Source organism: Cupressus sempervirens, chromosome 8, assembly GCF_028749045.1.
Source record: "Cupressus sempervirens isolate cs-2001-9-10 chromosome 8, ASM2874904v1, whole genome shotgun sequence".
NCBI lineage: Eukaryota > Viridiplantae > Streptophyta > Pinopsida > Cupressales > Cupressaceae > Cupressus > Cupressus sempervirens.
Window position 1 is genome coordinate 32,090,980 of NC_143125.1, and position 144,179 is coordinate 32,235,158.

Consider the following 144,179-nt stretch of genomic DNA (forward strand, 5'->3'; position numbering starts at 1 on the left):
TTTCTTATCCTTTGGCTAAGTAGTAGGTTGTATCTATGCCTTTCTCTTCTTGGGCTTTGGTTTAGTTTGGGCTTCCTCAGCTTGTTCTTCCTCGACACCTTCTTTTTCTTCAACATCTTCTCCCATGCCTTGTGTCAAGGCAAGTAGCTCTTGGCCCTATTCTTCTTCTTCTTCATCTTCATCATCTTCTTCTTCCTCAGCAATTCTCTCTCCAAATTTGGCCTTGAGTTTCTTAACCAAATTGTCTTTCTTGTTCAGTGTTGATGTTGTTTTCAACTCCATTTCTACTTTTGATTTCACAACATCATAAGTACCAAAAGGTTTTGCTACTATGTCAATTTCCTCTGCTAGCAATGTTGTGATTTCTAATGATGTTTAATCAATGTTTATTTCATATCCTAGTGGCCTTAGCCATCTAACTCTTGGCACTGTTGCTTGAATATAGGTGTAATCAATATCAACTAGAAAGAAAATATCATTGATGTGTTGCTCTACTAGGGAAACTAGAATTCTCAATCTTTGCTTCATGAACTTCTTAAAGTCCTCAAAATAGCTAGTCATTATGGTTTCAAATTTGGCTCCCATCCGTTCTATGTACTCATTAATTTGTACAGCTATAGACCTATTGGTCTTCCATCCTGTCTTTCCAAATGAGGGAAATTCATTCTGAACATAGAAGAATGTACATATTAAAATTGAACCAAACTTACATTGAGCTCCTTTTGATCTCCTTATAGCTCCTAGGTTCTCCATAATTTTCTGCAATTAAAGCTCTGCCAAATCATATGTATGGTCTTTCTTCACAATTTTGTACCCAACATCAACTGTAATGCATGGGACACTATTCAGTTGGCTTGACTAATAGAATTTGTGAGATATGACCCTCACTGTAAATTCTAGAAGTGGATCCTTGATGGTGTCAATAGTCATTCCCCTTTTGTTCCACTTTGCCCCTGTATTCTTCTCAATGGATTCTTTTGGGTCGCTCCTTAGGGTCTTTGGCCAATCTAGGGTTGGATATCATGTAACCCTATGCACGATTCTCTTTGACAATTTAATAGGCCCTCCTTCCAACCATAAGCATCCATCATGAATCTTGCTCAAAACTATTATAATCCACTCCGTTTTGAAGACCGTAGGGAAATCTTGGGCACACATTAGTTTGTTTTTCTCAACAATGTTGAATTCCTCTTTCAACACTCCATTTTCACATAGTTTGTCATATGCTTGATCAATCTCCATGTCACCAATCCCTCCAACCTTACAATAGTAACATTTCCTAACATCTTGTACCATCACAACCTTTGGTGGAATAACAGATAAAGCTCCTACTAGATTGTTCTTATATGCAACTTCAAGAATTGGCCTAAAATCTAGTTGCTTGACCTCATTGCTAACTAGCTGAACCTCAAATGGTTCCTTATCCTTAGGGTTTTTAGAGCTAGAGGCAATTTTTGTAATATAGGGTTTTAGCAACTTTGAAATTACATAACTCAGCACTTGAGAAATACCTTGAGTCGATGAAATCACACTCGAGTGCCTCTGGAATCTGCTTAAATGCTTTGTTCTTCACTTGAAATTTGCTTCTTTCCTCTGCTTGCCCTTGCTCTTTGTTTGTAATGATGAGAAATGAGTGAGAAATCTACCTTATACCCTTCCAATATGTTGCATTTAATGCTTGGTGCTTATATAGTTGTAAACTCAACTCCTACACAATATCTGTTTCACTTGGCTTCCATTAGTTTTCCCATCACTCGACAGCTATTAGAATTACCTTTACTTGGCTTTAACAGGAATTTCCTTCACTCGACAGCAACTAACATTAATTTTGCTTAGTAGCAACTACTCACTTGACTCCAACTAGTCTTGGCTGACAACTCAACACTCATTATCATTCACTTGGCATTAGAAGGCAACTTTCCTTACTTGGCAACAATGTGAAAACTTAAAGATTTAACTTTGGATTTTTCTCATAAACTTGCATCTTTATTCATGCTAGTTTACCCTTTTCAGTACTAACATACCTTAGAACTGATGTAAGATGAAGCACTTTGAATATGAGTCCCACATACCTCTTTTTGCTTAATTTGATGAGGTGTGACCACTTGATCTTTCAGGTGAAGTGATCCCTCCATTTGATGTGTTGTATCCATCTTTCTTCTTCCATGTCTTATTCATCTCTCCTCTAATGTGCTCAATATCTACCTTTCCTTTTCCTTTGTTCAATTTTGAATTAGGTGCCTTTGCCCTTGTTGGGTAGTGCTTACTGATATGTCTAGTCTTCAAACAACTAAAGCATGTAGTTTGACTGAAACATCTATTGTAGCTTCCATTGAAATGTGTTCTTATGAAATTCTTAGGGATGTGTCCATATTCTTGACAATAATGACAGTTGTGCCTTGTGTTGTAGTCCCAATTGTAGGTGTTTTCATGATTTCTTCCCTTATTTGTTGACCATGTGGTCTTGGATCTGCATTCAAAGGCTTTGTGTCCAAACTTTTGATAGTTGTAGCAGTGTCCTTCAAATCTTGGTGCATGAATGGTTCTTGTTCTGCATTCATGTGCCTAATGACCTTGTTTGTTGCACTTGTAACAATGTGTCATGTTCTTTGGCTTAGCATTCTTGCTCCTATAAACATTAGAGGTGTGTCCTTTCTTACCACAAAAATGACAAGTGGGTTTTGAGTTCTTACCTTTGTCATTCCTTTCTTTAGCAGTCCTGGATGTCTCTCCTTCTTCAGTGCTTGTGTAGCCCAATCCTGATGTGTCTTTACTGGATCTAAGGGATTTTAGTAGTTGCTAAAAGTACTTGACGACTTCATTTGGCTTGTTGAAACTTTTAGAAAACTCTTTCTCTCTTTTTAGGTCATTCTAAAATTTCTCATTCTATAACTTCAATGTAGTTATCTCAATGTCCTTGACATTCAACTCATGATGGGCATTCATCATTTGGCCTAGGGTGTCCAACTGCATGTTTGAGATCCTAGACAACTCTGTTGATTTTTCTTCCAATATATTTGACAAGATTATTTTGTCTTCTTCAATCATGGCCTTGTCTTCTATAGCTTTCTTATTTTGCTCAGCCACCTTACATAGTAGTATAACTTGTGATTCTTGCTCCAACTTGAGATTTCTGATCTCCTTAGCTTATGCTCTATTCTTGTCCATGAGATCTACAATTGTTGCATCAAATTCATAGGAGTTTTTGTCTACAAATAATTTTGTGGTGTCAATCTCTTTGTAATGAGTGTCATTTTCAACTATGGCAATCTCTTTTGTTCTCTTTAGCGAACTTCTCAAGGAATCCTTGGCTTCATCCAGTTGTTGTAGTAAGAGATGTATCTCAATCTCCTGATTCTCAATGGTTTTTCCCAACTTGTAAACCTCCATCTCAAGATATTTTCTCCAAGTTGTAAGGCTTCTCCTGATGAGAACTTAGCTCTGATACCAATTGTTGGGACTAAAAATGGGAAATGTATACTTTTGAGAGGGGGGGGTAAATCAGAAGTACTAAACTCTAACCAATAAAACTTTTTTTTAACTATAAAACATTGCATACATAAACATATAGAAATAATATGTAAAGAAAATGCATCCACATAAACACTTGACACCATATATGATTACCCAGAAACCCTCCAATGAGAAGTTAAAACTGGGGTGGCAATGACACACAATTCTTCACTACTACAGCAATAAAGTTCACCTATTAAGGTCACATATTTTGACCATTCTCATGATCTGCCTTGTGAAAGGCTTGCCTTGTTAAAGGCTTACAAAGGATTGTTAGATCCTACCCTATTAAAAGATTTTAACACCCTGTTAGAAGTGTGCTTGGCTAAAGGACTTTAGAACACTCACTTGGAATGTCACCCTATTAAAGGATTTCTCTATGACTGTTAAATCAACCTTGATACAAGGATTTCATCCTATTGATACAATTGTTAGAAATTACAGTAGAATATTTTATCTAATACACTTATAATCTTGTATTGTTGATTTCAGATCCCAATTCAATTCATCTTGATCCTCTTTAATCTAATATGAAATTGTTGTAACCTTGATCCTTTGCTTTGCTTAACTGATTATACAATTCTTTCCTTCTTCTAAGTCACCTTGAATGTATGCTGATCAATTCACCCCTTTCACTACTATCATTACCTTCTCACATGCATTCTCTAATGCTCTCTCATACACACTGAAATTATGGAGTTTCATCTCCATTTAAAAAGACTTTGGTGGTTAGGTATGAATCTATGATTGAGATTCATCCAACTTTCCTGCTCAATTCCCTCCATTTTTCTAATTGGTTGCATGTTGATCACATAGGGAATTCAAATAGATTCGATCTTATCTCTAAGCTTCAAGATCTATCCATGAGTTGGCATACAAATGGTTTACATAATTGTTTGTGCCTTCACAAACTCTTATGTCAATTCTGTGTTGCTTGACACTTGTTAAATATTGATGCTCGACACCTAAACTTGCTTGGCATCTATTTATTCACTCGGCACTTTAAATTTTCTCAACACTATCCATTTGCTTGGCACTTGAGTGATTCGACACTTACTATATTTCTGACTCGACACCTGTTGCAACTCGACACTTGTATATATTATACTTGGCATATATTGCTAGCTCGGCATGAACTTCACAAATAGCTTAAGTGTGTCGACACTCAATTGTCAAAACCATTCTGAGATCAACAAGGTATTTTTTTAGAGTTAATTCTTCAACTTATGAAAAGTTTCTCCTAGTAACACAAGTAGACTCTGAGTCTATTTTAAGTCCTCAAAATTGGAAAGACCCTTCAATCTTGGCATGGTCATTGGCCCATGGAATGGATTCTATTTTTACTTAAGTTGTAAGGAGAACACGAGTCTACATTATCACTTTTTACCCACTTTCTTTAGCATCATCACTATGATCACAAAAGAGAGAATGTTGGAATGCTATGTGATTTTGGAAATAAATCCCACACAAAATTTTACTCTTTCATCCAGTCCACTGGCTCTTTGATTAAAGAACCTCATTAAATGCGTGTGTATGTACTAGGCTACCACTCTTTCAACAACCTTACCACCTCATTTCAAAAATATTAGTGAATCTAATTTAATTAAAGACATCTTTATTTAAGTCCCTAAAATATCAAATCACCACTTCATAACCCAATTTGATAAAATGTCATCTATTTAGGGGAAAAAGGGAGACACTTTAATAGGGTTGTAGATCTCCCATTTTTTTGGGCCACTAAGCCATTCAAATATGTACGTGAGGGAAGGTAGAAATTTCCAAATATGATTCCAATTATAATCCAAATTAGATTAGTTAGAACCCAAAGGAAGAAGGGTGCCAACACAAAATTCAAATTATTAAGGGGAATATAATACAAGAAATATCATCTTTAGCCCTTATAAGATAATGTGTATGTAAAATTGAACTAATTAATTTAAATAATGCAATTCTAGATGCTATGTGTATACAATCAATCCAATTAAGATATAGATCTATGATATGGATATGAGAGGAAATAAAATATAAAAGACTCACCTTGAAATATATAGAGGAAGATGTATTTTAATTGTGAAAGTCATGGATCCGAACCTATTTCTAAATATCTGACTGCTCCTTAATGAATTGACAAAAGTAACAAAACCCAAAAATCATTCGACAAGAAGGCAGAAAGGACTAGGTCAACCTAGAGTAAGGACATCTTTCTACAGAGTTGATGTAGTTTGACAAAACTATAACAAGATCAAACTAACTTCTCCAAAAATATTTCAAAGAGTAATTTTTGGATATGTATGCAAAATCATGCTATCCTGCTCCTACATGTAGAAAATGAAGGATTTTTTGTTGTCGGGTTGGATGAGGGATTGACTTGGTCAAGCCTTGGGTTAAGGAATTAATTGTAAATGAGAAATGTAAATGTAAATGATTAAAAAATAAGATAAATTTTAGGGTTCACCTTGCTTAAAACCCTTGTTAATAAGAATTTTATTTGTAATGTGTTGTAGAACTTGAATTAGGAATATAGGGTATCTCCACAATTTGCAACATATCTACCATAATCCCATCATTGTGTCATGGATGTTAGTGTGCATCAATGTAGAAGATAATGAATGCTTCAATGTAGATATCTTCCCTTGATGGCCAACAATAGGCTATATATTGAAGAGGAAATGCCCACAAAGGATCCTTCAATGCTAGATAAAAATCTCCTTTCTTGAATGTTTGAACTCCTTGAATAGCTTGCTTGTCTTCAAAAGGATATGAATGCTTTAGTTTGGGAGTGCATGAGAATGAGAACATGAGATATGAAAATGAAGCCTCCAAGCCTCCTTATATATGAGTATATGGGTAGGAAAAAAATACAAGCCAATTGAAGAGCACGATAAAACTAATTAAACCCCCAAATCATTTCGGGCCCTAAGCCCAACAATCATTTGGGACTAGGTCAACCTAGAACAGGTCGACCTAAGTCAACCTCGTCCTAGATATCAAGTTAGAGGTGCCACAGAAAGAACATGTTGTTACCAAAAGAAATAAGGGAAAAAATGGAAGAAGATAGGAAAAAGAGGACATCAAGCATTGGTCCATCCATGGTCCAAGAAAAACATTATGGAAAGGGTGCTAAAAGGTCTTAAAAGGCAAGTGCATTTATATTAAGATGGTACATCAACTTCCTCATCACCTTATTGTCTAATGTGTGTAATATTAACATCTTCAAGAGACACAATACCTCCAATAATTAAGTCTATGAAATTTTGAAGGTGTCATGCTTGCATGCTCCCTCTATATTTTCATTCACAATAATTTGTGAATCACTTTCAACAAGAAGGTGTTTTAACACCTAGCTCCTTTATTACTCTATCTGCTAGGAATGCAACTTTAACTTTTGCTACATTATTGGTCCTATTAACCAACCTCTTCCTGCCACATGCATTTACATTACCATTCCAATCTCTGATTATTATTGCTACACTTTGGGGACCTAGATTTCCTTTGGAGGCACCATAAAATTGATTTTCCACCAATGCTCCTTTGGTATTTTCCATTTGACCCTTTCCTCCAGAAAAGATGGCTTCACCTATCCTTGCCCATTCACGAGCATCATAAGCAATGTAATCATCAATAGTAATATATGATAATCACCATAATTTTAAATTATTCCCAACATATGTATATCGAATAGCCATTATGGACAAGAATGTTAATTTAATAAACATACCAATGAATGAGTTGATGATAAGTTCTATGATGTATGTAGTTCTTGTTCGATGACATGTTTAATATCACATATTTTGTCTTCATTATCCATTCATATTATGTCATTCTTTCATTAATTAAATGACACCAAGTATTTGATTAATTACCAATTTGTCTCCTCTAATTTGACTATAATTTGTCAAATTATTCTCGATCACTAGTCCGCTTAAATAATTTTGTCATTTATTTTAACATTTATCGCTCTTTGTCATCCAATCCAAGTAAATAATTTCAACAATTATTTAGTCCATGTCACCCTCTTGTCCTAACATGTCCTCCTAAGGATAATAAATATGTTATTTGTTTATCCCTTAGTCCTTCGGTTACAATTAAATGAATTTTATTGAATTGACTAATTCTTAAATTGGGAAAGAATTAATAAATAGAAATTTATTAATTTCACTCCACTTTCTTTTCCATTTTCTAATTTCAGTGGCCATATTTTCTTAAATTTGTCTCATTTTACCTTGTCCTTTTGGCTCTCACTTGACTTTTCCTTTCCTTTGTTAATTTGGAGGAAATCATTATATGCAAATGTTTAATTTACCTATTTCATTTTCTAATTCCATTTGCTTTATTTTGTTTTTAATTTGTCTCTTCCTTTACCTTGTCCATTTGGTTCCCACTTGAATTTTCCTTTCCTTCAACCTTGTCCATTCATTAACTTTTTTACTATGCATGTTTGAATATGACCTTGAAAATCTATAAAGTGATGTCAAACAACCATGATCTTTCTAGTATCCTCATTGTCACTATGTTGAATTGTCCTTAGTTTTTGTCATATTAGCACATTTATCTTTTTGAGAGTTCTCAACATTCAATTAGAGGAGAAAGAACAATAATAGAGTGGAGTGAAAGGCTTGCATAGTATTTATTTGTATTTTGTGTTAGGTTACACATTTCAAATACATAGCTTCATTAATGAGATTAGGATTTCTTATTTGCATGATAGAATAAACTTTTGTGGTTGACTTAACATGCTTCTTTCCAATGCTAAGTTTTCTAGTTAACATTTACACCTCAAGCCCTTCTTTCAAATTGGGATTCAAACAATAAAAAACTTCATACAATTTTTATGATAAGTAATAGTATTATCAACAATGATATATGACAGACAAGAGATAAAGCTAAAGAATGGTAGAAATATAGTTTTGGATCCAACCTTGAGACATCATAGACTAACTGTAACCAACATGGTATTGCAACAATGAAAAAATATCGATCATGAGTGTGGAGATGGTGTTGCGATATGATAGTAGGCAATGGCAGACAAGGAGGTTTGCAGAGAAATTCTAGTATTCTAAGAAGTTAGGCAGGGTGGATCGATCTCAACAAACTGAAGGCAAACAACTCAAATCCTGGGATGAAATTTTCTTTAAAAGGATAATCGTGTAGCTAGCAAAACCCTTTATCTTAAACCCTAGATTTCATATCAACAATAATGCAAAAGCCAAGCAGTAGCAGCAGGTGCCCTTCGACATTTGTGATAAAGAGACACCATTCAATGGTCCTCTGTGGGAATTGGTTAATGAGAAAAGGGTGGATGGTGATATCCCCATTCAATAAGGCAATGGATGTCCTTCTACTACAGATATAGAACCAAGGTTACTGAAAGAATGAGATGCTGATGTCATTATCAACTAGCAATTATATGGGCATTCTTCCCAGATAGGAAAGGGCTCATGGGAGAAGGGTGAGAGTTCGTTACAAGGAATGCAAAGGCAAATGATTTCCACAAACTCTGGGAGACCTCCCTCCAAACCCAAATTTTTGAAGGCTAATAGAAATGCTGGTAAACCAAAGAGGATTTGGAGGAAGAAGCAATCAAAGAATATTGTTCATGCAAACATAGGGTTTAAAGATTAGACAGTAATGGAAATCACTATTCCAGAAAGGCTGATTTCTTCGGATGTTGAATTTTTTACAAAGATAGTGCTTAGGGTGCAGATTCAAATCCATAATTTAACTAAAACAGACATACAAACATGCGTGTTCAGTAACTGGCCAGGTATGAAAGAGGTGTTATTCCATGATCAAGTTTTAAACTATTTTACTATTCTCTTTACTTCAGCTGAGACTAGAGATTGGGTGCATAAATTCAAAGGGTGGTTTTGTAAAGGTTTTGGTATATCTACCTATCCATTTTCCCCAAATTTTTCCCCTAAATTGAGTGATGTTATCTTTTTTCCCCACTAGATAGAATTGCCATATTTGCCCCTTGAATACAGAGACACAGAAATTATTGAATTGATAGCAAACAAGGTGGGTATCTTTATTAGGCATGATCTTATCCCTTTTGAACAAGTCTTTCACCCAGTTAGGGTTTGTCTAACCAATTCCACAATATATAATGTGCCACTCCAAATGGGGGGATTGGAAGCAAATTGTTCATATTCAAGAACCGAAGGTTATTGATCAACATTCTTTGATTTTGGGCCATTTTAATGTTGATTGCCAAGGTGTTGTTTTAGAACAGATTTTGGTATGTGAGGATCATTCATCAATGCTTAAGAAGTGTAAGTTTAGGCAGGTTGTTGATGTAAATAGTATAGATACCCATCAAATTACTTGTGATAATGATCTTACTCTACCTATTTCTCATTCAGACTTGGATGTATCAAATGAACCTTCACAAGATCAGATTCCTACATCAAATTTGGAAATTAAGGGTACTATTCATTCAGGTCATTCTTCCCTCTCTTTTTCAAGTCACTACTCTTGTGTAAATCCTACAATGGAGGTTTGTAAAGATAATTAGTCCTGGCCTAAAACTACAAATTTCCAATTCTTTAGTGAATTGTCATAAGATTATGGATAAAAGGGATCTCATCAAATGTCATTTTGCGAAATAGTTTCCAATATATTTTCTAGGAGTAAGGTTTAAAAATCAATTTGTTTTGACGGCGCATGCTCAAAAATTCCATAACATTTCATATCATCAAATAATTTGTAGGCAGCTGAATTTCTAGGATTTTATTTTGTCTGATTGGAATAAACAAAGTTGGTCTATAGTAGATTTAGTCACACATCATGTTATGTTTAATTAGTCCACTCTAGAGATGTTTGTCCCAATATGTAAACAAACCATGCAAGGGCTCAGGTTGGGCAATAATGTGGAATCTAGGTTACATCAATTAGCTAATGAGATTTCAACATTTGTAATATTAGAACAATTTTAATTAATTGTAGATGAAGTTATGCAAGAAGATATGTCCCAGATATCAGTAGAAAATTTTGAGGAAGGTCAAAGAAAAATAGGAGATTTCCAACTGAACAAATGTTAAATGGCAACATTGGCTGTGGGTCTACTTTTGATTTCTCACAAACCCTTTCAATTATGAAGTCACCTAGAGATCCCATTATGGTATCCTCTACACCAAAGACTCAGGGAAGAAAGAGTAAAAGTACAAAAGCTAAAGAAGAAATTGTAACAGGCATTCAATCCACTTTGGAAGAGAAATTTAAATTAGTAAAAAGAGTCATCAGAAGGACTAAATGTCCTCTGGTGGTAGGATGACAATCATAACATGGAACATCAAGGGCATTAACGCCCCTGACAAAAGAAGCAGGATTAAAAAATTTCTTGACGAGTCGAGAGGTGACATTATATTACTTCAGGAAACAAAGTTATCAAATGAAAAGTATGAGGAGTCAATTGCTAAATGGAAACAATGGAAATCCGTCCATTGTCCTAGTGTTGGGGCATCAGGAGGTTTAACCACTCTGTGGAACCCGAAAGTTATTACTGGAAGCTTAAGAGATCAAGATTTGGGTTGGCAATGTCAAGTTTCAAAATTTTGAAAATTTGATGGTTATCTTTAACATTTATGGTCCCTCAAGTATTTCTAATAAGGCTAAACTGTGGAATGTCATTTCAGAAAAAATCAGATCTTTACCATAACAAAATTGTATCATAGGTGGTGATTTCAATGCAATCCAAAATAACAAGGAGAAACATGGAGGAATTTTTCCATCTCTAAAAATTATGGAGGAATTTGATAACTTTATCACTACCAATGAATTGTTTGAAATTGAAATGTCCAATGGATGCTTCACTTGGCATAATAGAAGAGATGGTTTCCTGCAAATTGCTGAGAAACTTAATAGATTTTTAGTTTCACAAGCATGGAAAGTAACATCTATCCTGTTCTCGGTAGAAATTCTCTCTTTTTCGGGATCGGATCACTTTCCTATTTCATTATCCTTAGATAATAAAGTGGACTAGTCAACATCAAGTTATAAATCTTCATTTAAATTTGAAAGAATGTGGTTCAGACATCCAATGTTTCTTCCTTTAATTAGACAATGGTGGGTCAGTGCTCCACAACAAATAGGTAATAGTATGTTTTGGTTCTATAAGAAACTCCAATACCTTAAAGACAAAATCAGAGTCTAGAACAAATAGGTTTTTAAAAATATTTTTGAGGAGAAAAACAAGGTGCAGAAGGAACTTCAAGAAATTAATGAAGAAATCATCAATTGTGGCCTGAATCCAAATTCATATTCTCGCTAGAAAGAGAAGCAATTTCAATGGGTGGAGTTGTGTCATAGGGAGGAAGAATATTGGCAGCAAAAATCTAGAGAATTATGGTTAAGTGATGGTAACCGTAACACAAAATTCTTTCATGCTTCAGCAAGTCAAAAAAAGGCAAGTAAATCCATTTTTTCAATCACGGAATAGCTTACAGGTAAGAAATTATTAGATGAGGCAAGTATCAAAAGGGAACGGGTTAGATTCTTTAAAGAACTTCTTGATCCATCAGTGAAAATGGATGTAAATAATCATCAACTTGACTCTTTCTTAGAGGCAGTTCCAATAATTATATTAGATCAAGATAATGATGCTCTAATGAAACCCTTCACTTTGGAGGAAATTCAGAGAATAGTTCAATCTCTGCCTCTAGATAAAGCACCTGGTCCTGATGGTTTTACATCTCTCTTCTTTCAGAAATGTTGGGATGTTCTGGGTTGGGATTTACTTATGACTCTAGAATCCTCTCGACGCAAGGGTTATATGTGTGGGAATTTTAATTCTACTAATATTGCCCTCATTCCTAAGTCTGGTGATCCCCAGACTTTCACGAATTTCAAACTAATTTCATTGTGCAACACTATATATAAAATTTTCACAAAGGCAGTTTACTCTAGACTTCAAGTTTTGTTGCCCAATATCATTTCTCCAGAATAGGGTGGTTTTGTGCCAGGTAAAGAGATGTCGAAAGAGACAATTGTCGCTCATGAAACTCTTCATCATATTAAAGAAAACCAAATCCCTTCCTTTGTTATTAAAATTGATATGATGAAGGCATATGATAGAGTAAATTGGTCCTTTCTTATCAAAGTATTGGAGAAATTTGGATTCAACAAAGCTTGGTGCAAATGGATCAAAGCTTGTATTTCGAGGGCTACTTTTTCAGTTCTTATTAATGGGTCTCTGGAGGGATACTTCAAATCTTCTCAAGGAATTAGACAAGGTGATCCTCTTTCACCTACCTTATTTATTCTGATGGCAAAAGCTTTTAGTAGGGCCATAATTCAATCTCAATAGCTGGAGCTTTGGAAAGGCATCTAGTTTGGAGGAAATGTTCTAGTAGTCACTCACTATCTCTCTCTCTTTCCAGATGACACTAAACTATTTGGATTTGCAAACATTAATGAAGCCAAGCATATTAACTATTTACTGGATCAATATTCATTGTTCTTAGGTCAGAAGATTAGTAGGGTTAAATCTAAAAATTTCTTCTTCAACACAGCTCCACCTATTGTACAAAGGATTAAAAAGATTCTCAATTTTGAGGAGGAAAAATTACCATCTGCATATTTGGGTGTTCCCTTTTTCATGGGTAGTAATAAAGCTTCTTATTGGAAAAATATAGTAGATAGAATTAAAGCTAGAACAATGGCTTGGAAGGTAAGATGACTCTCTCTATCCAACAAAATTCTTTTAGTTAAGTTTGTCTTATCAACCATCCCAAATTATTACTTCTCTATATTATCAAAACCCAGGTTTATTATTAAGTAGATTGAAGGCACCATTCAAGGTCTTTTATGGACTAAAATTATATCAGGTAATAGCGAAATCCCTCCCATCTCATTAAAGGAAATGTCTTTAGAGAAGTATCAAGGTGGGGTTAATCTTCCTAATTTGGCTTTAAGAAATATTGCTTTTGGAGGAAAATTAGTTTGGTCTTTGTATGAGAAAGCAGAGGCTAAATGGTGTAGGATCTTTCAGAGAAAATATTTAGATTCTTCTGACCCCTCCATAATTTTCACTAAGGATCACTTGCCTAAAGGGTCAACTATTTGGAACTTCTTGGTGGAATCTTGAGATTTAGTTGCTAGATATTTGACTTGGAAAATTAACAATGGTTTTAAGGCACTTTTTTGGCAGGATTCATGGAATGGCCTTGCTCTGCTTTGTAATTCTCCATCCTTTGATAACTAGATTACAATTTTTTGTGCTGAATGGGGCCCCTATGTAGCTGATGATTTTTAGTTTGTTGATCCAATGTCAGGTAGAGTCACTTGGAAAAACCCAGACAAGTTATGAATTCCTAATTAGATCAAAAAAGAATTTGTTAGTATTTGTGAATCAAGAACTATTTTAGTGTCTATTATCCTAGATACATTGATCTGGGCCCCACACTAAGAGGGTAGATACTTAGTAAAATTGGGCTACTTAGTTGCCAAGAACCTAGAAATTGGGTACAAGTCATTTCGGGCATTCAAATTTTTTTGGAACTTAGTAGTCTTACCAAAGGTAGGAAATTTTGCTTGGCTAGCTTTCAAAAAGAGAATTTTGATAGGAGAAAAGCTATCAAAATTGAATATTGTTTGTAATATGAGATGTGTTTTATGCATGGAGGTAGAGGAGAATGTTGATCACCTCTTTGTTCGGTGTAAATTGGCATATCAATGTTGGATCTTCGTTCATCAAAAAATAAATTTTAGTATGCCCCTTCCAAACACCTTATGGGATATGTTCCAAGATTGGCCAACTCTGATTAATCACTCTTATTACTCATGTACTTGGAAGTGTATCCCAACAATAGTTATTTGGGAAATTTGGTGGGAAAGGAATAAAAGGATTTTTAGAAATCAATCTTCGACATTAGAATCTGTCTTGTCAGCTTTAGAAGTTGTAGTGGGGGAAGTTGTGGTAGCCTATATCAAAAGAACTTCTAAATATCTTATTGTCATAGGTTGGGATATTGCTTTGGCTAATAGATGGGCTTCGTTACCCTCTCCATCTTACCAACTCATTACATCTAGTGGTCCTTGTGAGAAATTTAACAGAAAGATGGTTAAATGGATTCATCCTGCTAGGGGAGTTTGTAAGTTAAATTTTGATGGTTGCTCGAGAGGTAATCTTGGTGAATCAGGAGCTGGAGTGTGTACAAGAGATCATAATGGGCGGGTGTTGGGTATGTTGGCTCAAAAATTGTTAGTTGGTACAAATAAAAAAGCTAAAGCCATGACACTCTTACTTGGTTTAGAATTGGCATTTCAACTAAACATAGTTAATATTCACATTAAGGGGGATTCTTTAGTGGTTATTAATTCATGTGTAAAGAAAAAAATCAGAGAACTGGAAGTTTGATTATATTTTGGAAAAAGCTTGGGAAATTATTGATAAATTTAAAGTGGTGTCCTTCTCTCATACTCTCAGGGAGGGAGACCAAGTTGCTGATACTTTATCCAATATTGGTTGCAATTTGATTACCACTGAGGCAAATATTACAGAGTTTATACCTACCAACTTTCCCACGTTATTTTCCTTAATCTAGCAAGAGCAAACCTTTTAATACCAACTTGATTCATTTTTCATTTTATGATGGTTGCACATAAAGAATGATGATGAATTAATATGGATTCCTAATCAGGAGGGGAGATATGGTAAAACTAGAACTTGGGTATTTGGCCATCTCTTTTCAACAAGCATATTTGAGATATTCAAGGGTGTACAAATTCTGTTGGAACTCAATGGTTTGCCAAAAGCTAGCTCTTAGTAAGAGAATTTTGTCAGGGGAGAGGTTGTAGAAGTTGAAAATTGACCACAACTCTTAATGTGCGATGTGCTTTAGTGTCTGTCAAGTGACTCTGATGTGCTTTAGTGACTACTGAGTGACTTGGTTTAGAGTTGTTGGAGATGCTCGGGTGTAGCTTTTGCCGAGTGACCTAATCTACTGATTACCAAGTGTCTCGGTACAGAGCTGGCTGAATGACCCAAGGTAGAGTTGATCGACTTCGGTCAAGCTCATTCATTATCAAGTGACTTGGTACAGAGCTGGTTGAATGACTCGTTGAAGAGTAGACCAAGTTAGATCGAATTCTTTGATTACTGAGTGACTCGATACAGACCTGATGTAAAGTTGCCCGAGTGTGAATGGGAATAGTGTTTTCCGAGTTAATTCTGTCTAGTATTTACTGAGTGAGTCAGTTAACGCTGGTTGAATTGCTCAGGTCTAGTTATAACTAGATATGGAATATTAATTGGTTGTTCATGCCAGTGTTTAATATGGTTAGTATAGATTTGATGTGTTATGTCAACTTGTAATTTTAAGTTCGGCACAAGTTAATTGAAGATTTGATAGTGGATTTGGAGATTTATGAATTGCAAGTTGATAGAAATGTACATTACATGGTTAAATATGGGAGTTTGAGATCATTTCATGGCATTCAAAAGGTGGCTTTTAGTATGTGTGTTCATTAATTGCTTGCGTGATGAAGCTTGTTAAATATGCAATTTTGTCTTTAGTTTCCCTAGTGTTTTTTTGAATTTGGGATCATGATTATTTAAGAAAGTGAGCACAAATATTTTAGAGTGTTCATCTTGGGGAGAGAACATGAACTCCCATGGTTTGGTAGTGTGCCAGTAAATGAGTTAAAGGAAGTTTTGCACATAAATTATGATGTTTGCATGCATAGAGAAATTTTGGGTTCAACACCTTTCTGTTCAATGCGGTCGCAAGTCTTTTTCCCATCTCATATCTTATCTTTTCCTTTACTTATGTTACTAACCTCCTCCAAGATTTGAGTCTAGTGGAGGGTGTTGCAAATAAGCTTGGTTTTCGTAATCTGCTTGGAATGAAAGGTCTTAGGAGTGCTCTTAATGAGTATGTCTTAGCAGTGGGTGTGTTACCTTATGCAGGGGTGAGTGGTTTTTTGCAAGATAAGGGTAATTCAAACTTCTTAGATTTTGTGGCGTCTTTTTCCAAAGCTTTGGGTGGTGGCAATTTAGGACAAGTGGAACATTTAATCTGGTGCTATAGAGGTTATTTATCCCAACGAGCTTGTGAAGAGTTAAAAGGCAAGGCTAGAGCAGTTGATGAACTTATAATGCATGATCACGAGGTATTGGTACAAATTGAAATGGTGGGGTCTTCAGCTAGGCAACCTATCGGTATTATGCAGATTAATAACCCATTGGGCAGGTTGGACCTCTCGGCAAATCTGGAACCTTCTTAGATGGAGTGGGAACCATATTGAGGAGTATTGACTGACTACACACTTGTACAGTTGGTTTTTTGGTGAGAATAGTAATGGATAAAACATGCTTTCTACTAGTTCATGGTTTTATGGTCTCATGCTAGTTTACTTGGGGTCCTCTCTCCTCCCTTGAGAGAATACTCAAAAGACACTACCCATTCTTGTAGATTTCGCTGGATTCTCTTCACTTTTTATTTGGATATGTAATACATTTTTTGCATACCAACTCGAGGCTAAGGCTGTTGGGGTGTAAAGTTGTCAATTTCACAAATTCGTTCTTAGTATGAATTCAGTGCTTTTTGTAAATGTGTAAATTTATATTATTCACAAATGTAACTTTCAATGAAGGAACCAATATTGTAGAAATGTATAGTTATACTCCAGGCAAGTCTTGTAATCAGGGTAAAGATTGAAGGGTTTCTTGTTGAGTTCTTCCCTTCACGAGCCCTTGAACCAACTTTATTAATATAATTATATTTTCGGTGCCTTGCCACCTTTCGCCAAAAAAAATAAAAATGATATATGACAACTAACATAGTCTTAGACATTATTGACAACATATGTTTATTTAATAGTAGGTATGGACAAAAATATTAACATGATAAACATTAATTATGTATAAATAAATTATAATGTTTTTGATAAGATAAAGGAGTTCAAACAAGTGTTGTTACTCTAATAAAGTCTAAAAAAAATAAGTTCTTAATAAAATAAAAGGAAATAATTATGAATTATAAAGGCATCATAAAAATGCGAATAACTAGAACCATAAACGACAACAATAAGAACTATAAATAACACCAACAAACATAAAACCCAAGGGTCCCCAACCAATCCCTTAAGACCAAAACAATTGTTCTAGCTTTCAAGAGCTTATGATCCTCTTTATTTGACAAACATGTAGCTTCCCAATTTGACATCCTTCAAGTTTTTCTATTTGTCTCTCTTTTTGTAAAATCTTAAAGCTATTAATATGAAATTCAAATTCTTTTACTAAATTAAAAATAATATTGACAAATATATATATATATATATATATATATATATATATATATATATAGAAAAAATCATCTATTATACAACTACCACTAATCTATATGACTAATATAAAACACTACAATGAATATTAAATTAAATAACTAATAATATAGGTAAATATTCAATATTACTATAAATCTAAATACAATTATCAACAAATTATAATTTAAAAACTAATAATAATCTAATTTTAGTCTAAAAAATAATTAGAATATAGCTAAAATAATTATCGTATAAATCATTTGTTTGAATTTTCTTATTTTATTCTATTGACTAAGATTAAAAATAATTAAAATATCGGTAAAAGAATATAAACACTAGTAGTAGCTTTATAAATTTATTCATTTAATTGTACTTATGTATAATAATAACTTAATTTATTATTTTAACAAGTATTAGGTGTTAGTAAAATTTAATAAATATAAGAGTGATTATTAGTAATGTCCTTAAAATATATACAATATATGTAACAAAGGATAAATATTATAATTAGATAAATATTTAAGCCTAATTTAATATGATAAAGAAATATTAATTTAATGACTAATTATCTTTTAATTGATTTGACGCCGTAATTTTACATAGTTAAAGCATTATGAGATTGCTAATTGAATTCATTGCCATTGATACAATGCTTGTAAAATACAAAATTACACTACTCTTGATTTTTTTAAAATGTTAGTGGAAAGATTTGGTATATTCATCATGATATTTATGGTCATATTTTATTTAACTACTTCTAACAATCTTTCAAAAGTTTGGCGAAGGCAAAAAATAGAAGAAAGAATGCGACAATTTTTATGATTTGTTTTCTTCTAATTAAAAAGTTATTTCAACAACGTATTAATTGAAAAATTTCATTAAGATTACAAATTGATTGAACCTATCATATTAAAATAAATCAATTATATAATAAATCAAATAAAAGAAAAATACTAAATAAATATGATTGATTTGTGAGTGCACAACAATAACTACTATATACAAAACTCAGAAACAAAAACATGTATGTATTTTTCCTTAACCTTCCCATCTCATAAATTGTACATCGTAAAATTATTTCTAGCATTATAAAAGCCTCAATCTGTTGCAAACAAGCGATACTGTGATCGCATTTGAGTTGCACCATTAGTGTAATACTTGCGGTTTCTTATTTATTTTTGAAAATTTTGAAAAATCTAAAATGATTTCAATCCTTAATCATATCTAGCAATCGCACTTTACAGCATAATTGCGTTTTTCTCTTTACAGCCTTCTGCATTTGTGTCTTTCTCCGACAAAGAATTTGAAGCCTGGGGAGTACCTTAATAGGGCAAAGAATACGAGAAAACAATATCATTGTTATTATTGTTTACATAGCAGATCTTTTTTTCACCCTCGGTCTATTCCCGCAAGATATGGACGAGGAACAATTTCGAAAAATTCTGAATCAGTTCCCTGTGGTTCGATCCCGCGACTACCGGGTAATCATGTGAATCTTTTCAAACCCCATGCTATAACCTAATTAGATTTATAGAAAATTGAGATGAGATTTAAAAATAAAATAAAATGAAATTGAGTAAGAATATTGCAAATGCGCTCTTTGTTTGTTGCAATTTACTTCATATTTCGTTTATTTAAGATTATTTTCATGTCAGAACTCCTGAATTCTGCACCCTTCTTTACTTTCTGTGGAAATGCCAAGACCTTTTTGCTTTCATGTCAGCACCGAGGAATATCTCTTTCTTCAAATTCACCACAACTTGTACCTGATTTGTTCAGCACTAAATATTTGTACATATATATCTGTGACACGGGAATTAAACACGGTCTTCATTGTGACAGCTAGAATGATTTATCACAGGAACTTATTTCATTTGACATGTCAAGCTCCATAATTCAGTAGCAGTGTGTGTTGTTTATTAAGAATTTCGTAAATGCTCAGTTTTTAATTCAATTTCTTCATGTTTCTTTTCTTCGAGATTTTGTTTTTCGAATTCTACAAACCTACACATGTCAGGGTTCTATTTGGAAAAGGTTTTGAACATTCTCAACGACTAAACCAGTAGGTCAGTCTTATGGACTTTGTTCCTTTTTCTTTCATAAAGACATACTTTATCGGGTTGGTTTCAAACTCAGGTTGGGGCTCGAGGGTTTGCACAATACTTTTAGGGTGTTGGATTCATTTTGGGTTTGTCAATTCAAGAGCATACATATATACACACATATATAGGCGCATGCACATACATATACACACATATACATATATGTATACATACCTATGTAACATGGGCACTTGGGGATATGAGGAAGGGTTTCCAAAACGGAAAAAAAGGGATTTAATTTGGGGTGGATACATATAATGCAATAGTATAATAACTAATAAATTATAATGCCAAATGCTTGAGCATAGCAAAATTGCAACATACCAAATATAAAATACAATATACTTGAATATTGAACACTAAACATTAAAATTTTCATTTTGAGCATTGAAAATTGAATTATTAATTGCTATTAAAATTTTAAATTTAAAAAATTCAAATTATCAGCAAATAGAAGATTCTGATTTATATTATATAAAAAATATCATAAAGATGATTACAATGAGTAGCATAATATCAAAGAAACTACAAAATCATGTCAAAATGTAGTGAAGGGAGGCCTCTTATTGTCCCCAAAGGCAAACTCCTTATCAATTGAAATACTGGACTTCTCACAGTCAATATCTGCCAAAGGAATGCCAACCAGCCCTAAATCTGCAACTGCTGCAATCTCATCCTCATCAATTTTTGATGGATCCTCTTATTCTACATCCCATTGTGCTGCTAGGCTCTCCTTGGTGTTTTGTGGTCCATGATACGCAAGACACTGTGTACAACCATTAGGTTCTCCCCTCTCTTAGAGGAAAGTCTGTTCCTCTTAATAGAGTGGATGAAGCTATGACTACATTAATTCCTCTTTGCTGCTAAAGAACTGGAAACTTGAGACAACAGACAATAGCTAGTGTGATAATCTTTGACCTCTATAATCCATGACATCTCCACTACAAAATCAGATTCTCTTGTGCCATAGTTCTGATATCCATCTTTGTTGCATCCAAATAACATGTAAGAGTGGCAAATTTCGTCTACTCAGTGCGAATCTTGGTAGCAAATTCATTATCATACATCTTACGATGCACTTAAAGAGCCCTGCCTTCACCCAATAATCTTGAAGTGTTGTAACTCTACCAAGCCTAGCCATGTACTTCCTAGGATTCAATGCATAAGAAACCATGTGCAAAGGAGGGTTCATCTTGTTCCATCTAAGCTGAATAATTGGTTGAATGTACTCGTTGTAGAATGCTAAAGTGGGTACTCCTCTTGCACAGTTGTTCTCATCTGGCCAAGCATAGAATCAATGCACTCATATGCCTGTCCAAGGTTAGGTGCATCTCCATCCCCATATATGATGACTTGGAAACTGGAGTGATGGTAGAGACTATGTATTTTGCATTGCTCCATAATTCATCACTCTTCACCATCTCCTTCACCCTCCTCCCCTCCTCTGCCCTGACCCCATCCTATCGGTTCCATTCTTGCATCATAACCATGAGTTGTAGTGGGCTTTTGCAAGTCAAGGATTCTCCCACAAAGAATGAAATAGGGTACATATCTAGTCTCAACTGGTTTCAAGAACTCCTTCGCGAAGCTCTTGAAGAGTGCATGTGAAGTGTGGTGGTTGCAGATATACATTGCACATCTCTTGCATTGTTGCCTACTTCTCTAATCCAATCAATCTTCCCCATGTCCTTGAGTGCATTGTTCATGGCATGCACACAATAGGGAGTCCACCAAATATGTCTATAGGTTGCCTCAATCAGTTTTCCTGTAGCTGTGCACACGTGTTGCATTTGTCACTACTTGGACCACATTTTGTGGCCCATCCTCCTCAATAGCTTCAACGACTACCTGAAGTTGAAAATCAACATCTTTGTGATGCTCTAAATAATCAACTCTTAAAAAGTATGGACCCTTTGTTCATGCAACCATGATGTTGATGAGTGGATGTTGACTACTATCTGTCCACCCATCCAAAACTATGCTGCATCTAGAGTCTATCCAACATGCCTTCATCTGCTCCATCAAAATATTGATCTTGGTAAACTAGTCATCCGAGAACATGGTCCTCAACTTGTGCTCACTTGGGGGAACAAATGATGCAAACCTTTTGCCACCATCGACATCATCTTCCTATTATAAGGAGATCGAGCTAAATGTAATGATATGCCATAGCAGAGAGCTTGTCAATGGAATCCTCTATTTGATTCTTCAACTGCACATCGAACAAATCAGCTATGGGATTACATGAACTTCTTGCTCAGCATTTCCCCTTGCCTTTGCCTTCCCCTGCTGAATGAGTGGATGAAGGTCCTGAGGTTGACCCTGACAACAGTCTTGCTTACTGATGCATGACATGAGTAGAAGTATGTGGCTGCCCCTGTAACTACTGAATTGCCTAAATATGGTGCCTAGCAGACAAAGTAGTAGGCACAGCAACTGCGCTATCCTTAAGAACACCACAAAGCTTATTCATCTCAACTTTGTACTTGACATTTTTAGCATCTATCAGAAATACTTGCACTCACACCATGTCTTGTCCAAAGAGCAAGTGTGCATTAACTCTAGGGATGCTCCCAAACCATCCTTCACCACAAACTTTGCATTGCCATTTTCTTGTGCCACCACTTGTTAGCATTGGGCTGTTACTCTTGTTGCAAATTGTTTGAGAGGAGACTTGTGATCATAAGGAACCCTGCAAAGTGTATCAAAAGCTGAGAGGGGCAATCTATAGAAGGTGGTCCACTAGTGATAAGACTTTCCTCATGCTTAAGTTCATAATCTAAAAGATCCGCATCCTTAGACTGAACTAACATTTCATCTCCATTGATATTATGACTATGAGAGCTCTTTTTGACACTGCATTTCACAAAATGAGTTTTTTTCAGCCTAATTAATAATTTAAAAAATAGAAAAAGATTATTAAGAAACTAGTTCTAGCCTAGGCCCTAATTTAGAAATGACAAGAAACAATAAAAAGAAAAAAAAAATGAAAACAATTTCAACAAGAATTTAGAAATTAGAAACAATATTCAACATTTTAAAAGAACTTGAAACTTACTTTTAGAAATTGAAATCAGGAAATAAAACAAAAAAAAGTTCTAAACACCCTACCTTGTGCTTGATGGATCTCTTCATGGAAGGTGTAGAATCTTCCTCCTCTTCTTCTTCTTGTTGCCCCGCTTTCACTTGCAATCACTTCTTGCACTCCTCCAATCACTTGTGGCACTCTTTTCAGTCTTCTCTATCAGCTAGAGCAAATAAGTTGAAATCCGAGAAAAATAGTGAAGTTTGGAGGGGCTTATGTAGGTTTAGAGTGGCCAAAATGAGACCCACCTCCTCTTAGGATTCAAGTAGAACCCTAATATAAAAGTTAAAACTTTAAAAAATAATTGTCTAACTTTTTTTCATGGTGGCACCATCTGATGACGGGGGACATGCAAACATCCCTGGGACAGTCAAGGGATGCCGGGAAATCCCTTGGATGTCTCAGGGACATTTGAATGCCCCCTCATCTTGATGGTAAGATGATGGCAAGAAGGCGACAGTGGGGGACTTGGGGAATGCCAAGTCTTTGTCCCGTGGACGTCCCTAATCCCGGTTCGTGGCGGTTTGGTGGAAGGATCCTAGTTTACACTGATATAGAAATGTATATACATATATATGTATGTATGTACACATATATATGAATAAGTGTGTGTGAAATATAAAAATATATTAATATAATGAACAGTTAGGTATACATAATTAATATTAATAATCTTATAAATATAATTTATGATATATCTGTTACTGTATTAATCAATACTAATAATTTATAATAATTTATAATGTATTTGATGAAATTATTGGTATTAATAATTATATGTATAAATTATTTGTTGTGGAACGAACTTTGACCTGAGAATATCAGATAGAGCACAACAGAGAGCTGCATCCTTAGCCATTGCCCATAGGTGCAGGCATAATGATCTAGAGGAGTTTGAAGCAAAAATTGCAACCATTGTTTCTTTCACTAAGGAAACAAATCTGGCTGTATATATTTTAGAGGAGTGTACATATTTTGCCCTACTTTAATGTGATTGAACATTGTGATGGGACAACCATGGAAGACATTCGGAAGATATTATTTGAAGAACTAAAACATGTCGATAGTGGAAGATCTGTTGAGAAGGATACATGACAAAGCTCTATAATAGAAGAAGAAAAACACGTAAAATTTGTCATGTGTTGTCCTAGGTTTGTCCCCAATGAACCCAAAGGTGAAATCATGAATCCTGCCCTCAATCCCGGAGTAATGGATTCAGACCTCAAACCTGGGCAGGAATTGGATTTGGGTGCTCTAGGGGGATGGACATGTAACCTTGTATAAAGATGAAAATCAAATATTTTAAATTTATCCAATTGATAATGGTCTGGACAAATGTGCTTTCGGGAAAATTTGCATTGCAAACTGTTATTCGGACATTTTGGGTAAAAAAATAATGATGTGGGAATAGTCTTACAGATAAGAGCTTCTAATATGGGTAATGTATATGTTGATGATCCTATATCATCAAGTGTGATAGATCATAAAGATTTGTTTAGCATGTCATCCCATATATTTGGAATGCGCAATATCAATAGGGAACTATGAAGAAAAAGGACTTACAACTCAGTAAGCAAGAGAAGTCTGAAAGTTCTGGGAGTTACTTCTTGCTTTTGTTGGGAAAATCTTCCACTCTAAGTCAAGACACTATTGGTCAAGGGAGAGTGGGAGAAATATTTCTACAAGTTAATGGATGGCGTAATAACAGAAGCAATATATTGTGACATCGTTAAAATGATGTTGGATGATGCCTGCCGGAGCCTGCTAACCATATCCCTTTTTCCTGTTTGTCCACTGTTATCATAAAATACCACTGTGTACCAGACCATGGCCAATGCACCTTTAAACTGTTTTGCAGCTCACTAATGACTGACAGTAATACCATATTGAAAAATTTGAAGTTTGAGACTTTCAGAATCTAAATCATTGCCGTTAATTTTTACTGTTATATAACTTTCAACATTACTATGAACGAATCATGATATATTTATTTCTTTTATACTACTGTTACTGCTTTCACTCCTATCACAATTGCTTTTATTGCTGTTGTGATATATTTAACATTTTTTTAATGTGATGATTTTTTTTCTTTATGTTATGAATGTTTTTCTTCAAACATTATAAAAAGTTGCCTTGCTGTCAGGGGCATCTGGCTGTCCCTGGGGCATATTCTACTTCTGCAACACATTTTGGAAATGTTTTGAAGATTTTAAGATTTTTTGGGAATGGCTAGAGGATGTCCCTTGTGTTTGCCATATCAAAAATGCCATTGGGGACGGGGATGGGACTTTTTGGAAGAGGGAGACTTATGAAGGGTTGCAACTCTTGCCAAAAGGCAGACATGATGAAGAAGCATGATCTTTTTCTCACATGGGAAGAGAAGAAGGAGAAGAATGATCAAATGTAATGGGGGAAAGAATATAGCATATCTAGAGCAGATTCAGACCAGAAGTATAAGGAGGGGTCTGAAATAAGAATTGAGAAGGAAAGAAGAAAATAAGATATTTAGATCTAGAAGAAAAGATATGCAGATCTTAAATGGGATATGTGCAGATTCGAAAAGTTGTAAGACAGATTTGAGAAATGAGAGATAGGGAGTGAAAGGGGCAACAGTTGTTGTCAAACAGATGTATTTAGTTATAACCTAAGGGTGTGATCCTTTCTTAAGGGCATTAGCAAATGCAAGAGTGGGACTTCCTACACTCAAAGGAGATTTAAAAGAGATGAACTTCTTTGAAGAAGGGCACAAAATCAACAAGGGGAATCAATTGGGAGAATAATTTATTATTCTCAAAGGCAACAATGAAAAGTGGTCACTCAAATCTTATGAAAGGTGGTGCCCTTTCACTTATAAATTATAAAGGGAGATCATTCCAAGAAAACATCAATACATCATCACTCATCAATGCATCATGATAATCAAACAATCGATCAATTATCAAAGATCAATATAATAAAGTGAATAAACAATCAATCAATTAGCAAAGATCAACTCAACAAAGTGAATAAACAATCAATCAAATAATCATCAATCAATTCTCATCTTGGGATAGAAATCACTCATTAAATGTTTTTGAAATCAATCAGTTCATCATTCTAACATCAACCATTGGAGTGTCAATCTATTATACCCCATTCATTCATTCAATCAATGGAAGAGAAGGGAAAAATACATTAAGCAGAACATGTTATAATGCAGACTGGCAATCTTGGGTATGAGTATCATGTGAGATATATATTACATAATAAGTTCTAAACGATTGTTCTTTATTTGAATTATATATGCATTTCAGAGGAATAATATTAGTATGTGACTGTTCTACGTAGATATACGTCCAGACTTATACATGCATCTGCATACCTGTGATCTAATATGCACTTCATTGCTGACTCATGAATGTTGTAATATAGAATTTATATTTTCTGTCTACTGCAATCAGCTATGGCAGGGGAAATAAGGCAGTCACAGGAGGGAAAATGGTGATTAGGTCACTTTCTAAGCATGCCATCCCATGCTATGTGACTAAAGAGCCCCATGGGGCCAAATGGGACAAGGGGACTGCCTTTGGGCTTAGGAAGGATGGAATTTCTGGGTACCTTGTTGTGAATGATCCTCATGATCTCTATCATGGTGAAGCAATGCATATTGATGTTCAACTAGTGGAGGTGTGGTAGAAGTGACAAGTACGAGTACAATGGTGATAGGAGACCACACTAGGTACACCACCTCATTTGTATGGCAAGGGCCACATTAGGCCAGGAGGGAGATTGTATATCTGCACTGGGGCCTAGAGTTGGGGTCTAACGGGCACCCTTTCAAATTACCCTACCTTGTTACATCTATGGTTGAGACATTTTTAAATCGGATTTCAAGTAATCAATTAATCTGATATATATTTAATTCTAACTCAACAACACCTAATAATGAATTATGATTATAATGTTTCCTAACTTGCTTGCAAGATCTCAATCAAAACAAGAAGTTACCCCTAAACCTTACTTCTTTTTATATAGAAAGTATAATCTAGGGCAAAATTCGTGCTCTCCTAATTTGGGGACATTGCAGACACTTACCAACACTTCCTTGGGTTTACTAGCTTCTTGTGATTCTGATTCTGATTTGTTTCTTTTCTATCAAAGTTGGTTCTTTTGGGTCATGTTTCTTGATTTTGTCCTTAGCCATTTTCTTTATGTATTCATTTAGACCTTTTTTGTTGGGCAAATGGTTGTCGAGTGCCTCCAAGCACTCATCAAAGGGAACACTAGCTTTGAAATCATTTGGCAACCTTTGATACTGGTCAAAGATATTAGGGGCCTCAAATTTGTACCTTCGTCTTGTTTTTTTCATGAATAACTCTTGAATATAATCTATGCCCTCTTATTTTTGTAGGAACCTTGGTTGAAAATATTCTATTGGGCCTCGATTGAACCTTTTATCTCTATCTACCTTTTAGACCTTTAGATCTTTGTGACTAGATTGTATCCACAATGTTAGCTTTATCCTACAGTTTGGAAGGATCATAGCTCTGATCATTAGAAATGTCCCCTTTTTAATTCATTTAATTTCAAGCTCTAGCACAGTAACCAATATGCAGGGTGATGATATTTTTGAAGACCCGTATGATGTTGAGGCTTGATAAATGATGGCTTGGCTGACTGTTGGCATTTGAAATTACAAATTTTAATTACATTGAGAGGTGTAACTATAGTGGTAGCAAGGGATGGAATGCCATAGTGTGATTGTATAATTAAATTTATTAAAGAGCTAACATATGCTTTTAAATAACTCTTAAGTATATTAAAAAAAAAACTCTTACAAAATATAAAGAAAAAAGTTCCTAAAATGTTCCAAAGGAAAATAAAATAATTTAAAACAACTCTTTGGTATATAGAATAAAATAAATGCTAGTCATGTAAATAAAATCAGCATATTTATCTATTAAAAAAAATCTATCTAAAATATGTGGAGACATCCTTCTCGAGGTTCCTATTTTTCAATCAATTTTGAATTTGTAATTTTTAAGTGGAATAGGCAGCTCAAGCATTATATAGATATTTTGTAAGTTTGTTATGCTTATTTTGATAAGTTTTGATGCTTGATTGAGTAATTGATCTTTTAGTATTTCTAATTTTATGTTGGTTTTGTTTATTAAATGATGCAATGTGATAATCCAAACCTAATTACTCCTTTGCATACTATGTGTTTTTTATTTTTATATGCTATTGTATGGAAAAACTCAATCCCCAAATTTTATGTTCTGACCCCAACCCATGCTCCAAATTTAAAGCCAAACTAGTACTAAGCCTCGTAGCTGGGTGAAAACCAATAGCCACCCACAACACTAACACAGTTTATTTTCTAGCTAAACGCTTACATCTTTGTTGCATTTTTAGTTTAGTAATGACCTGAAGTCATTGTGATCCTTAATTTCACACACATCTAGACAGGAATGACATAATCATGTCTGATATCATTGCTGAAATTATCTGTTTTGTGTCAAGCAGCACAATTAACATTTCTTTTCTATTTTCAGGCAGAAGATGAAGCAGGATCAAATAATGTGTCAGTATCCTCAGAAAGGGATAAGGTTATTCTTCAGAACTCTTTCCTAATGTTTTTCACTTCTTTAGTAGCTGCTGCTTTCCTGAAAAACCAATTTAATGAAAACATATGTCAATCATTATAACTGCATTTTTCAATTGCAGCAAGTAATGGACTGGCATGATGCCTGGGAAAAATTGGATGCAGAAGAAACTGCTGTTGAAAGATCTGAAAAAGAAGGTATATTTTGCTTTTTCAATTGAACTTAAGCTTCATGCAAGTAAAAGTTGGAAAAAGTTCTAATTAGGTGCAAGAAACAATTGTAGAGTAAAGCAAGTTTTGTAAAATGTTCTCTATGGAAGAAAAAATATCCATGAAGCTTCCTATATATGGTGGGAAGGAAAATAGAGATATGCCTAGAAAAAATATCCATGAAGCTTCCTATATATGGTGGGAAGGAAAATAGAGATATGCCTAGACATTTAAAGATATGGGATTTTCCTGGTCCAAATTTTTTAAAGAAATTTCGGGATTAACGTGTGTCAATGTTTTCAATAATAAGGTCTCATGTCATGTTCCCGGTCCTTCAATTCGGTGCTATACTAGAAATCTAGTGATTAGCTATGAAATCTGTTGGACATCCTTACATTTTCATCCTTCTGAAATCATTACAGTCAGCAGCTTGCCCCCAGTTACCAGGCCCTTTGCATGTTGTATCTAAAGAGCATTGATCATGGATTCCATAAGATGAGCCTGCTGTAACATTCAATTTTTTCTAGTCTATTCTTCTTTGCTCTTCTCAAATGATAAAGAAATACTAATAGAATCTGGGATATACTAATATAACCAAAGTATCATTTTGATATAAGGGTATTTGAGATTTAAGGAACCTCTTTCATAGTTAATCACTCTTTAGCATGGTATAATGAATTAAAGACAAATTTTAATACAGATAACTTCATGTGAATTTTCAGCCAAACTACTTGAGTGAAAGGGGCATCATTATAAAATGCATTCTATGGAATTGAAAGTATTTCTTGATGGAAATGTTGATTCTGCACTTCACTGATAGTCATTGAAATATTAGTTGATGATGATTTTTTCATTAATGTTAGGTAGTTAAAATGTTTTAACAGTGTACCAGTGCTAATGTTGTCTAATGCACAAGGAATATTATTGGAAGCCAAGTACAGTCTAATATTGTGTGCTTAACTGTTGTTGCAGTCTGATGAGTATTAAGATAATATCTTATACTTTCTATAATAGTCAACTACTTGTCTATAGTCCGTCTTTCAGTCTAGATAGGAATGTTTCTTATCCTGTCTCTTTTGTCTTCAGTCCAGATAGGAATGTTTCCTATCCTGTCTCTAGTTTTGTTTCTAATTCTGTCTTCAGTCTACGTTGTTTCTTTTAGAAACAACGTCCTTGTAATTCTTTATAAGGAACACATTTGTTCCTCTGTTAATCAATGAATCATCCGGAAATCCGTTAATCTGCCAACTCTTCTTGAATCTTGTAACATGGTATCAGAGCTATTACTTAAATTTTTTTGAAAAAATTTATAATTTCTTCGTGAAATTATTTGTTTAAATTTTTTCAAAATTATTTCTGTTGAATTTCTCTAAAACCCGCTTAGGGTTTTCGGCCTAGAGAAATTCCTGAACTCGGGTCTGCTTGTGTTTGTTCAGCACACTCTAGCCCCATTCGTCCATGCACATCGATCGTTGAAGAAAAATCTGCCATTTTTTCAAGCTTTTTTTCAGCTAGGGCCGTTTTTTTTCGAAACCCTAATTTTTGGAGTCGAAAAAATATTTTGTTTGCAGATTCTTGGTGGGTTTTTCAAGAGCTCAACTGGGTTGTCGTCCATTTTTTCTGGGTGCCTCGATTTTCGAGCCAGCGGATCCAAAAAACGACAGTAGAATCCTTCTGGGTTTTTCGAGCTCTCTTCTGGGTCATTCTCTAATTCTTCTGGGTCTTTCGTATTTTTGCTTCGAAAAACGCGCCTTCACAGATTTTCACAGATTTTCATTGAAAAACGTGCCATGGCATCTCTGACAAATATTCTGCTCGAACATAATTCCAAATTCAATGGTCGCAATTATGGAACCTGGAAGCAGCGCATCATCACAATCTTCGAATATCGAGACACCGATCAACTTGTTCTGGGTGTTAAGCAGCGTCCGACTTCTTCGCTCCCTGATCAAGGCGAAGCTGCATTTTTCGCCTTCTGAATCTGTTTCTGTTTTTATGGGTTTGTTGATTTTCTCCTCAAAAATCATTTCAAGTGGTCTGTAATACGCAAGGTTGTGTGAGATTCTGGGTTTGTTGATTTTCTCCTCAAAAATCATTTCATGTTGTCTGTAATACGCAAGGTTGTGTGAGATTCTGGGTTTGTTGATTTTCTCCTCAAAAATCATTTCAAGTTGTCTGTAATACGCAAGGTTGTGTGAGATTCTGGGTTTGTTGATTTTCTCCTCAAAAATCATTTCAAGTTGTCTATAATACGCAAGGTTGCGTGAGATTCTGGGTTTTACCGTTTTTTCCACAAAAACGAAGTTTTGTAAATGCAACTTATTTTGAGTCATAACACTCTTCTGGCAAAGCTTCTTGGTTTCAGCATTCTGTAGATCCAGGGAGGGTCTCAATTATCACAGAATGTTCCGACATTCGTACGTTGACCATTAAGGGAGGGTATTAAGATAATATCTTATACTTTCTATAATAGTCAACTACTTGTCTATAGTCCGTCTTTCAGTCTAGATAGGAATGTTTATTATCCTGTCTCTTTTGTCTTCAGTCCAGATAGGAATGTTTCCTATCCTGTCTCTAGTTTTGTTTCTAATTCTGTCTTCAGTCTACGTTGTTTCTAAAAGAAACAACGTCCTTGTAATTCTTTATAAGGAACACATTTGTTCCTCTGTTAATCAATGAATCATCCGGAAATCCGTTAATCTGCCAACTCTTCTTGAATCTTGTAACAATGAGGTGTATGTGTGTTCTAGAGCTTTACATATTTGATCATGATCCCATCTCCACTTGTAAGATTTACAACGGGGAATTTGTGCCATCACAAATATGAGTGAACACAAATACAATATCATAATCCAATAATGCTATGATCAAGGTTCATTTGCAAAAACCCAGGCTCATTTGATTTCCCTCACCATGTTGCAAAAAGTATGGTCCTGGTTCAGGTTCAGATCCAGGATGGCCTAGGGTTTTCCCAGGGTTTGGTTGGGCAGAAAAAACATAAAATAATGCTGAATGGTTCATCTACTATGATTTTTTATTTTTGTGCTTGAACTGCAAACTTCCTTTTGTTTGTGGTTTAGCAGTGTTTGCTTTGGTGAACAGTGCAGTTTCCCAGCACTATGTTTAACATGCTACAGCAATTTCAGCCTGGTGCAGGTTACTCCCCTCCTCGTTGTCCCAGATTGACTTTGCAGATGATTGAAATAAGCAGATGTGTGGGCCTTGTCATCTCAGCTTGACTTGCAAAGGTTTAAAATAATGAGATGTGCGAAGGCATATATGCATACATGTCTTTTGACATTTTAGGGTGGATAAAATTATTTATCGTGTTATGGTTGTTATAGTTTTGTCTTTTGCATATCTATATGATTATTTATAGATTTTGACAAAATTATCTATTTATTTATCTATCTATACAGTGATATAGATTACGATTATAGATATAGATAGATATAGATATAGATGCAGCTATATAAACCTGTACCCTAACCTGTGAAAAGAAAACCTCTATAGTGGGAACCTCTACTTCAAATATGTACCTGGATTGAGAGCAAATTTTAAATCATTTAGTGATAAATTTTTTTGTACATTTGATGGTAATAATATATATATCATAAGTTGTAACAATAGCTTGTATTCTGCTTTCTTTCTGAAATTTCTTATTCTTGACAAATTTGATTTCCTGTCTGTGCTATGGATGAATAAGGTTTAATATTCCTTCATAACTATTCATGGTATAACGAATTTTCATGTTTCTGTTTTTCAATATTTGCTAATTTGACTGTCAATTAAGTAGGCTGAGAAATTTGCTAAAATGCATTGAACCCCTCTCGGAATCACAAATCCCACCTTTTGTCTTGCCTTCCACGAGGGACTCCAACTCCTTGCACCAGTCATCCCTAATGTATTATTCATCAGCTATAGAGCCTCTGCCTTTCTAGTTCCAGGCACTATGACAAGAACAGGTTGGTGATGCCTACATTTGTTCAGTTTCTGACATTACTCTCCTTGCAAGAAATCTTTGGCTAGGAAAATCGACAATTTATTCAGGGATTCATCATCACCCAAATTAAATACATTCTTCAACTTGTCCTTTAAAACTCTTCCCAAAATGCTACCATTGGCTTCACTAGTGAAGAGAAAAGTTTGCTTGCATCTTCTTCTCCGCCAAAAAATACGCTGCTTTCTAAATTCAGGCCTGTTGAGATGAAAAATGTGGCATTAATGCCTTTGAAGTGAAGATAAGGATGGTAATAAATGAAGTCCTTTTGTTGCCCAAATTGTCACATGCGCACAACCTCACAGCTGGGGCGGAGAATTAATGCCTCATCATTCTACTGCTCCAGGCCTTGTCTCCGTACTTTCCTGATGGATCTCCCACCCCCCGACACTGGCCACTGTTGTTGTTAATGAATGGCACCCTTTCTTCCTCCAATAAATCTACCACCAAATTAGAATAATTATCTATGTCCATGTTTCCCTCCCTTTTCACACATGAGATTTTGAAATTTATGAACATGGCCAAAAGGTTTCTAACCATGCTCACAATTTTGTCAAGTTTTCAATTCTTGGCTCAGGCTTTGATGATAGCTTTTGTGATTTGTGAGTCCCCTGCGAGGTGCAATCGGAAGATTGACATTTTATTGCTAACTTCACAACCGGAAGAGCTGCGTTGGCTTCTACTTCATCATTGGTACTTGAAAGAAGTTTTTGCATACTCATACCAAGATGTCCCCTCTCCAATCTTGTGGTATCCATTCTTTTTGGACTCTCCCTCAGTGAAGATGGATTAACCCATTTCAGTCCATTACCAGGGTGGTATATATGAAATCTTAAATTGAAATGGTTTAAACTTTAGAACTTTGCTTCTTGTTTCCCTAGTATTCACCCCACCCAAATTTCAAAATTATTAATCAAAATGGGCAAATGAACATCCAACTTCGAGCTTTAAAATAGGCAGGGGCTTTACCCAATTTTTAGTCTCACGATTCCAATTACTTCGGCTTGTTGTCAGCTCCGTGCTACACTTTGAATTTTCCAAATTGGAGTTGGGAGTCAAAAGTTATGTTATTCCAAAGTTTATGAAATTATTTGGAAATTTAAAATTCAAAAAGGCAAAAATTAAGCCCATAAGTTTTGGAAAAGTTAAGGTTAGAAAGTTAATGGTCGGCCTTTCGCTTCTATGGTCACATTACCTCTTTCTCCCCAAACCTATATGCACTCTCTCTCCCCAAACCACAACGTTTTGGAAAAGTTAAGGTTAGAAATTTGTTGAGATTTGGTTAAGGTTAGGAAGTTGGAGCTGGGAAATTGAAGTTAATGGTCAAATGTTTCTAATTACATTCCCTCTCTCTCCCCATGGCTGCTCGTAAATGGTGACAGCTTGTGTGTGCATTATTTCAAATTTAGTTTCTCTAGCAGCTGAGGTACTGGTGATTGAAAACTTTTATCAATTTGTGATGGGGTGAGGAAGTTGTCAATATTATTAATGCCGATGTCAACACTGTGAATGAGATTTATATATGCAAGCCACAGACGATTTAACAAATGCCTCAAACATATATCTCATGGAACACTGTCATTGCAAGGATACTGTCAAATGCCATTAAATAGCCGTGAGATTATCCATGGATATACTCGCAGAATGTAGATATCTAATCATCGCATGCCTATGCTTTGTTTGGTGAAACGATTAAACAAAGAACTTCACTCAAAATATGGGCATGAGTCCATTATGAATCAATGTCATGAGGAGAATTTGATAGTGAACATGATATATAATCTAGATGACATATGAAGCACACAAAATTTGGGGCTGCAGGTACTGCAGTTGAACGTTGGATATAGGCCCACATGCACACACCTACTGAATAAAAGCCTTTGCAAGGTCTGCAAATCATTTGACAGAATGTCTCCATACTTATCTATGCTTCAAAGCCATTAGGATAGAGCCCGAGGCATGCTACACATGAAGTATTTGACAGAATGCCTGAGATGAATCCCGTTTCTTTAGATGGAGAGGAATGGTATTGAGAAAATTTTAGAAATCTCATGTGAACACAAATTGGTTGATGTAAAGCCCAATTCCGTGATCTCAATCACATCTATCTTGCTTGTACCAAATGTGAATCATCATGGGAATCACCAACGTATTGTTTGCCTTGCAAGGACCAAGGGACATTAATGTTGCAGTTGCAGGTATGATGCACTCAAAATGTGGAGGTATATGCAGAGGCATCACTAGACATTATTTGACCGAATGCATTATAGAGATACCATCTAATTGAGTGCACACCATTGTTTGACATAGTGCAAAAGGGATCAGATTGAGGTGTGATTGGCTTGTGTTGACAGATGATTGACTTGTCCTCCACGTCTCCTCTACTCACATATGGTGAAGCGTTTCATTTATCATAGGCACTCATGTTGGCAGGTTTATGAAATGTGGAATACGATAAGCGATGGCACATAGAAGGCTAAGCAACGAGTAAAGTATAGAATTAATGGCAATGGCATACTAAGCATGACAACTGTTTGACATAATACCTCGTGAAAGGTTGTCTTGATAATCTTTCCCAGCACCACCCTTGCACCCATGCCTAAGTAGCATATACAGAGGATGTGCATTGTGCAACATGCTCAAAAAGATGTAATCTCTTTCAGGATATGCATGGAGTTTGTAACTACGATGGAGACATGTTGAATGTTTTATAAATTGCCTCAATGAGACAATTGTGCCATGGAACACCTCATACATGCATCGATTGCAAATGGAGGTTGTCAGCATTCAAATTTGATGGGTGATATTAAGCTGCACATGCTTGATCACTCAAAACTCCAATAGTTTTCTTAATCTGGCTCCCGATTATACTAGACACAGTGGAAGATTCCTAAGAAAATACAAATGACAGGTATAAATCCAAGCTCTACCATATTTCTTAGTATTGGTACTCGTGGGAAGAAATCAGAGCTTCAAAAGAGTTATAAATATCCGTCAAATGCAACCTCATGATGCTCCATGACCTCAGAAATTTACAGATGCAAGAACAAAGGAGTAAAGATGTTCACAACGTAAAATATTTCACAAACATGCTTGAGCAACAACAAAGTATTTATGCTGATATAGATAAGGGTATAGTCTCAAAGGAAGAAAAAGGATGCCAAGCTCATCTTGGTGGCACGGCTACCTCATGACACTTTTAACTGTTCAGGCAGTGAAGTGATGACAAACAAAGAGAAAGCAGATGAAGACAGAAGGCTACCTTCAAGACCAACCACATGCTTATCTTTAAAATTGCATATTTTGAGTTCTCATTTGGTAAAAGTGGCATGCGTCACTTGTTGTAATTCATAAATTAAGATTTTCACTTAAAATGGTATAGTTGGTTGTAATATGCATTCCAAATTTTCAAACTCTAACCTTTTAGGTAGTTATGAAGCCAAAGGGGTAGCGTTTGGGTAGTTACCTTCTAAAGCCTATAAATGCATAGTTTTGTCAATGTAATGGGGGGAGTCACTTTTTAGCAAAGTTTAGACTCTGGAGAAATTCTCAGAGGAACTTTGAATAAATTTCAGTTTCATATGATGTGTGATGGTTTTTGAGTTTGTATATTCTCAAAAGTTAATGAAGAGTACATTTGTTCGTATGTTCAAATTGTTCTTCTAAATTTTGATCACTTGTTTATCGTAGGTTAAATTAGTGATTTCATATATGCATTCATGTGGATCGTTTGAGTTGGTGCAAAGAAACACATTTGTTTCATGCTATCTTGATTTGGATGTATTCATACAGCTTATCACTTCGTATGTTGGGATTTTTTATATTGCTTTCACCATTATCACATTTGTATTCTCAAAACCCTTTGTATATCGTTGTCTTCTATGGATCTTAGTCATGAGTCGTCTGTCTGCTATTGGAGTTCATATTCCTATTTACTTTTAGTTCTCTCATTTCGTGCTTTCAGGTTAAAAGTACACAAAAATCCCAAATATCCACATCATACGAGGGAGCTGCCCCTTTCAAACGCAGAGGAAGATTGCAGGTTGATAGTGATCATTTGTAGTCTCTTCAACTATTGGCCCAATTGTCACTGTTCACAGGTCAAACAGGGTCAAGTTCAAAGATAATTTCACAGTGACAAATCTGTTTACCAACACTTGTCAACACCAACAAAGTGGTGGTGGTCGTATTTGCACTTTGCTTGTTGAATAGAAACCACTCTTGTTTAGTGATTAGGTTCCAACACAGTCATTGAGTCAGCTGAATCAGGTCTATATTTGTGATTCTGTATTCAGGTCTATCTTGTCGAAATCATAATTTAGGGATATAGTTCCATTTTCAGAGGCCAGAAATACATTAAAACTGGGGGGACATTTTGAAGTCTCCTGTTACTTCTCACAACCAAGAAACAGAAGATCTGCAAAGCCTGGAAGCCTTGGCTGACTGCTTTTACCCATTTTGGTTTATCTTTGGCCATTATAGGTTCAGGAATGTTTGCTAGAGAGATACAATCTTCGTTTTTCTTGTTGTTTCTGTTTTATTTCCTTTTTTGCGAATTTTGGGCAATCTTGAGCATAGCATTTGAAATAAGGTTGTGGCCTATTTGTTTCTCATATTAACTTAAGAATTTAACAATTCATAGCCCTTAATATGACAAGGAAAAGAGCTTCTGGAAAGATTGTATTGATGAGAAAACAACATTTCCAGGCGCTTTCTTGATTCATCATGATGATCAGTCAAATGTGGTTTTTATTATCATGTGCTGCAATGATGAGATGTATTGTATTTAGTGTTTGTATGTTTTCAACATCATTTTATTAAAAATATAGCATATAGTTGTAATACAAGCAGTAGTTAAAAAACTCAGAGTTTGCAAAAGCTCCCAACATTAAAAAACACATAAATTTATAAAATATTCTTAAAAACCATGCATGAAGTTGGATAAAAATCCATGCATGAAATTGAATTTACAATTTTCATAAGTAGCCTTTTATTCATTTACAAATTAAAAAAAATGAGTTCAATTCACATCGCATTGTCATGAAAATAAATTACCTAACCTGTTAATATTTTATGATTTTTATCCTTGAAAAGCATGTTGCTCAAAACAAGTTTTATTTTTTTCCTTTTTAACACCAGAGCTGCAGTTTGGGATTTGGAGAGGCAATGCTCTGCAGAGCATTTAGTGGGTTTGGGAGGCACCGAACCTTCATGGTGAATTCTTTGAATGCTTGAAAAATTGTTGAAAACAGTTGATGATTCAGAATAGTGAAAATGGCATTTTTTTGGATGGACTGTTTCATTTTAACGGAAGCCAATTTTTTTAAATCTTGAACTCACAAATTACTGGTGAGTTTTAACAAAAAAATAAGCAATAACTTCCCTAGCGAATAATTCATGCATCCTGTCTGACCTGCAAGACCTATAAGTTATTGGGGATTATTTGAAGTATTCTCCAAGCTACGCTTCTTTTGAATTGCAAATGTTCTTTAATTTTGGATCGAAAAGACTAAAACATATGTAGGATGATTGCCATTTAATTGATAGTTTAGTGCTGGTGAAACATAAAAGCTTCTCCAATTTGTAAGGAAAATCTTGAATAACATGTTGATGTTAATGTGTAAAATCCACACAATCTCTTTGTTTGGATTCTTACTATTTTTTAGTGATTGTTTTAGTTGGAGGATTATAATTTTGATTGTTGGAATTCTAATGCTCAAGGCTGATACCTTGGTTCATGCTTTTGTGCAGATATATTCTGGATGCATCTCAGGTCATCAGTTGAGCAGAAGGTATGCTTTTATATCATCTTTGTAAGGCTCATCCAAGTCTTGAAGTAAGACAGACAATGTGTTAACAAAGAATTACTATCACCCAAAATCATACAGGTTTGGTATGTATTGTCTTATGGTACATGATTCTAAAAGACATCCAGAATAAGGCTTGGAAAATGTTGTTTGAAATGAAAAGTTGCCAGTGTCTTGAATATGTAATAAGTATTTTCACTGAATATGATTTCCCATTTCCAGTCTCCAACTTACTGTTTTGCAGGCCATGAAGGATTGACACCTGTGATTGTTTTACATGAATTATAAATATCTGCCTAGACAAAGCTCTGTAAAGATGCAGTTTCCAAGTTAAAGTGTTCAACAATTTGAATACCTGGTGATTTTTTGTGTATCTACAGAACAGCCGCATATTTTGTCATCAGTTAGCGCTTGTCAACCATTCTTATGCAGGGACGTGTGCTACCCCTCAACCCTTGCCCCCTCCTGAAATAAAGGTTCTGTTTTGAGGATGGGAACCAAATGTGGCCATGCCACTCCCTCACTGCCACTTGCAGGGGGAGTGGGTACCTTGAGACATCCATGCCAAAGACAGTGTTGATTATGTTGTCATTTACGTTGAAGGCTAATGATCAAGGTTGTATAAATCTCAGAGAATTGGTTTGACGTGCCTGAGCTGCCCAGCTGTCCACCTCAGCTGCGTACTTGTCCACTTGTGTAATAACTCTCCTCAAATCTGCCCTCAAAAAATGCTGATGAAAGCTCAAGGAATTTCATCAAACAATTCACATGCAAGGGACGTATGACTGATATAGTATTTCAGCTAGCTTTAAATGACTCTTCTTAAATTTGCATCAACGAGAATCTTGTGCTCGAAGATTCCAAATGGACTAAACAATGACCTAACATGAGTGTGCTACTAATTTTGACAATATTTAGTGCATATATATGATCTAAGCATGAGAAATGAACACCTACAGCGAACTGACATTTTTACAAACAGTCAGTGTGCAAACTAACTAGCTGATAAATAATGATACCGAATTGCTTAAATGACACCAGCAACTATTATCTTCTTAATTTGCAATGAAATTTCTAACACAATGCTCATGAAATATGGCCAAGACTTTTGGCATTTACATGGATTACAAAATGATAATGCTGGTATAATGCACACTTACAACTGAAACTTATAACACCCTAAAAAACAATACTAATAAAGGAACCTGTTTGTAGATGGCTGTAATAATTTTCTTCAATGCTGCCCCTTCTACTTTGCATTTCCGATTTGCTTTTTCGCACTACTTTTTCAGACTGCTTTTTCAGTTCCGCTTTTTCGGACTGCTTTTTCGTATCTGCTTTTTCGGACTGCTACAATGTTGAATCTCAAGACCATATCTTTCAATGGCGTCAAGATTTCCAGCTTGAAGGGATTTCGTCCTTCAAACTATTGAGACATAATCTTCAAAAAATTTCCCAATTTTTTTTGATATTTCCAAGCATACTAAAGAGAAGCTCTTCCCTTTCTTTTATAGTGTTCTCACAAGAGCTCAATCCTTCGTTTTCTCAATGTGGGATAAAACATCACTCCCTTTATGTAACTTATGTCTCCAATGTGTTATAAAATAAAGGGGACTCTTTTAATTTAAATATTTCTCACAAACTATAGTCTATGCATTAATAAAGTTAAATATTTAAATTTAACTTTATAAAATAGCTTTATCAATACATAAAAAATCTTATTAATGATAAACAAGTCTTCTTGCCGATTTTAAACAATTACCATCGACATACCGCTGCCACTGGATGTCTGACCATATCCAGGATGACTTATTATAAATAGTAAGTATGCCCAAAGTTGCCTCAAAACCCCTCAGAAAGACCTGCAACTGAAACTATCTAGGCCAAATGGCCTCTAAGCTCCTTTAATGTCCTGGTTAGCCTACGGGACCGTGGGGAAATAGGCTAACGACAACATCATGCTATGAATGCTAAAAAGGGGACATTACAGTCCGCCCTTCCCAAAATTGCTTGTCCCCAAGCAATGGTCGAACAACAACCCAATCAATCCACCTGGATCCCAAATGTAGTCATGAACTATACTGCTGTCAGTCAACATAAGCTCCTGCAACAACTTCTGAAAATTAACCAAGAGGAATCCATAATCAAATTGGCGAATACAACTCACCCAAACTCCAAAGTCAGGAACCCATGAGAAACAAGCTCTCGAAATATCAAAACCCAAGTAGAGTAGATAACCCAAACTGCCAACATAGTAAATACCATCAACACATCCCACTAGCCTATGTGGAATGTACAGTACAATTCTGCAACAACGATGAATACTCCCGCATGAAACTGCACCAAATACAGAGAATCCACACACTGCACACCTACTGCAATTATCACAACTCTGCAGATCACCGGTCACTGTCTCATAACCATAACACCCATGCACTACTGATGGTGAATAGTCATTACACGGTAGATAGCAAAAACGAGAGCCCAGACCAAACTTGTCTGCCATCAACTCCTCAATACATGGATCAAAAGCAAACCGATGAACATATCCTACAGTATAATGCCGGTAAAAAGAACCAATCCTAGTCAAAGACTCATCCTGCAGACATGATACAACCAACTGTGACTGATCATCAGCTAAGTCAGAGGATGATATAGCCAAGAGTGCAGAATCAACAACAACATCACCAGTCTCTGTGCCCGCCAAGTCAAACATATCACAATGCTCAGTTGCAGTGCCCAACTCAGTTGAACCTACCTCCAGTGGAAACGAAACAAATATGCCAATACTAGTGTCGTGGACAGATATATCCTCATCTCCACTACCTCTATCAGCCTCGATCATGGACATCCTCGGATCACCAGACACCACGGTCTGTGATTGTACAAAATCTGGTAAAGATTGAAGTCGTTCTAACTCCATGGTCACCTTAGCTAAATGAAATTGTGACTCCTCGAAAGCCAACTGTGTGCTCTCAAGAAACTCAGAAGTCACCTCGAGCTGCTGAGTAAGCTCGCTCACCTCATCTTCCTTGACCAATAATGCATCATATGCTGTACTGCCCCACTCCATAAGATAATCTCTGTCGGCTGCCAACTGCATATAATTATGTTTCAGAATCCGGATAGCCTCCCATAAAGAGTGGATCTCTGTCAAGGAAAGATAACTGCCTCCTTGCTCATCACTAGTAGGAGAACCCCATCCATAAACTGCTAACAACTGACGAGCAACATCGAAATGCTCGCAAGCGATAGAAATGTCTCGCTCGCCAACTCTCAGCTGACTAGACACATGATTGTGCTGACTAGTCGAACTCATATACTCTATCCCTGGTACACTGTCCAAAGGAGTAACCTCAGAATAGCTATCATCTGTAATACTCAGATCCTGGGACTCTTCTGTAAACTCTGTCATATCTGAGAGATCATCAACCCATTCCAACAAGAATGGTCGACTGGATATATGAACAATGCCCAACATAGGTGTGTAAAAACTAATTCCAGCATCAAACAAGCTGCTGGCATGGATGAGAACTACACCTGGCAAACTACTAATCAAGTCCATGATGGTGCAACAGATACTACTACCAAGGAATGATAGATATCTCTGGTCAAAACGATCCCAAGTACTAAGATAAGGATCCCAACATCTAATCCATGAACGAAAACCAGCTGGCAATTCAAGTAAACTTCTCACCTGAGTAATGTGAACAATACCAACTGACTTCACGCACCTGTCTACAATCTTTGAATCTGGAGTGTGAATGCTAGACATACTCATATCATCATCAACATGTGACCCGACTGTAAAAGAAAACTGAGTCCCTGGTATATGCGCTAACTCCCGAACTGAACTCACCTCAAGACAAAGCTCGTCCACGTGTCTCTCAGAATCTTGGAGAGCCAATTGAGTACACACCAAGGAATTCCAAGTATCCTCCAGCTCATGAAAAAACCGGTCAACCTCTTTCTCCTCCTTCTTCACTGCATCTAAATAGATCCTTGCAAGATTAAGGATATGATAGCGATCTGAAAGTAGGTGTATGTAACTTAACTTCATTGCCTCCATGCCTTCCTTGATCTGTTGTAAGTCGTCACAAGAAGAACCTGTTGTGACTCCTTTTTATCTCTCCTGCAGTTGAATCATCCAAATGTGATTCTCAATCAATCCATGTATCCTCTCATGATGAGATAACACCGTGACAATATTCTTGTCCCTTGTCTTCAGTTGGCTTGCCAAACCAAGTAAAGAGCTACTAGCCTCTATCTCATGTGAAGAAGCATCCAACTGTGCTTGATATTCATTTTCTGCAAAGTCCTGAATGCTCACTTTTTGATCAACTGTACTATCCTCAAAAATGACAATATCCTCAACTGCTATAACTTCGTCCAGCCCAACTGTACTGGAATCACTATCTGTCTCAATCGCACAATCCGGTGTCCCTGTGATATCACCTTCTGGCTCAACCTGCACAACGTCTGTAACCCCTTCTACCTGTGAAGATGATACAGATAAACCATTACCTGAAGATGTGCTAATGTCTCCCTATATCGAATCAACATGTCTATTAAACTCCTCATACAAGTTTTTGCCTGTCATAGGGAAGGTACGATCCTTAGGCCTGTCAAAATGTTCAATCAGCCTCTCCTTAAACTCCACATATGAGGTAATGTGTGCATGACCCATAGTAACCATACCATGATGCCACCACTCGTGTGCTAACCCATCTAGGTGAATTGTTGCATACTTAATAGCTTCTTCCTCAGGCACAGGGTTCATTTGAAAGTATATGTCAAGCCTTTGAACCCAAGCTCTTGCTGTAGACTTCCCCGAGCCATCATAATATGATAACTGAAGTTTCCCTACTTTCTTCCGTAGCTCATAGCTCTGGTTCCTGTCATGTCCACGTGGCATATGCTTCATCCGCACATCTATATATTCCCTAAAGGTAATTGCAGCAGTAAAATCTGGACCTTCGGCTTTCCAATCTCTCCTCAGCTGGTCCTGTATATCAGTGATCTGGGGCTCTGGTACGGGCTGCTCTGGAGCTCTAGGAGGAAATGTGGGAATCATGGGCCTCGAACTCACTGTCCTAGCTTGCTGGGGTGCATGACCGAAATTGTTCCCAACTTGTTCACCTCCATTATGTATCCCATCCTGATTATTCCCATTCTGATTGTTACCATTCTGATTATTACCATTCTGATTATTTCCTCCACCTACGTTAGCATTCAACCCCATTTGACGAGCCAACATCTGCATCATAAGCTCCAATCTCTGACTCTGTTCCTGTGCTCTCTGCTGTGCTGATCGCTATCCCTGTGCTAAGGTGTCTAATAACTGTAAGAATCTTTCCTTTCCCTGATCTGGACTGGCATTCATTTTGTCAAACATTTTTTCTCTCTATCTGGCTAATCCAAATTCCCAATAAGACTTCCACAGGATGGCAGGAAACCGCTCTGATTTTAGTGTTTTGACATTTCGTCAAACACTTTTCCCTTCTATCCGGCTTTTCCAAATTCCCTATAAGACCTCCACAGGATGGCAGGACTTATAGCTCTGATAACACTGTAATAACCCCAACAAGTTATAATTTCTTCAAACGCCAAAAATCTTTATACTTCGGTTGTTTGACATTTCGTCAAACACTTTGCAAGCAAGCTCTGATACCACTGTAATGGCCCTCCTCAAATCTACTCTCAAAAAATGTTGATGAAAGCTCAAGGAATTTCATCAAACAATTCACATGCAAGGGACGTATGACTGATATAGTATTTCAGCTAGCTTTAAATGACTCTTCTTAAATTTGCATCAATGAGAATCTTGTGCTAGAAGACTCCAAATGGACTTAACAATGACCTAACATGAGTGTGCTACTAATTTTGACAATATTCAGTGCATATATATGATCTAAGCATGAGAAATGAACACCTACAGCGAACTGACATTTTTACAAACAGTTGGTGTGCAAACTAACTAGCTGATAAATAATGATACTGAATTGCTTAAATGACACCAGCAACTATTATCTTCTTAATTTGCAATGAAATTTCTAGCACAATGCTCATGAAATATGGCCAAGACTTTTGGCATTTACATGGATTACAAAATGATAATGCTGGTATAATGCACACTTACAACTGAAACTTATAACACCCTAAAAAACAATACTAATAAAGGAACTTGTTTGTAGATGGCTATAATAATTTTCTTCAATGCTGCCCCTTCTGCTTTGCATTTCCGATTTGCTTTTTTGAACTACTTTTTCGGACTGCTTTTTCAGCCTGCTTTTTCGGTTCCGCTTTTTCGAACTGCTTTTTCATATCTGCTTTTTCGGATTGCTACAATGTTGAATCTCAAGACCATATCTTTCAATGGCGTCAAGATTTTCAGCTTGAAGGGATTTCGTCTTTCAAACTATTGAGACATAATCTTCAAAAAATTTTTCAATTTTTTTTGATATTTCCAAGCATACTAAAGAGAAGCTCTTCCCTTTCTTTTATAGTGTTCTCACAAGAGCTCAATCCTTCGTTTTCTCAACGTGGGATAAAACATCACTCCTTTTATGTAACTTATGTCTCCAATGTGTTATAAAATAAATGAGACACTTTTAATTTAAATATTTTCCACAAACTATAGTCTATGCATTAATAAAGTTAAATATTTAAATTTAACTTTATAAAATAGCTTTATCAATGCATAACAAATCTTATCAATGATAAACAAGTCTTCTTGCCGATTTTAAACAATTACCATCGACATACCGCTGCCACTGGATGTCCGACCATATCCAAGATGACTTACTATAAATAGTAAGTATGCCCAAAGTTGCCTCTAAACCCCTCAGAAAGACCTGCAACTGAAACTATCTAGGCCAAATGGCCTCTAAGTCCCTTTAATGTCTTGGTTAGCCTACGGGACCGTGGGGAAATAGGCTAACGACAACATCATGCTATGAATGCTAAAAAGGGAACATTACAACTTGTTTCCCAAGTCAGTTTACTTCATTGTCAAAAGGTCAACTCATAATCTAGGCAGGATAAGGATATTATTCTTATTCAATAAGATAAGAAGTATGCAAACAAAAATCCTATAGATTAAAGTCTCAGGCCATATATTTATTTGTAATGAAAATATATGGGCTGCGATTGTAAGGAGCGTGCTTGCTAATTTATTTATGAGTTCAAGGCATGGATGAGTTCAGAATTGTAAACGGCTTCATAAATGGATGGTACATTCATTACTATTCTTAGCTGGGTAGTAAAATCGCTATAGAAAGAATGTGTGAGGAGTGGTGGCAATAATTCCTGGCTGGAGATTATATAATGTTTTCCACATAAGGACTGGGCAGTGGAAATTAGTTACTAAAAACCGTAGTTTTGGACATATAGCATCACATGTCTCCTTCAAGGGTATTATGGGTGCTTTGTGAGGCAGCGTTCAGCTTCAGATCCTTATTTTACTATACACATGTTATTTTGATCAAATATGGATGCATGGGAGATTTTGGTATGTGTGTTGACTATTTTTCTGATTTTTGAATTGACATATATAGAGTATGAAGAAACGTGGTCCGCTGAAGAAAGACGAGCATGAGAGATTTGAAATATATATTCAAACCGAGTATTAATTGCTGAGGTGTGATTAGAATCAATAAATATTGCAGCTGGATATGAATTTTTATTAGTTTTCTGAACAGATCAAGAGATATAGGGTTGTTTTGAAATAAGAGAGTGATGCGTCTAATTATCAACAGGGAGGAGTTGCTTTGTTTGCAGGTAATGCTGCGTTTACTATTCATCAGGGCTGTGGAAATGTTTGGACCAGTGTAACATGGGCATTGAGACATGTCAGGACGCCGGATGTTTGGATGTAGAAAAGGGGCTTCAATTTGGAGGTGGGGGATGGGTTGCTATAATATACTATGCATATAGTACTTCAATTGTTAGTTATGAAATGATGTATAATAGTATAAGAACTAATAATACCGAATATTTCAACATAGCAAAATTGCAACATAGTGACACACGCAATGCATAATTGAGAATACAGTACACTATATTTAACAATATTGAATATTGAATTACCGATTACTATTAAAAATCAAATTATCTGGATGTCCCTGGGGCGCTCGAGGGGCACTTGGGCACCCTGGTACATCCGAAGGAAGTTTGAACGTCCCCATGTCTTAGCTGCTTCTTGGTGGTGCAAAGGTGATGTGATGGGGGTGGTGGGGGGACGTCTCCTACATGGGTTCACAGGGGTTTGCAGAGGGTGGGGGGGAGGCGTCCGTGTGTTACACTGGTTTGGACAGTAAAAATATGAGGACAGTGTGTAGAAATGGTCTGCAGTGCTTTCCATTTTCGCTGGGAATAAGAACATTTTATGGTTTGCCATTGATGGAGGAGAGTGCATGATGCATCGTGTGTTTCAGCTAAGAGTGCAATTCTCTTAAAAACAGAGCAGAACATTTTGATCATAGTTGAACATAGCATTGGAAAATATGAATGGGCATAATTTTTTGATACAGCTACAAGTTTGTATACCATACTATATAATACACAGATCACATATGCCTGCTATTTATTGATAATCTGTTATCGAGGGAAGTTTCTAAACTGTGAAGAAATTTAGTTCTTTTCTATTTGATCTGTGCTCTCTAATGATTTGTGTGAGATATCTCCAAGGTGTGAGGTTTTAATATATTGTGTCTGGTATATTATTCTGGGACAAAGTGATCTACTACAGAGACAAAGCTTTTTATGAAGATGAACAACCCTTTGAGAAAATAAAGTCAAGGAGTTGAGTGAGAAGATATGAAAGGGGTGTTGTGCTTGGTGATTGAGGTGCAGTGTGTGTTCTGAAATTTGTTATTGAGCGTTGTCTTGAGTTGGTGCTCTCAAACTGGGCTTGGTGCCTCAGCCGACTGGAGTTGGTGCTCACATTTTGTAATCTGGGTTGGTGGCCTTTGTTAATGAAAGCTATTGTTATTACGCAAAGTAATTGGTAAAATATTTGATGTAATAACAAATGATCGAGGAGATCATTATAAAGAATTACAAATGTACAAAATAGAATGTATCTAATAAGAAACTTAAGAAGATCATAAAGACAATCTTATCAACAACTAATTAAATATAATACATAATTGACCATTAAAGAAATAATATAATAATATTCTTATACACTCCCTTAATTGAGATGACCCTCTACTATAAGGGCCTCTAAAAGATCAATACTGAACTGTGGAAATTCGTCAAATACTTGGCATGCAACCGTTAAATGAGCAAGAATGTAATGTTTCAAACAATTCACCAAATGAGAAGGCTGTAACAAATGCAATGGATAATAGTAGCACCAACAATATTCAGGGAAATTTAATTTAAGGACAGATCTGTTACAAATTCTAATGGAAATAACAAATCCTTCCCATATTCAATCCAATTGAAGATAAATGAATAACAGAGTCTGTACATATACAACTAAAGCAACATCAAGAACCTGGAATTGCCACCTCCATTGTTTGTTGTATGCATGAAATTGTCTGAATGGTGACTGATTCAGGTCTTTTCCTTAATCTGCCCTCCACAATCTGGAAATAATGCTGATGCCGCAGAATTAATCATAAACTGCCATACGGGCCTGTGCAAGGTTGCACTATGTATTGAGGCGAAACTGACCTGGACTGAGTTACTACCAATTCTGCAATTAGTGCCGATGAGTCTGGATTGAATCTGCTCCGCCTACCAATATTTGCTAGACTTATGCGATTTATAATATAATTCGCACCCTTTCAAACAGCGTCCAAACTGAGTCCGCCTGGTGGCAATATGGATAATGCGCTAAGTCGCATGCAATATGGATCAGCTACGAAGGTATTAGAATATGCTTCCAGCCCTCCTTCAATGATAATTTCGGATTTTTGCAGTCCATGAATAGTCCATACGAATTTCTCTGTGGTGGAAAATAAATATTCTGAGCCGCTTCCCAACCTCCAATTACTCTTAATACTTTCGACCTGCCTTCAGAAATGATGCGCCCCAAATCTTCAAGGTTAATCGATGCTTACAGGTGCTTGAGCAAGAAATGTTTAAAGGTGCCTCTGTTGCTTTAGATCAGTATGAGGGATTTCCTCAAGCTCTGGTTCTCCTTCTTCAAAACAATCCTTCACTGCTAACAGTCTCCAATGTCGTGATCCTCCAAATTGGCCTTAGGCCCAGATTTCTGCCCTGATGAAGTGACTGTAGTATCACATCCAGTTTGCAATAATTCGGGTGATATTTCACACCCTCAAAATTGCTATCAATGGGAGTTTTCGTTCCCAAAGATAATTTGAGAATTTGCAAACCATATGACTACAAATTGCTCCAACAAGAATAGAAGTTGAATCCACAAAATCGCCTGTCCTAATGGGTGCCTCCCGTCCTCTATTTATTCACTTTTTTAAGAAGTCACTAGGAGCTTCTAGAAACATCTTTTATAAAATCTTATTATAATGCACTTTATTATTAAATAACTTTATAAAATTAAATAAATAACTTTATAAAATTAAAAGTGCAATCTCAATTCAAAATTAGAACATGTAGGCCCCACTTACTGGATGCAGGCTCAATTATAACTCTCCGAGAGCAATATGCAATCATCTGGCAACAGGATGACTCTCTCTCCAAAATCGTTTGCCTACGAGAGTCAATGATAGGCAACTCTACTGTAGGAATCATGTCACTAGAAAGGGGACATGACATTAATGGTTAATCTATCCACAACACCAAGCTGTCCCTTAATAGAACAAACTTATTTGGACCAAGAGGCTTTGTGATAATGTCTGCAATCTGATCCACTGTTGGAACATAGTACAAGTGAATAGTCCCGTCTTCAACCAACTATTGAATGTAATGACAATGAATATCCGCATGTTTAATTCTCATGGAAGACTGGGTTCTTGGCAAGTTTGAGCATTCCCTGATTATCAGAGAGCAAGGGAGTCATGCCTACTTGAGACAAATGCATATCTGCAAGCATGTGATGAAGCCAAACTGCCTCACAAGCGGCCTTAACAGCTTTGCGATACTTTGCTTCCGTGGAGGAGATTGAGTTTGCATGTCGCTTCTTGCTAGTCCAAGTGATGACAGTAGATTCCAAACTGAACACATATCCAAAAGTTGATGTCTTCATCAACTGAACCTGCCCAATCTGAATCTATGAACCCACCGAGTATGGAATCATGGTTCCTAGTGTAAAGAAGGCCATTATTAGAGGTGCCCTTCACATAATGCAACACATGCTTCATTGCGACCCAATGATAAGCCTTGGTGGTTGTCATGAACTATGAAATGTAGCACACTGCAAAACTAAGATCAAGTCTATTAACAGTGAGGGAGATGAGATTGCTTACAAGTTGCCTATAGCCTGTAAGTGGTTTCATCAACAGGAGGAGAATTAGACTTGGTTGACAACTTCAATCCTTTCTCCATAGGTGTCAAAGCAAGTTTATAATCTTGCATACAAAACCTATCAAGCAAGTTCCTTGCATACTTAGATTGAGAAATAAAGATGCTACCATTAGTTTGCTTAACCTCAACACCTAAACAATAATGAAGAAGCCCCAAATCTGTCATATCAAAATCCTTGCATAGATCTTGCTTGATTTTGCAATCAAATGTGTTAAACTGCGAGTAATGATCAAGTCATACACATAGACAACAAGATAGAGAATATCATCACCAGAGTGTTTCATAGACAAACTACTGTGAGAAGGGCAACACTGAAAACTACGGGCCACCAATTACCAATCAATTTTGATGTAAAATGCTCGGGGGGCTTGTTTGAGTCCATGGACTACTTTCTGGATTCTACATTCTTGGTATTCTTTGCTGCTATCCTTGAAACTAGGAGGTTGTGTCATGTGGACTTCTTCCTGCAACTCACCACTGAGAAAGGCACTCTTAACATCCTTTTGATGGACTTTCCCTTTAAACTGAGTTTTAATGACAGGAAGAAGACGAATTGTACTCATCTTGGCAGTAGAAGCTAAAGACTCCTCATAATTAGTGCCGTCCTGCTATGTGAATCCTTGAGCAACTAATCTAGCCTTGTATTTATCTAATGTACCATCTGCATGATCTTGACCGTATAGACCCATTTGCAGCTAATGGGTTTCTTCCATGGAGGAAAAGATCAGAGAGAATCTAGGTGTGATTCTTTCGAAGACTTTAGTGTTCCTCATCCATAGCTTGTTCTCATTCTTGGAATCCCTTTGGCCTCTTTAAATGTTTGAGGCTCATAAATGCTATGAAGGTTGGCCATGAGAGCATAGTTTAACTGTATTAGACTGCTTGCCCTTATTTCTACAAGATCTAGCCCCAATGAGCTCATCAAGATGAAGACCACTGATAGTCTTAGCCCACCATTTAGGCTGGAGAATAGATGTGCTAACATTAGGAGGCAAAATAGATGGAGCTGGAAGAACTGGAGGTGGAATTTTAGCATCATCTGGAGGAAAATTAGGTAGTGCATCATCAAATTTAGATTTTGCAACCTCCCTTCCATTAGGTGGACCTAACGAAAGACAAACACCCAAATCAGAAGTCTTCAAAGGCTGATCCTCAAAATTTTGCTTAGACAATGAAGAGAGAAATGCTCCCCATTCTTCATCAAAGACAACATCACAATTGAAGATAAGATGAGCAGTGTCTGCATCAATTAGTTGGCAAGCCTTATGCTTGTCATTGTAACTTGTAAACATGAGCTTCTAACTCTTAGAATCTAACTTGGAGCATTGAGGATTTGGATTCCAAACGTATGCTAAAGAGCCAAAAAACATTCAGATGGCTGATCCTAGTTTGCAACTAGTACAGGCTTCCTTAGGAGACTTTCCCTTAATAACATGTGTTGGAGCCCTATTAAGGAGATAGACCACAGTAAACACTTGTTCTGCCCAATATTTCTTAGGAACATTTATGTGTTCCATCATAGACTTGGCCATTTTTGTAATGCTGCGATTCCGACACTCTACAACGCTGTTTTGTTGAGGGGTGTATGGTGTGGTTAATTGACGTTTTATGCCATGTGTATCACATAAAGTGGAGAAAGTAGTAGAGGAAAACTCCCCCCCATTATTAGACCAAGAGATATGATAGAACAACTAGACTCTTTTTCTACTAAGGACTGGAATTTCTGAAATACATTAAACACCTTTGATTTTTGTTTAAGAAAGTACACCCACATGTTTACTAAAATCATCAACAAGAAGTAAGAAATACCTGCACCCAACAACAAAAGGAGTATTCATTGGACTACATACATCAACATGGACCAACTGTAGTACCTTAGAGGCTCACCATGAGGCACCATCCTTGAACGGCCTTCTGTGCTACTTTCTAGCTTGACAAGCTCCATAAATTTGCTGATTCCGAGTTTGAATTTCAAGTAGGTCAAGTACCAAATCATCCCAAACAAGTTGAGAAAGATAATGAATGTTCAGCTGACCATATCGTTGATGGCAAAGATTGTTGATAGAAGCTGATTTTGGTACGAAAGCATGCTCAAGAGAATCACCAATATCCACAAGTCTATATAGACCTTGATCCTTAATACCAACAACAACTATAGCATGTGTCACACTATCAACAATTGAGCTCTTGTATCAACTGAATATCACATCAAGCTGAAGAGAATGCCACGTGGTTTGAATGATTGAGAGTAGGTTAAGTTCCATGCAAGGAACGTAGTATACATTGAGGAAAATGAGATTCCTCCCACCAGACTATATCTATACGTTTCCCTTGTCGACAATAGTATACTCTTCATCTTCTCCAAAAATAACTGAATTAATATTGGGAGAAAAATTTGTTAACCAATCATGCTTGTGAGTGAAATGCTGAGGAGCACCACAATCTATATACCAAACACAAGATTACAAATGGTCTGTAGTTATTTTAGCGACAATGGCGTAAAAGGCATAATCTTTTTTCTTTGTGTGCCATGAAGATCTCTGATTGAATTCCAACATTAAGTTGGTCAATGGTGCCATCTTGCATGTTTCCCAATGCGCAAAAAATGAGAAATAAAGTAGAAGCAATAGCACGGGTTTAGAAACACGAATCCCAATGCAAAAACAAAGGCAAATGCAAGATCAAACTTTAGAAAAATGAAGTACGACTGGTATTGATTTTGAGAATTTTTTTAACTAACCTAGATAAATCCAAAAACCCAAAAATCCTTGCAAAAAGCCAAAAAGAATTTGAGGGCAACATTTAAATCCACTAGCACAAAAATTGAGGTATGCAAAAAATTCTAACGACGACCCAACTAAGATCTCGAAAAACCCACCAAGAATGTACAACTAGGTTTTCAAAATGACAAAGAATATGAGAATTTTGAAAGACCCTAACTGTTTTTGAAAAAAACCAAAAAACATTACAAATATTTGAAACAATGGTGGATTACTACAAAATGAATTGTGAATAACCAAATGCCCTAGTTGCAGAAGTAGTTGAAGATTGGAATAATCCTTAGGCGGCTATGAAAAGTCATTGTTTAAAAAATTCAACTAAACAAAGTGAGCATAGGCATTGCATTTTAAAAATGGCATTGCTAAAAAATGAGATTTGCAGAGAAAGATCAAGAAAAAATGTAGGCCATTGGGAAATGTGATGTGTTGCATGAGAAAGGTCATGTTTGAGAAATGCAAGCCCAGACACGACTTAAAAAACACATGAAAGAAGCTACAAAATGTAGGGGAAATGGTCTTTGTGGGTTGTGGACACGATGAGTATAGAGATGATTGCAAAAGAATATGTTTGCACAAGAAAATGACCACAGATTGGTCAAGAATACCCAGGCAAAATGTGTTTGGAGTTGCCTAAGATAGAAAACGGCTTAGAATTTGCAGATTCAAGCAATAAATGCTTGAGAGTGAGAATCTAAGGGTGGTAGAACTGTAGAAGGTACTACAAGATGTCCGAATGCCTTCTTGAGGTGAGATACATGAAAAACATTTTGCAACTTGTTGTCTGCAGGTAACTCAAGCTCTTAAGCCACCTTACCTCGCTTGATAAACTTGAAAGGACCATAGTAGTGTGGCTTGAGCTTCTCTGCTCCACTCTTCCCAAGTCTGGACCGATGATAGCATCGTATCATTAGATATACCATGTCTCCCATTTCAAATGAATGCTTAGTGCCTTATTATCTACGTACTGCTTTTGCTAAATTTGTGCCTTAGCAATATTCTCTTAAGAGCCTTTACGGTGTCTTGGATCTCCTGCAGTAAATCACTTGTGCTAAGCACTCTACACTCACTGAGTAGTGGATCAAGAAATCTGGGTCCCTCATACCCATTTGAAGCCATTAACATTGTCGTCCGAATGGACATGTAGTGAGTGATATTATAATAATACTTACAAAGGTAAGTCCACTTCACCCAAGCCTTTTTTTGCCTTGCAATATAGTTCCTGAGGTATCCCTCCGCCCATTTGGTCACTATCTCTGTTTGCCCATTTGTCAGCTGGTGGTAGCTAGTGCTTGGAGTAATCTCGGTCCCACAAAATTTGAATAACTCATGCCAAAGATGGCTCATGAACCGACCATCTCTACCACTAATAGTTGTCTAAGGCAACCCATAAAGCCTGAATACCACTTGATAGAATAAATTTGCTACATGTGTAGCTGTGTATGTAGTGGCAATTGGGAAAGTGGGCAGATCAACAACTACATATATGCAATCTCTCCCTTAGGATTTTGGCAAGCCCATGATGAAATCCATGGATAAACATTCCCACTTCCTATTAGGAATTGGAAGTGGCTGAAGTAGTCCCATTGGGTATTTGTGCTCTTGTTCATTCTATTGACATATAGGGCATTCTTTGACATACCTAAGTACATCTAGCTTGAACCCTTTCCAAGTAAAGGGTTCATGAACCTGCCTATATGTTTTGAAATAATCCGGATCTCTTGTTGTTGCCTTATCATGAAAGGACCTCATTACCCTATTCATCTCATCTTAGGGTCAAATAAACTCTACAATCTAGCTCAGATGTGGGCGACATGAAAAACATCAACAGCTACATTTTGCATCCCTTTGACATAAGTGATGTCAAAGTCATATACCTGCAGTTTACTAACCCACTTTTGCTAATGATTGTTCAAGTCTCATTGTCCTAGGAAATGTCTTAAACTATTGTGATCAGTTATAATACAAAATTTGTTGCCCACAAGATATTGTTTGAATTTGGCCAAGGCATGCATAATGGCCAACATCTCCTTATCATAAATACTAGAAACTCTCTTTGGTCTCTTAAGTTTTTTGCTCTCATAAGCAATTGGGTGCTTGTCTTGCATCAACACAACACCAACTATTGTTGGGAAACTTGGGTAGTTAAATAGTTGGTATATGTTACATCCCAATTTTTGACCTAATTTAAAATATAGCCATTGAGGTTTACATGAAGTCAGTTGGCAGTTTAATTTGCTATAATCTTGCGAAATAGTAAGTTGGTTAGTCGTTATAATTTCAAGTGAAGATAACAAGTTAGTTGATCATTTATCACGAATTCATGGAATTGAGAAGATGGTTAACTGTTATGATTATTTATGATTAAATAATTTATTATGATAATATAATTTAATTACAGAGAATTTCCTTGTAGGAAGCACGTCGAAGGGGTGGAAGCATTGTCAGAAAAGAATTAGGCAGGAGCATCACCATCACTGGGCAAATGGATTGAGGACCTAATGACTTGAAAATATGATACATCTGTGGGACCTGCATGAGCTATTTAATTAAATAATTTGAGAAACATAAAATAATCTAATTTAAAATATAAAACATACCTCAAAAGATTTTTAAATAATCTTCATCATATTATTATAATAAATACTTACGTACATATAAAAATAAAAATGAAATGGCACCAATAAATTATAATAGCATAATTTAATGATGTCACCCCATTTATATATATTTGTATGAACGTATACAAATATATATTATTATAATATTTGAATTATAATCTTCCAACTCTATTTTTTCCATTTTAATATTCTTGATTTTAATCGATTAACATTTGACATGTTAAATTGAATTAATAATTGGAATTCGAATGGACTTCTTGGAACTGATAGTAGCTAAGGAGTCACGACTAGCTTTTAAAAGGAGCCGTGAACCAAACCATTCGATGTCTCTCCTTTTCATTATCTGCTGCATTCCCCTTTGCAAGCCGATTTTGAATCATTCTCAGCCAAAACGTTCTTCCTAATCGCTCCATCAAACCACCTTGTTCTCCCTTACTCTGTCGGTGATTGAATATTGCATCAAGTTCAACCAGCAGGTGAGCAATTAGCCAACAGATGTTCCGGCCCAGGGATGGGACAAGTCACATCCAAGCCCATTCATAGGTCACGTTTATATGAAATTGCATGTCATAATTTTCTTCTCTTTTTAAGTATAAGCTCGATTGTAGTTGGCTACTCATTTCTAGGGTTGAATGAAATACAATATGAGCAATCGTAATTCATAGTTCTTCCTTCATGGAGTATAATGATTGATTGTAGTCAGTACATAACATTAGGATTGAGAATAAAACAAAATATGTTTCATGCTCATAACTTCTTTTTTCTGAATTAGAATATTTGACCATAGCCGGCCATGCATTGTTACACTGAGATTAATTTATAATATCCTTGCTGTTGGACCCCTGCATCATATAGAATTCATTGAAGATCTTCCCTTGTGATTAAACATCGTATATGAATTCGAATCGTAGCTGTAGAAACTTAAATGATTGTATGAATCAACATCAATAACCATGCTATCATAAATTCTGAAGCAAAGATCAGAATACTCATAGATTCTCTAACACCTAGTAATTCACCGACAAAGATGCCATAAAATGGTGAAGAGGTGTAACTGCTCATAATCTTATAGAAACCGAGGAATTCACCGGCAAAGAAGCCATGAAATGGTGAAGAGGTGGAATGAATTTGCAAGGACGCAGAAGAGAACTCAAATATGATTAAGTTAATTATTTAAGCAATAAATTCTGCAATCCTTAAGAATATCTTTTTCAAATCATAAATTGTGATAAGCTAGAACATATATGTTATTCATGAATTTGTTGGAAATCAATAGATAGAGTTGATTGCTTCGAGATCCGAATACTTAGGATTCACCGGTTGTATAGCCATGGAAAGGGTGAAGAGGCGAGATGGAGTTTGCAATGACTTAGAAAATAAAAGTCAGATATGATACATTAAATCCAGAATAATATCATTTAATAGCTTATGCATGATCTTGTTATTGTAACTCCTGTTGTCAAGTCTAGTGGTGTGGTAGATACCAGTTGGCTCAGTAGATGACAAATGTTCCAAGTCCAATTCCGGGTAGGGAGGGCCTTTCTCATTGGAGATTGTGTGGGGAATAAGATAAGATTCGAGGTTGGGTGGTTAAACCCTAACAATGTTTCACCTTTCCCCAAGTTGTCGGACGTACAACAGACAAAGATAAGTTATACATTCAATTGTTTGTCGGTAACAGGAATTTTACTTTTATGATGTATATGCAAGAAGGTAAGATTAATTGAGTTATATCATTGTTACAGTTATTTTACACTTAGATGCGAGAGATAGATTTATGGATTGCTTTTCATTTATATGAAAATTAAACATGAGCATATCTTCTATCTTATGATAATGCCACAGTTAAGCAATCGGAAGGAAAGAAACGATACAGTGGTATCTGAAGCCTTAACTGATTCAGTGGTGTTTGATGCCCTAAATGATCCAGCGGTAATTGAAGCTCTAAGTGATACAATGGTATCTAAAGCTCTAAATGATCCAATCGTAATCGATGCCCTAATTAATAAAGTGGTTTGTGAAGCCCTAATTTTATATAGTGGTATTTAATAGTAATTCGTCATTTGATTTTGATATAGTGGTATTGAATGGTCGTCGTTATATGATTTTGTTAGTGGCATTTGTGAACTAACCTAGGTGGTTGCAGAAGCATCCCTACAATGATTTCTTGGTTCAAATTTCACGGTATGTGGATTTTAATTTCTATGGTAAATTCATTGATGGTGTTTTAAGTTCTTAGTTAAGTAATTTTGTCTAACTGATTTTAACGGTAAGTCTTTCACATGAACATGACTGATATAACTGTCTTCATATGAAATTGGAGTAATAGCATTATTTCTATGAGTATGTTAGTTGTTAATTAAGACCTGGGAAAAGTGGTTTTTATTGTATAATTGAGGGAGTTACACGGCTGTGCCAGTACGCCTCGCATCCCCTCAGGCATTATATGTATGAACTGTCTTCATAGAGAAGGATACGAGTATGGATATGCAAAGATACTACTGCATATGGTGACCAATGCATAAATAAAATGCTATTAAGTTCTCTCTCTATATTTTGTGTTGAATACCTTGCTTTTATGTTTGTATGCAATAAGTTATTGTTACCTCACGAGGGTAAACATTTGGATCCGTAGTAGAAGAGGTAGGCTGCACCATGGAATGTCCCAATTGAGCACGTAGCTCATAAACCTGTGCATTCCTCACCTCCAACTTGTGCTAAGCAACCGTTTGAAGTTCCAAGGTGGACTTCACCATCACTGTAGCCCCCCTAAGCTTTTTTTCCTTCTCATTAACCTCCTTCCTGACTTGGACTAGGCTAGTCTCTAAAGTTTTCCTCGCAGTACCAACTACTGCCAATTGCTTCTCAAACAAAGCTGTCTCTCTGGCTAGTCTTCCCTCAATAGCTACGTGTGCTTCCTTCTTGGCCTCCATCTCCTCGGTACACTGAGCTAAGTCTCATCCACTGCCTCCAACCTGGTGGTTAACTCCTCCTGAGCTCTCCGTGTATCCACCAATGTAGCCTCATGTCCAACTTAGACATACTCTGTCTCAACGTGTAGTACCCCTCACGAAAAGCCTGCTCTATCTGGTGGATAAGAGCATGTACCTCACCCTCTACCGTTGGTGTGGGGACAACCCATGTATGCAACATCTCCAAGGTCTCCTCAACAGGCCACAACCCTTCTCAACAGGCCACAACCGTTGCTCAAAATGTTTTGCAAAAGCTGCGGGACAACCCTATCTTACAAAGGTAAGAAGACGCTGTAAGTCCGCAATCACACCCCTTGTGGCCCGAGCCTCTGCGACAACCACCATTCGACGAACACTGGTAACCAAGTCTGCCAAAGATGCCTCTAGCTCATCTTCCTCCAACTGCATCCTTGCCTCAACCAAGTGCACAACCTTACCCACTGCCAGGGTCTCATCTGCCTCATGCAGTATTGGCACGGTGACCAACTCTTCTATCTTGTCCTTCGCCATGGGCAAATGCTCAATGTGCTTCCCACCTAGTAGGTTTATCATCTCTACTACATGATCTCTTGAGGTTCCTCTCGTTGTGGAGAAAAAACTGCTATGTTGATTGGTTACGAAAGTGACATCTTGAATCATTGCTTAAGCCAAGAGCTCATGGTCGCCTTCGAGGGGCCTGCTAGAGGTGGTAGATCATCTAAAAGCTCAGTATCAATAGTGACTACGACATTGGACCCTACTATCCCTTGATGAACTTGGCCCTCTAGAATATCCTGGCTGCCTTGTTGCTCTCCACCCATAACATTCTCCTTTTCCAATCCTGCAATCCCAGACTATGCTACCACCTCTGCATCGGGCACCTCAGAAGGTCCCACAACCACCTCTTGTGTAGGTGGGGCCTTGCCCTCAGTGGCCTTAGGTACTCCCGAGGGTGTTACAACCTCTGCTTCAAATGTCAGAATGGACGGGGAGAACTCTATACTCGCCATCCTTGTGGTAGTAAAGTGTCCTAAGGGCGATTGAAAAGGCGACGCAAACTAATGGGGAAGCCTCTGCTTGAGTGGACTCCGTCACAGACTCATCATCTGCTGTATCACTATCATCTGCCGACAAGTCACTACCAGAAGGCCCTATGGGGACTTCCTTGCCACTATCAATGTCTTGGAGGTTAGATTCTTCAATTACTTGCCTACGCCTCTTTTGTCCCATTGTCGTCCCTCCAGTTTCCAAATACCGCCAGTAGAAGACTGGAGGTTCTTCGGTTGCCAGTTTGCCTCAGGGCACCAGTTCCAACTTATCAACAAGAATCTGCCATAGTGTAGCCTCTAGAAATAGGCCAATGGCGTGTAAAATGTGCAGTTCTGTAGGGTCATAAATTCATACATCCTATTTGCTAGCACAGACACCCAGTTGTATACAACTTTGTTCATGAGGCCATTCATATGAACTATCTCGGTAAAGCAATATTTGAGGGTTGACTTGCTTTGGTGAGTATACTTTTTATTACATCAAGTATGCATTTGCATGGGCCATTTGCAACAAATTCCTTTCAGATGCCACTACCCTTGGTTGCCTTCACTATGGACTCTTAACTCCATTTGGGTGAGGTGACGAGAAATACACTTGATCCAAAACTCCTTTTGTTCCCAGGTCATTTTCAGTGTCTTTATCTCGACTTTGGGCCCATCCTTCCTTGGTATGCCAAAGACCCGTGTGAAGTTGGCAGCCATAAATGAAATAGTTACCACATGCTTTGGATACTCGAATGTGCTCTTCCTTGGTAAAATCCCCTGCCGGTTCAAACACAATTTTTCGAAGGAATAATAGCACTAAACTGAAATGTGTATTCGACTTCACAGTCACCAAGTTCCTTCCACTATTAAATAGTTTGACATTTTATCAAACACTTGGCAAGCTTTACTGCTTATATGAATTCCTTGAGTTTACGGGCACTATGCTGATGAATGATAGTGGGTTATTCAATACTATGCCAACTAACAATAACTAGACAATTCTGACCAATGAAATTTAGCAAATTCCCTCCTTTCCCTTTCATTCACTCAAAGAAATATGAATACGAAGTTTGAATAATAGATAGTTCAATCAACTCAAACTTTTGCACTTATTCAATTCCAAATATTGAAATATTGAAATGACAAACTTCAGTAATAATTGATATTTGAATCAGTGGAGCAATTGCAATGTCGTTTATTTCAAATCAATGCTGCTACCATGTTTACCGTACTGGGGTAAATGAATCAATGCATACAGACAATAGATAAGAACAACAAAACTCCTTGTGTTATTCGCATATGCCAAAGACATTACATTATGCTTATGATGATTACAATGTTCCTAGAGGGTGTATAAATACTTTCTGAAGAACCTTCTCAAAGGGGTCCTTCAGCTACATACAACATGTTGGCTACATAACAAGAACCTTCCTGAAGGGGCATTTACTGACGACATACACCCTGTCGGCTACACAATGTTTATTGACGACATACCGTACATTGAAATTAGGCAAAGTGTTATTCTATGCAATTATAATATTATGCTGCTAAGAACTGTTAAACAAATAAGGGATCTGTATATAACTTCCAGCACAATGATGGCAATTTTTCCCAATGTTTTTCACAGCTCCAGAATAGATGTCAGCTTGTTTGTGAGTCTCCTATGCTGGTTGCAAGAATATCCAGCTGAGCCACAAACACTAAGCTCAATAGCAGAGCCAAATCCCAAACGCAGGCACCCAGAAGTTAGCCGCTGGCCTCCTAACATGATTGCAGGTTATGCAGGAGCAATCAGTTTCCAACAAATGTAACTGCAGGCCTCTTTTGATCCTCATTACGCAGGCTCTGTTTGGAGTAAAATGCAGACCAAGGAATAATTGCAAGGTCTGTAGTATGATTGCAGGCCCTGTATATTGCCACACTGGCCTCTAAGAAAGACCACACACCCCTTCCAAATCTGTCACATCCTTGCAAAAGATGAATCACTGCCAATTTGGGGTAACGGAAGCCAGTAATGGTCATAATTAACTGCCAGAATTGAATGCAGGTGTCCAATTTGCATGTGAATTCCCCTTGAACCAGTCAATCAACACAACTCCAATTTCCTCCAACTCTGGTTTTCTCCTTAGGCGCAGTAGAAAACAGTAGGAGAAATGGCAAAGTATTCTGTCCCAGCAACAAATTGCAAATGCAATCTTAGATTAATTCTCAAACTTCAATTCTCAGAATTTCACACGCTAAAACTTCCAGCCAAACTTCTTCCAAGCAGCAGTAATAACGTAATGGAAGATGCTATACCTTAAGAGATTGTTCCACAATACCTCAGCTGTAGGATTGATGCACAATTCGAAACTTCAAACCCTCTTACCTCAGCAAGGGCGCAGAAATCCACAAACTCAGAAATGTCACAAAGACAAAAAAAAAAGAAAATAATATTCATTCAGATGCTTTCTCAATAAATGGGCTTATATTTATAATCTTCCAATGGCCACTAGTTTCCCAAATGCATTTTTACTTAAGAAGCTTCACCAACACAACATCGTTTTATAACATTGTTATAATAGAGTGCTATTATAATAATGAAACTTTAATAATTAAATAAAAAAAATGAGCTTAGACAATAAATAGCTCAAACCACTGCAAGCGATGACCAATTGCTAGTGCCATCATTTGAACTGCCAATTATAGCACTCGATCAAATTAACTTACTAAAAATAGTAAGTCCACCACTACGACCCCTAAATCACTCTGTCAGCTCACAAGGGTTGCTATAATGAACTGACTCAATCATCTGCAAAAGCTCACCAAAAATGAGGACATTACATCCTTGTACGTCTGTCAAATGTATTAATCATTACTTGCAGAGTAGTCTCGAAATTTAGGATAGAAAATAGAGGCATTTGAATTGCTCAATGAACTCCAACATCTTGTAAGAATTTTTTTGCCTCATCCTTCTCAAGTTTTTTTTGCCATCATTTCCAACATTCCAATTCGTTAAGTCCTTCAAATGTGACAGTCTGATGTGTAACCTGCTCTTTTTGGGAAGCCTTTTGAACCTTATGTTGTATTTTCTTTTTTCTACTTGTGGTTGTCTCCATTTGTCCTGCAATCTGAATTCCTAAAGGTAAAACTCTTGTGTAGGTGGGGCCTTGTCCTCAACGGCCTTAGGTACTGCGAGGCAGACCTTAGAGACTAGCTTGGTCCAAGTTAGGAAGGAAGTTGATGTGAAGGAAAAGAGCTTCAGGAGGCTACAATGATGGTGAAGTCCGCCTTGGAACTTCAAATGGTTGTTGAGCACAAGATGAAGGCGATGACTGCTTAGGTTTATGAGCTACGTGCTTAATTGAGACCTTCCATTGTACAACCTGCGTCTTCTACTGCGGATCACACGATATTCTCTTCAGGGACGCTTCCTATGCCCCCTTCTTCTTCTTAGTCATAAATTTTGTAGTTCTCATCATTCCCATTTTGTTGTTTGTCATCCTAGATATTTTGTATGTTTTCATTCGGAGACAACTTTCTTTTTTGCGGGGAATGATGTTGTTAGGAAACTTGGGTTGCTAAAAGTTGGTATAATCGAGGGAGTTACATGGGTGCAATGGTTCGCCTCACATCCCCTCAGGCATCATGTGTATGAAGTCTCTTCATAGAATAGGATACGAAAATGGATATGCGGAGATACTACACTAAATGGTGATCAATGAATAAATAAAATGCTATTGAGTTCTCTCTATATTCTGTGTTGTATAACTTTCTTTTTTGTCTATATGAAATAAGTTCCTGTTACCCACAAGGGTAAACGCCAACATCCTTGCCAAAAGCATTACACTAAAGCTCAAACAACTTTGTGAAATCAGGAGTAGCAAGTATAGGGCATGTAGTCATCAACTCTTTGAACCTCATAAGTGTGCTTCTGGAGTCCATAAGAATGTACGGTTTTTCATCAAGTCCATCAAAGGTGCAACATGACATGAATAGCCACTAACAAATCGGTGATAGAAGCCTCATAGACCGAGGAATCCATGTAGCTGAGTAAGATTTGTAGGATTGGACCAATCAACAATACGACTGATCTTTAGAGCATTAATTTGCACTCTTGCACTAATAATATGGCTTAAGTATAACAATGTTGTCATCCCCAAATCACACTTGGATTCCTTGGCATACAGGGAGTCCCTATCCAAAATTCCCAAAACTGTATGCAAGTGTGCTAGATGCTCCTCCCATTTCCTATTGTAAAATAGGATATCATTAAAAAAACCAACACAAATTTCCTCAATTGAGGTTGGAAAACTGTGTTCATGGTGGACTGCAAAGTAGTTGATGCATTGGTTAGCTCAAATGGCATAAACAAAAACTCACGATGTCCACAATGACATCCAAATAATGTCTTCTCGTCATCCTGCTCTTCGACACAGATCTGGTAATAGCCCGATCTCAAATTAGTCTTTGAGAAGTAACAAGCACAGTGAAACTCATCTATCAAAATTTGTGGAATGGGGTACCTAGTTTTGATGGTCCCCTTATTTAGGACCTTGTAATTAATGCATATCCTCAAAGTACCATCTCTTTTCTTTACGAGGACAATTGCAGAAGCAAATGGTGACTTACTCATGTTTGGATCGCTGCAAATGTAATGACACTACCTGTAATTTTAGTGTTTTCCAAATGTAACAATGTCTCTTGCATTTATATTGAGGATGAGGCAAGGAGAGAAATGTCCCTTCATGGGACATGTTTATTCCTTATTATGTACAAATGATTATGTAACTATATATATATATATATAAAATATCTTTGAATCATTATTATATTAATTTCTCCTAATAGTATTTTAGATATATACCTCTATATATTATATCTCACATAATATATACATATATCTTCAATAGTTCAGTCTCATACGATTATCCGATAGAAGCTACAAAACATCAACACTCCCTTTTAGCTAGGGAAAATAAATATAGAATATGATTGCCTTAGCGTAAATCAAGAATGACATGTTTAAGAATACTCTTGATCAAAATATATTCACCACTAGATGTCATCCTCATGATATCAAGAGTAATGGCCTCAAAATATTAAGTCACATGATATTCACCAAGTACTCTGAGCTATGCCCTCCTGAATGTGAAGTCGCATGGTATTCACCAAATACTCTGAGTAATGGCCTCCTGACTATTAAGTCGCATGATATTCACCAAGTACTCTGAGTAATGGTCTTCTGAACATCAAGTCACATGATATTCACCTAGTACTTTGAGTAATGACTTCTTGAACATCAATTCGCATGATATTCACCAAATACTCAAAATGTCCATAAGGTATGTGCACACATATCCTCAATAATACTTACCATAGGAACATTGTATTCATGGTCTGTTTAAGGAAATTAATCCACTATGCAAGATATAATCTATCATGATCTGCTTAGACATCATAAAAGATTAAGTTATTTTAAGATCGTCACCTTTCACTAACTTTAACAAATACAAGTGATAATCATTTGGAATTCGTCACTTCCTCATGATGTGGACAGGGGGCAGATCCATACAAACATGACATCAAAAGTTTACACAAATTCGCCACAGATACTCTCACGTGGTGTTGTCATGACATCCACCATGAATTGTATCAGAGAATAAGCATTTTCATCTCAAACTTCTCTCACATAGAGGAGAATGTATTATGAGGGATTGCACTTGGAACTTTTTCATGAAGAAACACTAACCTTTTGATATCCTTGTCAAGGTTACATCTAACGAAATGTCAAACTCCCTTTGAATCTGATATCAACTTTTCTGACCTCCTCGTACAAGGTTGCCTTTGATGAAGTGTCAGACTCCCTTTGAATCTAATATCAATCTTTTCTTGCAAGAACATCCTGAGAAAGAATGGAAAAGATCAAGGCAAATAGCTTTATAGTACGTATAGAAATGCAAATAAGAGGTTGACTACAAAAAAAAGAAGAAGTTAGTTCTCAAGATACAATTATCAAAAATACTTCTCACTCCTTATCTTGAATTCCACTTAATAATTTCTTCAAAATGAAATGTATCAAAACTCAGAGTTGTGTTTTTAACCAATGTCTTATCTTCATATTTATCTAATATTTTCTTTCGTAAAAATACTTTGAATAAAATAATCATCTCTTCACATAATGCTTCTATACATTTGTGAAATAAATTCACATGTTCTTTCGTTGATGAACTTCTTGATTTACTCGTGCTTAAATATATTCCCATCTAGTGAATAAACTTTAATTACTCATCAATAATTTATTGATGTTTTGGAATATAAAAAATATTCCACTTCAAATGTCTTCTTATCCTCTCTTATAATTACCTTCGGGTCATCGGGGAATGTTATTTAGTGAGTACCCAATAGTCATGAGATACACTGATGAAAATTAACACCATTTGTGGAATTTATATATCGTCGTGACTTTGACCAATAGGATCTTATTGGTATAGATCATAAAGTCAGTATAACATTTGCAATGTCACGCTGATTCTTGATGATTCGTGTCGACATACGTCTTCCAAATGTCTTTTATCAGTGTAGCATTCCATTGTTGAGGTAGCCTTTAACTTTTTATACCAAGGGCTGATGGAATAGTTTTAGGGGTTCCTTGGTAGAATTTGAATATGGGGCTCCATATCTCTATATCTTTCTCGATTCCCAATACTCATATTCCTTTGTGCACGAACACATCATCAACATTATCAGCGGTACATAAGATAATTCTTCATGTTGTGCATAATTTGCAATCCAATCCACTTTACAGAGTGGAGCCTTAAACAAAGCACCTTTATTATCATATTTACAATCCTTATCAATAGACCATCCTTTGTTGTGCATATAATGCTTATCAATAAACCAATTGTTGTTGTGCATATAACGCTAAAAAAACCACAATACTGAGTGATTAACACAATTTGTTTCTTTACCAAATATCTTACAACTCTCTACAATTATGAATGGAAGAAATATTTGTGATGTCCCCAATCTTTAATAAAATATTTTAATTAGGTTAATTAATTAAGTGGTCCTAGAAATTAAATAATATATCTATCTTTTTTGATCGGTAAACGGCCGAAGCATAGATTAATTATTGTTATTTGTTGTAATTAATTATTTTTAAGTGTTAAGCGTATTCGAACCCAAGACCTCCCACGTGAAAGGCTCACAAGTTACCGTTGTGTTATATGCTCTTGCCTAAAAATTAAATAATATCACAAGGACTTTTTTAATTAATAAAGGGGCCAAATTTTTATTATCTGTAGGTGTTTGCCATGTCGGCATTCTTTGCAAAGCCTTTAGAGTTTTCTCTGAATGGGTATTTATGTGTGGCATGTAGGAAGTTTTTAGTATGTGATTTTGGATTATTTTACTATATTACGAATTCCTATTGGAGTTCAATATTGTTCGCCATTTCAGGAGTGGAAGATCTTCCCTTGGCAATTACAGTTTTGGTGGGATTTAACCCTCACTCTATTTCTCTGTATTACTTTGCTTTAGATTTGGCACATTTGGAGTGCCATCTATCTTTGTGTGCTAATATATATTCCATGTTTGGTGACAATTTGCATACATTCGCTTCCCTTGGTGAATACCTCTATTGGTGTATATCTTGTTTATATTGGGCATCCAATTAATAGTGCGCATATGTTTTGGGCATCTCAATCTTCATTTCTTGGACCTACACCTATGGTCATTTCTAGATTGCCTTTGAATTGATATCCCCTTTAGACTTGAGATACCCTTTCGATGAAGATCCCCTTCGGACCAAGGTTACCTTTTGTTAGTGTAGTTTTTAATTTCCTAGTGGGTTATTTATTTTTCCCTATATTGCTAGGTTTTTCTTACACTTTTAATAATCTTGCTTAAGTTAATAAAGCATGTCTTATCAGGTGAGTGGTTGCGAGGTGTCACCTTCCTACATGTGAGCATCCATTAGCTATCTTGGGAAGATACTTTGCTATCTTTAGTCCGATAGATGGTTGCTCCTCATTGGTCGGTGTTGCCACCTCCTCCCTCTTCCTAGTCTATATAAGCATGCTATCTTGCTTGTATTTGTAATCTATTGCTTTTGCATCCTCTTAATGCTATTTTTTTTCTAGCATTTGCATTACTCTCTTGGAGACTCTCTGTGTTACTATTTTGATTTTGTATCATTTGCATCCATAGTTTAGATATCTATTCTTTGTAGTAGTTTTCTGGGTTATTAATCTTTTCAGATTCTAACATGGTATCAGAGCTATTCTATGTGCAAGAGTAGATTTTAGTTTCCTTATTTGAGAGATTCGGGTGGGGGGGGGGGGGGGGGGGCGCTAATAAATTATATTGTTAAGTTTTTGAAAAACCCAGTATGCTCTTCTTTTGCATCTTCGGATTAACTTGAGAATCAGAAAAATTTGACAAAAACGTTTTTAATCTCTAGGGTTTACACGTATTTTATGAAATCTGGGTGATTGCAGCATTTCTAGTTGTTCCAACGTGTCTAGAAGGCTTGGGAAAGTCAGATTTGGCTTTCATTTCACCAAGATCGGAGATTGTCATACAAGTTGCGAAACTAGGGTTTCAATCTCAAATCTGACAACGAACTTGCATATTTGGTGTTTTCAATCAATATTGCAGGTTCCAACATGTCATTTATTGACTTAGGTAGCTGATTCAATCTTTTCATGATGTCTTTTGGTTGCTGGGGTCATTTTTTGGTTGTTGGGGCCGTTTTAGGTTGCTAAAGGTGTCTGATTAACACTAGAGCTACATCTTCTATACATCAGCAGGAAAAGCGCTTTCTGAGTTTTGTTCGCAGCCCTGAAATACCTTCTAGGTATCTTTTAGTTTTTGCATGCAATTTGTATATTTTGCATAATCAAGCGCAGAAAGCTACAGCCATACCCCTCTCCGTTGGTAGTCGCAGATTTGAACACAATTTTCAAATGCCTCGTTCTTGCTCATATGGACTCCAATTCCAACGATTCTTGTTATGATCTTCGCTATTTTTTTGTGCTCTATCCACTAGTGCAGTTGTTTTTTGATTTTCATGCATAAATTTTTCAGAAATTGCAGATTCTTAGTTGTGACTTTGCACAATTCTTGTTTTAGGAACTTCATAGGATCATAACTTTCTCATACGACCTCATATCGATATGATTCTTTTTTTGAAAAAGTGCATGATTTTTCGAGTAGATTAGAATGGTGCTATTTATTTCTCTGAGCATTGTGCCAAAGTTGCATTTTCAGCATATTCTCTTCGTGAGGGTTTTGTAATGCATCTAAATCAAAACCACTTAGTATTTCTTGCTAGTGGTAGTTGTAAACGCACTAATATAAAGTACTAAGTCATATTTCTTTGCGGGGTGGGGGGTGGGGGGGGGTCTTTGATTGAGTAAAAAGGGGGTGCATTGTCTTGGCTGGGTTCTCTTCTTTTTAGCATTTTTTCTTTGCATTTCTTCATCATGGATCAAACAAATATGCCCATCCTAACTCCATACAGTTACTTTGAGTGAAAATCACGCATGACAATTCACTATGGAAATCATGGATTAAATAGGATAACTATGGGACTTGAAGCTGAACCCAATAGAGATGAAGATAAGCCTAAGTGGTTTAACAAATGTGATGAGGCATATGGAACATTGTGTTTGTCTGTTTCTCCTGATTTGCTATTTCACATTGAGTCTTTGGATACACCAAATGAAATATGTACAAAGCTAGAAACACTATTTGGCACACAAGATTCAATGAGGGGTCATATGTTGGAAAATGAACTAATTAGTTTAAGTCTAGGCAATTTCAACACAATCCAGGATTTCTTCACTAAATTGAAATCACTAAGGCTGTAGTTAAAACAATGTGGGATTGAAAAGAAAGATGAACAACTGATTCTTAGTATTCTCTCTAAGCTAAGTTCTGAATATTTTGTGTTTGTCTCTACCTTCTATGCTATTAAGGGTGCACTTGGTATTCAATTCACCATGCCATCTCACTCGAGAACAGGACAAGCTAATCCAAATGGGCATTCTTAAGTCCTCTAAGTCACCTGCCTTGGCTGCCAACCGAGGCACAAAAGAATAGTAAGGATAAGAAACAAAAGAATAGCAAGGAGAAGAAGGATCAGATACTGGTTGCTTCAAAAGCAACTATTGATAGCCCATCTTCCAAGGGTGATAAGCCTAAGAAAGAAAAGGTCCAATGTACCTATTGTAAAAGACCCGGTCATGATGAACATAAATGTTTGAAGAAACAAATTGATCACTTGACACACATTCTTGAGAAGAATAATATTAGTGTTCTTGAGTTTATCAAACAAAGTTTTAATGAAGGGTCTAACAAGGCAAAATAGCAAGGGGAAAGGAAAGGGCAAGGCCCCTATTGTAGTTGCTTCTTCACCATCCACTTGGGTTCTTGATTTAGGTGCTTCGCACGACATGGCTTCATCTAAGGAAGAACTTGCATCTTTGGAGCCGTGTACTATGCCTTCTATTTTGATGGGAGATGACACTTTTGTTGAGGTGTGTGGGAAAGGGTCTGTTGATGTGGGGGATGGCACATTCCATGATGTTCTTTGTGTGCCCTCATTATCAACTAATCTCCTATCGGTATACTAGATCACTTACACAGGTTCAGGCAAACGGGTTCACTCCTGATTTAGTGGAGATAAATGAGTTACACAATGATTCTACAGTTGCAGTTGGGAGAGCAGATAATCAGTCACAACTCTATCTATTTTCTCACTTTGTTCCTGATCCTCCTTCGACTATTTTGCTCACTCATTCTAATGATGTGAGTAAATTATGGCATGAGCGGTTTGGCCATCTTAACTTCCGCTACTTGCATTAGCTCAACCAGTAGAGCATGGTCCCAGGGTTGCTTTCAGTTTAGTTCTTAGGCAGTGTTTGCCAAGGTTGCATTCTTGTAAGAATCCTAAGGAAAAATTTGACAAAAGTAAGGCATGGAGAGCTTCATAGACACTAGAGTTAGTTTACAGTGATTTGGCTGGTCCATTTCAACATCCTTCTTTCAGCAGGGCCCGATATGTCCTCACATTCTTTGATGAATTTTCTCGATATACTTGGGTGTACTTTCTCAAACAGAAGTCAGAGGTATTTGATCATTTTCAGTACTTCAAAACTTTTGTAGAGAAGCAATTTGAGAAAGCCATCAAAGTTTTGCGCACTAACAATGGTGGTGAGTATGTCAACCATCGGTTTGAGAGATTTTGTACTTCAGAGGGGATTGATTTGCAGCAGTCAGTTCCATACAATCCTCAGCAGAATGGTGTTGTAGAATGAAAGAATAGATCCTTGAAGGAAATGACAAACTGTATGATTCACTCTAGATCGCTTGCACCATAGTATTGGGTAGAGGCCATTCACTGTGCTTGTTATATCCAAAACCGTGTTCCTCACCGAGCCTTGAAGGGAGTTACTCCTTTTGAAACTTGGAGTGGTCAGAAACCATTAGTTAAGCACTTTCAAGTTTTTTGCTCTCCTGCATGGGCCCACATTCCTACAGAGAAATGCAAGGCCTTGGATCCGCAGAGTAGACCTTGCATATTTGTAGGTTATCCTAATGGTGTGAAGGGTTATTGGTTGCTCCACCCTACTACACGAGTTGCTCATTGAGAGGAGTGTTCAGTTTGAGGAGGGATCTTCAAGCTCACTTTCTATCACTTCTCCAACTCCTACTTTGACATTGGAGTCACTTGGAATACATGACAGATCTTCTGATGAGTCAGATTCACCTGAGCAGTCTTCTACCTCCACTTTCGATGCAGAGAGTGATTCAGAGAACTCACCTTCTTCCTCTCCTAGTCATCATTCAGAGGTTAATGGTTCCCCACTAGATTCTCCATCTTCCGGTCCACTTTGGGCTAGATAGACCTTGCAGTTTGTAGATGATTGGGTTGGGGATCCATCAGACACCAGGCGGACTTGTTCACAATTCCAGGATGCTCCGCATGTCTTCTTTGCTACTGCCTTAGATCCATAGTCCTTTCATGAGGCTTCTGGTATTCCTGAGTGGGATATAGCTATGCAAGAAGAGTATAGTTCCTTTATGAGGAACCACACTTGGGATCTTGTCCCTCTTCCTAAGGGAAGAAAACTTGTTTGATGTAAGTGGATCTATCAGACAAAATTTGCAATTGATCTGTCAGTTGACAAGCATAAGGCTCGCTTGGTCGCCAAAGGATCCTCCCAGGTTCTTGGGATTGACTACTTTGAGACTTTTGTGCCAGTTGACCTAATGAATTCCTTTGACTTGTTCTTGCCATTGCTGCAGCTAATCGTTGGGAAGTACATTAGATGGATGTGAAGAGTGCTTTTCTTCATAGTGACCTTCATGAGGAGATCTACATGGAGCAGCTTAGGGCTTCCTTCAGGATTCTTCACTTGTGTGCCGTCTTCGGAAGCCTCTTTATGGCCTCAAATAGGCTCCTCGGGCCTGGTCTACCAAGATGGACTCCTTCCTTCTATTAGTTGGGTTCACTCGGTGCCATTATGATCCTAATGTCTACATTCTGCAACAGGGTGGTTCACTCCTATTTTTGGTTTTGTATGTTGATGACTTGTTGATCACAAGAAGTTCTTCACCCACCATTAAGGCTGTCAAAGTTTCCCTTTAGGACAATTTCGTGATGACTGACTTGGGCTTGTTGTATTACTTTCTCGGGATTGAGATCTTTCAGTCTCCTTCTGTGGTCACCATCACACAGTCCAAATATGCTCTAGATTTACTCTCAAGGTTTCATATGGTTGATTGTAAGCCTGCTTCGACTCCCTTCCTTTTTGGAGTCAAACTTGAGGCTCAGTGTTCTTCTCCACTTGTTGATGACACCTTGTATCGCAAACTTGTTGGGAGTCTCATTTATCTAACTCATACGAGATCTGACATTTCATATGCTGTAGGCATGGTCTCTCGATTCATGCAAGAGCCTCATGAGCTGCACTAGAAAGCAGCCAAGCGGATCCTTCACTACATTCAGGGTTCTCACAGTTGTGGGATTCACTATGCAACAGGTATTGAGCTTGATTTGGTGGGCTACACAGATTCAGATTGGGCAGTTGATTCTCAAGATTGTAAGTCTACTTCAGGTTACAACTTCTCACTTGGTTTAGATCCTGTTTGTTGGTCGAGCAAAAAGCAATCTACTATTGCTTTATCTTCTATTGAGGCCAAGTATCGGGGGGCTGTGAATGCCGCCACTAAGGCCATTTGGCTTAAACATCTTATTGAGTTTGGTATCCAGATCAGATGACCATCAGTCATATTTTGTGACAACCAGAGTGCCATTCAGATCTCATGGAATCGAATCCATCATCAGTGGACCAAACACATAGAGATCCACATGCACTACATCCGGGAGCTCATCCATGATCACGTCATTGACCTTCGCTATTGTCCGACTTCCGAGCAGGTTGCTGATATCTTCACCAAACCCTTCACTGAGAGCAAGTTCCTTCATTTGCGAGCTTTGCTGGGGGTGTGGGGGGGCCTCTTCCTCTCACTTGGAGTCTTGATTTTTTTTGGGGGTCTCTTTTCTCTCTTTTGGGGGAATTTTATGTACATGGGTACCTCATTAGGCCTGACTTGTTGGGACCCATTTCTACATCCACCTAAGCTTCACTTATGGGGGGGGGGGTGTTAGTGTAGTTTTTTATTTCCTAGTGGGTTATTTGTTTTTCCCCATATTGCTAGGTTTTTTTTACACTTTTAATAATCTTGCTTAGGTTAATAAAGCATGTCTTATCAGGTGAGTGGTTGCAAGGTGTCACCTTCCTACATGTGAGCATCCATTTGCTATCTTGGGAAGATACTCTACTATTTTTAGTTCGATAGATGGTTGCTCCTCATTGGTCGGTGTTGCCACCTCCTCCCTCTTCCTAGTCTATATAAGCATGCTACCTGGCTTGTATTTGTAATCTATTGCTTTTGCATCTTCTTAATGCTATTTTGCTTCTAGCATTTGCATTACTCTCTTGGAGACTAACTCTATGTTGCTATTTTGATTTTGTATCATTTGCATTCATAGTTTAGACATATATTCTTTGCACTAGTTTCCTGGTTATTAATCTTTTCAGATTCTAACACCTTTGGATTGAGATAGCCGTCATCTTCAGTCTAAGATCTCATCTTGGTCCAAGATTGCCTTAGGACCGAGATAACCTTCAACCAAGGTTGCCTTCGGGCCGAGATTGCTTTCAGACAGGGATCACTATTAAGCCAAGATCGCCTCCGGGATATTATAGTCCTTCGAACAGAGATCACCTTCAGACCAAGATCATCTTTAGAACATTACAATGGTATCAAAGCTAGTGATTCTGCCTGCCTGTTGGGAGACTTTAGAGTTTGGACTTGGATCGCACTATGGCACCCGACGATGCCATATGGTCTCTAGCCGATTGGAAGGTGCATCTGTTGGTCAAATACTCCAAGAACACTTTTGCATGCAAATGGATGGGTGGTGACATTCAAGAGGACGAATATAAGATAGTCGATCACATGAGCTACTACAAAAACATAATCTATTTGATATTTGAGTCCAAGATGAAGGAAATGATTCTAGAAGAAGACACTTGCACAAATATAGTTGAATCAACACCCGCTGATCATTTTGATGGAAATAAGAGTTGTACCAACGACCCTTCGAATAAGCAGGCTCTATTGGTAGTTGTTCATCTTCCTGGTGACGGGACTTGACCAAGGATTGTTTGCAGGAGCAATCTTTACAGTTGGTTGAATATGGAGTTTACTCTTTGGTTGGGACCGAGACATACATGATTGCTAGCTCTTCGTGTGAGGGTTATCCGTGTGGAAACTACAAGTTGTGCCTAAGCTAAGATTCTTGAAGAAATTTATGAGCATGATGATATGAAGGCTTTGGATTTGATAATCGAGGCATCTCAATGGGCTCTTAATGACTCTGGGCATGGCCATGTTTATATCAAAGTGGCGCAGTGAAAGCTTGATGGATATTTACTTTTCTTACCTACATCCAAGTGCGTGTATGTGATCATGAAGACTTTAGTAGATTCAGCTATCAGTGTGTGCACTTGGTTTGGGATCCTAGAGTTGCAGTGGGCAAACCGTTCAATGATGGATTGCTTGAGGGCAAGCAATCTTTGGGCGGCGAGGATTTGTAATGTCCCCAAGTTTTAATTATTTTTTTAATTAGGTTAATTATTTAAATGGTCCTAAGGGCTTATTTAATTAATTGATTCAATTAATAAAGGGGCCTAGTTTTTATTATCCGAAGGGGCCTAGAGTTTTCTCTGAAGGGGTATTTATGTGCGGCTTGTAGGATGTTGTTAGTATGTGATTTTGAATTTTTTTTTGTACTACGAAATCCTATTGGAGTTTAGTATTGTTCACCAATTCGGAAGTGGAAGATCTTCCTTACTTGTCTATTATGGTTTTGATGGGATTCAACCCTCACCTTGTTTCGATTCTCTTACTTTGCTTCAAATCTGGCACCTTTGTAGTGACATCTTTGTTTGCTTATATAAATTCCATGTTTGGTGACAATTTGCATACATTCTTTTTGCTTGGTGAATATCTCTATTGGTGAATATCTTGTTTATATTGGGCATCCAATTAATAGTGCACATCTTATTTGGGCATCTCAATCTTCATTTCCTGGACCTATACCTATGGTCATGTCCGAATCGCTTTTGGACTGAGATCACCTTCGGATTGAGATACCTTTGGCCAAGATTGCCTTCGGACAAAGATCCCCTTCGGATCAAGGTTACCTTCAGATTGAGATAGCCTTCGCCTTCAGACTAAGATCCCCTTCAGGCCAAGATTGCCTTAGGACGGAGATAGCATTCGGTCGAGGTTGCCTTTGGGCCAAGATTGCCTTTAGATAGGAATCGCCATTAGGCCAAGTTCGCCTCTGGGATATTACAACCCTTTAGACAGAGATTGCCCTTAAGCTGAGATCATCTTCGGAACATTATAGTGGTATTAGAGCTAGTGACTCTGCTAGCTTGTTGGGAGAATTGAGAGTTTGGACTTGGATCACATTATGACACCCAACAATGCCATATGGTCTCTAGCTGATTGGAAGGTGCATCTGTGGTTGAATACTCCAAGAACACTTTTGTTACAATTTAGAGTTGTTGTTGTGCCAAAGGATCGACCTCTCAATGCCCGATACAACCACTAGACTTATAGAACACAGGAGGCGATTAAGCCATGTCACGAATCTCGAAGCAGAACGTTGGCAATTAGTCCAACAATCCCCACCTCAGCGTTACTCGAGGAGGTTTGAACCTGTGACCAAGCTCTAATACCACTTGTTACAAGCTGGAGTTGTTGCACCAAAAGATTGACCTCTCAATGCTCGATACATCCACTAGACTTATAAAACATAGGATGTGGTTTGTTGGATGGATATTTTGCAACTGATAGTTTTGGGTAAAAATCCAATCGCAAAATAGGATGACCAGCCACAGCATGTGAGACAAAGTCTCTCCTACCTTAAAGGGAAGGCTCCCCCTTCTCACCATTCCTTGGATCAACTCAAGGTAAGCAAGAAGTCAAGAGATTTTGTAAAAAGAGTGTAACCAATATCCTTTCTTCTTAACTTTCAAGAAAGAATCCACTTACTCGTGGAGCGAGTAATGGGCAGGGTGAATCTCTAACTACACTTCTATCAAGTGCTGGAAATAGTGATACTGATAAACCTTCACTGACTCAAAGGCTAGCTAAAAATGTACCGGTTTGGCTCTAAGTCCAGTTGTATTTCTATATAAAAAGCTTTACAATTAGGGCACAAAGACTCCTAAAAGTAAGAATACTTAGCTATTTTGCGAATTAAGAAGAAAATATAAGCTACAGGCAAAGCTTCTAGCTATACACTTTCACAATTGCTCCTGGTCAAAGCTCTGACTTCAATTGCTTCTTAACTCTTTTCTATTCAATTCACGAGATACAATTACCAATAACACAAGAGAACTGTAAGGAAACTTGGCAATAAAGAATATAATCGTTTCCACATAACCCATAATAGATCTAAAATAATCACGGAATTAAAATCCACATGCAAGAGAATAGACAACATACTCACAAAATTGTGACACAAGATATACCCTGGGAAACCCTCATTGAGGGAAAAACCCAGCCTCCAAAAGCATCCATCATCATGTATTATTCAGCAAAAAATACCATTGCCATACAACCATGGAAGCCTTCATGGCCATAGCCACAACTGAGCAAACTATGTGAACAAGCATGAATCCACACATCCCATGCCATGCTTTCAACCTTCACAAATGCTCCCTTGGCTAACCTGTCAAGCCTTGTCTCGCTCGACTCTTGCCTTTTTTCTTCTTGTCACTCTTCCTCTCTTTTTCTCTACAACAACTACCCTTGTGGCTGCTTATATAGTAGCAAGTCCCACAAAACCACTAAGTGGTATTACATAAACCATGTGCTAAAACCATGTGCTACCTAACCCACTGACCCCACATTTAATATTGGGCATTTAATTCTTTTCCCCAATATTAAATAATTACATGAAATATTATCACAATGTTACAATACAACTCATCAAGAATATTCTATGGGAATCTTTACATGTTGCACGTCCATCTAGGTACAACATTACATAATAAAATAACAATATTATGCAATGTGTGCAACACCCATTATCTCAACAATCTCCCACTTGTTGTATACATTGCATAGGGTCAATCCGTAGCCACATAAATGAACAAGGGAACAATCCCTCCCAGCACGTCCACCATCATGGATCAAAATAAACCAAGTGCTCCATTCTGGTACTCGCAACAAAATCAAAGTATCCAGCATCTCGAACATGAATGATCTCACCTCCTATTATGCCACTGCCACTGGACATACATAGAAACCATCCAAAGAGAAAACCACCCAACTTGTCACATTAGAAGATCATAAAATCCTGTACCAACTGAAATTCCAAGCACAAAAAACCTGATCCAAAGGTAATCACATGTATCCGTAGTTGTCAAAATATCCATAGCTGAAATAGCACCCATAGCAAGGTGCCAAACCCATCCAACTATCCATACCTCAAAGGTATAACAAGTGAATCTCATATCACTAACATATCCAATCTGCAACCTGCAATCACAAGCCTCAAGAGCAATACCTGCCACATATATACCAAGAAGCTCCCACTGCAAAAGATAATGTCAAATCTATAACCAATCCACTCACAACATCTCAAAGAAGTGAATCCATGTAGTATCAAGGACATCCACAATACATAAACTGATAACCTGCAAGAACAACTCTCATAACAAGTCTCCAATAGTCTCCCAAATTCACCACAACCAACAGAGGAAAGAGATAAAGGAATAACCATGTCATCTCTCACATGACATACATGAACACAAACCAGTGATCACAATCTCTAATTAATCTCAGATCCAATGTAAGCAAAACTAAATATCCAGGAAGATAACCAAGACCAGAGAAACCATGCAAATCATAACCTGTATCATGTCCTTCTACACACACCTCTAGATGTAAACTGTGCAAGTATGATCTCCTCCATAAAACCCCAACAAGAAGCCTCAACAACACCCAAACCATACCATATAACTAATCATGGATGTAAGCCTCTCACAAGAAGATCAAACTCAATAAAACCATTCCTAAACCAAGGAATAACCATTCCTAATCCAAGGAATATGCCCAAATATAAAACCATCTCCCAAACTCAACCAGCATAACAACATATGCACATGGAGATAACCAATGCTTAACCATCTCTCAAATGAACCCTCCAGAACTAACTCATGTACCATAGCTCAAGATCCATATCCATGAAAGGTAAGCATAAATATAATGCAACTGAGAGAGACAATGGGCTATACCTCTCAAGTAGCAAACCGCCGAGTAGACCAAGAGTGGGGAATGAGAATGCTCATCAAGATACCCAAGTCTCCAACCAAGATTCATCTAAGAACAATCTCCTCTCAAGTCCATATCAGGTGACTGCCCCTCGGACTTCCTGTTGAAACCATCAACCGTCTCAACAAATACTTCTCTAATCCAAGAGAAATCAGCGTCACCACCGTCTCTAAGTATCCATGAGCACCTGTAACCAATCAATCCATGCCAACTCCAAATGCAACATAGCAATATCATGAAGTATCCAGCTTATGATCAGTGTACTCAATACCAAGAAACTAAACCAAGATCAATGTCAAAGTTCCAACCATGGCCTCAGGAACATAAACATGACAACATGATCTTACCATCTCAACTAAAGAGATAACATGCTCCATATGAACACACCATAATATGTCACAACTCTAAACGCGTATCAAGAGTATACCATGACATAATAATGAAACCATCCTCATACCAAGGATAACATGCCAAATAAAAGCATAAACCACACCTTTGCCAAGAACCCTGTGAGTCCTCAAGATGCAACCATCTCCACACACCATGAAGAAAACCATCTCCACATACTAGGAAGAACCATCTCCACATACCATGAAGATAACCAAGAACTCCATGAGTCCTCAATATCTAACCATCTTCAAACACCATGAAGATAACAAGTGCACCATGCAAATGTCAAAGACGCTTCTACAGCAACAGGATCTAAGACAAACCTCCAACATCTGCAAACACTCAATAAATATATCAATGCCAAGAAAACTCCCACTCAACCGTGGTACCAAGTCACCTATGGCATCATAAAATCCATCCTCTAACCATGAGAATCAACCAAGGCATCAAATCATCAAAGAACTCAAAGTGCACATCATGAGCTCCTCAAAAGAAACCAAATAACCATGATCCTCAACCAAGAAGATATACCACCATAACCAAATCAAAAAATCCAAGCTAATAAACATCAAGGATGTACCTGTATATCCAATCATGTCATGCCAAAATCCATGGCACCATGATCACATCCATGAACCGAGCATCTGGCTCTCAATATGTCTAACCTGCCAGCATAAAATAGTCAACCACAATCCTCCACCATGACTGTACCTGGTAACAACATCTCATCCCTTCTACATGAAGATAAAATCATGTGACTTAGGGCATAGACAACCCAAATCCAAGCCACCAATCTGAATATGCATCAATAATGAAAGATCAATGGGCAAAGACAACCCATAACCAAGCTATAAATGCAACCTGTAAGTATAGACCGCTTACAACACTGCACAACTTGTAGACCCAACAAGCCATCATGCATATCCAAACCAAACACTGATAACCATATCATCATGAGACCAAACTTGAGTATACAATGACATCAAAACTTAAATCTCCAATGCCATAAACTCACAATGTTACCATAGTCAAAATATACCTATAAATTGTTCAGATCAATATTTCAACAAATAAATCATGCCAAACCTGCACCAAATCTGAACCAATGTGTAGAGCTCTCCAAGAGCTTTCCGTTGACTACTCGAAGTCCAAAATCCGACTCCGTATGCCCAAGTTATGCCCTAATCCGTGCTCAAAATAAATAACATCTGACTTTAGGGCTCTGAAAACTTGACAAAATTTTAAAATCACAGAACCAAACCTACACCATCTTGTAGTGCTCTGAATTAGCTTTCCAACGCCTGTAAGAACTCTGAAATCCGATATTCTGAGAGAAAGTTATGGCCATTTTACTCAGACAACCTTTTTACCATTTTCTGTACGATTTTTCATTTTTTATTTTTTTTCAGTGACGAAAATTCCGACGGGATTAAATTTGACGGCCATCATGGGCTGAAACCAAAAAACTCTTTCATTTTCTCTGAACATGGCCAAACTAGGGCATATTATATATCAAAATTTATGGAAATGTCGACCCGGATCCAATGGTGAGGTCTGTTTTTACCCAGGAGGTCATTTCTGCAAGCTACCCCCCAAAACCCTCATTTTAAATGAAACATCCGAAAAACTCTTTTTGTCCAACAATTTCTCATGCCCAAATCTTTTAACATCCCATCATAACAGCAAATCCAAAACTCTCAGATCTGCAATAAATCATTCATATATCTTGCCCTTTCTTTTATCCTCTCATGCATTCCTATGGATTCAATCTAGGGTTACAATAATAAAACCATAGCTCTGATACCACTTGTAAGGAAACTTGGCAATAAAGAATATAACCGTTTCTACATAACCTATAATAGATCTAAAATAATCACGGAATTAAAATCCACATGCAAGAGAATAGACAACATACCCACAAAATTGTGACACAAGATATACCCTGGGAAACCCTCATTGAGGGAAAAACCCAGCCTCCAAAAGCATCCATCATCATGTATTATTCAGCAAAAAATACCATTGCCATACAACCATGGAAGCCTTCATGGCCATAGCCACAACTGAGCAAACTATGTGAACAAGCATGAATCCACACATCCCATGCCATGCTTTCAACCTTCACAAATGCTCCCTTGGCTAACCTGTCAAGCCTTGTCTCGCTCGACTCTTGCCTTTTTTCTTCTTGTCACTCTTCCTTTCTTTTTCTCTACAACAACTACCCTTGTGGCTGCTTATATAGTAGCAAGTCCCACAAAACCACTAAGTGGTATTACATAAACCATGTGCTAAAACCATGTGCTACCTAACCCACTGACCCCACATTTAATATTGGGCATTTAATTCTTTTCCCCAATATTAAATAATTACATGAAATATTATCACAATGTTACAATACAACTCATCAAGAATATTCTATGAGAATCTTTACATGTTGCACGTCCATCTAGGTACAACATTACATAATAAAATAACAATATTATGCAATGTGTGCAACACCCATTATCTCAACAACAACTGGAATCAAAGATAACTTGAATGAATTCTAGACAAAGCTTATAATTCACACAAATAACAATCTCACTTAATCAAAGTTAAGTCTCAAATACTCCTTTGTATTCACTTTCTCTCAAAATAGTGCTTACACAAACGAAGTTCTGCTGGCACAATTTCTTCAAAGCTCTCTTGCATAAAGATAATGATGATTTTACAATTAGGAGGTACTCCTTTATATAGGCATGGGAGTTGAGAAAAAGGTGGGAGCAACTCAACCAACTTTGACCTGATCTAACTACAAAAGAAAATAAAGAGTTACATGCAACTGCACATGCAACTCACATCACATCCTTTTACACACATGTAACTCGCATTACATGTAATTATGCTTTTTCATGTAATGCATTCTTTACAACTACTAACATAAAATAAAAACAAAACAACAATCTTAGAAATTGTTTCTCAGTGCCTTGAATTTGACAATGATGTCACGCACTGTGGGAAGATCAACAATTTCCATGGTCTTCAATATTGCTTCTACTCACTACATTTGCATATGCTGATTGCACAACTTTGGAATTTGCTGTTGTAGTATCTAACAAGTGTTTGGTCAAGGATTTATACAAAACAAACTTGTTCATCGTATGTGAACCAAAATCTTCAGAATCTACATCAACATTGATCTTGTTGGTATATTTTGAATTTACTATCTCTGCTGCACTAAGATTGCCAAATTCATCAGTAACATGACATCCCATCTGTTCCAAATCACAAGTAACACTTGTTTTGACTGCTTGACAATCTCCAAAGGGCACTTGCAACTTTGTGATTAGCTTCCTTAATGTCTCCTCCTTGTAACAAGTGAGCCCTTGAAATTTGAAAAATATTTCACATGACGGAAGAATGTCACATGAAACCAAGGCATCCAAATCGAATTTCACCATTTCATCCCAATCATCAAGGATTTCCTTCAAGTTATTTGCTTCTTGAGTCAAAGAAGAAATTAAGTTTTGCTCCACTTCATTCATCTCTTTGACACACCTAAGAATTGCAAATGTCTCTGTGATGGCTCTAACTCCTTCAGAAATGATTTCCTGTATCCAAGACTTGGCAGCTTCGATCAACCTTCTCTCTTTAGACGTTTGAGACATAACAACAACATTCCGAGAAGATTGTTTCTGGATAACCTCATTCAAACGAGAGATCTCCTGTTTCAATTGATTCTTCTTTTCCCAAAGCTCATGATTGTTTTTTGATACATTGGCCAATGCATCTTGAGCATCTTGCAAACAACCCAAACGTGATTGCTTTCCAATCTCAACCTTAGTAAACTTGTAGTTAGAATGAGTAAGTTCCTCAACAGGTTTATCTACTAAGGGCTCAACAACCTCAACAAATTTGGTTTTATCAGAATCAACCAAAATTCTGAAAACAATCTTATCTTTCAAAGATTTGGATTTAATATTCTTAACAGGAAGCTTGTCAGGAGGAACAACCACTTTCTTTCTCTTTGTTGTTATTTTACTCAACCATGCAGGTAGGCTGAAACTTTCATCTGTAGAAGCAGGCACAGTGGAGACCATTGGCATTGATCTAGATTGTATATCCATAGTGACTGAGCAAGATTCAGTTTGTACCGCTAAAGGCATAGGAACATGTTGAGAAGACTCCATCATGAAAAGTTCAAATCCTATCAAAGATGTATCAAGTTGGAAAACTTGACCATTGGTAAGAGTCGAAAAATCTTCAAACACATTTGCTAAGTGGTCATATTGTTTTTGTGTAGGGATGCGAGGAGTAGCAGAAGAAATAGGAAGAGCCATGATATTAACCTCCGAGACTGAAATGGAAGGAGTGAAAACAGTGGAAAATGAATCCACATTATCATCAACCTCATGCAAAAAGGGTTCTTCATGTATAGAGGACGTACAGGCTTGTGCAGGCTTTGGAGGAGATATGATCGTGATTTCCCCTTCTTCATCTGAATCTCCCTTATCAGCTTCTGTTTCCAATTCTTCTTCTGATTCTGCTACTGATTCTTGAATTGGCTTAGGAACTTGAGATGATTTTGTTCATTTTCCACCCTTCAATTTGAATTTGAGGGAATCCTTGGCATCAGAAGATGAGGCACCATCTTTCCTTGTAATCTCCAGTTGTGATTTCTAGCTAGGAGGACCAAAACTTCTACAATCCAAGCGCATCTTAGGATTTACTCTTTTAAGGCCTTTACTTTTCAACCATTTTTTAATGTTGACTAGGATGGATTGAAATCTATCCATGATAGATGTACCTTCCTTTTGTTGCCATTAGATAGGAAAATGGCTCTTCTTATCAAAGCTGGCTTGATGAAACTCCGGATCAAGAATGTGGCCATAATCTTCAACTTGAAAATCTGAAGGGATTTCCAACATGTTGAGATCAATTACTTGGTACAAGGTTAATTTGCAGTAATCCATCTTCATGATGTCAAGTTTTGTCCTCATATCTATCTAGATGTCTTCGATGCGATGAACATGAGTGTAGGCTCTTTTCATCTTAGAATTCATCTCTCGATAGTCAAAATCAAATTTGGCCTTGAACTTCTTCAAGGTAATCAACTACAACTCTACTTCCATATTCTTTGCTTTAGGCACATAAATGATTGAATAATTGCCAATAGCCAAAGGCTTAGTTGAGGTAATGCCAAAACCAGGCCTATGTAAAGCATGCTGATCACTCTGCACGTCCATGAGTTGTCTAGCTAGCTCCATCATGATGATTCGATCTGTAGCATACCTAGGTAAGGTATACGGCTCTCTTTTGAAATATCCAACTCTCAAGTATGTGAAAGTGGGAAACTGAAGAAAAATACAGCCGTATTGGTTCACCTTCTGCCATGCTGCATCAGATACTCTTTTGATAGTCAATTGCTCATCAAGCAAGCACCGGAAATATCTGAAGAAGGCATCTTGGACTCTTCTGTAGAAAAATCCCATGGCAGCAGTGATGTAAACTAGATAAGAATTCATGTAGAAGGGTACTGATGTTCCCACATTACATATCTGTTGGCAGAGTGCAATATTGATTAGTTCTCCCCAAAAGATGTGTTCTTTATTCTCCATAATTTGAAACATGAACTTATATATCCATGGCTCAAAATCAGTAGAATCTTTAAGGCTACAAATCCGACTGAGAAGGATGATGAGATCCTTATACTCTTGTTTGAAATTTGACTGATGAATAGTCTTTGGCCATTTGGAGAAATTGCTTATTTTATTATCTAACTAGTAAAGGTTGACATACTTCGGATAACTACCCTTTTGCTCATTCCAACTGGCCAATGATGATCCTTTAGTCAAATCAACACATTCTGATTTATGCAGAACCTTGAAGATTTGTTCTATAACCTCAGAATCTAGGCTAATGATAACCTTGCCGTCAACATCTTTGATAGTTTTCATTTTGGGAGTAAACTGCCGTGCACATCCATAAACGAAGTCAGGTTCTATAGTTGCCATAGGAAACATAGATACCAAGTGAATGTTGCTTCTAATGTGCTTCATTTCATGACTAGCCGGAGCTTCAACTCTTTGTAAAAAATCAGCCACGTCCACATGACCAATCTTCGTGTCCAACACATTATCCAAAATAGATAAGATTGAAGGAGCTGCATGAGCCAATTCCCTATCATATTGATATTTCATTTTGCCTTTGGATTTGGATGGCGAGGACATATCTTGTGCTTGCGCTGCAACACAAAAATCCCAAAACATAAATACATCATCAAAAGGGATTTCCATACAAGTGAATTTCGGATCAGCAGTGAAGATTTGAAAATGGATTGGAGACTTCACAAATCCGTCATGAAAAGTTCAAATAGAAAGCATAAGCATATGCAATGGAATGGAAAGCGGAATGGAGTGAATGGAAAGTGTAATGAAAGTGAGAAAATGGAAAATGAAATGGAATGAGAATGTGTGAAGGTGAAATGCATGGGAATGCGTGCAAATGAAAATTGTTGATTTGAAAAGTGACTTAGCATTTTCAAGGCATTATTGCATGAAAAATGAGTATATGTAAATGTAACATGTAACAGGAGGTGGAGAGTGAAATGAGATGCGAATGCAGGTGAAGAATACACTTCACATGTATGTGGGAATGAAGGTCAAGATGGAAAGCATGGAAAGATGGGGAAACATGTATTTGCTTATGAAAGCGCAAATGCATATGAAGGGATGGAAATGGAAAATGGAAGTGAGATAATGAGTTTTATAGTCACTTTTGGTGAAAAAGAGAGGTCAAAGTACATGGGAACCGAAAATGACATCTTTTTGACTTTTAATCAAAATCAGACCTTTTGGATGTAATTACATGTAAGACATTTCGTGTAATCGTGTCGTGCGAATGGAAGCTAAAAGTGAGATGGGTGAATGTGGAAGTGGAAAATGGGATTACATGCATATGCAGATGGCAAATGAGATGAAAAACATGTAATCACATTTCGTTGAGTGAGAGATGAAGTGTTGTGATATGGAAATGAAATGTGGAATATGATGATGCTTTCGCATGTAATGAAGTAAAAACAAGTGCTTGGGAAAGAACTTGTAATTTCTCCAAGTGGAGAAAATTGGAAAGCAAGCACAAAACACAAAACACAAAAGAAACAACATACCTTCGAAAAATAACTCAAACATGCCAAGATGCAATGCACTTCAAAACTCAAATTCGGAATTGGGACTTGGGAAAGAACTAAAAACATGAAAATAAATACAAACTTCATATTTAAAGGAAAAATGCACTTTCCATGGCAAAGATTTTCACAAATGGCAACCATCAAGTAATTTCATGCATAAAATCAGCTAGATAAGCATGAATTTAAAGCAAGAAAGAATGAGTCTACTTACATGTAAATCGATTTGGTGTTTAAACACCAAAATGTTAACCAATATGCAATGTAATCATCAAATAAGACCAAATCGGTTCATCCTCATGCAAAAACGTTGATAAAAAATGGAGGTATTTGGAGTTTTTCTTAAAAAACGTGCCCTAGGATTGAGCTCGCAAAAACAATTTTTAGCATGTTAAATCCATTCTTGATGCAAGGAAACTCATTACCAAGTAAAAACACCTTCAATGGAGAAGATTTCATGCAAATTCACTAAGTAAATCTCTCACAATGAACAAAATCTGGGTCTTGGGGAGCAAATGCATGCATTCCTTCAAAATCGGACTTTATGGAGGGCACAAACACATTTTAAAACATGCTCTTGATCAAAATCGGACCTTTTTGGAGTGCATAGCATGTTTTAAAATATGCAACAAGTTAAAATTGAACCTTTTTGGGTGCCTAGCATGTTTTAAAATATGCATCCAAGTAAAATCTGACCTTTTGGAGGAGAATGCATGTTTTAAAATACAACTCACCTTTTAAATGTTTAGACATAAAAACTTCACTTTTCATGTCATAGCATCAAAAGGTCCACTTATGATGAACTTTTGATGTAATGACATCAAAAAGGTCCACCGAAGTAAACTTTATGTGCAATGGCATGTAAAAAGTCCACTTTTGATGGATTTTACATGTTATTGCATATAAAATGTCCACTTATGAAGACTTTAAGTTATTTAATTCACTTAAAATTATAAAAATGTTACAAAATGGGTCATAAACAATATTTATTTATCATATTACGAAATATAATACATAAACATCATTTTAAAGTAACATTTAAATAAGCATTTGATTTTTAAAACCAAAAATTAAAATGAAACTATATAGTTATATAGTTACTTTAAGTGAAAAATTTAAAAGTAACTCAACTTAAAATTATAACATAAAGTGCACCATAGTCACTTTAAGTTATAAATTTAAAGTAAAAGTAACTTAAAACCATAACAAAAAGTGAATATAATGTTATATTTTTCAAAAAGTGAATGTCAAATTGAAAATATAACATCGTATTTTTAATTTGTGTCGTTGCACTTAAGATGTCCACTTTTGAGGCACTAAAATGGGCATAACTCTTGATTGACAACTCTGATTGACCTCTAGGTTAGACTGAATTGAAGGGAAAAACGAAAGGCATGATATGAGCAAAACCAAAGAACTAAAAATAAACAAACGCAAACTCAAAAGCAAAGAATAGACTGTGAAGGCTTCAAAAATCAAGCGAAGGCTCGACAGAAAGCAAAACAAAAAAGACTTGACGAAGGCCTTTAGTAAAACGATTTGATATTTGAATTGAAATGGATCAATTTATCAACATTAAACAATTAAAAATCAAATTCAAGCTTAGAGAAATGCGAAACTAGCTTGAAAAAGTTTCGTGCTGTTACCAACATTTTGTGGTGACAAAATGCAGGACAACACGGTTAAGCCATGTCATGAATCTCGAAGGGGAACGTTGGCAGTTATTCCAACAAATTTTGCATGCAAATGGATGGATGTCGACATTTAGGATGACTGATACAAGATAGTCGATGACTTCATTTACTACAAAAACAAAATCTATTTGGTACGTGAGTCGAGGATGGAGGAAATGATTCTGGAAGAAGACACTTGCACAAATATCGTTGAACCAACATCTGATGGAAATAAGAGTTCTACCAACGACCCTCCAAATAAGTAGGCTCTATCGGTAGTTGTTCAACTTCCTGGTGATGGGACTTGACCAAGGATTGTTTGTATGAGCAATCTTTATAATTGGTTGAGTATGGAGTTTACCCTTTGGTTAGGGCCGAGACAGACATGATTGCCACCTCTTTGTGTGAGGGTCATCCGCATGGAGACTACAAGTTGTACTTGAGCTAATATTCTTGAAGAAATTTATGAGCATGATGATATGAAGGCTTTGGATTTGATCATCGAGTCGTCTCAATGTGATCCTAATGACTCTAGGCATGGCCATGCTTATATTAGAGTGGCGCAACAAAAGCTTGATGGATATTTACTTTTCTCACCTACATCCAAGTGCGTGTACGTGATCATAAAGACTTAGTAGATACAACTATTAGTGTGCCTGCTTGGTTGGGGATCCTAGAGTTGCAGTGGGCAAACCGTTTGATGATGGATTGCTTGAGGGAAGCAATCTTTGGGCGACGAGTATTTGTAATGTCCCCAATTTTTAATAAAATATTTTAATTAGGTTAATTATTTAAATGGCCCTAAATATTAAATATTATGACAAGGGCTTATTTAATTAATTGATTTAATTAATAAAGGGGCCCAATTTTTATTATTCGTAGGTCTTTACCGTGTCGACATTTGTTGTAAACCCTCTAGAATTTTCTTTGAAGGGGTATTTATGTGCAGCTTGTAGGATGTTAGTATGTGATTTTGGATTATTTTATTGTATTGCGAAATCCTGTTGGAGTTCAGTATTGTTCGCCAATTTGGAAGTGGAAAATCTTTCCTACTTGGTTATTATGGATTCGATGTGATTCAACTCTCATTCGGTTTCGGTTCTCTGTAATACTTTGCTTCGGATCTAGCATATTTGTACAACATCTTTGTCCGCTAATATAAATTCCATGTTTGATGACAATTTGCATACATTCCTTTTCCTTGGTGAATATCTTGTTAATATTGGGCATCCGATTAATAGTGTGCATTTGTTTTGGGCATCTCAATCTTTATTTCCTGGACTTGCACCTATGGTCAATTCCAGATCGCCTTTAGACTGAGTTCCCCTTTGGACCAAAATATCCTTTGACCAAGTCTACCTTTGGACAAATATCCCCTTAGGATCGAGGTTTCCTTCGGACTGAGATTGCCTTTAAATTGAGATCCCCATCGAACCGAGATAGCCTTTAAATTGAGATACCCATCGAATCGAGATACCCTTCGGCCAAGATTGCCTTCAAATCGAGTTTGCCTTTGGCTCGAGATTGCCTTCATCTTCAGACTGAGTTCCCCATTGGATTGAGGTTACCTTTGTACTGAGATAGCCTTTGCTTTTGGACCGAGATTCCCTTCGAGCCGAGTTTGCCTTCAAACCAAGATAGCCTTTGGCCGAGGTTTCCTTCGGGTCAAGATTGCCTTTAGACAAGGATCATTGTCAAGCCAAGATCGCCTTTGGGATATTCATATTATAGTCCTTCAGACAAAGATCGCCCTTGGGCCAAGATCAACTTCAAAACATTGCAATATCCTTCTTGTTGATTCTTCTTCTTTTATATTTAACAGTGCTCAATAGATCTACCTTCAAGCTATTTAGGCTTTATAGAAGGAACTTGGCTCTTATACCATGTTAATTTAGGTGGATCTTGCCAAATGTAATGACACTGCTTTTAATTTCCGTGTTTTCCAAATGTAGTGATCTCTCTTGCATTTATATTGAGGATGAGGCAAGTAGAGACATGTTGCTTCATGGGATATGTCTATTCATTAATATGTGATTAATATAATGACAGTTGATTATGTAACTATATATATACACACACACACACATACATACAATATCTTTGATACATTATTATATTAATTTTTCCCAATAGTATTTTAGATATATATCTATAAATATATATATATATCTCGCATAATAATATATATATATATATATCTTCAATAGTTTAGTCTCATAAGATTTATCCAACAAAAGCTACAAAACATATACAACTCAGCCTAATATGTCCCTTAGCAAGCAAGTCTTCAATGGTTTTCTAAATCTTATCCTTAAAACATTTTGTGTGCCAGTAAGGTGTGATCATTGCTAGTTTGGCTCTCTCCTCGAGTGCTATGATGTGCTCAATGCCTCTATTAGATGGTCTACCAAGTGGTATGCCATTGAAAATCTTCTGATGTTTAACCCTCAACTCCTGGATATTTGGATGATACTCAATTTTCTGTTGCCCCTATTGTGTAGGGAGCCATTTACCAGCTGCCTACTTAACCATATCATGCTGTATGAGCCTCTCTATATTGTTCCCATTTTTGGCGAGTCTGCGCAATTGAGTGAGTTCGTTCATCATTGTGATCCTTGAGGGCTGACAGGGAGATTTGAGGGTCTTAGCTGCAGACTTCTTATTCTTAGTAAGTCTAATTTGGGAAGTTGCCATATTTGGCAATGCAGTTGGTGGCACTAGTAGTCGGTCATCACCTGCATTGGATGTGGCTATTTAATTGAAGGCCTGTGTTGGTTTTTAGAATCTTGCGATCATTCTCTAAGGCCTGCATTCATCCTAGGAGACCTGGCGCCAAAGTCATTGGCCCTGTGTTTATTTTTCTGGAGACCTGTGCTAATTCTAAGTGGCCTGCGATCTCTGTTAGGGGCTAGCATTTAATGTCTACAGACAGCATTAGAGGTCGCTGTGTATTCAAACAGGCCTGTGACTTAACAATGGGGCAGCATTCATGATTGGGCTCATTCGAGGTGTTTGAGAGTCCTGTTGGCTAGTGTATTTGGCGATCTTTTCCAGCTAAGGAGTTACTAGGTTCTTTCAATTGTAAGTCTATGGTTATATTGCAGCATAATTGTTGATGAATAAATTCAGAAGTTTGGTGTGAATCACTCATTCCAGAGTTAATATATTTGTGAAATTCATAAGGCAGAATTATATTTTAGTGTTTGGTATTCGTCTTTGCAAAATTCATAAGACCAAATTTATCTGAATATTACAAGCAGTTTATTACATTACCTAGTATTGTGTTCGAAATTTAAAACAGTGATAGCAGAGTTGCTTGCCAAGTGTTTGATGAAATGTCAAACTACTAAATATTACAGAAAAAATAGTGTTTGTCAAGCTAGAGCCAGCAGGGGCTCTTTTCACTCTCCATACTCTTGAATATAATCATCTTGAAGCTACTATGTTTGATGGCTTTCAGAACATGCGTCTTTCCATCCACCTTGAAAGACATCTCCATCTTATGCAAGTCAGGAGGGAATTTGCCTATATCATGTAGTCACTGCATACCAAGCACCAAATAAGTGTCTCCCATAGTCACCACATAAAAATCAGTTTTTAAATCATGGTTGTTCACATGGAATGGGAGTCCTATAATCATCTTGCTACACTTAAAGAGTGTAACCATCTGCAACCCGGACCCAAATGCCCTCAAACTCAGTTCGGATCCCATGCCTCTCAACAAGTCTGGCACCTATGAAGTTATGTGTGGCACCTATATCTAACAAAGTAATCACCTTCGGGCCAGCCAAGATACCACACATTCTGAAAGAGCCTTCCTGCTGAATACTGGTAAGGATTGCTTCCTTAAATTTGTCCTCTCAATGAACATCCATTATTTCAAGTTTTTCCAAGCTCTCTTGCATCATTCTCACCCTTTGATTCCTTTTGATCAGCTTGCTGGTCTGAATTCTCAGATTTGGAATCGTCATAGTATGCCCACATACTCTATTCGCTTTTCCCTTTGGCCTTAATGGGACAATCGTGGTTGGCATCGTAAGGTCCCTTGCAATAAAAACATAATTTTTTCCTCAGATCATTTAATATCTCTCTATCTAAGGGAGCTGCTGCCGATTTCCCTTTTTGATCTTTATTAAAGTCTGGTTCTTTCTTTCTGAGAATCTTTTTGTTATCTTTGTAAGAAGAGGATCCCTTTAATGAAAACTCAGTTGCAAGTTCTGCACTCGTTGCTTTCTTCATGGCTGTTTGGATTGTAGGTGGATCAAGTGCCTTGACCCATCACCTCAATGGTTCCAAAAGTTCTACAAACAACACTACCAATTGCTGATTGGAAATGTTGGTAACCACACACATGACAATCTCTGAAACTCTCCAATGTATACCTCCAAACTTCCCACTTGATTTAGCTGTGCAAGGCCTTTGAAATAAGATTCTGGATCCTTTCTATCAAACCTCTCTACTAATAAATCAACAAACTCCTGATATGTAGGGATTTCATCATGTTGCAAAGTGACCATCTTGTTATGCCACCGCTCATGTGCTATGCCATCAAGATGTGAGGTAGCAAATTTTATTGCATATCTCTCTGTCATAGGTTTCAAAGTGAAGTAGGTGTCCAACTTACGTAACCAGGACCATGCTGTGACAGTCCCACTCCCATTAAAGAAGGGTAAAATGAGCCTGCTAATAGAAAATTCCAATTCCTTGTGCTGGTTCCTAGGCCTTCTGTCTTGCCTACCTCTGGCAGTCTCTCTCTTTTGTCTCATAGATTGATCAAAATTCAGATGCTCTCTAATATCAGGAGGTAGCAGACTCTACTCATTAAGAACTATCATAACAATATCTACAAATTCAACCTCCTCAGCTCATCTTCTTTCTTCTTCTGGTTCATCTCTCAAGAATGTGGGTCTTGTAGGCCGATCAACAATGTGAGTGGGTGCTCTTTATGCCTTGGGAGTCACAACCACATTCCTGTTGTCCTCCTGGTCATGATGCTGTCTTCTAGGATTAGCCGAGTGCTGAATGGCTGCAGTGTATCAACTACATGTTGCTATCCCTCCTGTATCTCTCATGGTTTCTCTCATTGCTTGGTCTACATTCTGTTGTGGACTATTTTCTCTTCTGTCATCCATTCCTGTACCCTGTCCAGCATCTCTAGAAGACGACTCCTGATGAGTATCTATGAGTATCTATCAAACTTGAGACTGTCTTCCCTTCCGGTACCTGCGGCGGTATCCAAGTTTTCCTATATTCTCTCTGATAATACCTTCTTTCTCTATCACTTGGCTGTATTGACAGTCTGATTTAGACCCAAAGGATGGGAGGAAACCATTGTGATACCAATGTCAGAACCCTTCAAGGTGCTAACTAGTGAACTCATTTTAATTTGTTTATGGTTTGTTTACTTGTTTGTATTTTTTTGTATTTTTTATGAGCAAATATATAGAACGGAAGAAATATGTCTCAGACTAGAAACCAACGAATCTTATGAATTAAATAGCTGAGATCATTAATTCTCCATCACTTATTCAAATAGGCATTTATTACAAGGAGGAAGCATATCATTTATTGCAGAACTGAAAACTTAAAGTGCTGGACCAAAAAGCAAGGCTGATGAATGTAAATATCTCTACCAAACAGCGGCAACGCTTCTTCTGAGAGTGCCAAGTTCTTTGCCAATGTCTAGCTCCTCCCTTCTGATTTTCATTAAATTTATTGGAGCCCCTTTTGCCAAACTGAAATCCTCCTAGATAATGAAGTATGGCTACTGCTGGATTCATAAAAGCAGGCTTTAGAGCCTTGATATCAATGCCAAATGTGCTCCTCTATTGATACAGAGAAATCCACTCCACAGTCCGTGTTGACCTCTGAATGAAGTCAATCCTCACAAGCATAATCAGATTGTAAATGTAGATTAAATTTCTTTCAGATTAGAATAATGAATATCTTTTCAATTTTCAGAATTTGATGATTACTCATCTCAGATTTCTTATTTGTATAGTTCAATCAGAATCTTGATAATCTTGATCCCCTCAAATCGAAGAGGGGTATAACCTTCATTGGCCCTTCCTAAACGAGGATGCCGGCAGTGCCCTCAAGAACCCCGGAGTCAAGAGGATGAGGATGTCGACAGTGCCCTCGAAGAGGGGTAACCTTCACGACACACATGAAGGTTCCGGGCCGGGCCAAGCTGTACTGAAGGGGTAGGAAGGTACCGTGACATGAAGGTACTAGGAAGGTTCTGGATAGTTTAAATGTCAACCCCAGTTTAAATGGCAACCCCACAGCTCATGAAAGCGGCTCATAAAGGGCTGCGCCCCTAGAGTCCCCTGCACCAAAGGTCGCCTAGGAGGTGCCGGATTATGATGCCAGCTCATGGGCTATCTTCTGCTGTAAGGTAGGGTGACATTAAAAGTGAAGATTAGGGTATCATGATAGCGTATCATAAAGGGCAGCGCACCTAGGCGACCCTACACAAAAGTCGCCTAGCATCGAGCCGTGCCGGATTATGAATGGATATCATGATGACTATTGTGGATTTTGGGATTTACCCTAAAGAATATCATAAGGTGGGGGGTATTTCTATATGTGATGCAAATTCCATATTAACAAATACTGAATATTATTTTTCAAGTCTGAATTTGATATTGTCAATACCCGATCTCCAATAGGTAGAGCATTTATTGATTTCGATGCTCTTCTAGGCAGATTGGATTTAATATATATATTTTACTGAAGGGAATGTCTTCACACGGTGGAGGCATGTCAATTCATGGCATGTCTCATCAAATGCACTGATTCATTAACAAGTAGAAACCCGATCACTAAATGAAATTTGCACTGACTTTTTTCTTAACCAAATTGATATATATGAGATTGCCAATCATGATGATACAATCAGACTTAATCTGATTCGACATCCCATCAAATGCACCGATTCATTAACAAGAAGAAACCTGATTACTAATTGGGATTTGCAATGACTTTGTTCTTAACCAAATTTATATATATGAGAATGCCGATCATGAAGATGATATAATCAGACTTAATCTGATTTGATATCTGCATTCAATCTATCATTAAGAGGAACATAAAATAATCATAGTCATTTATAATCTGCAAGTACAGATTTGTCAATATACTCAGAATGGTTATGATATTATGATCTGGTGTGTGAATGATAAAGATTTTCAAGCAATATATATATATATATATATATATATATATATTTAAGTATACACAGTGTATGCTGATATATATACATGCACATAATTATCATTCATATATTTGACCATAGCCATCATGTTTCAACATTCCCTCTTAGTTAGGGAAGATAAATATCTAACCAAGTATATATCATAATAGGCTCATCTATTGTGAGAAGAGATATCACCTAACTCGTGATATCAGAGGATATAATATGCTCAAGAATATCACGTCACATGACAATCTTTATATATATATATATATATCCAAGTTATGGTATGTGCATTGACATCAACTCTTATGATGTCTACTGTAACAAATCATGGCATATCCACGGAAACACATTTCCACCTTGATTTTTGCATAAGGAACATAATGATCTTCAACTGATATCAAGTCTCATGATATCTATCAAAAATGCTCAAGAGATACTAACTATCATGACATATCCACGAATATCAAGTCACATGATATTCATCATGATAGTGAACTAATCATTGTAAAGTTGTCACTTTACAATGTTAAATACAAGTTTTCATTATTTGAAAGATTGTCACCTTTCAATAATGTACATAGTCATAGAGTCACACATATGACAAAAAGAGTTTACACATTAAACATCTTTGATATACATATTTGTCCAAATAAACAATTTGAGACTCAATCTCAATACCTTACATTTCATCTATACCAAGTTTCTTCCTGAAGAGTTCAACTTTCACTCTAGAGAGAAGCTTGTTGAGAATGTTTGCTATTTGATCACTTGTATTGATATACTCCAATTGATTCACATTCCTTTCTACCGTGTCTCTCACATAGCGGTAAGGAATCTCTATATGCTTTGATCTACCATGGAATACTAGATTCATTGAAAGCTTAATACAACTTTGATTGTCATAGTGGATAATAGTAGGTTTCAGTGTCTCACCAAATCATCCTAGAAATAGTTTGCAAAGCCATTGTTTCTCTTCCTCCCATAGAGGCTGGAATGGATTCAACTTCTGTTGAGCTTTGTACCATTGAAGATTGCTTCCTGCTTATCCAAGAGATCATAACTGATCCCAAACTGAAGCAATGTCCTGATGTGCTTTTCGGATCAGTTACACTTTTGCCCAATTTGAATCAAAGTATCCATGTAGATCTAGGTCAACATTTTCATATTTAAGACCATATCCAATAATAACTTGAAGGTATTTCTATATATGCTTTGCAACAACTAGGTGTATCTCTTTTGGTTAACACATAAACCGGTTTAAAGCATTTACTGCATAACAAATATCTGGTCTAGTCCTAACAAGTACATTAGTGATCTAATTATCTGTCTATAGAGAATAGGATCTGCAATTCTTGATTCTGTTGTTGCTTCTTTCAATTTATGTAAAGCTGGTTTCCACGAGCATAGATATTGGTATACAATTCATCATCCCAAATCTCTTCAAAATATCAATAGTGTATTTTCCTTGATTTAAAATGATATCGTCTGATTTCTGCCAAACTTCCAACTCAAGGAAGAAATGTAAAATGCCCTTCATATCAAATACCCAACTTTAGGGCACACCCTTTGCATGCCCCTGTATAAGTTTGATTTAGTTTGGGTAGTCTTGTTACCAATTTTTCCATTGAAGGTAGGGCACAAAAATGAATATGTTTTAATCTTTGATATTAGATTTCATTTGAGTTAGAAGTCTCATGAATAAGGGCTTGATTTGTCTCACTGAAAAGTTTGTATAGATAGTGTTCTCTTATACCTATAGTTTGAGCTTTCTTTATGGTGTTCTTTGGCCATGCCAGATCTTTCCCATCCATAAAGGTAACCCTATATCCGTTGTCTTCAAGGGCAGATAGGATGCTAAGTTCCTCTTAATGCCTGGTACAAATAATACTTTTCAGATTTCAATTTGATGGTGCAAGTTCCAACCCCTTTTAGTAGATGTGCATAGTTATTCCCAATTGTTACTTCTTCATAAGTTTCTTCAACCATAGTATCTAAGTGTTCTCTGAATATTGTGATGTTTCTTGATGAGCCACTATCAATCACCCATGTGTTAAGTTTGTTTGATACTTGGCTTGATAATGCTGTGTAGAAAACAAATTTCTCAGAATCGTGTTGTATATTTGTCTTTCCAACCTCAACAAATGATGTTTGTTGCTTTGTTCAGTCAGAACATTTGATTGCATAGTGTCCATATTGATCACATCTGAAACATAGAATTTGGGAAACGTTTTTCCTTTGCTTGAATGAACCCTTTCCTTGAGAATTTCTCTTTCTATTGAAATTCTTCTTCATACTTTTCTCATGAGAAGTTGTGTTTAAAATATGAATATCCTCATCCAGAGGTTTCTGTTTGTTTCCTTTTTTCATCTGTCTCGATTCTTCTTGTAGACAGTCAGCTTAACCAATCAAATTTTGGGAGTTTTGATCTTGCACTCATTCTTTGAAAAAATGATTCCCATGAATTTGGTAGGCCACCTAAAGCTATGAGTGTTAACTCCGTGCTGTCAATTTGATAGCCACCCGTTGACAGTTGATCCTTTAACTCAATGATTCTCATGAAGTATGCATTGATGGATTCTCCCTTGTTCATTCTTATATGATTTAGTTGCCTCTTTAGAGCAAGTGTCCTACTTGTATTGTTTATTTGAAAAGTGCTTTCAAGGGAATATAAACATTAAGTATGCAGTATCATGTTTTGACAATCTAGGTACTATATGGTCTTTGACTGCATCTACTATTAGTTTCATGGCTTTCTCATTGTTGTCAATCCATTGAGTTTTCTCCGGATCATTCTCAGGTTCTATTTTGTTTTCTTTCACAAATGAGTCTACCTTATTTTCTCTCAGTATCATCATAATTCTGAATTTCCATGGTGTAAAGTTGTTTTCTCCTTCAAGCCAATCCTCAAATCTGATTACACTCAACATTATAAAGAATGGAATTTAATTTCAAGGTAGAATGTGTTTTGAGTAATCCGATATCTCAAATTTAATTGGATCTTCCTTAACAAGGGTCTGATATCATGTAAATATAGATTAAATTTCTTTCAGATTAGAATAGTGAATATCTTTTCATTTTTCAGAATTTGATGATTACTAATCTCAGATTTCTTATTTGCAGATTATAATCAGAATGTTGATAATCGTGATCTATGTCAAATGTGTATGTGATGCAGATTCAATGTTAACAAAGACTGAATATTATTTTTCAAGTCTGAATTTGATATTGGCAATACCCAATCTCCAATAGGTAGAGCATTTATTGATTTCGATGCTCTCGTAGGCAGATCGGATCTAATATATATATTTTACTAAGGGACATGCCCACGAATGGACGTGTCTCCACACGGTGGAGGCATGTCCCATCAAGTGCACTGACTCATTAACAAGAAGAAACACGATCACTAATTGGGATTTGCAATGACTGTGTTCGTAACCAAATTTATATATGAGATTGCGGATCATGAAGATGATATAATCATACTCATTCTGATTCAATATCTGCATTCAATCTATCACTAAGAGGAACATGAAATATTCAGTCAGTCATTTGTAATCTGCAAGTACAGATTTGTCAATATACTTGGAACTGTAATGATATTATGATAGTGTGTGAATGATTTACATTTTCAAGCAATATATATATATATATCAGTATACATTCATCAACAAGAAGAAACACAATCACTAATCGGGATTTGCAATGACTTTGTAACCAAATTTATATATATGAGATCACGGATCATGAAGATGATATAATCAGACTCAATCTGATTCAATGTCTGCATTCAATCTATCACTAAGAGGAACATGAAATATTCAGAGTCAGTCATTTGTAATCTGCAAGTACAGAGTTGTCAATATACTTGGAACTGTAATGATATTATGGTATAGTGTGTGAATGATTTACATTTTCAAGCAATACTGATATATATATATATATATCAGTATACACAATGTATACTGATATATACATGCATATTAATTATCATTCATATATCTGACCATAGCTATCATATATCAACACAGATGATATTGCATACCCTCTGTATGCTGACACAATGAAGACGCTATGCTCTCCAATGCCGGCAAGCTTAGGATTTTGTAGAAACTCTGGGTTTCTGTCAAACCCCAATGCTTGAGAGAAGTTTATCAAACCAATATTCACATAATGATTTCCTCTGCAGGGAAAATTCTTATAAATTCCCTTTAGATCGACCTATGGCCAAAAGGCAACTCGAGCGTACTTCATGAGTAATTAATTGAATTTTTTAAATTAATATATAATACTATAGTCATAGTATTAATTTATCTAGTTTGAACCAATTCAAACTTGGCCCCTTCCTCATGATGGTATGACCTTTCATTAAGTGACTTAGTTATAATATTTATTTATATTATCTTAATAGTACAAGCTCAAAAGTAATTACTGTTTAATAAATCAATTAAACATTAATATATGCGTTCCTGAATCTCATCTGAAATTGGGACTACACTGTTGGAGCTGCATATGACCTTACCCTTATGCTAAAAATGGTAGGGGTCCATCTTTAACATTTTTGGCTTACTAAACATGGTAAGTTGAGCATACTCCTGGAGACCTCAAACGAACACCAATCTTACAAAACTCAGGCCACTGAAGAAGCTGCATCCCTCAAGGAACTCTGTACCCAATATCATTAGCCTACAAGGGTCAGTGATAGGCCAATCTACTCAGGTGACTGATGTCACCTGAAAAGGGACATCACAATTGCCTTGTAATCATAGAGAAACTGAGAAGAACCATCATAAATACAAGCCAAGATCACATCTCAACCAATGTCAATCAAGAAGCAACTAACATAGCTAGTATTTACTTACCAACTGCAATGTTTCAGCCCATAGACTCAGAACACTGGATTGCAGGTTGGAGATGCCGAAGTGTGCAAGTGCTGGTTCAAATCACATAGATACTGATCCAAAGATTGGCAAATTCTTGAGATTGAAAAGTCTTAGACCAAGAGAGACAAATACACCACTTTCAAGTTAGAAGGGCCAATAGGCGTAGGTACAGGTGCAGATGGTAATCTGCAAGCTCCCTTGGAAAACTCAGAAAATTAAATCAAATTCTTATGGTGATTCCAACATACAACTACAAAGCCTCTAGCTTTAGACTGAGGAGTACCGGATACACAACTTCAAGGCCACATTCATTCTATAAAACTACTGTAAACATAGGAGGATGAATATTGGCATTGTCTAGTTTATACATATACAAAGCATGAGCATTAAGCATGTAAGTAGAGAAGGGATAAGAAGTGAGGGCTAAAGCACCAAGTCTCAAAACACCTAGTCTTAAGGCTCAACTTCACAACAAAGGAGACAGTGATCGCAAGACTTGCCCACTTGGTTTTCATCGAAGATTTGAATACCAAGAGCTCATCTACTCCATTTACACCAAGGATGTGGGTGACAAGTTCCCCAACAATGCCAACTAAATCAAATTATAAGGTAATATCACTCTCATATCTTCTCAATGCCTTTAAACTGACACACGCATGCAAGGGTGGATATAGAACAGTAGCTCATTTGACCAAACTATCAAGAGCAAGGATCCCTATATGATTCAATACACATTTCAGGGCAAGGCATGGGGGTAAGCTAACAAGGCATACTTCTCACGGAGGACATTAATTCTTGGAATTTGTTGGTAATTGCACAATTACTCAAATGGGTGTAAACTCGGATGTTCGAATTGTGGTATTAGGTTAACAGAATGTCCTCAATGAATTTGGACCACACAATTCATCCACAAGCATATCATACAACTGAAATCAATATTAGAAACATACCAAGCTTGGTGAAAATTGAGTTTTGGAGGCATGCAAAATGAGAACTCTCCAAAATGTTCAAAAATAAAACTTGGAATCTTGTAATTCTAGGAAAACCCATTGAATCACACACTTCCAACACCCCAAAAATAGAATGAAATTCAGATTATGACTCAATACGAGAAAATGAGCAGCCTAATGGCGTAAAAAATGCTATTACACAATTTCAAATTCATATGAGCCCAATGACAAAAACATCCAAAAAAGTGGGGAAAACATAATTACATATTCCACAGAATTCCCAACAAGAAATATACAATCACAAGGAGAATTGAGGGAGAAATGAGAAGTCCCATCTCAAAATGAAGCGAAAACCCAAAAAGAAGAGGATATAGCCAAAACTCAAAGAGCAGAGAAAAATATTGATGAACCGTAGTAATCCTGCCACAAAGCCAACGGGCTGCGACCAATCCTATGCCCGGGTTGCTCCGAAACGAGCAGAATTCAAATTTCTCCAAAAGAGGTTTTGGAGCGAATTTCCCAATTCACAACTTAAAAAGTGAGTCAAAAAGTCTCAACTTCATATAATAAAAGGCACTATTCAAAAAGGCATTTTTCCCAAATTAAAATAACATAAATTAAAAATCACTTAATGCCAAATAATAAAATTCCCAAATTCCCCAACAACCAATTAATCCATTTTCAATAAAAGGAATAAACACACAACACATTTGCCAACAATAAAATAATTGATAAATAATTATATCAATCAGCATATGAAGTGATTTAATACAACCGCGACCAATTGTGGATAACCTATGATGCACTTACATTTTTGCCAGTCTTTCACATTATCCAAATTCTGGGCTTTATCTACATGGCAGCCAGAAGGTATAATAATGAAAATCAGATACATTGTTCCAATGAGGAGTGATATTGGCTAAGTATGATGCGTGGCCAATGTGACTATCTCCTGTAACCACTGTCAGGGATAATGACACGCTTAAAGCTGTGGAGCCAGATAAAGTCAATATCTGGAACCTTCCATCACTACGACAAACACACATCAAGTATAGCTGCCCACATAGTAATATAGCCAAAGCACATGTATAATAATCCAAAAATGAAACTGACGAAGGATGTTTTGGTGGTCTTATGTATTTGAGTGTTACAAAATTATTTCTTTCTTTTTTAATCCTCACTTAAAATATATTAATAATAAATTCTTTCTAATCGAAGCAATTTAAATAGCTTTATGGAAATAAAAACAGAAATAAAAATCCCAATTCTGATAATAATCAAACATGGTAGAGAACAATATTTTAGTAACCACTGGCACATACATTAGTGAAACCATCATAAAATCACATCAAGATTCATACAACCCAAAATGTTTCATATGAAAAATAAACTAAATACCTTAATAGAACATCATAAAGTCATCAGGCATAAATGATCATTACTGAAATTAGAAGTATAAAATACCATCTACATCCATAGTGGTATCAATTCAAATTTAAAGAATCACAACTGTATCAGGATGCCTTTCACATATACCAATACAAAGCAATATTACAAGAACAATCACAACATCAAGTATCAGAGTCTGGCTAGGTTCCAAATAACCAAAAAAACAACAATCCACATAAATCATTATAATAATAGCCTCAAAAGGTCTAGCATCCCAAATCAGGTGGGCGACAAACAACTGCATAATGGTTCTCACAACTTGGCATAAGGAAATAAGCAACTTTCAGATGCAACACCATAATCCAGCTCCCACCAAGAAGGCACCAATGCCTTACGGGTCTAATAGGATCATAAAGTGTAAGTATATGTCCAACAAGAATAAGGTGAGTACAACTAATCACAAGTAGACATCCAAAGTCAAACCAAGGCATTACAAAAGAGTTCCCATCCAAATGCACAGACGCACCACCACAGACATAATGCCAAAACTGTCAAATCTAGAGCCCAGAAATCAATGATGATAAACAACAATAATAAAAGAGCTAAAACTGAAACAATAAACACCAGAAATATACTAGGAAAACCCTTCTAGAATGAAGGGAAAATCCCAGCCACAAAAAAATATCATTTTATTGATCATAAATGTTCCAAGTGTACAATGCCTATCGCTTGATGTGATATAACTTAAGGAGTGACTCTTCACATACCAATTGAAGGTCTCTCAAAATTCCCAAAATGTGACTCTTTATTACAAATACAAATACAACTCTTCGAGTTTCCATGCCTCAAAACATGTCGAATGACAAATGTCATTACATCTAATATTACAATTTAAACATAAGTGTCCTTATCAGTAGAAGGTGACAATAATGGTAATAACATCCATTTCTGCAGATATAAAGATCTCTATCGTAGCTACAATCTTCAACAAATACAACATCCAGAAGGATATCATATAGGAAGCAAATGAAAGAGGCACTACAAACAATCATTCCTCATTCAATTACTGGTCTATCGTTCAAGGCCCAAAAAGTTAATTGTAGATTATATTTGATTGTTGTTGGACATGTAAACAGTTATAGTGCTTTTATATGATTATTATTTATAATTTTGTTTTAATACAATCTATTGTATGGCTTCAAATTTTAAAATTTTGAATGTTTTAGAATCATATGAGATGCAACCTTTGAATTATGACAAAGCAATAATCAAATTAACCTTTTGCACTTTTTAAATATATTAATTTCTGTTTATTTTTTAAAATTTATATGGTGCAATTAAGCTTTAGTTTGCTCAGATGTGCCCAATCCCAGGTTTGAGTCAAATTTCTGGGTTGTCAAGTCTAGGCAAGTTGGTATACCACATTTTCAATCTACGAGGTATATGATCACCTTTGCTACAAAATAGGTACAAGGTGTGCTATATATATTGGTCTGGGTATTTTCCTCAAGTATCTCTCTTTCAAATACCCATATACTACATTTGACAGGGATTTCCATATTAATCTGGAAGGAATCATATCCAAGGTTAACTGCTTCTCATTTTCAACAAAAAACATGCAACTTCAGACGAGAAATTTGGAAAATGTAGAGACATCTCCTTTATTGCTAAATTTATCATTTTTGGAACAGCGTCTTAGAAAGAAATTGTATTTTTTTTGGTTCTGAACAAAACGTAGGGTTTTTTGTTTTAACGATAACATGTTTCTTCTTGTGATTTTTTTGTGCAGAAGATGATTGGTCAAATCCACAAATATCTGATTAATTAAAAAATTATCGTGCAGCCTGATTTAGTTGCCCTGTTTATAGTTTATCAATGCGATGCAAGGGATAGCAAGTTTCAAATTGAATCCTAGTATTCTTAATGAAGGAAGAAGGTTTCAAAAACATTTATAGATGATCAGTTAAATCCACAAATGCCCAATTAATTAAAAAATTATTATGCAGCCTAATTTAGTTTCCCTTTTTACAATTCATCAAGGCAATGCGAGGGTTAGCAAGTTCAAACTGAATCCTGACATTCTCAAGCAAAGGAAGAAGCTTTCAAAAACATTTATAGGAGATATTGTTACAGGAAACTAATAAGACAGGATTGCCTTACCGGTCATGTGTAGTGAAGCAAAGAGTCTTTTCAAGCATGGCAATAAATGTGTACATTGTCTGGGGAGCCCTCATTATGAGAATCTTATGCCATTACTAAAATTATAGGCTTTGTAAATTAGTCCTCATTATATAAATCCTACCTTCAAAATCTTAATTTGGAAGGACAGTAGAACAAAGGCCACACTTAATCAGTTCTATTTTCTCAAAGTATATAGCATACTGATTTTAGCTCAGAAAGATCGGTCTATGGTATTTAAAGAAACAACCCATAACAAGTTTTTGACATCGAAAAATGCCATCTGCCATTTTTGATTCTTCGGTGAGTCATTTCATTTCTTGTCATAAATGATGCCAATGGTATAAATAAGTTTCTGACAAGTCAATATCACAATGCAAAATTAGACAATCTCTGAGTCTGAAGTGATGTTGTCCAAGCCCCTTTGGGCAGGTGTTGCTAGCACCCATTGGAGTAGAATTAATGTATAGCAGTGGTGGTGGGTTTTTCTCACAAATGAAAAGTTTTAGCCCAGACAACTTTGTCCAGGTCAGGCAGGTGGTTTTCCCCCATGCACATAAAGATTTTTGGTTGTGTAATGATGGTGCATACTCTCTGCCACTGAGGTAAATACAATTTTTTTTGAGATGCGTGCTGAGTTTCTCATACATTCTGAGGCCAAGTAGGAAACAATTGTAGTGTGCAAGTGCTACTGCTGTTGAACCTTTTAAGTGGGTCTGGAATATTGTCTTCTTTAATCTTTGAATTGTTGACTATTTGTAAGGCTTCCATTCATCATTGTTCATTGGAATTGTAATTAGACTGTATAGTTTGCAGTAAGCTTTTCCTAATTCTTGAGTGAGATTGATTTACTTGTAAGATGTTGATGGCATTTATTTTCATATAAATAAGGTATCTGTTTAAAGACAGGGATTGAGATTAAACATGGGGGCTTTTGTGCTTGCAGATGGGTTTAGAAAATGCCAAGCAATTTTGTAAGGCATTCCAAAAAGTTCACGAACAGCTTGTATGGCTTGTTATCCAGCAACAAACAGTTGAATAAGTGTCCACATATTGTTGTATATTATTTTGTTCCCATTAATAGGGCATGATATTGTTTTATGACGTGCTTTCATTGAAATTCATTTTCAGGTGTATAGAGCTCTTCCCCTTGAAACAGTCAGACGGGTTACAGCACACTTGGAGTCAAATTCAAGTTGATGAGATGGGAAGCTTTTTCTTATTTTATTTACCCAAAGAAGATTGATATTATAATTTATTGAAGGGAATGGATTCTAAATGGATACACATGCGAAATCATTTAACAATACTTGTGGAGTCACAATGTCTCTTTAAAATCTTCAGAATTGAAGAATTGGAAAATGGCAATGGTCTTTCCTTCGCTTTATTCCAACAGTTTGATCTTTCCATTCATATTGTAATCTCCCATTTTCAATGGGATAGTTAGTGCTTACATTTGAACCACTAAATCAATCTTCTGTGATCACGAGGATGAGAAATATACTGTGCTATATTTTTTGTAATTTAAATATATTTGAATGGTAGAAGTCTTAGCAGGTTTTCTGAAGATGGTTTCGAACTTTACTAGATTGTCTTAAAGATTAAGTTTGGTTGATTATCATTTGGCATAGGAACTAAAACTTTGGGTTTTCAAGTCTAATTTTGAAATTATTATATGATTTTTTTTCCCATATGCTTTAGTAAATTGTTTTTGATCTTGGATGCTAAATTTGTTTTGATTAAGTAAAAACAGGTTTTGAAAGGACCCGAAACCTTTTTACAAAGGGCATGAAAGATATAACAATAAGGATCAAAATACAACTGTGGAAAGCCACCCGGCAAAACAAAAGGACACACCAAAGTTTCCAACAAGAGGGCAAACAGCCCAAGAAGTTACAGACCATCGAGAATTACATTTTGGTCCAATCTTTTGAGAACATAAAGACATATCAAAAGAAGGAACAGACGATTTGCCTTTTTTTCCTTTGGCTAATGTCCTTGGATGCTAGATTTGTTGTAAAATGAAAGAAAATTAATAAAAGTTGTCACAGATGTATACAAATGTATGTATGCATGCATATGTAGCACATAAAGGTGCTCTTTCCACTGCTTGAATCTTTTGCCAACAACCGTGGTATTAATTGAGTTGTTTGTTTGTTCACTGTGTATTGATCATGACACAATGCTACTTATGTCACCATAACCACTGTGGGACCCTAGTTTTCAGCCTCTTCTATTAAGCCATTTTTAACAATTGATTGTAAAGGATGAAGAGTATGCAAGAAATACTAGGCCGATAGTGGGCGTGCATAAGACCTCTTCTCTAGTTCCTTATTATAAACCCTAATATATGTTAGCATCGGGAACTTATTAGAATAGAATTTCCCCATCAATTTATTGATGAGATGAAAACTAGTGTATCAAACAAATCGAGTCATTTGACCATGACACCAACTAGAATTCAACATTCAAGAAACCAATTTAAGGTATCACTTTCATTTAGTGATTAAAGTTGTATCACCCTCATGAACATAACTGTTACTCGAAGACCTTGAGGAGATGCATTCCAAACACTTTACTATTGATAACCCTGTTGCAACATGCATGTGATTCCCCTAAGTTCACCTTTTTTTTTTTTTTTTTTTTTGTAGTTGTGTTTTTGCCCTGAAGTATTGGGCACGACATTTTGGTATCAGAACACAGTTTCAACATTAGGAGCCTAACCCATTACATTTCAACTTATGCAAAGCTTCAACTTTGTGTAAGATGCTTGTCGTCACCCACAATGGTCATCGAAGGAGTAGGAGTCCCTCGCTTGGTCATGTAGAGGGACAGGATGATCATGAGGAAGCATCGATGCACCAGATTGAGCCACCACCGGTTCTAGAGCTACGATCTGTGGTTAGAGCACCTAGAGTCATAGGAGATGAGGCTAGGGAGCTTTCTTCTTATACCACTAGTTTTTATTAAAAAAAAATCCTCTTCTCCCACCAAGAAACTTTGGTTCGGTTGCATCATTATTGTAACGTGAAAACTGTTATTCAATGTGAATTATTGTTGGTTCCTTGTGCAAATTCTTGCATTTATATGTTTTGCCAACAATGTGAAGTTTATTATTATTGTGCTACTTAACTAGATTACTTATTATGGTCCCATCTTGCCTCAGGAACATGCCTTGTTTTAATTGGGGTTTACCATTGTGGCCACAATTGTGCTTGTTTTCATTTAAATTTGTTATTTTTATCTTTGGTTTTAAGTTATTTATGATGCATTTTCTTGTGAATAATGTTGACTAGTGTATTGTAGTGTGATTTATGAAGCGACCATATCAAGAAGGATTGTTGATCAAACTATGTGGGAAATTAGAACACTATAAAATTCTTTTTTAAAGATAAAAAGCTATTAGATAAGGTCTCTAGGACACCACCCTCTCCTATGTCACAAATGTGAACTCATTCAACCACTATTAGTATAGGGACATATTGTCTCTTAACTTGATAAGACAACAGATGAACATCATGTTAAGGACCGCAAGCAAGGGCATTGAAAATTGATAAGAATATTCAATGGGCACTTGATCAGTTAAACTTAGGCTAGGTAAGGAGTTTTTTTAATCATGTATACACCCATCTCTTATGGATGTTATGCAACCTTAAATTAGAACCCCCTAAAGTAGACAAACTATGCTAAGTCCTAGGATTAGGACTATGTCTCTAGTTTGGGTGACTTCCAAGGAAGTCGAAGGCAAGGGGAGATGTAAGACCCCTTGTCTATTGCCTCATTATAAACCCTAATATATGCTAGAATCAGGAACTTATCATAATAGAATTTCCCCATCAATTTATTGATGAGATGAAAATTAAAGTATCAACGAATTGAGTCATCTGATCATGACACCAATTAGAAATGACATGCTTTTGATAGCCACATTCTTCCCCCAAAAAATGATTATGTGGCTGATTCAATAGAAAGATACTTTATCTAATTGATTTCTCCCTCTCTAACATCAATGGCAAAACTAACCTGCATAATTGCATAATTGAAACCATCTTGCCTAACTGAAATAAGGCTGAAAATGTACGGCAATGGAAAATTCCCCAACCCAAACAACAATCAATGGAGGAGTGAAAACAATTCAAAATTCTCCTCTATGTTATCACCAACAATGTATAAATTGTTGTCAACCTTTGTAGCTTCATGTTTTTGACAACCTTCTTTGCTTAGACTATTTTGTAACTTCTTCAATCTTGTTTGCTTCTTCAAATTGAACCTTTAGATTAACTATCAATTTTTTATGCTTCCTCAAGAGCATATTTTAGCTTCATTATCGTTTCATAGTAGCATCTTCAATTTATGTGTTTTTTCTTTCCAAGTCTCTTGATTTCATTTAAAGAACTTATTGGCTCCTCTTCAAGATCAACTTCTCCTTCATCACTTTGATCTTCTTGTTCTTGATTCTCATCATGTACCTAATCCATGGTTGTGAACATGTGTTCAACCAAGGATTCTTTATATTTTTTATGAAGCTTGTACCAAATATCTTGAACTATATAAAAATGCATAATCTTCACAAGTTTTGTCTCTGACAAAGCCATATAAGAATGCTTTCATGGCTTTTGCTTGTTTTCAAGATCATTTTCCCCATCAACATCCATTGGAGGAGTTGGGGGAATTACATAATTAGTGTCCAGGGTTCTCCAAACATCAAAATTAAGAGCCATTATATGTTCAAACACTCCAAAATGCATAGTTAGAGCCATCACATAAATATGCCCTATTTATAGCTTGACCTTCATGAGAGCCCATATGTGCAATTAGAATCAACCTCCAAGCATTTAAGCTCTATTTTCAAAGGCAACTTTCTCTGATACTAATTGAAGAGTGCAGAAAGAATACTAAGAGAGGGAGGGGGAATCAATATTTCAAAACTTTTAAAATTTTAAATGCATAAACCACAAACATAAAGAGAGCAATCATTAGAAAAATGACAGCACTAAATTTCTTGTGGGAAACCCTTTCGGATAAAAAACTGTGACATATAATAACTTTCTATGATAAAAGCGCACCAACCTAGATTATAAACTGTGAGCAACAACCCACAAAAACACCAACTCTTAAAGAGTACCAAGCCTCCTCTTTGAAACACCGATTTCAAACAATTGAAACACCAACTCCAATTAGCTAACGCACTAGCCTCAATTTTGGAGCATCAACAACTAGAGAGTACCATCCCTCCTTGAAGCCCTACCTTGAATAGCCGAATTGTCAGCTCCAAATAAAACTAAAAAGTCAAAAGAACATCCTCTTCATAAGCACATCTTCAGTTTGTTCAAATCATTGACATCCTCCAATATTATGCATAACTCAAACAACATATCTGACATAGAAATCACACATACACATCTTCTATTTGTTCAAATCATTGACATCCCCCAATATTATGTACAACTCAAACACCATAGCTAACATAGAAATTCCACATGCTATCAACTTATATGTCCATTATTCTTAGTCATTTTTCTATTCTCCCTTCAAACTTGCAATTGATGGAAGTATTGTCATTGATGTCAAAGGCACTCGGGAAATCATTGAAGATATTATCATTGATATTCATGAGCATGGACAAAACTAAAGTCTTACCATTGTTAATATCAAATTAAGAAATAAAGTGTTAAGGATAACGAATCATAGAAGTTTGTTCTATCTTGATGCTTGCGATGATGACCGTGTATGCTACATTTGGTGTTGCTAGATATTTGAGATGGATTAGGATCAATCAACATCAATTTTTTTCCTCCTTGCACATTAAAAGAATTGAAGGAACCACACTAGGTTTAGAGATAGAAATAAGAGGATACATAGTAGGAGGTGGAGAGGTTGATAAATGAGGAATATGCAAAAATAGGAAGAAAATCATGACTAAGATCAAACATAGGTTTACTAGGTTCTCAAATATTTTGAAACTTAAGATTTTAATATGCCCAAAAGAGATAACCAAGATTAGTTGGCAAAGATTGAGGTATAGAAGGCCAAAATAAATCAAGGTCAATATAGTCTAGGGACCAATAAGGTTGATAAAGACTGTTGTTAATGGTTTTGATCTCACTATCATGAGGGAACTTAAGACATTTGTGAATAGGAGAAGCTATGACATGCATGGAAGAGAGCCAAGGAAGACCAAGGTTAACTTGAAGTTGATTGAAAGTAGGAATAACAAAAAAAAAATAGTGCAACATTAATACAACTTTCTACAGGAAAAGAGATAGAGCCATAAGGACGATGAAGAAAACCATTGCACATTTGAATCTAAATGTCATATGTATCAAATTAATTTCTTGTAAGTTCTTACAAAAAAGTTTCCCTTTAGTTATAATATTCACCATGGAAGTAGGACCAATAAGAGCATCACGAGAAGGAGTACCAATGACTCTAGCAGTAATATAAAGAGGACCATCAAGTTCTTTAATCATTTCAACATGATCAGAGATAATGCAAAGTTGAGGTTGTTTAGGTTTAGGTTTTGGTTGGATATTCCCAATACAATTGACAATATAGTTGGCTTCTTCAACGTTGTTGATAAGTCCTAATAGTGCTTTATTTTCATTAGCCTTTTACCGCTTACATCTCTCACTTCTTTGACATGAAACTCCCTTTTTGCACAATTATTGATAGAAAAGTAGAATATTTGGTACCTCTTTAAAGATGGAAGAATAATTCCTAAAATATGTCAATTATATGAAAATGATATATTTTGATTGATGCTGCTATAGGAACTAAGGATGCACAAATGGATATGGAGCCAACCACCTAGTTGGAGAAGTAGTTCGGAGGCTGTAGTTTTGCTATGTTATTTTAGGCAATTAGTTTTGAATTTTTGAATAGATCAATTTAAGGCCTTATGTTATTTTGGCCAAGTTTGTTTTGTAATCAAATATTTGTGGCCAGCAGCCAAAACTATAATCTGGATTCATCTATGTTTAGGATGAAGGCCATTGGTCATTATAACTTAGTTATTAGTTAGATATTTTGAACCTATATAAGCAAGTGTTAAAATCACAAAGACAATGTATATGGATTATGATATATGAAAAGCTCTATTAAAATCATTCCTCTAAGTTCATTATAATAGGGAAGTGGAATTTTTGTAGCAACATGTGTTAATTCAGGTCTCACCATGTGAACCAGAGGAAGGTCCCCCTCTCGAGAAGCTTGGTGAGATCGTTTTAGTTATAGATGTTTGTTTTGTATTTTTTGTACAATCTCTTTCATTGAATTATGAATGCATGATTATTAATTGGTGTGAATATTGTTGTGTGCAAGAAATTGAATTATTACTTTGTCATTAAAGTTAAAACACGAGACTTCATTGTTTATCATTTCCTTGCTCTGTTCCAAATGTACTACAATCATTCATTCATTGTTGCACCATCATTCATTGTTACACCATTTTTGATTGCCACAATCCCATAATCTATCCTAACTCTATTAGCCACATTACAGACCAAATAACTTCCTGTCGCAAATTCTCACTCTGCCTCACATAACTACCAAGCTCTTGCGACAATCCTTCTCACCTCCTGTCGCAAATCACTTTGTTTTATAGAGTTCCTACCGCAAACCATTTCCTATCACTTTTCATTCCTCAAACTGCATTACTGAAGTCTTGATTCCTATGTTAGTATTTGGTTATATCTCTTGAGGAATTTAAGTGTAGTGATTAAGATAGATGTGTGATAACTTTATTGATGATTTAATCATGAATAAGATTGATAATGTTTGCTAATAATAAAATCTTCATTACATATAGATTATGCTTTCATGCGATGTGTGGTTTCACTTATAGTATTCATTCATACATATTTGGTTTATGTAGTTCCAATATAGATATTTTCTTTGATTTGCATCTCATCCTCAATTAACTTGTTATCTTCATCCCTTTGGTAAATTGCCCCAATATCTTTCAACAATCTACGATCCTGGATTGACATTCAATAGGAGTAAACTGAATGTCCAAAGCAAGACCAAATCTTAAGTTAATTTGAAACACAATTTTACCCAATAGTTGTCATGATAAGTAATGTGTAGCAGAAGAAGTTTACATAATAGTATTGGTGGAATGGGATGGTAAAGTATTTGTTTAGATTTTTAGGTTATGATTAGGAGGTGCAACAAATTTGGTTCCATTACCAATCTCAGCATCAACAGATATTGCATTAGAATCAATGAGATCTTGTATAACATTCTTCAAAGAATAACACTTATGAGTGCCATGTGACTTGATTGAAAATGGTAATGGCAAAAGGATTTGGATTCATAGGATCTAGGAAGAGGTTTTTTTTTGGGTCAGTTGACTTGATAGGAGGAAGCTTAAATAATATTAACATTCATTAACTTCATCATCACAATATGTAAAGATTTAGATAACATAGTATAATTATGATTATGTCTAAAAATAGAGGACAAAGGAGCCATACCTTTGGATGTTGCTTCCACTTGATCATCTACTAAGTTGGATGATTTATTGATCTTGATTTATTTATTAGGATTATAAATCTTATTAAGATGGGATGCAACATCACCCTTATCAATGATAACAAGAGGGAGCATTTCTCTTGAACTGACATAGTTGTAGTTGATAATGATGAAACACTACACATAATTGTGAAAAAGAAGTAAACTTAGTAATAAGAATCTTATCTCTAATGTCTTTTACCAAATTATAAATAAATATCAACATTAGGCACAAGACAAGAAATTTAAGCTCATAAATGTTTAAATCTACTAATAAAGTCACTAACTTTTCCTTTAACTCCTTGTTTACAATGAATTAAATTAGTCAAAGAAGCTTGAGGACCGATATTATTTTGAAATTTTTGATATAAAAGGGGGCATGTTGAAAGTTTAGAAAAATACTAGAGGAGAAAGAAAGTGATGAAATGAGAGGGAAAATATAAAAATAAATAAAAATGGTTGTCATGTCATTTATCCAGGTGTGTAGGTGGCATCTTGGAAGTTCGTGGAAAGTTCCTTAAATCATGCATTTAATACTTGTTATGATCCACAAATGTAATGTAATTTGATAATTGGCCTACATGGTGGTGCATAGTTGTACTTGGGTGGGAATTTAATATTTGTTGCAAGGTAGTTGCATTTACCTTTTATCCCACATTGGTTGTGTTTGTAACATCTTGGGTGGTAAGTGCCTATATAAGAAAGGCTTATGAGCATTTGTAATCAAGCTCTCAAGATGTGATCTCTTGTAAGCAAACTTGGAGGTGAAAGATCTTAAGAGGAAGTCTCTTCTTGATGAAGCTCTTGGTTGAAGAATCTTCTTATAGAAGTTATTAGTTTGTGAATCTCCTGGTGTACAAGCTAGTTGGAAGCTCTTGGTTTGGAAGCTTTCTTTTATTGGAATCTCTCTCATATTGTAAGAATTTGGAGTTTTCTCATTTGGAGAATATTTGTAAGGCTTTTCAAGTATAATAAAATCATACTTTGTGAAGCGTTTTGTCTTCTTTTTGTCTCCATATTGTTTGGTTTTTGGTTATGAGCTGTTAAGGGTGGTGTGGCCCTTTGTTAGTGGCATTAGAGCGTACCTTCATTAGTGGTATCAGAACATACCCTTCATCAAATATTTTGAATGAAACCAATGGAATAAGGAGGTAAGGAACAATACCATTGTAAAGCTTTGTATGAAAAAGTCCTAGTGAACAACTTATTTATGAACCTAGAGTCATGAGAAAAATCACAACACATGGTTTTAAAGGTTTTAACATGAGTCATAGGTTCACTCTTACCACTATAAGTCTCAAGACAAGGTGTTTTAATTACCAAATTTTGGTCCATTAAAATATAATCCCCCTTTCTAAGCATTTTAATTTTCCATGCTAGACCACATTATGTGCTTAATCAAGTTTTCATAATTAATTAATAAAAAATCCTTGATCAAATCATCATTTAATCATTTGCTTAATTTTATCTTATGGTTTGACCACCTTAGCCTAATTTTTATTTAATTATAAGAACATTCTCCCATTTAATTAAATAAAAAATCCCTTTATTCTATGTGCACATGAAAAGACATTTTTCTAATTTCAAGCTAAAAAGAATAAGCAAGTCTTCTACAATTGAAATGCACACTTTTCAAGGTGAGATATTGACTTCCAAAAGGCTTTTGCCTCTTTAACTCTACCACTCATTCCGTTGTCTCTTAATCTTTTCCACTCATTTTGCCTCTTGAGAATCTTAAGCACATTGATCAACTAAGACTTAGTCTCCACCATTTCTTTTGTCTCTTAATCTTGACCATCCACTTTTCTTTAAAAGGAGCCTCTCTCCTCACTCTTCATATCGGCCTTGTTTGAGCAATTGTTATGCTATCATTTTGATTCCTTGAGCACTAACTTGCAATATTGTACTCTTGCATCCTCAACTAAAATTCTCTTTTATTGCATTTAGCTTAGCTCACATAGCTTAACTATGAGGGTTGCAATCTTTATCTTTTTTTCTTAGTTTACTTTCTTTGTACTTACATCTCATAGTATCTTAATCTTGCATTTTTAATTTAGTTATTTTTTATTGCATAATCACTTGATCCTTGGATACTAGCACTCTTATTGCTTGTACTCTTTGAATGTCTCATTCTATGATGCACCTTGCAAGGGTCTCCTATCTTGGGTGCATTTGAGAGTCATCATACTATAGCTATTAGATTCTTGCACATCATAGATAGGAAGCTATAAGCCACCTCTTGAGTCTCCTAATCCATGAGATCACTTGAGAATAATGTTTTATACAAGTGTGCTCACATTTCATTGTACTTTCATCTCAACATATTGAGGTATAATGGATTGGATATGTCTAAGGACAAAAGACTAGCATTGTCACATGTCAGAATGTTGAATTTGAATTGAATCAATGAAGAAATTTACTATTGCAAGGAAGAGATGGTTTTAGCAAGGCTATTAATGGTAGAATTAGTTGAAGAAATGATACGAAGATATACAATCGACATGTTAGGAATGTTATAGGAAGTGAAGGGAATATTGGAAGAAGTATGAAGAATGTTAGAAGTGGTGGTAGAAAGAGCATAGGAACATGCAAAAGAAACATTGTGGTAAGAAGGCATAGATGAAGGAAATGGAACAAATGAAGCACTCATAGGAAGAGTAGGATTAGGAAGACTCCCATGTGTAGGATTGGAACTTTAATTTAAGTGCTAATGAGAGACGACACATAAGTGGAAATGCCAGGAATATAAGTGGAATCTGGTAAAGAAGTCTAACACTTGTAGAAGTTTGGACATAACCTAATTACTAAGCATCATCCACTGATTTTTTAACATTGGAATCAATGGGATGGGAAATCCTACACAAGAAGTTAATAGATTTTTCATCATTATGGATGAGTTTCCTTAAGCCTTATAGACTAAATGATATCAAGATTGTGATGTTCTTGAGCTAGCTAATTTTTTAATTTCTCAAATTCATGAGTGATCTTTTGAAGTTGGGAAGGATGAACTCTTGAAGTGTGTTCTTCATCATGATAAAAATGAGAAGATTTTCTCTGCATGATAGGATTAGGATCATGAGGGAGCATGTTGCTCTCATCGATATTTATAAGAAAGAATGTGGGTTTGAGGTCAAAAGGAATCATGAGTCTATGACTTCTTCTGATGCAAATACTATAGGTGGGACTGAAAGTAATAAAGTTCATACACAAAGATAAGATATGAAGAAACTAAAAAATGTAGCATGCATGGCAGATCAAAATAGGAAAGTATGAAATCTAACTACAAGAGAAGATCCAACTACCAAATCAAGGTGTAGTAATAAAATATGTAATAAGTCAGGTTCACCAAAATGTATGGAAAAGGTGAACCAAGCATATAATGTGAAAATACAAAGAAATTTCATACAACAAAAATCTAACTACCCAATCAAAAGGTATAAAGAGTGAAGAATCATGTTCCCTAAAATGTGTGTTGAAGGTGAACCAAACATACCAATGATGCAAGGAAAGAGAGATCTATATAGATAAATACAATGGAAGAAAGTAGATCTATATATAGAAAGGAAATCTGACACAAAAATTGGAATAGAAATATAAGAAGCCAGGGTCACCAAAATGTTTGGTGAATGCATACAATACAAAGATGCAAAGAAAGATCGCACAAGGAAAATATAGCTAACCAATCAAAAGGTATAAATAATGAAAGCATCAAGTTCACCAAAATGTATGGTAAAGGTAAACCAAGAATACACAATTATGTAAGGAAATAGAAATCTAACTAGATACATGCAATGGAACAAAGTATATCTAGATAGAAATCAAATATAACACCAAAATTAGATTAGAAATGTACAAAGTTGGGCTTGCCAAAATGTGTGGTGAATGTATACAATGTGAAGATGCAAAGAAAGATCATAGATGGAAAATATAATTAGCTAATCAAAAGGTATAAAGAATGAAAGTATTTGGTTCACCAAAATATCACAAAATATGAGTACATAAAGGATTAGGGATGTTGTTCAACCTTTTACAAATACAAGAGAAAGAGAAAGAGATATCTTCAATCATAATCTTCAGGAGAACTTGAATTAGATTAGCACAACCCAAAATGAATGTAGAGGTGCCAATACTAAACCCACATCCTTTTAAATATTTATACCAAAGGACATATTTCTATTATTTTTCTTTCCCTTTATTTTATTTTAGATTTATTGATTGCATTTAGTGGATTGATTTGATGAAACTAGATTGACTAATTGAATGCAATTAATGTAAAGCATATATAATAACCAAACACATGAAGAGATATGATCCAATGTGTAAAATTAAGTTCTATGAAATGAAAAATAAGGAATAAACATCACCTTGAAGGTTAGTAGAGAATGAAAATTCAGATCTAAAATTAGACTATCAAATAGCAAAATAAACCATAACCAAATGACATCTAGAATTAGAAAGATGGAATTAGCGAATAGTTAAAATATGGAATTCTCAAGTAAAGGTTCTATTATGAGATAGAGGTAAATATTGTGGGTATAGGTAAAACTTGGTAGAGGTCAAGGTCAACTTGGACCTAGTTTACACAAAATCAACAAATGTGAAGCTCTGATAAAAATAGAACCTAGATTTGCAACACCTAGTTTGTCAATTCAGAAATTGATGAATCTTCTTCTTTACACAAGAAAAATAAAATTGTTGTAGGGGAGGGGATTTTATTAGTCAAGCCCCCATTTATGAATTAACCTTGAAATGAGAAAGCATGTAAAAGTAAGACAAATGTAAATATCCACCTTACTTTCTAAACCTCTATTGATGGTTTTAAATCTTTTATCCACAAAGATGTGTAAATTCTTACATGTATGATGTAGGATGTATTCAAAAATTCAATCAATCTACACATTCCAAATCATAGTTCCATGAATGTAAATATGCTCCAATGCTTGAAAGGATGAATTCCTGAGTGCTTGTGTAATGTTGATGAATGTAGATCTCCTTCCTTGATGGCTAACTCCACTATCTCTGATGAAGAAATAAGAAAGATCTATAAAAGTAAATGCATAATAAATTGAATGGAATGAGAGCCTTCAATGAATCCTTTCTTGGCTTGAACTCTTTGAATACACCTTGAAAGTTTGCTTGCATAAGAAATTGAATGCACATATTGTAGATTTCTTACACATAATTTTTTTGTTTGATGTAAGTGAATTTTGTACATGAATAATGGATGATAAAGTGAGAAAACCTCCCTTTATAGTTATTTCATGATCAAAATAAAAAGGACCAATCACATTAGATGAGAAACAAATAAAAAACCCCAAAATGGGTCTGAAATCTTGAGGCAAAACACTGTGATTTGAGGTAGGCCTTGATGTCTAACTCAAGTTGAGGTTGAATTCAACCTTAACCTAGGATATTTATTGCATTGGGATTCCCTCTTGGATCTTGAGGATAGAGAAGAAATGATAAAAACAGATAAAAAATTGAGGAAAGAGCAACAAGTTGAGCATAAATGCATCCATGTTCTAGGAGATCTCTAGGGCTAATAATTCTTTGAGATTCCAAATTAATGGTGCTAATTTTTAAGATGGTACAATTAGGAATCTATTCAACTCTCTTTCTAAGAAACACCACCCAACACTTAGAACACACACACTTTTCTTTAAGCAAAATTACTATGATAAAATGAAATTCTTCTACTCTATTTAGGGGTAATGCATAAATACCTTTGCCAAAAAATCTAAATACCTAAGGCACATAGAAATAGTTTTTGAAAAAGTGGCCAAAAATCAATAAAAACATAGTAGAAAAATCTTTTTCAACTTTAATTGTATCATTTCTATCAACTAAAAGTATCACTAATCAAGGATACCATTTCTTTTATATCCCACTTTTGCAAAAAATGCTCAGTGATATTTAACATAGTCCATGTTATTCATGAAAACCAATATGTCTAGTTGACAAGAGTAATGAACAAAAAATAATGAAGAGTCTCCTAGTCAATACATAAATAACACAATTATTACAAAAATTCCTAGCATGACATGCTTTCAATAGCCACAATCTAATCTAAAATATTTTAAAGGTGATATGGGCGAACACTTTAAACAATACATTAACAAAATAAATCTATAGTGGTGCACTAAAAATATCCAATCAATGCATATTTCAAAAAAGAGGGGGAAATATTTCAAAAGATGACCACTCAAGTGGTGTCACATTAATGCACCATCAAACATGGTCAAGTGCATACCTATGGGTCTTAATTTTTTTGTACCATTCTTGATATATTTCCCTAAGTCATCTTGTTTAAGTGGTAGACAAGTGACTCAGTACCAAAAATTTTGATTTGTGGTTTCCAACAAGGTTAAGGAAAAACAAAAAAAAAAAAAAAGGTTTGGGACTCCATGTAACGATCCACATGGATCCCCATAGTTAGGGTGTGCCCTTTTGGCTCCCCTCTGCTAACTCCATAGAAGAATAATTATTACACTTGAAGAAAAACTGACTCCCCTTTAGTCTAAAGAAATACATAGCCCCATGTACATACATGTCACAACTAGAAAAGATGGATAAAAATACCATGTTGAAATTATTAAAGCAATCGACTATATATGGCGAGTACATTTTAAATTTTCCTTAAAAAAGAAAATGACCTTTTGAATATTTTAATGATGAAATGTCACATTAAACTAAGAAGGTGAAGTAGACAAAAAAAGTGGCTTAATGAACTCAAGTGCATCAATCAACTCAAGTAGTCCATCCAATTTTCTATTAGTTTGAATAATTCTCTAATATTTATACAATCTTGATTGTGAATCCTTGAAATAAATGCCATCACATTCAACAAAAATATGAGAATATATTGTTTGTATAGAAGTCATGGAAGAAGAGAAAGTGATTTAAATTAATAGATTAATCCAAAGAATGATAGAGAACTCAAGAACAAAGGTTTAACTAGTAGGAGAGATTGTGAAAAAAAGAAAAAAAAAATGTTATGCTATTCAATGTTGTGCTTAGATTTATGGGGCCACAAAAATACATACGTTATAAAATTTTGTTTCAACCATTTAAATGAATGATTATTATTAAAAAAATGTAACACAAAATATTACATAGCTAAGAGAGACTGAAAAATGAAATTTCATATAACTTGAATGAATAATTATAATAATGTGACTTATTTTATACACAATTGATTTTCTTAAACATAAGAATAAACAAAAAAATGTAAAACTAAAAAATAAAACTAAGATTATTATAGAAATTACAAATTGTTGATATACAAACCAATTTGTAAAATAAGATTAAACTTAAAAAATTATTTTATTGAATAGATAGAGATCAATCCCCAGCAATGTTCCAACTCATTGTTCTTGTCTTCAATCTCCCCTTGAATAATCAATGGAAGTAAGTACCAACTGATTCTCAAAGACAATAAAACATGTGATTGGAGGAGCTTCAATGAAAATATCTATAGCTTATTCATGTGGAAGAAAAAACTATAAATCCACTGGCTCATCTTGAACCAAGTCATGAATGTACTAATGTTGTATCTCTCTATGTTTTAATGTGACATGAAACATGAGATTATTTTTCATAGAAATAGGTATTATTGTTATCACACTAAATCTTGATAGATTCTAAAAAATCCTGATAGACTCTAAAAAAATCCTTGTTCAAAAATCATGATTCTATGTATTTTTGTTATCTAGAATATAGAAATTTAGCCATTAGTGAAAAGAAAAATGTTAGAGTTTTGGAGAATTAAAAATATAATGTCTCTAAAGTCGTGATCTCAAATTAACCAAATACATGATCTTTGAAATCATGATTTCACTAGCAACTAAGAAGAATGATCCTGAAATCACAATTTCTCAAAAGGCTAAAAGGAGAGATTCCAAATTCACAATCTCGAAAAAGGAGTTAAAAGGGCCAGTCAAGATTTTGAAAATTGCAATCTTAGAGATGATTTCATAATGGAGATGCAAGAATGTGAAAATAGTTTTCATTGAGTTTAAAGAGGACAACACACTAAACTAATAGTTTAAAGTGCTAATCAAGTACTCGAGTGATGAGACACATAGACAAACTATGAAGTGGGCAAATGCACAAAAAACTATGAACCATAAATGCTAAATGCAAATGAATTAATCACCTTGGTGAAAATAGTCTTTTTGATAATTTCATATGAGCGGAGCTAGGATAAAAGCTTGCGAGGAGGATTCAAAAGCATTTCGGGAGACCATGGAAACAAAAAGTTTGAGCTCTTTTCTCGCCTTAGCTATTACTCATTTGATAAAAATTCCAGTTAAAGAAGATACTAAGGAGTCTAGGGAAGTTTCCATTAAGAAAAATATCCAGAAAATATTGCTGGAATGTTTCCTGATTCCTCTATCAGTGGTAAAAAATTGGTCTTTTTAGATGAGTTTCGAATTTGTAGGGATTCTAATATTCTAATATTCCATAGAAATCCAGCTTGCTCTACATTAGATAAATAAAGAAAGAGATGAGTTGAGGCACCCATTGACGAGAAGGAAAGAGATAGTTACTAAAGAGAATGAAACACATTACAAACAAATTGACACTACCTAATCATTTATAGATGGAAAATCAAGTGAATTTGATGCTGTAGTTAAAAATCTTATGGAAAAAAATTGTGCCCGAACTGAAGACGTTAAAAGTCTTAAGATAGAACAAGAAGTCCTATCAATATTCTTATGTGAGGTGACCAAGAAAAAAAAGAAAGCTAGAGAAGACAAAGTCATGGTTGAAGATAACAAAAGGATACTAACCAACAGACTAAAAGAAAAGACATTAGAGGTAAATAGAATTGCTCACATACAACACAAAATAATGAATCAAATGATGATTACCAATCATGAATTAAATAGAAAGGATATTGAGATCACAACAATGAAGTTACAAAATGAAAAATTGAGAAATGATCTGAAAAGGGAAAAAGAATTTGCTAAAAGTTTCAACAGACGTATTGAAGCCATCAAGTATTTTAAGCAATTAATGAGATCTCTTAGATCTAACAGTGATACTACTGGATTGGGTTACACCACTACTGAAGGAGTATCATCTAAAAGTGGTAAACAAAGGTAAGTGTTGACCATTTTGCACACCACTAAGGTAAGTGTAGAGTCTTGTTATGGTATTTCTATGCAAATAAGTATAGGAAGAAGCCCAAAAATAACATGTGCAAGCTAGATTTAGGGAGGATTGTGGTTCCAAATGTTTTTGTGGACACTGAGCTAATAGATGCTATAACAAATGATTATGAGCTAGCCATTAGGACTGTGAGGAAAATGGACAGAATGCCTTTACTTGTTATCACAAAATCTTGCATTGATGAGTGTTTTAGACTAAGTAGTGAAGCCCTAAAAAATATTGATTGGGAACATTTCAAATTTGAGTATCATAAAACTATGAACTTTGGTAGTTTCAGAGAAATTGCACATTAGATGTATAGGAGGCATAATAACAGTATTATGTATGTCGATCATATTGGTCCTCACTCAGTTGAATCCTTTTTGGAGTTTTTCAAGTACAAATTTTATGCATGATTACAAACATTCGAAGAGGATGAAAAATATAAAATTGATTTAGATTATATGTATATTTGCATGAAAATTTAGAACCCTCATAACTATTTGGAGTTTGAGTTTTCTAGCAAGATTGAGAGGTCCCTTCATAGTTAGTTGATCAAATGGAAGACTACCAAGTCTTTCAAAAACTATTCCCTGTTATGTTTCTTAATTCTTTGCCATAATGCCAGTCAATTTAGAAATTACATTAACTTGGCCACAATTGATGAGGACGGTAGTAGTCAAACCATTCAACCATTGTGGGACACACATTCTTGGGATGGAGATTTCATAACATTCAGGGATGTGTTTTTCTAGTGGGTAATACAAGCACTTGGGGGAATCCTTACTAGAATTCCATAGCCAATGAAGAAGATTTTAAGACCTAAGGAGTTTTTGGCTAGCAAGGGTTGTGAATATAATTTAGGTGACTAGATTCTTAAACCCAAATATTCTCTAATAAGGTTATATGGGTGTAGAAAACCACCTCATAGGCTTCCTATTTTTGTTTTAGAAAGGTTAGGTTTCTTGGGATTTATTTGGCAGTTAATGTGTGTTGAGAAGGAATACATTCAACCAAGGAAGAAAGGTAATATGATGCCTTCTTTTGTAAGGTTTTATAGCTATGCAATTGCATCTAAAAAAGTTCAAGAAGTACAAGAAGTCCTCATGAATAAATTTTGGCTAGCTAGTGACAAAAGTGGAGATTATGATCCCAAGGGGCACTTTAGAGCCATAAAATCTAGATATTCTCATCAGATCAACATTGAGGATGATGTTATAAGGAATTTTAATGATGTACATGAGATGACCTAGATGATTAAGAAGTGGAATATTTTGAGTAAAATAGAGAATAAAAGACTAAGCAAAGGGTTTCCTCATTTTCAATCTAAAGAGGATATTAACGTTCTAAGAATTGAAAATTGTATTCAAAAATTTAAAAGTTTGTATAAGGATTATGTGGAGCAAGAAACAAGAATGAAGTCAAAATAGGTATCTCCTCTGCCTTCCCAAGAAAATAAAAGAAATATGATTCTAGTAGGTTTAAGTAATTCTTAGACTACTATTGCTCCTCAAAAGGAAGATGAAACTTCTACTCCTTTGATATCCTATAAGGATTTTGATGATGAATTTTCAATTGGAGTTGTTAACGTTCTTAGAAAAATAAAAGAATACTGAGACATCAGAACCACCTCCTTTATATTCTAATGAACAATATGGTTATTATGCTCAAACAACACAAAATGATGATCCAATAGATAATGATGATGAGAGTGAAGATATCTCCTTTAGGTTCATTAAGTAGGACAATTTCACCCACACTCAAGAGTTTAAAGATTTTTGGATCAAATATAAGATGTACTTTGATGAAAAGAAGAAGAAAAGACTTGAGGAGGTAGATGAATCACAACATGCTTCAACTATATAATAAATGATATATGAATTGAACCTAGACAATATCTTGTGTGCTGAGGAAGAAGCTAAGGAGATAGTGAAAAATAGTGACATTTTGATTCTCCCTCATTTGACATTAAAATAATTATTTTTACTTGATCAAGTGAGGAAACAAGAAGACTCTACATTTGTGTCAGAGTTTGAGTCATTAGAAAAAGTTGAAGGAACAAGGTATTACCCTAAGATAGAAACCCTTGCTACTTGGGTAAATTTTAAAGGAAACATACCAAGGATGATTGATATATCAAAAGGAGAAGAGGGGATGGTCTTGATACAAATAGTGGACAATACAGATCCCATGCTTGTTTCAGCCAAATTGACTCATGTATCAATGTTTAACCAGACTCAAATTAAATATATGAAAGAAATGATTGTGAAATTATAGAGAAGAGAAATGGAGATGAATTTAATTATAAACATAATGTATGCAAAAATAAAGAGATTGTGAAAGAGCCACATGGTTCAAAGCCCGCAAGCTCTCAAGCTATTATGGTCAGTAAGTTTGTGGATGCTGATGTTGAAAAATGGAATGTAGAAATATCCCCAAGCCTTAATCATAAATAATGTACGTCCAATACATTGGAGGAAATTATTCTTTATAGAATGAATAATATTTTGGCTAAGTGTGATGAAGTATATGAAGGATTTAATAACATTGGCAATATGTTGGATTTCTTTATGAAAGGAAAAGATAAACTCTATGAAATAGAAAGAAAATGGGGACCATCTAGATATGAGTTGAGAACATTCTCTGAGGTTAGAAAAAGAGATCTTGATGCCCCTACATAGATAAAATATTCTATTTATCTTATTTATGTTGTTTCAAAGGATTTGAGTTATATATGACAGGAACATTTAAGGATCTAAGAAAAATTGAGCCAAATTTCTTCGGTTGATCATTCCTTTCTCACTACCATTAAAAATGAATATGGAAAGATCAAAAAAATGGAAGAATGGAGATTAGAGTTTACAAGATTGCCTTAGGTAGAAACAACCAAATGCAAGGAGGAACAAAACTTCTAGTTTGATTCATTTCACAAGTTATTAAAAAAGATAATCATTATAGAAGACTTTACAAATTTTATAATAGAGGTGAAGATATCATGAGGGAGGAATTTGGTGGATTTGAAAGAATTTTCTCCAATAGTATCAAGATTTGTGTGGCCTACTTATGCCCAGATTTCTAAATGGATCAATGACTATCTTAAAGTTCCTAAAGATATTTCTGAAGAAATTGTGGCTATTGATGAAGAAAAAGATAATTAATGTTATAGTTATGTTTCCTCAATTATGTTATAATAATTAGCTAGTTATATTTATGAAGGGGTTTGAAGCTATGCACACCTTTTCATTTTATAAGAAAAAGGTACCAAAACCCCTATTTAAGAAGATACATTTTCAAAAACAAAGTAAGCGATGATATTGATATGAAATATTATTTTACAAAAGGACACATTATGAAGTAATTTATGTTTTTGTGCAACTACTTGTTGGATGTGCAATGGAACTACTTTGCTATATTTCATTATGAATGAAGTTAATGTGATGATTCTTTCTCTTTCAATGGTGTATGGTTTAAGTCTTTCATGTTCTTTATTGTTCCTTTGGATTATACTATTGTTTTGACGGGTGAGAATAATACATGAACTTGATTTATCAAATCTTTTCATAGTGAGTTATGGTATCTATCTAATTGGTCTCGTTTAATTGGGGTTAGAAACATTTAGACTATGGATTGTATTTACATCTTATCTATCCAATGGTTAATAGGGTGTACACTATCACTTGAGGTTCTTTTGATGATAATGATATGTGGAATATTGACTCTATATTGCCCAATGGATTAGAGACTAATCTCTATATGTTCATTTGAAGTCGATATGTATAGCTATATACTAGTGAAATTCCATCCACAAGTACTGCATGAATTTTCTCTCTCATTTACCCATTTTTAAACATTATTAAATTTGATTTTTCCTTGAGTAAAATCTTTCCAACTCAAGATTATCAACCATTAAGTATGCACTATAAAACCCTAAGGTCCCTTAAGAAGTATTCGTTCAGGTATAATCACCTAGGTCTTGTAGAGCTTGAAGTGTGGAGGTTGAATAATTGTGTTTTAACCTTCTTTGTTGACCAAAATTATGTTGATTTCATAGCATCAAGCAAATAAGGCTTGTAGGTTTTTAACCAATAATTTTGAGAACCAATATATTGGAAATTCTACTAGGGAGAGTTTCTCACAATTCACATTGTGCAGTTACCCAAAATTTTTAGTTTTTCAGACTAGAGAAGAAGTAAGACTTTTCTCAAAGTGCACTCTTCTTGGGGAAGAAACCCAAAAGATTGAGTAATTGATCCTCTAAAAGGAGGTGGCAACTCTACTTCATTCAACAAATGAAAAAAGTGAAAATTTTATAATGCATACACAATGAAGAAAACCATCAATACGTAATGGTATCAGCCCATTAGATCTCATAAAATTAATTTACAAACTAGATGGATTATGTTCAATTTTGATTAATAATGTACCAAAGTTATATGGAAGATGGAAACAATAAAAAAAGAATTATTTGAATACATTCTATGAATTCATAAACAAGAATTAAATATATAATGAATGCAGTGGGATGATGTTGTTTGAAAAATTATTAAGAATTGATGCTAGAAATAAATATGAGTCTTTGGTCTCTAGGTGCATCTCATCTTGGGAGCAATTTGAGGATTGGTTCTTGTAAACTTTTCAAAACATCATGGAAGGTTGAGAGTATGAATAGGATAATATAGACAGTTATCAATTTAAACACATACAAGAAGGATTCATGGAAATAAAGGACCAAACTCTCAAAGAAGATGACGTTTCAAGGTAGCTAGAGGCAGAGTATGAAAAAAATGTCCTCAAAGATAGTACCATTTTCCCTCAAATGAATGGTCCAATATATGATGAAGTAGTCCCTAAAATTAAAATTAATGATATTTTTCTTCCATAGATTGGTGATCCAATATATGATGAAAGTGATTAAAAAATTGATAGTTCGGGTGAACATGTCTTGCACATAGATGAAATCAAGTATCGTAATTGCTTGAAGAATGAAAACCATGATCAAACTGAGGTCACTTTGGTGAAAAACATGAGACTTTATATAGAGTACAACCTCAAGTTGATATTAAGATGAATATTATCACTTGCAAGAAATACCAATGATATCTCTCATACCTAAGATACAAATGTGATGAACATATAAATATGATGAGTTTATTATCAAAAGGGGATAAAAAATGTGGAAGATTCTCAAAACATATGATTCATGCCATTCACAAAATCATAATGAAAATTTCTAGAGAAACCAAACCATACTCACAAGATACCTAGAAAAGAGATGCAGAAGCAGTATAGTCAGGTAAGGAATAATGTTGCATAAACAACACAAAATGTTTGATAGAGGTAGAAATTAAAGATTATGATATGCTCATCAAGAAGATAACTAAGATCTCATCATGTATTAGGAAGACATATGTCCCTAGAAAGAGCCACTAATAGACTCTAAAAAAAACTTGTTCAAACATCATGACTCTATTTATTTTTTCTATTTTAAAATATAGAATTTTAGCCATTAGTGAAATGATGAAATGTTAGAATTTCAGAGAATTATAAATATAAGGTCTCCAAAGTTGCGATCTCATAATTAACCAAATACTTAATCTTCAAATCAAGATTTTGCTAGCAACTAAGAAGAAGGATCTTGAAATCATGATTTCACAAAAAGCTAAAAGGAGAGATTCCAATGTCATGATCTCAAAAAAAGTGCTAAAATTGCCAATTGAGATTTCAAAAATCACAATCTCGAAGATGATTCCATAATGGATATTTGAGAATGCAAAAAAAAAAGGTTTCATTAAGTTTAAAGAGGACAAAGCACTAAATTAATATTTTAAAGTAGAAATCAAGTACTCGAGTGAGGGGACACATAGACAAACTACGAAGTGGACATATGCACAAAAATTTAAGAACCATAAATGCTAAATGCGAGTTAATTAATCAGATTGGTGAAAAGAGTCTTTTTGATAACTTCATATGAGAAAAGTTGGGACAGAAGCTGGGGAGGAGGATATGGAAACATTCTGGGAGACTACAAAAATAGTAAGTTTGAGATCTTTTCTTATCTTGGCTATTAATCATTTGATAAAAATTCCTGTTAAAGAAGAGACTAAGGAGTCTAAGGAAGTCTCTATTGAGAAAAATATTCAAAAAATGTTGTTGGAAGTATTTTTGGATTCCTCTGTCACTAATCAAAAGCTGGTCTTTTTAGATGAGTTTTAGAATTGTAGGGATTCTAATATTCCATTACATGGTAGAGCATTGTTCTGGTATTTCTATGCAAATAAGGATAGGAAGAAGTCCAAAAATAACCCATGGAGGATAGATTTAGGGATGATTGTGGTTGTGAATAGTTTTGTGGATATTGAGCTAATACATGTTATAACAAACCATTATGAGACAACCACTAGGGCTGCGAGGAAAATGGACAAAATGCTTTTACTAGTTATCACAAAACCCCACATTGAGGAGTGTTTTGGATTGAGCACCCAACACCTAACAAGAATTGATAGGGAACATTTAAAATTCGAGTATCAGAAGACTGATAAATTTGGTAGGTTTAGAGAAATTTTACATTACATGTATAGGAGACATACTACAAGATTATGTATGTTGTTCATACGGGTCTTCACTCGGTTGAGTACTTTATGGATTTTTTCAAGTTTACATTTTATGCATGGTTACAATTATTCAAAGAGGATGTACAACAAAAAATTCTTTTTATTATATGTATATATGCATGAAAATTTAAAACCCTCACATATATTTGGAGTTTGATTATTCTAGCAAGATTGGGAGTTCCCTTCACAATCATTTAATCAAATTGAAGACTACCATGTCTTTCAAAAACTATTCCTTGTTATGTTACTTAATTCTTCACATGAATGTCAAATATTAGTTTAGAAATTCCATTAAGTTGGTCACAATTGATGAGGAAGGTAGTAGACTATTGGAAATGTATGAGGGCCTAGGTGATTGAAAAGGGGGGGGGGAGTATCAACCAGGAACCAATAAAACTTTAACTTCTATTCACCAATTAATCCTTCATAAGTTATTCTAATCTAATTACATGCATGAAAGGCTAAAAGAAATAAAACATTCATAACACTTGAAACAACATTTGGTAACCTAGAAACCTTCCAAATAGAAATTAAAACTAGGGTGAGGATGATACCCAAAATCTTTATGACTACAATATAAAGTTTTCCTGTTAAGGCTTACAATGATCAATTATGGTGATCTTCCCTTTTAGGAGCAATAAGGACTGTTAGGTCCACCTTGTCAAGGGATTTATACAATACAATGAAGTATGCACTTGGTTAGGATATTTAGCATAAGACTGTTAATTCTATCTTGTTAGAGGATTTGATTGATGCATTTGTTATGATGGACAAGTAGTTGATCTCTGGTCTATAGCTTGATTTGCTGAATGAAATTCCTTTTTTGTTAAAATGATCACCTTGTTGTGATAGATGAGACTCTACTTTCCCTTATAATACTTGTAGCCTTTGTCTTCTAATTCACATTCATTCTTATTCTTACTTGTTAAAACTAGGGTGGGGTTGATACCCACAACTTTATAATTGTAGTATAAAGATTTCCTGTTAAGGCTTACAATGATCACTTATGGTGATCTTCCTTGTTAGGAGCAATAAGGACTATTAAGTCCACCTTGTGAAAGGATTTATACAATACAATGAAGTATGCACTCGGTTAGTATATTTAGCATAAGAATGTTAATTCCATCTTGTTAGAGGATTTGACTGATGCACCTATTAGGATGAACAAGTAGTTGATCTCTGATCTACAGCTTGATTTTCTAAATGAAATTCCTTTGTTATTAAAATAATCACCTTACTATGATAGATGAGACTCTACTTTCCCTTATACTACTTGTAGCCTTTGTCTACTAATTCACATTCATTCTTCTTCTTACTTTTTGCTCACTTATACATTGGATATGATAAAATGTATTACATATATACCAATCCAATTAAAAACTTTAGGAGTCAGCTACAATATCAAATTCAAACAATCTTCACTAAGTTGACTTACTACTATAACTTAGGTTTTGAAGACCACTCAGGTGATATTCTAACACTCATCAATGCTATCAACTCAACGAGCTCTGGCATTTTTTTGATGTTGGTGCTCGGTCCAAATTGATCACTTAGGAGTAGCACAAAATTGATTAGCATTGGGTGACTCAAAAAATATTGGAGAAATTGGTAGACACTAAAGGGTTTGGTTGAAATTGAACCTTGGTCAACACTACCTTCATTTAGCTTCATTAATATTTCCTTCTCGGTAGAAACTGATAAGCTCAGTTAACACTACAGATCTTGGTTAACACTACTTCCTACTTGGTTTGCATTGATGAGCATGGTAGACTTTGTGAAGCTCAGTAGAATCTACTATTTGAATGTGAGACTTGATAGAAACTATAAAGCTCTGTAGTAATGTAGCTAATAAAATTGAATAAGCGTTTAGTCAATAACTAACAAATAATTTGACCATCAGGTCAAAAATTTCCCCCTTTGGAATTAGTGACCAAAACACTTATCATACCAAAATATGAATACTCAAAATATAAGTGAAAAATCCCCCTATCAATATGCTTGGGGTCTACAACTTGGTTTTGACTATTGTGCTGACCACTTGGTAAATATTGGCTCTATTTTTGAAATTTCAAAATTATTTTTTTAGCTTTGCTGTACATAACTGCATTTCCCTTTGGATGCCCTTCTATATATATATATATATATACATATGCAGTATAGTATGATAATAACTATTTACCTCTTGATTTTGACACATGCCAAAAATGCATATTTACAAGGTAATATCAAAATGTGAAAGGAAATTACTATGTACCTTCAAAATTATGGATATTTTTTAATCCCAATTCTCTTGAAAAACTTTGGAACTGTGCAAAGGTATGTGTACTTGAACTGATAGTTCCATCATGTGATCAAAACTTGAAAAAATATTGTTATGGATTAATGTTTTAGCATGAACAATATGTTTCCACATTACATTCATGTTGGAAATTTATCAAAATTTGAATATCTACAAGTGTAGCCCTTATCTTGGCTTCTTCACTCAACAATTCTACTCGTATGTATGTCAGAGACCTAATTTTCACAAAATGTGTATAACTAGTGCTAGGGCCAAGTGATAACTAATGTGCACTTGCCTTCAAATCAGTATCTATCTGTGATAACTCATCCTTTATTTCCTTGGTGAAATTTGATGTATCACTCAACTTTACAAACAAAGAAACAACATTATTTAAATTTTTTTTCAAAAGTAGAAATAATGGTGTACAATTCCACCTAATCAATGGAAATCTTCTGAGCCATTCTCTCCAAAAATTTATTTTCAAATTTCCTCTCTGCTCTTTATAGAAATTTTTCCTATCCACTCAATTCTTCATTGAACTTGTAAACAATATCAACAAGTTGATCCAAAATAGGTTTCTTCTCATCAACCTCTATGCTAAGTGCATCAACAAATATGCCTTTACTATCTTCAAGCACTTGGTTTTTCTTCTTCTTTTCTTCTTTGAGCTTCTGCTGTCTAGCTCTTTTCTTCCATAGCTCTCCAATGGTATCCATTTGATTAGGAGTTAGATTGGAAAGATCCCAATCTAGTATAACAATGTCTTCCTCTAGATCAATTTCATCATTAGAGGCTTCTACCTCTTTAACCTTTTTTTTTGAGTAGTAGAAGGAATAATCTTCTTTCCTTTTCTCAAATCTTTAGTTCTTGGTTGAGGCTTATCCTAAACTATTATTGCACTTGTAGTAGTTAAAAGGAAAATAGTAGAAATAACATTTCTCAATGCATAAATAGTAGTAATAGTAGGAGAACTTACTATTCCTTGTTAAGACTTAGTCTAGCCTATTGCTAGGAAGAGTGGAGCTTGCTCCTCAATAGATGAAGCGGTGGAATCAACACCCATCATTGCACTTGGTAGAATTTCTCCAATAGTTAATTGGGTGCTTGGTGGAATAATGGTTACCTCAACTGACTTGGTAACAACCTTCTCTAAGCTAGATGGCACTAAGGCTTTTCTCAGATAGAGTGGGAGGGAGGCCATCACCTCTACTACTATCTTCTTAGGATATGAGTCTTGAATGATCTATATTTTAGAAAGATCTACACTTGCTACTTGTTACTCCTCATCTTCTTCATCATTACCTTCTACATTATCTATCTCCTCACCATATTTCTCCTCATCATCTTTCTCCACATCCTCTTGCTCATCATCCTTTTCATTATCAATTTGTACAACCCCCTTAGTAGGCTTATGCAATCCATATATGTTTCACAACTAATTCAATATCTTTTGACAGAATTAGGAATGCATTGAACCTAGGAATTAGTTTCTGTTCATTCTTTTTCAATGCTTCATTCTCTTCCTTATCAAAATGATCTGGCATAACCTTTCTCAAGGTTTGTACTCTGATGTCTCTAGCAACATTTAGTGCATTTTCTCAATTATGTGTAACAACCTTCAGTAAGATATCATGAACTTGTTTGTCAGTTCCTCTGGAGAGTACTTGCACTTAGCCATTTCAACCACTAAGGCTTCTTCAACTTGCTTATGTTCTTCCTTAGTTCTTGATTCATACTTAAAAAAATTGAAATTAGACATACCTCCACCAACTTGTAGTTTTTTTAGTCTTCATTCAAAGGTGATGGGAGACCTTTTGAATGTAACTTGCTACTCTTCATCTTCTTCTTTGTCATCTTGCAATTTTAGCTTCTTTTGAAATTTGCAGGTCTTCTTGTGAATATTGCAAGAGAGGACCTTATAGCCCTTGTGATTGTAACCTTCCCCTTTTGCTTAAGAGGCTCTTCTTCTTCAAGTTCTTCTTCTTCTATAGGGTCCTCTTCTCCTTCCTCTTCAAAATCATTTCCCTTGCCTTTTGTTAGTAGAAGAGGGGAGCTAGATTTATTGCTCTCCTTCAAAATCTTCTCAATCTATTTTCTTACTCTCTTTGAATCTTGAGGAAGATTGATTTCCAAAGAAATCTTGGCCTTAGATTCTTCATAGGTACTAAAGTATGGTTCCTTAGGGTCTATTGGATCATTTACAAGAGCCTCAATTATGTCTCTTTTATCATCAATATTCACCTCATATCCTGTTGGAATGTCTTAATGGGAAAAGTGCTTCTGAGAGGGGGGGGGGGGGTTGGGGTGAACCAGAAGTACTGGCCTTTTCTCTCCTTAATAACATATAACTAAAATTAATATGCATGCATATAAACATTAAATAATCATGAGAAGCAAACATGCATCATCACATAACACTTGAGATTTTGGTGACCCAGAAACCCTCCAGGAATAAGAAGGTAAAATTGGGGTGGGGATGACGCCCACAAAATTACTGCAGCAATTGATTTCAATCACTTCTGATGGTTTGCCCTGTTAAAGGCCTGCCCTGTTAAAGGCTTTACACATTGTCAAATGTGACCTATTGAAAGGATTTACAAACACTTTACATGAAGTGTCACCTTGTTAAAAGATTTACATAAGGCTGTTAAACCCACCTAACTCAATAGGATTTCCAAATTCCTAATACAATTGTGAGAGTATTAGAATAATACACTTGATCTAATACAATCTCTAATGCTGATTTTAGGTACTTGATATGCTCTTCTATCACTTATCTCTGCTAGATCTGATCTGTTGATTGTGTTCCTTGTTCTATTCTGATCAACTAGAGGTGTAAATGTCATCCTTTCCACTAAATCTTTGACACCAATGTTCTGCAATGACCTTAATAACAGGCTCTTCTTTTCCTTCTTCTTCAAACTCTTTTCTTTTTTCAATGGTGTCAAGACTCCCTTATAAGGATTAGTGGTTCGTTATGCATCCTTGATTCAAGTGTTCTCACTCAAACACTTGAAATTCACCCATTGGCTGCATGCAGTCTCTACTTTTTTGATTGGCTGCATGATGATTGCATAGGTGGTTAGGAGGATTTGATCTTATCCTTTTATCCTATCATGAGTCATGCATAACCATTTGACATCATGGCTTGTGATTGCACAAACTTTCATGCTAATCCTGCATTGCTCGATACATGAAGTAATAGTGATGCTCGACACCATCTATTCTGGATTGCTCGACACCCACTATTTTCTTGGTTACTCGGCTCCTATAGAATTATTGTGTCACTCGACACCTATAGAATTCCTGTGTTACTCGACACCTATTAACTTCCTATGTTACTCAGAACCTATTAACTCCCTGTATTCCTCGACACCTATTAACTCACTGTGTTTGGCACACATTGGACTTCTACTTTGCTTGGCACATACTTTCTTCTGATCTACTTGAAACTATCTATAACTTGGCATGTGTTAGAGTTCTGTCTCAACTTCCATTGTATACTCAGCATGTATAGTGAAGATGGTTAAGTGTGTTGACACTCATTTGTCAATCTTACTTATTTGATCAACAATCTCCCTCTTTGACATGAGTGTCAAAAACACTTAATTGATCATTCATGATCTAATCCTTATATGTACATTCTTCACTTGCTTAACTTACATACAAATTTCAAAAAAAATATTGTAAACAATCAATATACCTTATGACTCCCATTGAGTTGATTATGCCTTATCATGTCATGAATTCTGATATCTTGTGCCATTGTGCCTGATGTTCCCTATTTCTATCCTATTCTTGCCTTCTGATCCTGTTATCTCCTTATCTTCTTGCTATATGCATTTCTCCTCCTTTAATATATCTCCCCCTTAGAATATTATCTCCTACATTATCTCCCCATTTTTGACATTGATGTCAAAGGGTGCTAAATAGAAATGCCATGCTTGGCCAAAAATGTTTTATTAACCTCAAGGAGTATTTTGAGAGCTGCATCCCAGTTATTCAATGCAATATCCAATGACTTGTGTTGGATTGCAAGCTCTACTGCTAGATTTACTAGTCCATCATGTGTAGAAATATTCGGATCTTTCTTGAGGACTGTTTCAGCATACAGTTGCTCCTTGTGTAATACCTCCAAGTGAGGAGTAATTGAAGCTTGAATCTGCATAAGCTTTTCTTTAATAGTGGCCTCTTTTGCTGATAATGCAGCTAATTCCCTCTGAGTATAAAGCGTTTGAGAAAATTGCTTCTCACTTTGTGAAAGGTTTGAGGGTAGTTGCATATTGGAGAGCTTTAGTTTTCTCTCAAGGTTTAGAATTTTTGGATTTATTTCTTGTGTGAACTTGGAGAAATCACACAATTTGCTGTAAAGGGAAAAGATGTTCCCTAGTACAATCTTTACCTTATCCAATTTCTTGGCTAGACCAACCTGTCCCAATATAATTCCATTAGCTATCTTTTGGTTGACCTTACCTAGAAACTTCTTTTCTGACCATTCCATGAGTTTTACATTTGTACCATGGTCTTCATTATTAACTTGGTCAACTATATCAGATAGTTGCTCAGGGATTGGCCTGCTTGCATTTGGAGGTTGTAGATTGAAGGAATCCATGAATATATCCTTGATCTCATTCATTGCCTACTTGTATTTATATTCCTTCCTCAATGCCTCTTGCCTCCTTCTCTTGTCCAATGCACTTTGTATCTCATTAATCTTTTCCTCAGTTAAAGTGCTTGAATCATAATAGGGTATTTGAATTTCTTCATCAAGCTCAGGAATACCATAATGAATGCTCCTGGTTACACTATTAGAACTTGAGCCTGGTGCCCTGACTTGTAAGGTCAACATGTTAGTACTCAACTTTTGAACAGGTTTGGTAGGAGTTCCTATTTTTGAAAATTCAACCAAAGTTTGTATTGTAGACTCCTTATCTTGTGTTTCTTCCTTATCTTCTTCTTGTGCCACTACTGCTGGGGGTGTACTTGTTATCTGTACTGATATACTTGTATCTGCCCCTATTGTTGCACTTAGCTCTTGAAGTGTTTTTGTGACATCTTTTGGTGGTGATAGAGGTGAAAGAGATAAAGATCCAATAGTTTGAATGTTCTGAGGTGGTTCTTGTGGTGGTAGCTCACCTTCCTTGATTTTATCTACTGACTCTTGGAGCTCATCTTCCCTGACCAATATGGGACTTGTACACAATTTTGCTTGAAGAGTTGTTTGGTCAAGGATCTTAGTGAGATCCTCTATAGTTAATGGATTGATCTTTTGACTTGAGGTGTCAAAAACATCCTTAATATTTATGATTTTTGCAGGTATGGTTGTAGAGTGAGGAGGACTAGGAGGTGGTAGTTGTGTGTCTTGCACACTTTGGTCTTGCTGCCCATCAGTACCCCTATCTTCATCTTTTCCTTCCTCCTCCTTTTCTTCCTTTTTTTCCTCTTCTTCAATCTTTTTCTCTACTTTTGTCTTCTCTTCTCTCCTCTTTCTTCTTTCTTCTGACTTAGTAGTAGCTTCTTCTTTGTATTCCTTTTCAAGGACATCTTTAGTTTTCTTATATAAATTCTTCCTTGATCTTGTGGTTCTCTATACAACTTCTTCTATTTTATTCTAAAGTATGTAAAATTCCCTATACTTAGGTGTAAACCTTGTGTTATGACTTTTAGTTATCTGTTCCCTTGTCAAATTAGGTAGTATGTTTGCTAGGGTTGATTCTCTCATCTCCATCTCCATTTTCAAACAAAAATGCCATCTGTCCTCTACAATTTTAGACAATTCTTTTGACAATTGTCCATCTAGTTCAAGAGGTGTATACTTGAACTGTGCCATCATTGCATAGATTGATTCTTCTATTCTATTTTGTTCCTCTTTCGTGAACTTATTGAAATCAATCTTTTCCATGTCACTTAAGTCTCCATTCCTAATATTTTCACATAATGTATCAATTGAAGACTTAAGAGGATGACTTACCTTTCTAGATTGATCTTCCTCATCAGTATCAGGTTGAGCCACATATCTTTTCCTTTTTCTTGGCTCTTCATGTGCCTTTTTGGTTTTCTTTTTCTTCTTTGTAGCTTCGTCTTTGGCTTTTTGTGTGGAGGCCCTTGTTGTAGCTTTGGTTGTTAGCTTCTTGGGTGTTGGCATGGTAGCTTTCTTTGATGTAGGTTGAGAAGCAGGAGGTGTCTTTGCCTTCCTTTTTATAGCCTTGCCTTTGATGGGTGCTTCCTTGGCTTCTGTTTCCTCGACATCCTCATCTTTGTCTTCACCTTGGCCTTGTGTCAATTCAAGTGGCCCTTGTTCTGGTTCATCTTCATCTTTCTCATCATCACCTTCTTCTTCATCTTCACTAATTTCTTTTGCTTCTCCTGCTGCACTTGTTTCTTCAACACCAAATTTATTCTTTATTTTCTTTACTAGTTTTTCCTTCTTCTTGACTGCTATGGCTGTCTTGATAACAACTCTTGATTTGACAGTGTCATAAGTTCCAAATGCCTTGGCAGTTTTGTCCATTTCCTCTGCAAGTAATTCTGTAATCGCTGCAGAAGCTTGATCAACATCAAGCTCATATCCCAATGGTCTAAGCCATCTTACTCTTGGAAGGTCTGCTTGGAAGTAAGTATAATCAATGTCAACAAGAAAACATATGTCATTCTCATGTTGATTCACCAATGAGATTGGTATCCTCATTCTTTTCTTCATTGCATTCTTGAAATCATTAAAATAGATAGTCATTTGATCATCAAAGTTATCTCCCATTTGTGCAATAAAATCATTTATTTGATCAACAATTGTTTTATTCTGACTCCAGTTGACTTTTCCAAATGAAGGAAATTCCTTCATCACATAAAAGAACATGCATACCAACACTAACCCAAATTTGCATTGTGCTCCCTTAGACTTTCTAATTGCTCTAGGATTTTCATTTATCTGCTACAACATGAGCTCTGCAAGGTCATAGGTGTGGTCTTTCTTTACAAGCTCATATGCCACATCCACTGCTATGCAGGGTACATTATTCAACCTACTAGATTGATAAAACTTATGTGATATGATCCTTACAGCAAAATCTAGAAGGGGATCAGTTATGGTGTCTATGGTCATGCCTCTATTGTTCCATTTTTCTCCTGTGCTTTTCTCTATTATTTCCTTCTTATCACTTCTCAATGTCTTTGGCCGATCTAGGTTTGGAAAACCTGTAACCCTATGAACCATCTTCTTAGTAATTTTAACTAGTCCTTGCTCTAACCAGAATAATCCATCATGGATTCTACTAAGTACTATGCATATCCACTCAGTTTTGAATACGATTGGAAAAACTAGGGCTTTGGTTAAGCCCTTCTTTTCTGCAATTGAAAACTCATCTTTTAATATACCATTATCATAGAGTTTATCATAGGTGTTGAATATTTATGGGTCTCCTATGGCCCCAATCTTACAATTGTAACACTTACAGACATCCTGAACCATAACGACTTTTTCTGGAATCATAGACAATGCACCTGTAGGATCATTTTTGTATGCTACCTCTGGTATTGGCCTAAACTCAGGTTGTTTAACCTCATTAATAACAAGTTGAATCTCATGGATTTCCTTTCCTTGGGTCAACTTTGAACCAAATGCCATTTTGGTCAAACTAGGGTTTAATGTTTAAAGAAAACTTCACAAACTATATAGCTTGATACCTGAAGGAAATACCTAGTTAAATGCTTAAATCATTTGGGTAGATGTTGAATCACTTCAAATCACTAGTTGAATACTCAAAAATTGCTTAGTCGTGCTCCTAGTAATCATTCTTCATTTGAATGGCTCAAAATGAATCAATTTCACCTTTAAGTGACTCAAAAAACCTTGCATTTAATGCATTCTTGTACCTTCACCTGTCACTCAAGGTTTTCAACTTGGCATCCATTCCATTTTACTCGACAACCATTCTCACTCGATATCTACTAACTTTGTTAATAACTCAGCAACCACTTACAGGCTTTGCTCAGTGTCCACTTGACTTTTTAACTCGGCTTCCAAAGTAGTTTCACTCAGCAACCAAAGACAACTCGACATCATCATTCAAATTTTGTCTTAGCATCTTAACTCATGCAGATTTATACTTTTCAGTGCTTCTTCTCTATTTAGGGCTAATGTATGATACTTCCTTATATGTATTAGCCCCATAGGCTCATTTTGTGATTAGTTGGATGAGATATGATAACTTGACCTCTTGGGTGAAGTGACCCTTCCATTGGATGTACTTGGTCCATCCTTTTTTTGCCATGTATTCTTCATGTCTGTTCTGATGTGTGCCTCCTCAACTTTTTCTTTTCCCTTATTTACTTCAGTCTTGGTTGCTCTGGCCTTTGTTGGAAAATTCCTGCTGACATGTCTAGTTTTCAAGAAACTGAAGCAAGTAATTTGGTTCAACCATATTTTATAGTTCCCCTTGAAATGTTTTCTAATGCAATTCTAGGGTATGTGACCATACTCTTGACAATAATGACAACTTTGTCTTGTATTGTAGTCCCAATTGTAATGGTGTACATAGTTGTCCCTCCTTACATGCTGATTTGGTGTCCACATAGGCTTTTCTCTACACTCAAATGCTCTATGTCCGTAATTCTTGCAATTATGGCAATGCCCATCAAATCTTTGTGTCCTTGTAACTTTAGACCTACGGTATTGTGTCATGTGACCTTGCATGTTGCACTTGTGACAGTAACCCTTGCTTTTGGGTGTGTTTGGTTGACTGATCCTTCTACTCTTGCAAACATTAGCAGTATGCCCCTTTTTATTATAGTAATGACAAGTGGGTTTAAGATCCTTAACTTTGTCACTCCTTTGCTCAGTACTCTTCGATGATTCACTAACTTCAGTGTTGGTGTATCCAAGTCCTGATGTATCATGGGCTGATCTTGGGGATTTCAGCAACTGTTTAAAGTACTTGATAGCTTCACTTGACTTGTTGAGATTCTTTGCTATTTATTTTTCTCTCTTTAATTCATTCTACACTTGTTCATTCTACATCCTCAAAGTAGAGATCTCAATATCTTTCATATTGAGTTCATGATGAAGATTCATCAGTTGGCCAAGTGTATCCATCTGCATGTTTGAGATCCTTGTTAATTTAGTACATTTTTCTTCAAGTCTGTTTGCAAGATTTATTTTGTCATCTTCCATCATGACTCTATCCTCAACTGCTCTTTTCTTTTGCTCAGTGATTTCACATAGCATCATGGCTTGTGATTCATGCTTCATCTTAAGAGTTCTTATCTCTTTTTCTTGAACACTATTTTTTTCCATCAGTTCTGCTATTGCTGCATCAAGTTCTTTGGAATCTCCTTTGGAAAATACTTGTGTGGTGTCAATCTCCCTGTAGTAAATATAATTTTTGGCTATAGCTATCTCCTTCCTTCTTTTTAAGGATTTTCTTAATTCCTCTCTAGCTTCCTCTACCTTGTGTAGAGTGAGATGCACATCTATCACCTAGTTCTCAATGATCTTCCCAAGTTTGAAGACTTCCATCTTCATATATTTTTCTCCAACCTGTTAGGCTTCTTCTTGAGAGAACTTGGCTCTGATACCAATTTTTGGAATGCCTTAATGGGAAGAGTGCTTCTGAGAGGGGGGGGGGGGGGGGGGGGGGGGGTTAATTAGAAGTACTGGCCTTTTCTCCTATTTTAAATCCTTGATAGCATATAACTGAAATTAACATTCATGCATATAAACATTAAACAATCATGAGAAGCAAACATGCATCACCACATAACACTTGATATTTTGGTGACCCAAAAACCCTCCAGGAATAAGAAGGTAAAACTAGGATGGGGATGATGCCCACAAAATTACTGCAGCAATTGATTGCAACCACTTCTGATGGTTTTCCCTATTAAAGGCTTTACACACTGTCAAATGTGACTTGTTGAAAGGATTTAAAAACACTTTACATGAAGTATTACCCTATTAAAGGATTTACATAAGGCTTTTAAACCCACCTAACTCAATAGGATTTCCAAATTCCTGATACAATTGTGAGAGAGTATTAGAATAATACACCTAATCTAATGCAATCTCTAATGCTGATTTTAGGTACTTGATCTATTCTTCTATCACTTATCTCTGCTAGATCTGATCTGCTGATTGTGTTCCTTGTTCTATTCTGATCAACTAGATGTGTAAATGCCATCCTTTCCACTAAATCTTTGACACCAATGTTCTGCAATGGCCTTAATAAAAAGCTCTACTTTTCCTTCTTCTTCAAACTCTTCTCTTTTTTCAATGGCGTCAAGACTCCCTTATAAGGATTAGTGGTTTTTTATGCATCCTTGATTCAAGTGTTCACACTCAAACCCTTGAAATTCACCCATTGGCTACATGCAGTCTCTAATTTTCTAATTGGCTGCATGAGGATTGCATAGGTGGTTGGGAGGATTTGATCTTATCCTTTTATCTTGTCATGAGTCATGCATAACCATTTCACATCATGGTTTGCGATTGCACAAATTTTCATCCTGATCATGCATTGCTTGGCACATGAAGTAATACTTATGTTCTACACCATCTATTCTAGATTGCTTGGCATCCACTGTGTTTCTTGGTTATTCAACTCCTATAAAATTACTATCACTCAACAACTACAAAATTCCTATGTTACTCAACACCTATTAACTTCATGTGTTACTCGACACCTATTAACTCCCTATGTTTTTGAACACCTATTAACTCCCTGTGTTCGACACACATTGGACTTCTACTTTTTTCGGCACATACTATCTTCTGATCTACTCAGCACTATCTATAACTCGACATGTGTTAGAGTTTTGGCTCAGCTTCCATTGTATACTCGGCATGTATAGTGAAGATGGTTAAGTGTGTTGACACTCATTTGTCAATCTTACTTATTTGATCAACATATCCAAGAGGTTTCACCCATGCCATCCTTGACCTAATTGCATGTATATGAACCTTGTCATAGTCCATAAGGAAACATATATCTTGGTCATAGTCATCAACTAGCTATTTAGGAATTACAAATTTTCTCTACATTCTCTCCTTAAATGTCTCATAGTATGCATCCATGAAACTCTCAAGATTGTCTCCCATATTAGCTATAAAATCGTTTATCTAATATACAATAGGTATATCCTTCTTCAATGCCACAATGCCTTTGGAAGGAAAAAACTTCTAAACATAAAATAATAGATAGGTTAAGTTTGATCCAAAATTATATGGATTTAAATTTTCTATCTGGATGCTCTCCATATTTTTTCTTAGACATTGATTCAACTGTAACTCGATAAGGTCAAATAACAGGTTATTTTTTGACCACTTTGAATACTAGGTCAACAACTTTACACTGAACACTATTCAATCTACTCAAACTATAGATTTTGTGGGTAATTTAACATGTATCCCAAACTTTATTTCCATATCTGTGACTCCATTCAAATTCACACCTCTTCCATCCCATTCTACAAGAGTCTTCTTTGCTAGTTCAACCCAACCTAGGGTTTTTTTTGTCTTCACTTTGTTGAGCATCAACAACCCAGTAACCCTATGAATAATTTTCTTGGAGATCTAAATGGGTTGATCAAGCCAAAATTGCATGTCATGAACATGAATTAGGATGAATTTAACCCATTTTATTTGGAAATCCCTTGGCATATGTAAAACATGAGTTAAACCCTTTCTCTACAAATTCTTATGCTCAAGTTTCAGACTTCTATCCACAAATAACTCCTCATATGCTTGACTCATCTCAAAAGTACCCAATTCAAGAATGACCTAATGTCATGAATCAATAGTACATTTGGAGGGATTTGTGAATGAGATCCGAATGGAGCAATTTCCTCTACTATTGCTAGACATAGTTTGAATACTGGGATTCTAGGTTAAACACCTCCAATCAACATCTCAAAACCTTTCTTTACTTTGCTGTTGGATGAAGATTCTTGTTGGTTGTTTTTCAGACTATTAGGTACCTTAATCCCAATACCAAAGAACATAAGACCAAACAATATCTAAGGATTAGCCAAATCCTATACTTAGTGTGATTAGTCTTAGCTTCTGGACCAATTTCAATAGAGTATGAGAATACTCCCTTCACTTTAGGCTCTATAGGGCCAAGACGGAAAAACCTTTGGGATTTATTTGAAAAATGTTATGATATTCTTCTCTTCAAGATGATCAACTATAGAAGAAAAAATGGTAATAATCTTCTTCTTAGATTTGTAATAAACTTCTTGATTACAATGACTACTTATAGGAAAGCAATTACAAATAAAGGTTGACCAACAACTTTTAGTTTATTATTACATAAAAAGGAATATTGACTTTGATTGATGTATATATTCCACAACTATATAAACCATCAACTTATAACTGAAATCAAGTTATCACTACCTTATCCATTGCTACAGTTAGTTAAAATCAACAATTTTAGACCTATTTAACTGACTTGCAATTAAACTTGTCAACAGTGCATTCCAGATCTTATTCTCACCATATCCTTCTTACATACCCAAAACCCCATCACTTATTAAAGCAATTACTTAATACTTTGAACTAAATGCAATCAATAGGAGATATACAATCTATCCAAATTTTATTAAATTGAAAGAACATTGTTCATTTTAATCTCAAAATTAAAGATATGCAAGGAAGGAGACAAGATTTAGATACACAAATATACAAAAATTTCCCTTTTGTATTACTTTCTTTGAAAAACGAACACAATACTGACATAGACTCACAATATAACTTAAAACTTGGCAATTTGATCATTCATATTCATTTTTTCTTTCAAATTCACAAGTTTGAACTTGTTCATACAATTACACAAACTAGATGGGCTGTAAAGTAATATAAACTGAAAAATATATAAACATCTGACCTCAACTCCCCATCTTAAAAATCCTTTTATAGGATTACAACAACCTACAAATGGGAGGAGGATACATGTAAAAACTTTAATGGATACAAAAGGTGGCAAGACACGCCCATAAAGATATACAAGACATTCCTTAGTGTTCGATAAAAAATAGGAAGTATTTGAAGAAGTCAATAGGTGGAAATTTATGTCATGCACTTTGATTTTACTCCCCTCTGTTTTCTTCTACCATCCGCATCTTAAAAATATTCAAAATTTGATATGAAAATTTGTGAGAGTTTTATCCTTCTAATAAAGTGATCAGTGTATCTGGTCCTATCTTTTAATCTCTCACTACCTTTATCCTTAATTACATCTTAGCTGCTTCTTGCTAGTAAGGCCTTTATTTCTTCCATCGCTTCCCACACATAGATCTCTCGCTTGGTGGGCCACTTTATAGTTTTGACCTCTTCTAGGTCCTTAGTGGCTTTAGTCCACTTGGAATCCATTATAGCTTTGGAATCCACTATGAATTCATTCAAATCTATCTCAGTTTTAAATAGGGTGTCATCCAAATTATGGAAAGGGGCATCACTGATATCTTTAAAAAATGTCACTGTGGTCTCCT

At 35.8% G+C, this 144,179-nt stretch overlaps 1 protein-coding gene across 2 annotated transcripts; it reads left to right on the plus strand.

Annotated features, from left to right (window-relative positions):
• The first annotated feature begins 18,898 nt into the window (after positions 1–18,898).
• Positions 18,899–105,705, plus strand: LOC149541441 (octanoyltransferase). 2 transcript variants are annotated; one of them, XM_089796699.1, is made up of 7 exons: positions 18,899–18,929; positions 19,048–19,259; positions 28,500–28,553; positions 28,672–28,747; positions 38,511–38,551; positions 105,085–105,144; positions 105,270–105,705. In XM_089796699.1, the coding sequence occupies exons 2-7, from the start codon at positions 19,194–19,196 to the stop codon at positions 105,336–105,338; spliced, it is 366 nt and encodes a 121-aa protein (XP_089652825.1). In that variant the 5' UTR covers positions 18,899–18,929; positions 19,048–19,193; the 3' UTR covers positions 105,339–105,705. The 2 variants fall into 2 exon arrangements, with proteins under 2 accessions (XP_089652825.1, XP_089652826.1); XM_089796700.1 differs by lacking the exon at positions 105,085–105,144.
• The last annotated feature ends 38,474 nt before the right edge of the window (positions 105,706–144,179 follow it).

Excerpts from the sequence above, each read along its gene's own strand:
- LOC149541441 (XM_089796699.1), top strand. The coding sequence starts at position 19,194 with ATGGACGAGGAACAATTTCGAAAAATTCTGAATCAGTTCCCTGTGGTT. Across the intron at positions 19,260-28,499 it reads TTCGATCCCGCGACTACCGG|GCAGAAGATGAAGCAGGATC; the intron begins GTAATCATGTGA and ends TTCTATTTTCAG. Across the intron at positions 28,554-28,671 it reads TATCCTCAGAAAGGGATAAG|CAAGTAATGGACTGGCATGA; the intron begins GTTATTCTTCAG and ends TTTCAATTGCAG.